Source organism: Pistacia vera, unplaced genomic scaffold (genome assembly GCF_008641045.1).
Source record: "Pistacia vera cultivar Batoury unplaced genomic scaffold, PisVer_v2 Contig898, whole genome shotgun sequence".
Classification (NCBI taxonomy): Eukaryota; Viridiplantae; Streptophyta; class Magnoliopsida; order Sapindales; family Anacardiaceae; genus Pistacia; species Pistacia vera.
In genome coordinates this window covers 424,275-568,055 of record NW_022196776.1, presented here as the reverse complement: position 1 = coordinate 568,055, position 143,781 = coordinate 424,275, and the positions used below count along the sequence as shown (strand labels likewise).

Here is a 143,781-nt window from a genome sequence, read left to right as displayed (position 1 = left end):
AGAAAGGTAACCTCTTATCTCTTGTGTTTTATGAATCTAATATGATTTGTGTTTCACATAATGATGTGGGATTGATTCTGGTTCTACAATCCATGTTTCTGATACCATACAGGGTTTTCTGGATCAAAGAAGCCATTAGGAAGTGAATGCAGCATCTATTCAGGAAACAGGATGCCTTCACGTGTTGAAGCTGTTGGAACTTATAGACTTATTTTAAGTACTAATTATGTTTTGGATTTGGAACGAACCTTTTATATTCCTAGTTTTTCTAGGAATTTAATTTTATTTCTAAACTTGTACCATGTGGATACTCTTTCAACTTTTATGGTAGTTCTTTTAATTTAATTAAGAACTCATCTATTGTTGGAAATGGTCCTTTGGTTGATGGTTTGTTTAAAATTCATTTAAGTGTACTGTTCCTTATAGTCTTATGACTTCACATGCAACACTGGTATGAAACGTACTATTATGTATAAAACTCTTCCTTTTTGTGGCATAGAGATTAGGACACATCTCCATTGATAGGATTAAAAGGTTGGTAAATGCTGGAGTTCTTGAAACTCTTGACTTTACTGACTTTGATACTTGTGTAGACTGCATTAAGGGAAAGCAGACTAACAATCCAAGAAGGGTGCCAAGAAGAGTTCTGAACTTTTAGAAATCATACACACAGATATTTTGTGCCCTGACATGAGCTCTAGTGGTCAGAAATTTTCATACACTTTTATTGATGATTACTCACGATATATGTATCTCTATATGCTTTATCACAAGGATGAAGCGTTGGATGCTTTCAAAATATATAAAGCAAGTAGAGAAACAATGTGGAAAACAAATTAAGATCGTGAGATCTGATAGAGGTGGTGAATATTATGGTAGATACACTGGTTGAACAAGCACTTGGTCCATTTGCTAAATTTCTTCAAGAGCAAGGTTGTGGCTCAGTGCACCTTGCCTGGCACACCATCTTAGAATGGTATAGTAGAACGGAGAAATAGAACATTAATGGATATGGTACGAAGTATGCTAAGTAACTCCAAACTTCCTCATTCTTTGTGGATTGAAGCTCTCAAAACTGCAGCGTATATATTAAACCGAGTTCCAACTAAGGCGTTCCCAAAACGCCATTCGAATTATGGAAAGGTTGGAAACCAAGTTTAAGTCATTTACCATCTGGGGTTGCCCAGTTGAGGTTAGAGTTTATAATCCGCAAGAACGGAAGTTAGATCCTAGGACTATTAGTGCATATTTTATTGGATATGCAGAAAAATCCAGGTATAAGTTTTATTGTCCTAACCATTCCAGTAGAATTGTTGAATCAAGAAATGCCAAATTTCTTGAAAATGATGTGGTCAGTGGGAGTCATCAAATCAGAGACTCAGTCTCTGAGAAAATTGATGTTTCAGACAATGCTCCTACATCAAGTAAAAGATTGGTTGTTCATTCAAACAGGGTGAATATGAGAACCACTCAATCAAAATCCACATTCTGATGCGATTGTTTTAGAAGATCATTTTGAACAACCTCCAATACAAGTGGAACAACCGTTGTGCAACAGTCTCAAGAGACTGCTGATACACATTAAGGAGATCTACTAGAACAAAGAAATCAGTAATTCACGATTATGAAGTGTATATGCAGAGTCTGACTGTGACATAGGTATTGAGGATGTCCAACACTTTTTTACAAGCTATGACAGCAGTAAATCTGAATTGTGGATATGCCATGATTGACGAGATGAATTCTATGGCGGATAATAAAGTTTGGGACCTTGTTGACTTGCCTACTGGAAAGAAACCTATTGGTTGTAAATGGGTATTTAAAACCAAAAGGATTCATTAGGCAACATTGAGAGATACAAGGCTAGACTTGTTGCCAAGGGGTTCACGCAAAAGGAAGGAATAGATTACAAAGAAACATTTTCTCCAGTTTCTAAAAAGGATTCCTTCGTATCATAATGGCATTAGTTGCCCATTTCAATTTAGATTTACATCAAATGGATGTTAAAACACTTTCTCAATGGAGATTTGAAGGAGAGGTTTTATGAAACAGCCTGATGGGTTCATTTCAAGTGATGGTGAGCATTTGTTTTGCAAGCTTAAGAAGTCCATTTATGGACTTAAACAAGCCTCCCAACAATGGTATTTAAGATTTCACACTGTTATCTCTTCATTTGGTTTTGTAGAGAATGTCATGGATCAGTGTATATACCACAAGGTCAGTGGAGTAAAATCATCTTTCTTGTGTTATATTGTAGATGATATTCTCCTTGCAACCAATGATTTGGGTTTGCTACATGAGGTGAAACAATTTCTCTCTCAACATTTTAGTATGAAGGATATGGGTGAGGCGTCTTATGTCATTGGCATTAAGATTCATAGGATAGGTCTCGACTGTTTTGGGACTATCTCAGGAAGCCTATATTATAAAATTCTTGAGAGATTTAGGATGAAAGATTGTTCACCCAGTGTTGCACCCATTGTTAAGGGTGACAGGTTCAATCTGAACCACATGTCCTACACTTGAGATTGAAAAGGAACAAATGAAAACTATTCCTTATGCTTCAGCTGTTGGAAGCCTAATGTATGCTCAAGTCTGTACTAGACCTGACATCGCTTTTGCAGTTGGCATGTTAGGAAGATATCAAAGTAATCCAGGTTTGGATCTTGGGAGCTGCAAAGAAGATCATGAGGTATCTTCAGGAACTAAAGGTTTCATGCTTACTTATAGACGTTCCGACATTTTAGAAGTCGTCGGATATGCAGACTCAGACTTCGCTGGATGCGTTGATTCTAGAAAATCAACAATCAGATATGTTTTTGTGCTCGCCGGAGGTGCTATACTTGGAGAGTGCCAAACAATCTTTAGTTGCCACTTCTACCATGGAAGCTAAGTTTGTTTCCTGTTTTGAGGCACTACCAGGAGGGTATTTGGTTGAGAAGTTTCATTTCTGGGCTTGGAGTTGTTGAGTCTATCTCTAGGCCAATAAGTTTATTGTGACAATTCAGCTGCTGTATTCTTTGCTAAGAATAATAAAGTGGAAGTCGAAGTAAACACCATCGACATTAAGTACTTAGCATAAGGGAGCACGTTAAAGCCAAAGAAGTGCTCATTGAACACATACATACTAAGCAGATGATTGCTGATCCTCTAACGAAAGGCATGCCACCAAAGACGTTCAAGGATCATGTTGTCCAAATGGGACTATGTCCCGCTTTGTCACTATGAGAGGTAATACTTTCATTGTCTGAAACTTTGTAATTTAGTTTTGTTTTCTCTTTTAAGTTGTATACATTTGGTTGGAGACAAACAAACATTTAGAGGACCTGGAACAAACATTTGAGGTTTGTTCATAAAGTGATATTCCACATTTAAGCGTTTATTTAGAAAGATAGAATTGCATTGTAATACATGGAAGATAATACTTGTTTCAAAGGGACTTACCGCTATGATTCATGTACTTTTTTCCTCTTTCTATTGAACATACCGCATATACATTTCTTGTGTTTTGGATTATATTAGAGTTTGGACCAAGTGGGAGAATGTTGACTTTTTACATTAGGTTCCCACACTTTTAATATAATTTCATTAAGGTCCTACACTTTATGCTGATGTGGATTTTAATGTAAAAGTGTAAAAGTAGTGTCTCTTCTCTTGAGCAGTTGTCTTTGATGGAAAGACAACTGCATAAAAAGGAGACTTTACAGGTCCCCATTAGACGCAATTTATATTGATTCCAAAAACCATCACCCAAAATTGCAGTCAGTGGAAGATCCTGTAATTCATAAAGGAGCAAGAAGATAAAGAACAATTGCTATGGCTGGAGGTTTGTCATTTACTTCCGCATATATCTCCATGGAGATTTTAAACTGAAATTGATTGTGTTATCAATGAATATTGGAATATGTATGTGTTTTTACATGTGCCAAACACACCGTATAGATTTAATTTTATTTCAGAATATTCAGGAATTTTCTTTTCTTAATTAATTCCTTCCTTCACAAAAAATACTAAATTTAGTTTTTTTTTTTTTTTTTAATTTTTTGAAAAAAGGTGATATTTCAACTAGAAAATACCCCTCAAATGAAGAAATCACTTTCTTGACAATGCATCACTTCTAAGTTTCCCTTTCCACTACTATTTTAGGCTGCAATCATCTTAATGTTTCCCGAGGCATAAGTTTGTTTCAATTTTGTCAAAATGTTAACATCAAAAAAAAAAAAAAAAAAAAAATGATCTACCCAGTTATACATTGATAGAATCTTATTCATGTTTAGCCAATTTTTGTTTTTGATATTAAAAACTGTTTTGGGTTTAGAACTAGTTCGAGGGTAGTATTTTGATTCTCTCATCACCAACTTTGTATTATTTGCTTTTAATGAGTTTGTTTCGAGAATGTTTATTTACGACAAAATAAAATTATTATGAATAAATTACTTTGAAGATTATTGAAAATGTTAAAGGTATTATTGTCAAAATTATTTCTTAGGGGTAAAATGGTCAAAATTAAGAGTAATTTACATAAAATGATGTGTATTTCTGTGTAAAAAAAAAAATTATGAGTTTACAAAAGTTATTTCGTATAGTTGGCTTAATTGTTATTTGATAGATAATAGAGTATTTGTCTCCAAATGTTTTTTAATGAGTAAATTGGTATAAAAAATGGATTACTAATTATATTTTAATACATCCTCTGAATCACATAACCTTCTATATCATTTAAATAATTATTATTGGTATTGAACGATTATCGAAACTTTTTATTACTTGACAACTAAACAATGTAATGTCTAGATCAAAGATAGATTACCGAAATAATCTTCCTAAACCTCTAACTAAATGCACCATAACGTCTGAAAAACAAACAACAAAGATATAAATATGTTAAATATTAGTCTTCCAATTTATTTTATCAAAGAAAAAAAAATGAACCCCTTTTATTTATACATGCAAAAGAATAATCTATGTAAATTCATTTAGATTATAATAAAATTCAGTATATTTATTGTGTTAAATAAAAAAAGATTCTTAAGAGTTTGATCTCAAGATCGAGAGCGCTTTCAACCATACGCTCCTCATCCATCCGACCACAAGTGGATGGTTGCCCATACGTCCCTCTATCCATCCGACACAAGTGGACGTTGCCGTATTTATTTTTAATTAGAACAAATGTAATCAAAGATTTTTCTTTCTCTAAATTAGTTTTTACTTGAATATATATCTCTTCCTCATGAAGAAATTCCTCGTTTGACGCATACTTTTCTTGGTTGGTTTGTTTAAGCTAATATCTCTTAAATTAATTAATTAATTAAGACTCGGAATCTTGGAGAAGCTAAATGTGTACCAACATTTGTCTTCTTTTGTATCAGAGAAAGACTTAATCCACCCTCAACTTTTTGTCTAATCTCAAGATCCTGACCTTTCAAATACTAGGTGAATAATACCCCCTCAAACTAATAGCTGTAATTTAAACCCTAGTTCTGAAACAATATTTTAATGCAAAAACAAGTGGATTATCCTCTTCCTTTTCATGTATGATTGAATTACCCTTTTGCCCTTCTGTGGGTTTTAAACTTGGACATTATAGACTCGAACCCCAGGAGGGTTAATGTAATTATTTCTGTTTATATACTTCATTAAAAACATAGAACTGGGAAATACGTGTTCCTTCTAGCCGGCCGGCATAGGGATATTCACGCTTCTCAGTTCTTTTTTAGTTTTTCCCTTGTTCTTGTTGTCAATTTATTAATTACCAGAACTGTATTTTAAGCATCCATTTATATCAAAAAAAAAAAAAAAAAAAAAAACTCCTCTTAGATTAAGATGAAAGCAGAGATAACAGAAAAAAAAATGATGAGGAAGAGACATGTTGCCTCACAGGAGATCAAAGAATAAGATCAGGCGGATAATAGAGTATCAGAAATCTATATATTCGTCTTCTGCATCGTCTCGTTTTCATCTTCATCTTCATCTGCTTCATGTTCATCTTTCCTTCAAGTCCGCAGAAGAAGCACTTTGTTAGAGTTGATGAAAGGTGGAAGCACTTCTCTCAGGAGATTGTTTGACATGGAGCATACAGTTTGGCCACCATTTTTACAATTACAGTGGCTCACCGATAATAAAGACTATACCTCTCTGGGGCAGTGACACAGATGATGAATTAATGATCCATGGGCGAATATTAAAGATTGGATCCTCCAATGGTCTCAGAAACGATGAACGAAGTAATTTTGCATCGGTGGTAGTTTCAAGAATGAGAGTCTGGCTTCAAGATATAAAGCCAAAAATGAGCCACCGCAAATTGAGAAGAAAGAATCATACGGAGATTGCCAGGTTTTGGTTTATGGATATGTAAGGCTTTGGATTTAGTTGAGATTAAGACGGGCGCAGGATTATGATTTTTGGAAGAAAGATGTAATGCTTTTTTTAGCCTTGAAATCAAATTTTGAACAAAGGAAAACATCATATACAACATACAGATATGTTTGGAAGAATGTAAATCTTCGCAAATTCTTTCACCTGTATGAGATTCACAATCATATTGTACTTTAATTTACATGGGATCATGAATCAAAATCAAGAAACAAAGGAACAAAAAATCTAGAAATAAGTAGTTCAATTAATAAACAATCTTTGGCGAAGTCACAGAGTGGAGTTGAACGAAATAGAGAAGCAACAGACAAAATAATAATAGTAAAACAAACAAACAGTAACAAAGAAATTATACGCACGATTTACCCTGGTTCACCCAATTGGGCTACGTCCAGCTGAGTCAATATTATTGAAATATGCCTCACCTCTCTCGTTTACAATGAATGAATTGCTCTCACCTCATAACAGAGAAAGTATGTTTATATACTAGTTTAAGAGATTAAACCAGTTTACAGAATTCCTATTCCTAAGCCCAACCAAAAAAGGAATTAATAACTTAAAAGGAATCCTACAGCGGTTATACATGAAAAGCCCAAAACCGCCTACGGGCTCAGGGGCGCTGTCCCCGTGACCCCCGCCCGCTCACGGGGAGTTAGCAAGTATATATCTGTTCAGCTTCACCATTTTTCAACTGAATATCTTCTTAACTTGTAAAGTTTGAATCTTCTTGTCTCAATAACCTTCTCTGCTCCTGAGCTTGCAAGCAAGGACAAGTTCTGCCAAGTGATATGTGACAGTCCTTGGAGTCTTCAGAGGGGAAATTTTGGTTTCAAACTTCTCTTGTAGACTGACAAAACTTTCTCAACTATTCTCTTGTCTATCAACTCTTCACCAGCAACTTGATCTTTTTAAACAACTTTCATAGAGTCTATCTACATATTCCTTGACAGACTCAACTTCTTGCATTTTGAGCATTTTAATTCTCTCCTTAGGTCCAAGACTTGCATATTACGGGTCTTGTCACTTCCTCTAAACTCCTCCTTAACTTGTCCGAAGCTTCTTTGGGAGTTTCCAAGCCATGATCGTGGTAAACACTTGGTCTGAAACTACAGAGTGAATACATGACAGTGCCTTTGGAGTTTTTGCCACCTCTTCTTCATGGAACCTAATCTGGTTTAGTGTGGGTTTTATCCCCAACTGAGGTGGTTGCTTCTCCCTCTTCACGTATTGCCACAAACCATGACCTCTCAAGTAGTTTTCATCTTAAAACCCATACATGGATGGTGGAGGGATTGAAGTTGAAGTTGATGCCATGAAAAATGAGTTTTAATGTGTTTGAGTTAGCTAAGGTTTTGATTTTAGGTCCTAGAAGATCACGGAAGCTCTGATACCAATTGTGGTTATTGCTGGGAGATTCTAAGAAAGAAGGGAGGTTGTAGAGAGAATATTTTTACTAAAATTTTTGCTCTGTTTTTCAATCTCATAACAGAGAATTTTTATATGCAAATTGTCCACTGTTATTACACCTAACATAAACTGTTGGAGAGATTGAAGTCGAAGTTGAGCCATGAGAAGATAGTTTTAATGGTGTTGAGTTTAGCTAAGGTTTTAATTTCAGTCCTAGAAGATCACGGAAGCTATGATACCAATTGTGGTTATTTGCTGGAGAATTGTAAGAAAGAAAAAGAGGTTGTAAAGAGAAGATTTTTACTAAATTTTTTTTTTTTTTCATTCTCAAACAAGGAATTTTTATATACAAATTGTCTACTGTTACACCTAACATAAACTGGGGAGAGGATTGAATCGAGTTGATTTCATGAAGAAGATGAGTTTTAATGGTGTCGAGTTAGCTAAGGCTTTATTTCAGGTCCTAGAAGATCACGGAAGCTCTGATACCAATTGTGTTATTTGCTAGAGAATTCTAAGAAAAAAAAGAGAGGTTTTAGAGAGAAGATTTTACTAAGATTTGGCTCTGTTTTTTCATTCTCATAACAAAGGAATTTTTAATACAAATTGTCCCTTTTACACCTAACATAACCTAATGCAAGTACTACACAATAAGTAACCCTTAATCATGGCTGAATCCACCTAAAAACAATCACATAAACTCAAAAAACAGCTGCTTCACCAACATTTCCAGCACAGCAGATTTTCAATCTCGCGCCAAAACTTGCATCTTCACCGACTGCATTTCTTCAATTTTCCACCAAAATAGGAGTTTCAAATCTTGGCATTGAAAATTACTGCATATATAGTTGACTTTTTAATGAAATTTGTCTTTCTCGAAACTGAAAATAGACTCTTGATCTTGTATAAGCACATTACACAACATTACATTTTTACCCTTCTTTAATTTAGAGGATGCGTTTGTTTCCTGTATTGCACTGCACTGTATTGTATTACATCATTCTACATCTTTTATTCAAGTTTTCGGTTGCAAATTTTGGATGAAATGGATTGTACTATAATCAAGTACAAATTTAAGTAAAATAGTCCCCCAGCCCCCTTTGGTTTACTCAGGACTATTTACTTAAGACAATTTTCATTCACAATTTTTTCTTATAATTTTTTTTTATTGAATACTATTAATATTATATTTAAAAATTAATATAATATATATTTTAATTTTCAAATTTTTTATTATTATTTATTTAATTTTTAAAAAAATATTTCAATAAGATAATTTTTTACATAATTATATTTTTATTTAAATAAATTATATATTTAGTCAGATATTACTGGAAACACTTGACAAACATTAAATTTAATACATTCTAGTGTTATCCAATTCACTTCAATCCAGTACAAAATAGTTTGTCCATTTCTAATGCATGTGCCAAACACACCGTATAGGATTTAATTTTATTTCAGAATATTCAGGGAATTTTTCTTTTCTTAATTAATCTCTTCCTTCGCAAAAAATACTAAATTTAGTTTTTTTTTTTTTTTTTTTTTTTTTTAACGGTGATATTTCAACTAGAAAATACCCCTCAAATGAAGAAATCACTTTCTTGACAATGCATCACTTCTAAGTTTACACTTTCCACTACTATTTTAGGCTGCAATCATCTTAATGGTTTCCTGAGGCATAAGTTTGTTTCAATTTTGTCAAAAATGTAACATCAAATAAAATAAAATAAAATAAAAATCTACCCAGTTATAGATTGATAGAATCGTATTCATGTTTAGCCAATTTTTGTTTTTGATATTTAAACTGTTTTGGGTTTATAACTTAGTTCGAGGGTAGTATTTATGTATTCTCATCACCAACTTTGTTATTACTTGCTTTTAATGCGTTTGTTTCGAGAATGTTTTATTATTGACAAAATAAAATTACTAATGAAATAGATTACTTTGAAGATTATTAAAAATGTTAAAAGTATTATTGTTCAAAAATTTATTTGCTTAGGGGTAAAACGGTAACAAAATTAAGAGTAATTTACATAAAATGATGTGCATTTCTGTTAAAAAAAAAATAAAAAATTATGAGGTTACAAAAGTTATTTCGTATAGTTGGCTTAATTGTTATTTGGTAGACATATGAAAGTATTTGTCTCCAAAATGTTTTTTTAATTAAGAGTAAAATTGGTATAAAAAATGGATTACCTCAATTATATTTTAATAACATCCTCTGAATCACATAACCTTCTATATCATTTACAATAATTATTATTGGTATTGAACGATTATCGGAACTTTTTATTACTTGACAACTAAACAATGTAATGTCTAGAATCAAAGATAGATTACCGAAATAATCTTCCTAAACCTCTAACTAAATGCACCATAACGTCTAAAAAACAAACAACAAAGATATAAATATGTTAAATATTAGTCTTCCAATTTATTATTATCAAAAGAAAAAAAAAATGAACCCCTTTAATTTATACATGCAAAAGAATAAAGAAAAATTTGCACTTATCTATGTAAATTCATTTAGATTATAATAAAATTCAAGTATATTTATTGTGTTAGATAAAAAAAAAAAAAAATTTCTTAACAGTTTGATCTCAAGATCGAAAGCATGCACTTTCAACCATACGTCTCTCTATCCATCCGACCACAAGTAGATGGTTGCCCATACGTCCCTCTATCCATCCGACCACAAGTGGACGGTTGCCGTATTTATTTTTAATTAGAACAAATGTAATCACGAAGATATTTTCTTCCTAAATTAGTTTTTACTTGAAATATATATCTCTTCCTCATGAAGAAGAAGCATTATCATATCGAAGAATGACGTGGATTCCTCGTTTGACGCATACTTTTCTTGGTTGGTTTGTTTAAAGGGTAATCGACTAATATCTCTTAAATTAATTAATTAATTAAGACTCGGAATCTTGGAGAAGCTAAATGTGTACCAACATTTGTCTTCTTTTGTATCAGAGAAAGACTTTTATCCACCCTCAACTTTTTGTCTAATCTTAAGATCCTGACCTTTCAAATACTAGGTGGAATAATACCCCCTCAAACTAATAGCTGTTAATTTAAACCCTAGTTCTGAAACAATATTTTAATGCAAAAACAAGTGGATTAATCCTTCTTCCTTTTCATGTATGAGTGAATTACCCATTTTGCCCTTCTGTGGGTTTTAAACTTGGACATTATAGACTCGAACCCCAGGAGGGTTAATGTAATTATTTCTGTTTTATATACTTCATTAAAAACATAGAACTGGGAAATACTGTTCCTTCTAGCCGGCCGGCATAGGGATATTCACGCTTCTCAGTTCTTTTTTAGTTTTTCCCTTGTTCTTGTTGTCAATTTATTAATTACCAGAACTGTATTTTAAGCATCCATTTATATCAAAAAAAAAAAAAAAACTCCTCTTAGATTAAGATGAAACCAGAGATAACAGAAGAAAAAGATGATGAGGAAGAGACATGTTGCCTGACAGGAGATCAAAGAGATAAGATCAGGCGGATAATAGAGTATCAGAAATCTATATATTTGTCTTCTGCATCGTCTTCGTTTTCATCTTCATCTGCTTCATGTTCATCTTTATCTTCAAGTCGCAGAAGAAGCACTTTGTTAGAGTTGATGAAAGGTGGAAGCACTTCTCTCAGGAGATTGTTTGACATGGAGCATACAAGTTTGGCCACCATTTTTTACAATTACAGTGGCTCACCGATAATAAAGACTATACCTCTCTGGGGCAGTGACACAGATGATGAATTAAATTATGATCCATGGGCGAATATTAAGCAGATTGGATCCTCCAGTGGTCTCAGAAACGATGAACGAAGTAATTTTGCATCGGATGGTAGTTTCACGAATGGAAGAGTCTGGCTTCAAGAGTATGAAGCCAAAATGAGCCACCGCAAAGAGAAGAAAGAAATCATACAGGAGATTGCCAGGTTTTGGTTTATGGAAGTGCGATGCTTTGGATTTAGGTTGAGATTAAGACGGGCAGGATTATGATTTTGGAAGAAAGATGTAATGCTTTTGTAGCCTTGAAATCATTTTGAACAAAGGAACACTCATATACAACATACAGATATGTATTGGAAGAATGTTAATCTTCGCTAATTCTTTCACCTGTATGAGATTACAATCATATTGTACATTTAATTACATTGGGATCATGAATCAAATCAAGAAACAAAGGAACAAAAAAATCTAGAGATCAAGTAAAATGACTTCTCGGTGAAGCTGAACAGAGTATATATTGCTAACTCCAATGATATTTATTTAATTGAACTAGCTTCACCATTTTTCCGTTGAATAATCTTCTTAAATGTAAAGTTTGAATCTTCTTGTCTCAATAACCTTCTCTGCTCCTGAGCTTGCAAAGCAAGGACAAGTTCTGCCAAAGTGATATGGGACAAGTCCTTGGAGTCTTCAAGAGGGGAAATTTTGGTTTCCAACTTCTCTTGTAGACTGACAAGAACTTTCTCAACATTCTCTTGCTGTCAACTCTTCACCAAGCAACTTGATCTTTTTAACAGCATTCATGAGTCTATCTACATATTCTTCTTGACAGACCTCAGCTCTTGCATTTTGAGCATTTTAAATTCTCTCCTTAGGTCCAAGACTTGCATATTACGGGTCTTGTCACTTCCTCTAAACTCCTCCTTAAGCTTGTCCGAAGCTTCTTTGGGAGTTTCACAAGCCATGATCCTGGTAAACACTTGGTCTGAAACTACAGAGTGAATACATGACAGTGCTCTTGGAGTTTTTGCCACCTCTTCTTCATGGATCCTAATCTGGTTTAGTGTGGGATTTATCCCCAACTGAGGTGGTTGCTTCTCCTCTTCAACGTATTGCCACAAACCATGACCTCTCAAGTAAGTTTTCATCTTAACAGCCCATACATGGAATTGGTGGAGGGATTGAAGTTGAAGTTGATGCCATGAAGAAGATGAGTTTTAATGGTGTTGAGTTTAGCTAAGGTTTTAATTTTAGGTCCTAGAAGATCACGGAAGCTCTGATACCAATTGTGGTTATTTGCTGGAGAATTCTAAGAAAGAAAGAGAGGTTGTAGAGAGAAGATTTTTACTAAAATTTTTGCTCTGTTTTTCATTCTCACAACAGAGGAATTTTTATATGCAAATTATCCACTGTTACACCTAACATAAACTGGTGGAGAGATTGAAGTCGAAGTTGATGCCATGAAGAAGATGAGTTTTAATGGTATTGAGTTTAGCTAAGGTTTTAATTTCCGGTCCTAGAAGATCACGGAAGCTCTGATACCAATTGTGGTTATTTGTTGGAGAATTCTAAGAAAGAAAAAGAGGTTGTAGAGAGAAGATTTTTACTAAATTTTTTTTTTTTCATTCTCATAACAAGGAATTTTTATATATAAATTGTCCACTGTTATACCTAACATAAACTGGTGGAGAGATTGAAGTCAAAGTTGATGTCATGAAGAAGATGAGTTTTAATGGTGTCGAGTTTAGCTAAGGTTTTAATTTCAGGTCCTAGAAGATCACGGAAGCTTTGATACCAATTGTGGTTATTTGCTAGAGAATTCTAAGAAAGAAAGAGAGGTTGTAGCTAGAGAGAAGATTTTTGCTCTGATTTTCATTCTTATAACAAAGGAATTTTTATATACAAATTATCCACTGTTACACCTAACATAAACTAATGCAAGTACTACACAATAATGTAACCCTTAATCATGGCTGAATTCACCTAAAAACATCACATAAACATCAAAAAACAGCTGCTTCACCAACTATTTCCAGCACAGCAGATTTTCAATCTCGGCGCCAAAACTTGCATCTTCAACCGACTGACATTTCTTCAATTTTCCACCAAAAATAGGAGTTCAAATACTTGCATTGAAAATTATGCATATATAGTTGACTTTTTAATGAAATTTGTCTTTCTCGAACTGAAAATAGACTCTTGATCTTGTAGAAGCACATCACACAACATTACATTTTTACCCTTCTTTAATTTAGAGGATGCGTTTGTTTCCTGTATTGCACTGCGCTGCACTGCACTGTATTACATCATCTACATTTTTATTCAAGTGTTCGGTTGCAGATTTGGATGAAATGAGTGTACATAAAAGTACTAATTTAAGTAAAATAGTCCCCAGCCCCCTTGGTTTCCAGGACTATTACTTAGTCAATTTTCCTTCACATTTTTTTCATTGAATACTATTAATATTATATTTAAAATTAATATAATATATTTTTAATTTCCAAATTTTTATTATTATTTATTATTTTAAAAAAAATATTCAGTATAGATAATTATTTACATAATTATATTTTATTTAAATAAATTAATATTTAGTCAGATATTACTGAAACACTTGACAAACATTAAGATTAATACATTCGTGTTATCCAATTCACTCAATCCAGTACAAAATATTCTGTCCATTCTAATGCATGTGCCAACACACCGTATAGATTTAATTTTATTTCGAAATATCAGGGAATTTTCTTTTCTTAATTAATCTTTCCTTCCAAAAAACACTAAATTTAGAGTTTTTTTTTTTTTTTTTTTTTTTTTTTTTTGTTGTGGAAAAAAGGTGATATTTCAACTGAAAATACCCCTCAAATGAGAAATCACCTCTTGACAATGCATCACTTCTAAGTTTCCACTACTATTTTAGGCTGCAATCTCTTAAGGTTTCCTGAGGCATAATTTGTTTCAATTTTGTCAAAATGTAACATCAAAAAAAAACAAAAAAAAAAAGATCTACCTAGTTATAGATTGATAGAATCGTATTCATGTTTAACCAATTTTTGTTTTTAATATTTAAACTATTTTGGGTTTATAACTTGGTTCGAGGGTAGTATTTATGTATTCTCATCACCAACTTTGTTATTATTTGCTTTTAATGCGTCTGTTTCAAGAATGTTTTATTACTGATGAGATAGAATTACCAATAAAATAGATTATTGAGAATGTTATAGAATTTATTTGTTTAGGGGTAAAATGGTAACAAAATTAAGATTAATTTACATAAAATGAGGGGCATTTCTGTTGAAAAAAAAAGATTATGAGGTTACAGAAGTTATTTCGTAATTGTTATTTGGTAAACATATGAGGGCATTTGTGTCCGAATTTTTTTTATTAGGGGTAAAATTGGTATAAAAAATGGATTACCCCGATAATATTTTAATAACACCCTCTAGGTCAGTAATCACATAACCTTCTATATCATTTACAGTAATTATTATTGGTATTGAACGATTATCAGAACTTTTTATTACTTGACGACTAAACAATGTAATGTCCGCAATCAAAGATAGATTATCGAAGTAATCTTCCTAAACCTCTAACTAAACGTACCATAACGTGTAAAAAACAAACAACAAACAACAAAGATATAAATATGTTAAATATTAATCTTCCAATTTATTATTATCAAAAAAAAAAAAAATGAACCCATTTTATTTATACATGCAAAAGAATAAAGAAAAATTTGCACTTATCTATGTAAATTCATTTAGATTATAATAAAATTAAAATATATTTATTATTTTAGATAAAAAAATTCTTAATAGCTTGATCTCAAGATCGAGAGCGTTTTCAACCATACGTCTCTCTATCCATCCGACCACAAGTGGATGGTTGCCGTATTTATTTTTACATCAGAACAAATGTAATCACAAATATATTTTCTTTCTAAATTAGTTTTTCCTTGAAATATATATCTCTTCCTCATGAAGAAGAAGCATGATCATATTGAAGAATGACGTGGATTCCTCGTTTGACGCATACTTTTCTTGGTTGGTTTGTTTAAAGGGTAATCGACTAATATCTCTTAAATTAATTAATTAATTAATTAAGACTCGGAATCTTGGAGAAAGCTAAATTTGTACCAACATTTGTTTTCTTTTGTATCGGAGAAAGACTGTAATCCACCCTCTGAACTTTTTGTCTAATCTCAAGATCCTGACCTTTCAAATACCATGGAATAATTGCTGTTAATTCAAATACTAGTTCTGAAACAATATTTTAATACAAAAACAAGTGGATTAATCATTCTTCCTTTTCATGTATGTGTGAATTACCCATTTTGCCCTTATGTGGGTTTTAAACTTGGAATTATAGACTCGAACCCCAGGGGGGTTAATGTAATTATCTCTCTTTTATACACTTCATTAAAAACATGGAATAGGGAAATACTGTTTCTTCTAGCCGGCCGGCACAGGGGTATTCAGGCGTCTCAGTTCTTGCATAGTTTTTTCCCTTGTTCTTGTTGTCAATTTATTAATTACCGGAACTGTATTTTAAGCATCCATTTATATCAAAACAAAAAAACTCCTCTTAGATTAAGATGAAACCAGAGATAACAGAAGAAAAAGATGATGAGGAAGAGACATGTTGCCTGACAGGAGATCAAAGAGATAAGATCAGGCGGATAATAGAGTATCAGAAATCTATATATTTGTCTTCTGCATCGTCTTCGTTTTCATCTTCATCTGCTTCATGTTCATCTTTCTCTTCAAGTCGCAGAAGAAGCACTTTGTTAGAGTTGATGAAAGGTGGAAGCACTTCTCTCAGGAGATTGTTTGACATGGAGCATACAAGTTTGGCCACCATTTTTGACAATTACAGTGGCTCACCGATAATAAAGACTATACCTCTCTGGGGCAGTGACACAGATGATGAATTAAATTATGATCCATGGGCGAATATTAAGCAGATTGGATCCTCCAGTGGTCTCAGAAACGATGAACGAAGTAATTTTGCATCGGATGGTAGTTTCAAGAATGAAGAGTCTGGCTTCAAGAATATGAAGCCAAAAATGAGCTACCGCAAATTGAGAAGAAAAAAATCATACAGGAGATTGCCAGGTTTTGGTTTATGGATATGCAGAGGCTTTAGATTTAGGTTGAGATTAAGACGGCTCAGGATTATGATTTTTGGAAGAAAGATTTAATGCTTTTTTGTAGCCTTGAAATCAAATTTTGAACAAAGGAAACAATCATATACAACATACAGATATGTATTGGAAGAAAGTAAATCTTCGCAAATTCTTTCACCTGAATAAGATTCACAATCATATTGTACATTTAATTTACATTGGGATCACGAATCAAAATCAAGAAACAAAGGAACAAAAAAAATCTAGAAATCAAGTAAAATGATTGAACTAGCTTCACCATTTTTCAGTTGAAAAATCTTCTTTAAGAACTGTAAATGTCTTCACAAACGATGCAATGATCGGATATTAATCTTCCCATGACGCTTCCCTCTTCGATTCTAATTCTTTTACTTTGCTTGTTCCACAAGTGTACCCCGTAAGTCTCTCCACTTAGCTGACGCAGCTTCGCACTTACCCATCTCGAATGCGCATGGTTTTCTGGCATCTTGAAGAGCCCTACTATTCTGTTCCAATCAACTGGATAGAACGCCATTGGCGGCAGGATTGTCAAGTTAAAACCAGGCTTTCTTTCAAATCTTTGAACTACTCTGGAAACAAGGTAGGGACCGTTATAACCCCATTTATTCCCATCAAAAGTTGCTGCAAACTCCTCTATGAATCTGAAAAGAAGTGGATGATTCCTGTCAAATACCAGAACAGCATTATTGAGTCTAGTCCAGTTCCCTGACTCATTATTCACGCTTTGTGCTCCAATAGAATTTTTCAACGCTTTGAAACTTTTTAGAACAATAAAATCTGTATCCAAATACACACCTCCATACTTGTATAGAACAGTAAGCCTCATTAGATTGGATAGATTTTGAGCTAGTGGAATCTCACCAGGATCCTTATTTCCACGCTTCATTTCATTGAACCAAGCTTCAGCTGGAGTATTCTTGAACAGAAACGACAAGTCTGGAGTCACTGCAACAACTTTGAACTTTCTATCAAGTATTGGTTTCAGGAGCCTGTACCCATTTGTAGAGTCCAGAGTTCTCGATAGAATCATCATGCATCCATGAGGATGAACTTTGAAAAATGATTCCACAGCTAAAGATTCTCTTCTTCCAAAAGACCTTGCTGGAGAAATCCATGTCATGAATGCCTGAACCTCACACTCATGATTGAAAAAATCAAGAACACGGCTGTGAAATTTCTGTGTCAATTTGTCTGACTTGAAAATCTCAAACTTGGGTAGTGTCTTTTTGAACCATGCTATTCTTTCTTCTTCGGTGAGACTAAAAGGAGGTTTCAGAGGCCTCTGATCACTAATTGTATCAGCTTTTTCGATCACTTCTTGAAAAGAAAGCAATGGTATTGCCTTGAATTCTCCAACTTTGCTCTGTAGCCTCTCTGAAATTCCCCTAGCAGACTGCACAGAAACATTAGAGATAATACTATCTTCATAGATGATGAAGATTAAGGCGGCAAATGTGATGGTAGAGAAGGTAACTGATTTGGCTCGATTAAGTAGCCCGTAACTGAACATTTTCTGAATTGCTCTTCTGGGTTTCATGGTATACTTAAATAACGATATAATTTTTTCACAACAACAATCATAACTCCGAATAAATTTTCATGGCGGCCAGACCAAAGTAATTATACAAACAAAAAGAGACTTGAGAAGCCAAAAAAAAAAAAAAAAAAGAAAGAGGCTTAATTAAGTTTAATGACTTTGTGTTGTTTTAGTCTATTACTCCAAGTTTTTTATTTTGGTCTGGGTTTGAAATAGTCCAAGCGTGTATTTGGTAATCGTCATACTTCGGAAGAAATTGAAAGTCGCCATTGGCGGATTGAATTTAATAATGTTATAAAAACAATATGGTTGAGGTGATTAAAACATTTCTTCGTTGAATCTTGTTATCTCAGGCATTTTCCACGGCAGAAATGTCCTATACAATGGCATTTAATATGTCAGAATTCCGGGTCAATTTTTATTTTTATTTCGTGAGCCGTTGTTTCAGGACTTGACTCTTCCTCTGGAACCATGAAAAGGGGGCAATGGGGCTCAACTTCTTGATTAAAAATTCTAAATAATTGACAGATTGGCCATGTGTTCCCATTACCACAACACAAAACTTGTTTTATCTTTGCATTACGTTCCACATGGGACCTAATTAAATTAAACCATGGAAAACAATGTTCTTCTCCAAGAGAATTTGCAGTCTATGTTACGTTCTCAACCGTCCAGAAGGGCTGTCCACGATTGATTTTTTAACTCATGTATTTTATTTACTACCCACAAACAATGCATTAAATGTTTTTTTGTTTTCGGTACGTAAAGCCAAAATTTTTGCGATATTTTATTTATTTAATTAAAAATAATTTTAGGTAGTTATTTTCCAGTTTTTATAGTAATTTTCGTATGTTACATGATAGTACCTAAGTCCAAATTTTTTCATGGGAAATAATTTGTGTTTGACGTAATTAATTATAAAATCCCATTCAATGATGGGTATGCGAGATCAAATATATTATTTTATAATTTTTTGGACAAATAATTGTGGATGTTTTAGTTTGAGTAATATTTGAGAGGAAATTGTCTAACAGGTGTCTTTCCGAATGCAATTTATGCTAATTAAATATCTTGGCAGATCAGATGTCACTAACACCTAATATTGTGTCTAAAAATATGGCTGAATAATAGAGTAAACGGCTTTTTCCCACCGAAGGTTTGCCTTAATGATACTTTTTCATCCAAAAAATTTTAAAATATCATTTTCTAATTTAAAGTTAATATTTCGTTATTATCTAAAATCGATTTCGGCCGATTTCAAATTCTCTTCATCACCACCATTTTAACCTCCTGTATTTTCTCTACAAAACTCCTCTCACTCCGATACTTAATTTCAGGGGTAGATATAGTACTAGTTGAAGGTGGGCCATGAAATTTAAAAAAAAAATATTAATATGTACAATTTCTAAATTTTGGCCTATCGTAATAGAAATATTAATATGCAATTAGTTTTTATTTTGGTTCACCCTAACAGAAATTTTTAGATCCAGTCCTACCTGATTTCTCACTGATTGTTGGCCACCACAAAGCTAAAGTTTCTTGTTCTTATTGATTTTTGATTGGTTCCGACAGTAAATATTCAATTAGTCATCACCATTCAATCCATCGACCTCCACTCTATAAAATCTCTCTTACCCTAGCTCTTAGTAACTCACGGAACACTTGCTGAGAAAGTAAAATATATTTTGGGTATTAACAGAATATAAACTTTGGGTGTGAAAATTGTATTTTAAAACTTTTTGAGTGAAAAAGTGTCGTTAAGGCAAACCTTGGGTGCGAAAAAGTTGTTTAATCAAATAAATAATATCTAAGGGGCAGAGATGTCATTAGGATCAATTTCTTTCCAGATTCTGCCTTATCTTTCTAATTCGATATATTTGGAAAATATTTTTAAATAATTAAAAACACTGTTGATAAAAATTAATATTATATATATATTTTTTAAAAGAATAAACATTTTTAGCAAAATTTCTGTAACAACTCTACTACTGTTTTTTCGTGGAGAACATGTCATTATTGTCATTAACGCTAATTGCCAATATAAAAAGGTTAAACTATATCTTTATCATTGAGATCATGATTTTTATTTTATTCCTTCTGTCTTGTTTTAAGCATATTTATGTATTGATATTATTTGGATTAGAGCAGGCTTAAGTATATTTTCTTTTTAAACGTCAACTTGTTTGATTTTTTAAATTTTCCTTAAATGGCCTATTCGAAGTCTTGACATGAACAGAAGGAATCTCCAAATAGTTATTCTTGATTATATGAAATTCTTTGTATAGCCACTTGATTGGCCATTTTAGATTGAAAAATAAATAATAGGATAATATACAGATAGAGGACCAATATAATATAATAGAAGGAAGATTCATACAAAAGTTCAATGAATACATGGGAAGATTAAGGGATTAAAATATAAGCATGGCTGGATTAGGATTGAATTATTAAATTTCAATTGCGAAAGTTAAAGGCAACATGTACCAAACCCTGAGCTGAGCCACCTCTTCAAGACTTTTTCAAAGATATTATGTAATCACTGCAGTAGCCTTTAAAGTCAAATATGGTGACAAATCTTCATACTACACGCCTTCGACCTTTTCTCGGAAATTGCTAACCTGTTAATTATAGCCTGAAAGCCAGAAATGATTTTTGGAATTCTTGCAATTCCACGGTGACATCTTTGATCTGCTTTCTTTCACTTGGCAATTCTGCGGAGCACTGGAGGGCTAATTTCAATATTGAGACTAGAATCTCGTGAATTTTGCCTTGTAAAGTTGGTTGCAATATACCTCTGCAAACTTGGATTTGAAGTGCTTCTTCCAGAATTGTTGAGTCGACAATTTCAGCTACTTGATCTGGCATTGACATCTTTACAAAGCTATGAAGGTTAAGGCCTTCCCTGAACATGTCATCAGTTGGTCTCCTTCCAGTGAACATTTCCAGCAATAGGATGCCGAAGCTATACACATCTCCATATGTTGAAACCTCACCAGATAATCCATACTCTGTTTTTAATTAAAAATGAACACTTAATAATTAATACGAAAGAGAAAAGTTTACTCACAAGTAATGAAAAATCTGTTAGTCTCCCTTTTGATTCTTGAAAAGGACATTGAAAATCGATTCTTAAATTTTTTATTTAAAAAAAAAATTACTTGGTTCTTTTAATCTTCTGTTACCCTTTTCAAGAACCAAATGCAGCCTTAACAAGATTCTAAGAAAAGAGTTGGTGTTACCTGGAGAGACGAAACCGATGGAGCCCTTTAACCTACTTGAGCTGGTTGGGTCTTGAGGAGGGTTATCATAAAGTAGCCTTGCTAACCCAAAGTCACCAACATGGGCAACCATGTCATTGTCAAGTAGCACATTGCTTGGCTTAAGATCACAATGAACAATGCGTGTGTGGCAATGGTGGTGGAGATACTCCAATGTATTCGCTACATCAATGGCGATGCTCAGCATTTGCATCAAATTCAGATCTGGCCTCGGATTTTCCAATTCATTATTTTGATGTAACCACTCTTCTAAACTCCCATTAGACATGAACTCATAAACCAAAGCCTTGAATTCATTGCCTTTGTTATCTAGACTTGAGCAAGAAGTGATTATTTTCACAAGATTGCGATGTCGAATGCACCTCAAGGCGTCACATTCAGCAGTGAAGCTTTTTGAAGCTCCCCTTTGTTGAAGATCTAGTACCTTCACTGCAACAGGTGTTTCCTCACGGCCTAGGCTGCCTTTATACACGAAACCATAACCCCCACTGCCTATCAAATTGGCGGAGGAGAACCTTTCTGTTGCTTTCAAGAGCTCTGCATAAGAAATCCTCACATACTTATCCTCCATAGGAGAATCAAGCAAAGCTTTTCTTCTTCCTTTTCTCCTCCAACAGACTATCACAAAGCATGTTAAAAGTAAACAGGTAGCCAAAGAAGCTGTTACAATTATTATTTTGAAAGTGGATCGTTGCCAGAATTTCCTGGAGCCATTGGATGGGCAACTATGCAGATTCAATTCTGGGATTCCACCGCAAAGCTTAGCATTTCCTGTGACTGAAATTGCACTTGCATTTTTAAAGATGCCTTCTTTTGGTACCTCACCCTCAAGATTATTGAAGGACAGGTTTAACGTTCGCAAAAACAGAAATGTCTCCAAAAAATTGGGGATTTTTCCCGTAAAGTTGTTCCGCGAAATGTCAAGGTCTTGAAGACCTTTTAAGGAACTTAAAGACGGGGGGATTTGTCCTTGAAAGGAATTATCTCTCAGATGTAGGCGCTCGAGGCCAATACAATTTGCAAAGGAACTTGGAATTTCACCTGATAATTTATTCTGTGACAAGTCTAATAGTCGAATATTTTTCAGGTTACCAATTACTGAGGGTATGGACCCAGTTAGATGATTGCGAGACAAGTCCAACCATTCTGATAAGGAAGGTAGGCCAATAACTTGAAATGGTATATCTCCAGACAGGTTGTTTTCTGAGAGACCTAAACTCTGTAGTAGTTGGCAATTCCCTAGAGTTGAAGGTATGCTTCCCTGTATGAAATTTTCATCTAAACTGAGTTCTATCAAGTAAGTTAAATTTCCAAGGGATGAAGGAATTTCACCTGAAAAACTGTTTCCAAACAAGGACAAGATTTGCAGGTTCGAGAGATATCCCATAGATATTGGAATGCCTCCTGTGAGAAGATTCTTCTCGATGCCTATTGAGATCAAATTTTTCAGATTTCCAATGCCTGTTGGGATGTTACCAGATATCCGGTTCTCTCCCATGTATAAATAGGTAAGTTGGGATGAGAAATTAGCAATAGAATCCGGCAATTTCCCACGTAGGCTATTATTGCTTAGGCTGAGTACTTCTAAGTGGGTACAGTTAACTAAAGAGGTGAGAAAGCTAAGGTCATCACCCTCCCCGGTTCCGAGGTTATTTACAGCAAAGTTGAGCCTGATCAGATTTTTCAATCTTCCTAGATTTACAGGTATTGAGCCAGTAAAAAAGTTCTGTGAAAAATCTAGCTTTTCAAGTTTACTTGCATTAGATATTGAATGAGGTATTGCCCCTGTAAACCTATTAATCCCAAAGAGAAGTACACGGATATTAGGAAGTGTTAGTCCAATGTAATGTGGGATTTCTCCAACAAGTTGGTTTTCCGCCACACCAAAGTACTCCATAGAAGAGATATTGAAGAGCTGGGTTGGGATTGGACCTGTTAAGAACTTATTTGCCGATATTTGAAACATGTTGAGCCTCTTCAGCCGGCCGAGCTCAACAGGGATATTGCCGCTGAGACTGTTCTCTGACAGAGAAAGCTGCTTTAGAGACGAGAGGTTTGAAAGTGACCGAGGGATGGGTCCAGTTAGATTGTTGACGGCAAGTCCTAGTCCTGTTAATTTCAACAGAATTCCTAGTTCAGAAGGAATTGTCCCTTCCAGCTTATTCATGACCAAGTCAAGAGTCCTGAGTTCTGAACAACGAGTGAGATTAATGGGAATCTCTCNATAAAGATCTACCCAGTTATAGATTGATAGAATCGTATTCATGTTTAGCCAATTTTTGTTTTTAATATTTAAACTGTTTTGGGTTTATAACTTAGTTCGAGGGTAGTATTTATGTATTCTCATCACCAACTTTGTTATTATTTGCTTTTAATGCGTCTGTTTCAAGAATGTTTTATTACTGATGAGATAGAATTACCAATAAAATAGATTATTGAGAATGTTATAGAATTAATTTGCTTAGGGGTAAAATAGTAACAAAATTAAGATTAATTTACATAAAATGAGGGGCATTTCTGTTGAAAAAAAAAAATTTATGAGGTTACAGAAGTTATTTCGTATAGTTGGCTTAATTGTTATTTGGTAAATATATGAGGACATTTGTGTCCAAATTTTTTTTTAAATAAGAGTAAAACTGGTATAAAAAATAGATTACCCCGATAATATTTTAATAACACCCTTTGGATCAGTAATCACATAACCTTCTATATCATTTACATTAATTATTATTAATATTGAACGATTATCAAAACTTTTTATTACTTGACAACTAAACAATGTAATGTTCGAAATCAAAGATAGATTATCGAAGTAATCTTCCTAAACCTCTAACTAAATGTACCATAACGTGTAAAAAACAAACAACAAAGATATAAATATGTTAAATATTAATCTTCCAATTTATTATTATAAAAAATAAAAAAATAAAAATGAACCCCTTTTATTTATACATGCAAAAGAATAAAGAAAAATTTGCACTTATCTATGTAAATTCATTTAGATTATAATAAAATTCAAGCATATTTATTGTGTTAGATAAAAAAAAAAAATTCTTAACAGTTTGATCTCAAGATCGAAAGCATGCACTTTCAACCATACGTCTCTCTATCCATCCGACCACAAGTGGATGGTTGCCCATACGTCCCTCTATCCATCCGTCCACAAGTGAATGGTTGCCATATTTATTTTTAATTAGAAGAAATGTAATCACAAAGATATTTTCTTCCTATATTAGTTTTTCCTCGAAATATATATGTCTTCCTCATGAAGAAGAAGCATTATCATATTGAAGAATGACGTGGATTCCTCGTTTGACGCATACTTTTCTTGGTTGGTTTGTTTAAAGGGTAATCGATTAATATCTCTTAAATTAATTAATTAATTAAGACTCGGAATCTTGGAGAAGCTAAATGTGTACTAACATTTGTCTTCTTTTGTATTAGAGAAAGACTTTAATCCACCCTCAACTTTTTGTCTAATCTCAAGATCCTGACCTTTCAAATACTATGGAATAATACCCCCTCAAACTAATAGCTGTTAATTCAAATACTAGTTCTGAAACAATATTTTAATGCAGAAAAAAGTGGATTAATCATTCTTCCTTTTCATTCTTAGTGAATTACCCATTTTGCCCTATGTGGGTTTTAAACTTGGAATTATAGACTCGAACCCCAGGGGGGTTAATGTAATTATCTCTCTTTTATACACTTTTATTAAAACAGGAAAGGGAAATACTGTTTTCTAGCCGGCCGGCACAGGGGTTTCAGGCGTCTCAGTTCTTGCATAGTTTTTTCCCTTGTTCTTGTTGTCAATTTATTAATTACCGGAACTGTATTTTAACATCCATATATCAAAAACAAAAAAACTCCTCTTAGATTAGATGAAACCAGAGATAACAGAAGAAAAAGATGATGAAGGAACATGTTCCTGACAGGAGATCAAAGGATAGATCAGCGGATAATAGAGTATCAGAAATCTATATATTTTTCTTCTCATCGTCTTCGTTTTCATCTTCATCTGCTTCAGTGTCATCTTTTCTTCAATCGCAGAAGAAGCACTTTGAGTTGTGAAAGGTGGAGCACTTCTCTCAGGAGATTGTTTGACATGGGCATACAGTTTGGCCACCTTTTTACAATTACAGTGGCTCACCGATAATAAAACTATACCTCTCTGGGGCAGTGACACAGATGATGAATTAAATTATGATCCATGGGCGATTTAAGCGATTGGATCCTCCAGTGGTCTCAGAAACGATAACGAAGTAATTTTGCATCGGATGGTAGTTTCAAGAATGAAGAGTCTGGCTTCAAGAATATGAAGCCAAAATGAGCACCGCAAATTGAAGAAAAATCATACAGGAGATTGCCAGGTTTGGTTTATGGATATGCAGAGGCTTTAGATTGAGTTGAGATTAAGACGGTCAGGATTATGATTTTTGGAAGAAAGATTTATGCTTTTTTGTAGCCTTGAAATCAATTTTGAACAAAGGAAACAATCATATACAACTACAGATATGTATGAAGAGATAAATCTTCGCAAATTCTTTCACCTGTATGAATTCACAATCATATTGTACATTTAATTTACATTGGGATCAGAATCAAATCAAGAAACAAAGGAACAAAAAAATCTAGAAATCAAGTAAAATGACTTCACATTTTTCAGTTGAAAAATTACTAACGATATCTTGCTACTCCAACGTGATCGACGTGATATTATTATGACAGCTTCCCATTTTCATTAATAATCTTCTTTAAGACGTAAATGTCTTCACAAACGATGCAATGATCGAATTAATCTTCCATGACGCTTCCCTCTTCGATTCTAATTCTTACTTTGCTTGTTCCACAAGTGTACCCCGTAGTCTCTCCACTTAGCTGACGCAGCTTCGCATTTACCCATCTCGAATGCGCATGGTTTTCTGGCATCTTGAAAGCCCTACTATTCTGTTCCAATCAACTGATAGAACGCCATGGCGGCAAGATGTCAAGTTAAAACCAGCTTTCTTTCAAATCTGTAACTACTCTGGAAACAAGGTAGGGACCGTTATAACCCCATTATTCCCTCAAAAGTTGCTGCAAACTCCTCTATGAATCTGAAAAGAAGTGGATGATTCCTGTCAAATACCAGAACAGCATTATTGAGTCTAGTCCAGTTCCCTGACTCCTTATTCACGCTTTGTGCTCCAATAGAATTTTTCAACGCTTTGAACTTTTTAGAAACATAAAATCTGTATCCAATACACACCTCCATACTTGTATAGAACAGTAAGCCTCATTAGATTGGTAGATTTTGACTAGTGGAATCTCACCAGATCCTTATTTCCACCTTCTTTCATGAACCAAGCTTCGCTGGAGTATCCTTGAACAGAAACGACAAGTCTGGAGTCACTGCAACAACTTGAACTTTCTATCAAGTATTGGTTTCAGGAGCCTGTACCCATTTGTAGAGTCCAGAGTTCTCGATAGAATCATCAGCATCCATGAGGATACTTTGAAAAATGATTCCACAGCTAAAGATTCTCTTCTTCCAAAAGACCTTGCTGGAGAAATCCATGTCATGAATGCCTGAACCTCACACTCATGATTGAAAAATCAGACACGGCTGTGAAATTTCTTGTCAATTGTCTGACTTGAAAATCTCAAACTTGGGTAGTGTCTTTTTGAACCATGCTATTCTTTCTTCTTCGGTGAGACTAAAAGGAGGTTTCAGAGGCCTCTGACACTATTGTATCAGCTTTTTCGATCACTTCTTGAAAAGAAAGCAATGGTATTGCCTGAATCTCCCACTTTCCTGTAGCCTCTCTGAAATTCCCCTCAGACTGCACAGAAACATTAGAGATAATACTATCTTCATAGATGATGAAGATTAAGCGGCAAATGTGATGCTAGAGAAGGTAACTGATTTGGCTCGATTAAGTAGCCCTGTACCTGAACATTTTCTGAATGCTCTTCTGGGTTTCATGGTATACTTAATAAAATAGAAATTTTTCACACAACAATCATAACTCCGATAAATTTTCATGGCGGCCAGACCAAAGTAATTATACAAACAAAAAGGACTTGAGAAGCCAAAAAAAAAAAAAAAAAAGAGGCTTAATTAAGTTAATGACTTTGTGTTGTTTTAGTCTAATACTCCAAGTTTTTTATTTTGGTCTGGGTTTGAAATGTCCAAGCGTGTATTTGGTAATCGTCATACTTCGGAAGAAATTGAAAGTCGCCATTGGCGGATTGATTTAATAATGTTATAAAAACAATATGGTTGAGGTGATTAAAACATTTCTTCGTTGAATCTTGTTATCGAGCATTTTCCACGGCAGAAATGTCCTATACAATGGCATTTAATATGTCAGAATTCCGGGTCAATTTTTATTTTTTATTCGTGAGCCGTTGTTTCAGGACTTCCTCTTCCTCTGGAACCATGAAAGGGGGCAATGGGCTACTTTTTGATTAAAAATTCTAAATAATTGACAGATGGCCTGTTTCCCATTACCACAACACCAAAACTGTTTTTATCTTTCATTACGTTCCACATGGGCCATTAAATTAAACCATGGAAAACAATGTTCTTCTCCAAGAGAATTTGCAGTCTATGTTACGTTCTCAACCGTCCAGAAGGGCTGTCCACGATTGATTTTTAACTCATGTTTTATTTACTACCCACAAACAATGCATTAAAGTTTTTTTTGTTTTCGGTACGTAAAGCCAATTTGCGATATTTTATTTATTTAATTAAAAATAATTTTAGGTAGTTATTTTCCAGTTTTTATAGTAATTTTCGTATGTTACATGATAACCTAAGTCCAAATTTTTTCATGGGAATAATTTGTGTTTGACGTAATTAATTATAAAATCCCATTCAATATATCAAATATATTATTTTATAATTTTTTGGACAAATAATTGTGGATGTTTAGTTTGAGTAATATTTGAGAGGAATTGTCTAACAGGTGTCTTTCCGAATGCAATTTATGCTAATTAAATATCTTGGCAGATCAGATGTCACTAACACCTAATATTGTGTCTAAAAATATGCGTGAATAATAGAGTAAACGGCTTTTTCCCCAGGTTTGCCTTAATATACTTTTTCATCCAAAAATTAAATAATCATTTTCTAATTTAAAGTTATATTTTCGTTATTACAAAATCGTTTCGGCCGATTTTCAAATCCTTCATCACCACCATTTTACCTCCACCAAAAACTCCTCTCCTCCGAACTTAATTTCAGGGGTAGATATAGTACTAGTTGAAGGTGGGCCATGAAATTTAAAAAAATATTATATGTACAATTTCTAAATTTTGGCCTATCGTAATAGAAATATTAATGTGCAATTTTTTTTATTGTTTCACCCTAACAGAAATTTTTGATCCGTCCTACCTGATTTCTCACTGATTGTTGGCCACCACAAAGCTAAAGTTTCTTGTTCTTATTGATTTTGATTGGTTCCGACAGTAAATATTCAATTAGTCATCACCATTCAATCCATCGACCTCCACTCTATAAAATCTCTCTTACCCCTCTTAGTAACTCACGGAACACTTGCTAGAAAGTAAAATTATTTTGGGTATTAACAGAATTAAACTTTGGGTGTGAAAATGTATTTTAAAACTTTTTGAGTGAAAAAGTGTCGTTAGGCAAACCTTGGGTGCGAAAAAGTTGTTTAATCAAATAAATAATATCTAAGGGGCAGAGATGTCATTAGGATCAATTTCTTTCCAGATTCTGCCTTATCTTTCTAATTCGATATATTTGGAAAATATTTTTAATAATTAAAAACACTGTTTATAAAATTAATATATATATATATTTTTTAAAAGATAAACATTTTTAGCAAAATTTGCGTAACAACTCTACTACTGTTTTTTGTGAGAACATGTCATTATTGTCATTAAGCTATTGCCATATAAAAAGTTAAACTTATTTTATCATTGAGATCATGATTTTTATTTTATTCCTTCTGTCTTGTTTTAAGCATATTTATTATGATTGAATTATTGGATTAGAGCAGGCTTAAGTATATTTTCTTTTAAAACGTCAACTTGTTTGATTTTTTAAATTTTCCTTAAATGGCCATTCGAAGTCTTGACATGAACAGAAGGAATCTCCAAATAGTTACTCTTGATTATATGAAATTCTTTGTATAGCCACTGATTGCCATTTTAGATTGAAAAATAAATTAGTAATAATACAGATAGAACCAATATATATATAGAAGGAAGATTCATACAAAAGTTCAATGAATACATGGGAAGATTAGGGATTAAAATATAAGCATGGCTGGATTAGATTGAATTATTAATTTCAATTGCGAAAGTTAAAGGCAACATGTACCAAACCCTGGCTGCCCACCTCTTCAGCTTTTTCAAAATATGTAATCACTCAGTAGCCTTAAAGTCAATATGGTGACAATCTTCATACTACACGCCTCTACCTTTTCTCGGAAATTGCTAACCTGTTAATTATAGCCTGAAAGCAGAAATGATTTTTGGATTCTTGCAATCCCGGTGACATCTTTGATCTGCTTTCTTTCCTTGGCAATTCTGCGGAGCACCGGGGGCTATTTCAATATTAGACTAGAATCTCGTGAATTTTGCCTTGTAAAGTTGGTTGCAATGCCTCTGCAATATGGATTTGAAGTGCTTCTTCCAGAATTGTTGAGTCGACAATTTCAGCTACTTGATCTGGATTGACATCTTTACAAGCTATGAAGGTTAAGGCCTTCCCTGAACTGTCATCAGTTGGTCTCCTTCCAGTGAACATTCCAGCAATAGGATGCCGAAGCTATACACTCTCCAATGTTGAAACCTCACCAGATAATCCATACTCTGTTTTTAATAAAATGAACACTAATAATTTACAAAGAGAAAAGTTTATAAATTATGAAAAATGTTAGTCTCCCTTTGATTCTTGAAAGGACATGAAAATACGTTCTTAATTTTTTTTAAAAAAAATACTGGTTCTTAATTTTGTACCTTTAGAAAAATCAGCTTAAAGATTCTAAGAAAAGGTTGGTGTTACCTGGAGAGACGAAACCATGGAGCCCTTTAACCTACTTGAGCTGGTTGGGTCTTGAGGAGGGTTATCATAATAGCCTTGCTAACCCAGTCACCAACAGGGCAACCATGTCATTGTCAAGTAGCACATTGCTTGGCTAAATCACAATGAACAGAGCTGTGTGGCAATGGTGGTGGAGATACTCCAATGATTCGCTACATCAATGCGATCTCAGCTTTGCATCAAATTCAATCTGGCCTCGGATTTTCCAATTCATTGTTTGATGTAACCACTCTTCTAAACTCCCATTAGCATAACTCATAAACCAAAGCCTTGAATTCATTGCCTTTGTTTTCTAGACTTGAGCAAGAAGTGATTATTTTCACAAGATTGCGATGTCGAATGCACCTCAAGGCGTCACTTCAGCAGTGAACTTTTTGAAGCTCCCCTTTGTTGAGATCTAGTACCTTCACTGCAACAGGTGTTTCCTCACGGCCAGGCTGCCTTTATAACGAAACCTAACCCCCTGCCTATCAAATTGGCGAGGAGAACCTTTCTGTTGCTTTCAAGCTCTGCATAAGAAATCCTCACTACTTATCCTCCATAGGAGAACCAAGCAAAGCTTTTCTTCTTCCTTTTCTCCTCCAACAGACTATCACAAAGATGTTAAAAGTAAACAGTAGCCAAAGAAGCTGTTACAATTATTATTTTGAAAGTGGTCGTTGCCAGAATTTCCTGGAGCCATTGGATGGGCAACTATGCAGATTCAATTCTGGATTCCCACGCAAAGCTTGCATTTCCTGTGACGGAAATTGCACTTCATTTTTAAAGATGCCTTCTTTTGGTACCTCACCCCAAGATTATTGAAGGCAGGTTTAACGTTCGCAAAAAAGAAATGTCTCCAAATTGGGGATTTTTCCCGTAAAGTTGTTCCGCATGTCAAGTCTTGAAGACTTTTAAGGAACTTAAGGAGGGGGATTTGTCCTTGAAGGAATTATCTCTCAGATGTAGCGCGCTCGCCAATACAATTTGCAAGGAACTTGGAATTTCACCTGATAATTTCGGTGACAAGTCTAATAGTCGAATATTTTTCAGGTTACCAATTACGTGAGGTATGAGCCAGTTAATGATTGCGGACAAGTCCACCTTCTGATAAGGAAGGTAGGCCAATAACTTGAAATGGTATATCTCCAGACAGGTTGTTTTCTGAGAGACCTAAACTCTGAGTAGTTGGCAATTCCCTAGAGTTGAAGGTATGCTTCCCTGTATGAAATTTTCATCTAAACTGAGTTCTATCAAAGTTAAATTTCCAGGGATGAAGAATTTCACCTGAAAAACTGTTTCCAAACAAGGACAAGATTTGCAGGTTCGAGAGATATCCCAAGATATTGGAATGCCTCCTGTGAGAAGATCTTCTCGATGCCTATTGAATCAAATTTTTCAGATTTCAATCCTGTTGGATGTTACCAGATTCCGGTTCTCTCCCATGTATAAATAGGTAAGTTGGGATGAGAAATTAGCAATAGAATCCGGCAATTTCCCACGTAGGCTATTATTGCTTAGGCGGAGTACTTCTAAGTGGTTACAGTTACCTAAAGAGGTGAAAAGCTAAGGTCATCACCCTCCCCGGTTCCGAGGTTATTTACACAAAGTTGAGCCTGATCGATTTTCAATCTTCCAGATTTACAGGTTTGAGCCAGTAAAAGTTCTGGAAAAATCTAGCTTTTCAAGTTTACTTGCATTAGATATTGATGAGTGTATGCCCCTGTAACCTATAATCCCAAAGAGAAGTACACGGATATTAGGAAGTGTTAGTCCAATGTAATGGGGATTTCTCCAACAGTTGGTTTTCCGCCCACACCAAAGTACTCCTGAAGAGATATTGAAGAGCTGGGTGGGATTGGACCTGTTAAGACTTATTTGCCGATATTTGAAACATTTGACCTCTTCAGCCGGCCGAGCTCACGGAGGATTTGCCGCTGAGACTGTTCTCTGACAGAGAAGCTGCTTTAGAGACAGAGGTTTGAAAGTGACCGAGGGATGGGTCCGTTAGATTGTTGACGGCAAGTCCTAGTCCTGTTAATTTCAACAGAATTCCTAGTTCAGAAGGAATTGTCCCTTCCACTTATCATGACCAAGTCAAGAGTCCTGAGTTCTGAACACGAGTGAGTTAATGGGAATCTCTCCCTGAAACATGTTACGGTTGAACACTATGGCTCGCAACCCGAAACAGACGGCCCATTTCATGTGGTATGTACCGTAGAAATGGTTTTTGAAGATTTATAATTCGAGGAATGTCAGTTTCCTATGAAATGAGAATGTACCTTTCAAATTTTGGTCGGGGAGATCAGAGCTTGACCCCTTGGTGTCGGAGCTGCAATGATGCCATGCCACTGCAAACCCAAGAGAATCATCCCAGTACTCAATGCTCCAAAGGATCATAGGTAACCTGACTTTTGAAAGCGAGCAAAGCTAGTTATCTGTTTCAGGATTGGCGCCGTGGGAGAAAGTGATTGAGAGTTACTAAGAAGATAGAAGGGAAGAAAACTAAATGCTGCCCCGAAAACGTTAGATTCATTTTTCGAAGAATCTATGAAATGAAGAAATTCCCCACAGAAACTTATAGTACAAAACTCTTAAGCAACCCATAGTATAATCATGATGTGTGATCACAACAAGACTTTTTAAGTGGAAATTTGTGCAAGGCGAGTGGAAATTACAGAGCTCTTAAGTCAGTAATAAATTCTTCTAGTTTTGCTTTTTATGCAGAAAATCATTTGAATGAACCTTTATTTAGTTCTTGGAAGTTTCAGGATATGTTTTATTTAATATCAGTGCAGCTGCAGGCTGAGCCAAAGTACTTCCTTCTTAATCAATTGGACAATTGTTACTTAAATTCAACGTATGCAACTACGGAGAACCTGAGTCTTGGTTGATCTAATGACACTTTGCTTGAACAACAAATTGAGTTAAAACTACTGTTTATTTAAATATGTTTTGGGAGTAAACTATCTCGTAATTCGGAAACTATTACATCATCGGCGATTACATCATCGGTGACCAGCGGGGAAAATGGGCATTGCCAGGAAATTTATTCGGTGGGTTCAAGGTAAGGTTGTAACTGCATTATTATTCAATAAAGTTATTAGGTGAGTTCAAGGTAAGATTGTAACTGAATTAATATTCAATAAAGTTTGTTATGAAATATGCCCAAAATCTAGAAAAGTCAAATGAAACAAGCGAAAAATATAAAACAAGTGATACAAATACTTTATGTGAAAACTCAAATTGGGAAAAACCACAGGTAGAGGATGGAAAATAATCCACTATAATGAAAGTCTGATCGTAAATCTACTATCTATCTTTCTCAATAGATTTTAGGAAGAAAAAGAATAAAGAAAAATAGAATAGTTTCTCTCTAATGACATTAGGGAGTTTATATACTAAAACTCTTAAGTCCTTGAGAATACAAAAATGCCTTTACTAAACACCTAAATAGATAAATACAATATAAAAGGAATTTGTGTCTCACATCAACAATATTTATGGAGTAACCACTACTTAGTGGCTTAATGGTAAAAGAGTAAAAGAAAGTTTTATGGGCTCCTGGGTTCGAGTTTCTCTAGACACTAATAGCGGTGGCCACGGGGACTCTTACCAGGTCAACAGTTCTAAGTTCTCAGGAGATCGGTTGAGGTGCATGTAAACTTACCCAAACACTTTCAGTGATAAAAAATATATATATAGGCTGTGTTTTGTAGAGTATTTAGAATAAATTTTTTGAAAAAGTTGAGTTGAGTTGAGTTGGGTTGTTATTATGAAAATATGATTTGAATATGAAAATGTGTTTAGTAAAATTTTTGAATATTATATTAGAGTTGAATAAATTGTTGAATAATTGTTTGGTATATTTTTTTATAAAGGATTTATTGATAGAATATTTTGGTGCACTTTATTAAAATAATTTTTTATTATAGCCTAAAACTTTTCAATTTACATTTTAATAATATTAAATATTTGTTTGGTAAATTTTTTAATCACTAAATTAAAAACAAATTCTTCAAATTAATTTCAAGTATTAATACATCATTTAAAAACACTACATTAATACATATCTGAATTAATAATACGAAACTACAAATTATCAACCCTAACAATTGTTTGTACACCTATAATCCATTAACAACTACGACATGATCAAATGTTGTGTTCATATTTCAGTAGTTATGCTATCCCATAGAGTCGTCATGTCGTCTATAATATGTTAATACGATTGACTTGATCCCTCACCATTCCCTTCATCTTCTGCCCTATTTTTGACATCAAAATATTCTTGCTTATAAACTCTATCTTCATTAAATCGTTCGAGGATAGAGTTCTGCATATTATACTTTTTGATAAAATTATGAAATACACAATATACCATAGCAATTTTAGCTTGTTTCTCTAACGGGTAACTAATCATGCCATCTAGAATAGGCAACCTTTTTTTTAAAACACCAAAGTTATCATATCCTATTTGCATCACCTGGTGAATGAGTGAAAAAGAAGAAGAAGAACGAGCTAGTCAGACTATCTATGGAGAGATAGAGATAAAGGGAGGAAGAGAGTTTGCGTTGCCTAGTGAAGGACTGATAAAGAAGAAGAAGAACTATTAGATAAGTTCCAGTATTTCATTTTAACTCGTTTGGATAAGTCCACCCATGATGAAGGGGTGTGAGAAGTGGAAACTGCCAAAAGGCAGTTTCTCACGAACCGCTCCCATATAAAAAGAAAGTTTTTTTCTTTTTAGAATGGGTTACTCACTGTTACTCAAATACGCAAAAGAAAAAAACATGCTCTTTCTCTCTCTAAAATTGAAAAGAAGATACTTTATGCCGTTGATTCTTCTAGGTTCAATTTTTGCTTCAGAGATAAGCGAGAAAAGGATTTATGCTGTGTGTAAATTCATGTAGTTTCATTTATATACAAATGTGATTGCAATGGTGACTATGTCTTGGGATTACTTTAGGATATATGTTATTCTATGTTATTTCCAACATTGGTATCAAAGCCGTGGTTCATATTGTTTTAAATTCATACTGTTATGTTAAAGCATGTTACTGGTTTATCAATGTAGTTCTGAATTTTTCAAATTTTGTATGTAAAAAGTTGTCTTTATGGTAATGATAATAGACTATTAAATTCCTTATGAAATTATGAAGAAAATGGTTTTGAATCATAAAAATGGAGTTAAAATGACTTAGATAGCCTCTTTAAATTTTCGGGTTTGTGATGGGTTGATTTCCGGGTTGGGTACCCAATTGCAGACTCGGACAAAGGTTGAAGACGACAAGGATCAACACGTCGTTTTCCTGTTTTACTTTTTTTTTTTTTAAATGCAAATAAGAGTGGTTGGTGAGATTTGAACCCAAGTCTCAAGGTTGAAGACCAATTCCTCAACCATAGCTATTTTTGTTTTGTATTAACTATATTCACAAACCCAACAATTCCTTTTCGGCCAACCCATAACAAATAAAAACGGGTCAAGTTGACCAATGGACCCAACCAATGACCAAACGGGTTTTCAAACCCGGTAATTAGTCAAACTCGACCTGTAAGACCAACGGTCAGTCAACCCGTCAACACCTAACCCGTAAGTCAAACAAGTCAACGGGTCAAACGGGTCAGGATTGGCCAGGTTGAAGTGGAAACGGGTCGACCCGACCCGAAATTGCTTAGGCGCGTGGAGTACCCTGCCGGCGCGTGTGGCCGCTTCTAGGCGGCGCGTGAAGTATTCTAAATTTTTTCTTTTACTGTAAAGAAAAAATGAGTACTTGGTAGATGTTATGGGTCTAATTTTTTGTTATTAAACCATAAACACTATATATATATATAATATATATATATATATATATTATATATATATATATATAATATATATTATTTATCAAATATAGTCAACCTTTATTTGATAAATAAATAGTTTTTTTTTGTATTTGTTACAGAAATATGTTACGTTATAGACGTGCAATGGTTGCTAGAACACCCGCTCAAAGGGAAAGGGTTATGAACATGATTAGAACTCTACAAACTCACACATTGATTTAAAGAGGCATAGAGGATGAGTTGGTGCAACTCGTAAATCATTTCATTCATGTGAATGAAAGATTCAGGAAATTGTCTGGATAGGGGGATAAAGGAAGATGAGTCGAAATACCAAGTCTAAGAGAGACTATTGGTTACCCTAATCTCGTTGGTCTCCTTGATATGGTTTGGACCAAGCTGAAAGTTCAAAACTTTAAAGATGACAATAAAAATTATAGCGTTTAGTCAACAACTACATCAAGGAGTACATAAATTGGGGTGCCAAAAAGACAGCTGGCATCTATAGGAGTCTCCCACTCGTAAAGGACATCACAAGAAACTAGGAGTTCCCCTGCCTAGGTGTAATTACAAGTTAGATAAAGACCTTGGATAAGGATTATCAGATCCCTCCCAGTTTTAGGAATGTGGCAGTACACTTAATTTTTTTGGAATTTGTTTGTTTTAATTCCATTATGTTGAATTCTATTTACATAATGGAATTAGTTTATTTTTTTATTTTATTAAAATTTTATGTGAATTTAGTTTATTTGATTATATTATATAATGTATCTGAATATAATTTTAGAATTGCAATTATATTATCTATGATAATTGGATGATTGGAATTTTGGATGATGTATTGACATTGTTAACTTTTGATTCCAAATCTAATATACAATTATTATTGATATAACTAATTAAATGTATATGTATGCTCCGAGCATTGAATAACATGCCTTTCCAATGTGTAATTTTTTCGAGAAATGGCATATGCATCTAAGAACATTGTCGCCGAACTAATAAAGGAGAAAATTAATGGTGACAATTATAAGATAGGGAGCATGAAAATCCAATATGTTTTTGAAGAACAAGAGGTTCTTGAAGCTCTTACTACAACCATGGAAGAGCCTGAAGAAGGTAGCCGACTCAACATAAGACGAGACCGTGCAACTATGACATATGGAAGAAGAAGAATTCACTGCTTGCATTACTTTGTTGAGCAGCATGGACAATGATCTCATGAAAAGTACCGGGATCGAATTAAGCAAAGGACATGTGGTCCCACTTGCTACAAAGTTTGGCGGTACGTCCATTACCAAACTCCGGTAACTCACATCAAGTTTGACACATATAAAAAGAAGCCTAAACTACTATGAGAGTACATTTACGGCATTTGTCAAACATGATAAGTGAGTTAAGAGATGCAGGTTATGTCCTAACTGATGAACAAAAAGTTCAGGCTGTCATAAGATCATTGCCTCAATGGGAACATATGAAAATACACCTTACCCACAATGAGGGCATCAGAAATTTAGAAGATGCATATGCCATTTGGAACTGTAAGAAGATCGCCTTAATGCGAGTAAGGCAAATACTGATGTGTATATGGCTGGTTCCAGTTACACTGGTGGAAGGGATTTAAATGTAATTCCAAGGTGGATCCCAAAGAAAAGGCAATACTGATAAGCTCAAGGGAGAAAGAAGAAAGTTCTTTAAACACGGAAAAGGAAAGCATCCTGCTAAGAAGAGAAATATGGCAAAGGTGAAATGCTATATTGTGGTAACAAGAGCATTTTGCTCGCGATTGTACGAGCGAGCCGAAGAAGGTAAATTACTGTTTTGCACAAGTAAGTATATAAATGTTTCCAGTTCTATTTTTCTAACTGAATCCATCATTTGTGGACTGTAGAATTCAGCAGCAACAGACCACATAGCGAAAGACAGGATTGCTTTTGTGGAGTTCGATGAATACCACGGGAAACAAAATGGATATATGTAGGAAACAACTAAATAAAAGTGGAAGTTAAAGGGATTGGCACATGCAAATTGATATGCGTGGAGGTCGAATCTATACTATTGATGTGTTATATGCCACATATTCGTCGAAATTTGATTTCCGTGTTAGAACTTGTTAAACTTGGTTTAATTTAAATTTTTCTAGTACTGGTGTCCATTTATTTTTGGACACAACATACTATGGTTGTGGTTATTTTCTGATGGTTTTATAGTACTTAACGTGCTTATAATAATAGTAATGTTTGTGTTTTCCTTTATTACATCTTCTATCTAAGATGATGTGAATGATATGGCATGCAAGGCTTGACCAATGGCCAACAACGAATGAATATACTAGCAAGAGAAGACTTGTTGGATCTAACAAAAGTAGACTGACTACTTGTGAACATTGCCTAGCTTAAAAAACAGAAGAAAACCATTTGGAAAAGCGATAAGAGCTGAAGTTCCATTGCAACTAATTCATTTGACATATGTGGTCAATGAATGTGAGGGCTAGACATGGGGTTGTTTATTTCATCACATTTATAGAAGATTTTACTCGATATGGTTATGTTTTCTTGATTTCTCAAAAATCAGAAGCTTTAGAATGCTTTCAGAAGTTTAAAAAACTTAGTTGAGAATAATTAGAAAAAAGATAAAGTTCTATGAACCGATCGAGGACGTGAATATTATCTGATCAGTTCGAAATTTTGTGATGAAATGGGAATAGAACGTCAATAACTATTCCCAGAACTCCGCAACAAATGGTGTTGCAGAACGAAGAAACAGAACCCTACTTGAGATGGTGAGGTTTATGATGGCACAAGTAAATGCCATCACCTTTTGGGGTGATGCCCTATTGATTGTCACATATATCCTAATCGAGTACCATCCAAATTTATTACTACTACACCATATGAGTTATGGACAATCGGAAACCCGATTTGAGTCTCCTAAAACCATGGGGATGTGCCCTATGTTCATGACTTCCCAAAATTGGAAAATTAGGTCCAAGGGGGAAGAAAATGTATCTTCATAAATAATTCAGAACATTCAAAGGATACGTCTTCATAGGAGAACAAGAAGTGTAGCATTACAGAGTTTAAATCACGAGATGTCAATTCTTAGAAACCGATTTTCCTAAGAACGGTGAGATAGGTAAAGACTTGTTTCTATATGAAACACAAGACCAGGCAATATGTTGCCGACAATCAGTTGGTTAACTACATCCCAGTAGGAGCAATATGGAAATTGATGAATCAGTTTAGATCCTCCATCATTCCTACTGGCGATCCACCTGATAGCTGGTCCAAGTGGGAGAACACACAAAATCTCCATACGTCGACAAACAGGAAACAAGTTCCACGTTGACGATTTGAGATTGAGGGAAAAAAATTTCTAGTTACTCCACAGATGACAAAGAGCCAAGGAGTGTAAATGAGGCTCTCAATTGCCTTCTAAGGAAAAGGATGAAAGCAATGGAAGAAGAATTGCAGTCTAGAAATCAAACCAAGTATGGGAATTGGTTGATAGAAAGGACGTAAAGCCATTGGGAACAAGTGGGTTCTTAAAATCAAGCGTAAAGTGATGGCAATATTGAAAGATACAAAGCTCGTTTAGTGCGAGAGGGTATACACAACAAGAAGGAATAGATTTGAAGAAACTTTTTCACCTGTTGTGCGGTTTCCCTCAATCGACTATTCTAGCTATAGTGGAGCATGGATCTTGAATTGCATCAAAGGATGTAAAGACTGCTTTTCTCAATGGAGAATTACAAGAAGAAATTATATGATCAACCAATAGGTTTTATTAGAGAAGATCAAGAACACAAAGTGTGTAGACTTTAAAGTCAATTTATGGCTCTAGAGTCCTCAAGACAGTGTGATATTCGATTTCATAAGGCGATAATGTAATGATTTCAAAATGATAAATGAAGATCATTGGTATATACAAAGAGATCCAATAACAAATTTGCTATATACATTATATGTTGATGATATACTTATAGCGGAAATGATAAGGGATCTGTCAATGAAATCAAAGGTGGTATCACTCATTTTGAGATAAAAGATATGGGTGAAGCTGCAATATTATTAAAGTCAAGATTTCAAGAGATCGCTCAAGAAAATTAGTATCTCTTTCCCAAGAACCATACATTAAGAAAATTCTTGAACGATTTCATATGCAAGATTGTAAACCCATAGACAACCCTATCATGAAAGGCGAGACTTTAAGTCGTAAATGTGTCTGAAGACTCCACAAGAAAGGAACAAATGAAGAATGGTTCCTTACTGAAGACTCCACAAGAAAAGGAACAAATGAAGAATGTTCCTTATACAAGTGTGTTGGAAGTCTCATGTACGCCATGATGTGCCACTAGGGCCGAACATTTGTTATGCGTTGGGTTGGTAAGTAGCTACCAGTCCGACCCAGGACAAGCACATTGGAAAGCAGTGAAGAGAATCTTAAGGTATCTAAAAGGGACAGCTGATTACTCATTATGTTATAAGGAAATGATTTACACTTGAGAGGCTACACCGATGCTGATTGGGGAGGAGATTTAGATGAAAGGAAATCTACTTCTGGATATGTTTTCTTACTAAATGGTGGGGCCATATCTTGGAGCAGTAAGAAACAATCATGCATAGCTATCTACAATGAGGCTGAGTTTGTAGCATTTTCAGTTGCAGTGCAAGAAGCCGGTTTGGTTAAGACGGTTTCATGATCATCTGGGAATAATTAATGTTGCTATTGAACCAGTAAGAATAAACTGTGATAGTCAAGCAACAATAGCATACACTAGGATCCCAAATATCATGGTAAAAAGAAACATGTAGATATCAAAATATATTTGTGCGAGACTTGTGCCACAAAATGAGGTGAACTGGAGATATATTCTACGCATGACATGGTTGTGGATCCATTCACAAAGCCTATACCAAGAGATACTTTCAATAGACATGTTAGATCTCTAGGCTCGTGGTGTTGAATGTACTTATACTTTGAGATTTCCCAAAATTGTTACATTTGTCTTATCAATATTGATAACAATATTGTCAATGCAATTAGATTATTATGGAACTACATGAGAAGTATAATATATATATATAATATATATTCTATATATATATTTAGTTATGTAAATATTATATATATGTGTATTTTGAAAAGCATGTCGGACAGTAAAAGATTGGCCTCTCACACAAGCAATCGCCTCCATACTTCGTAGGAATGGAGATGAGACGATTTTAAGCTTATTATCTAGGTGATAATAGACAGCCAGCTTAAAATGTTTAACGTTGCTAGAAAATAGAATTAAAATAATGTCATAATGAAATGTGACCATAGTGATATGATACACTTATCGGTCTAATTGCAGATTTGAGTTCTGATGAATTAAAGTAGTAAAGTGAACTCAAGTTAGCATTGGTATGTTGAACTAAATCTGTACAGTATTCACAAGAGAGAGACATGCACTCCATGGGAAAGGAGGAAATGCTGTAGCATGTGATTCATACACATGTGCAAAACATTGACCAAAGGGTAATGAAAGTCAAAATCTCAACTTTAACATTGTGTGTGGAAATAAGTTTTTTTTAAGAATAAAATCTCATAGAATACCCTTGTTACTCTATTCTGTTTCTTGAAAACTTCATTTAATGATTGCTATCTTAGAGTGTTACCAAAGGATTAAGATAAATTCAATTTGCTGGGACATTTCTAGAAAAGCAAGTTAAATGAAAGTTGCAAGAATCAAGAAAAGAGGAAGATTACGATTTTGAATTATCACACTATAATCATGTGTATTCATTGGTCGACCAATTATGTTTTACTTTTATGTAAAGATAGAACATAATTATGAATACAACGGATATTTATTGTAAATGAGATTGTTAGAAAAATGTGATAAGTAATCTAGGGTATTGCATACAACATACAACCTGAGTTTCACAATTCAAGAAGTTATATATTCCTAACAGATATATGACTAATGTGCTCTCAAAGTATGCATGGTCACGCGGCATATTTACTAAGGTATGAACCTTAAAGAAGCATAGAGAGAGATAGTCCCACATGTGTGAGTGGGAGATATTGGATAAGTTCCAGTATTTCATTTTACTTGTTTGGATAAGTCCACCCATGATGAAGGGGCGTAAGAAGTGGAAACTGCCAAAGGCAGTTTCTCACGAACCGCTCCCATATAAAAAGAAAGTTTTTCTTTTTAGAAAAGGTTACTCACTGTCACTCTCAAATACGCAAAGAAAAAACACGCTCTCTCTCTAAAATTGAAAAGAAGATACTTTACGCAGTTGATTCTTCCAGGTTCAATTTTTGCTTCAAAGATAAGGAGAAGAGGTATTTATGCTGTGTAAATTCATTGTAGTTCATTTATATACAAATGTGATTGCAATGGTGACTATGATCTTGGGATTACTTAGGATATATGTTATTCTGTGTTATTTCCAACAATATTAAATAACAATATTGTCAATACTCAATTTAGATTATTATGGAACATACATGAAGAAATATATATATATATATATACATATTAGTTATGTAAATATTATATATATGTGTATTTTGAAAAGCATGTCGGACAGTTAAAAGATTGGCCTTCTTACACAGGCAATCGCCTCCATTACTTCGTAGGAATGGGGATGAGACGATTTTAAGCTTATTATCTAGGTGATTATAGAAAGCCAAGCTTAAAATGTTTAACGTCACCTAGAAAATAGAATTAAAATAATGTCATAATGAAATGTGACCATAAGTGATAAATGATCACTTTATCTGTCTAATTGCCAGATTAGAGTTCTGATGAATTAAAAGTATGTAAAGTGAACTCAAGTTAGACATTAGGTATGTCTGAACTAAAATCTGTACAGCATTTACAAAAAAAGAGACATGCACTCCATGGGAAATGAGGAAATGCTGTAGCATGTGATTCATACCACATGTGCAAAACATTGACCAAATGGGTAATGANCTAGGAGTTCCCCTGCCTAGGGTTAATTACAAGTTAGATAAAGACCTTTGGATAAGGATTATCAGATCCTTCCCAGTTTTAGGAATGTGGCAGTACACTTAATTTTTTTTGGAATTTGTTTGTTTTAATTCCATTATGTTGAATTCTATTTACATAATGGAATTAGTTTTATTTTTTTATTTTATTAAAATTTTATGTGAATTTATGTTGATTTATATTTATATAATTGTATCTGAATATAATTTTAGAATTGCAATTAATTATATCTATGATAATTGGAAATTGGAATTTTGGATGATGATTATTGACATTGTTAACTTTTGATTCCAAATCTAATATACAATTATTATTGATATAACTAATTAAATGTATATGTATGCTCCGAGCATTGAATAACATGCATTTTCCAATGTGTAATTTTTTCGAGAAATGGCATATGCATCTAAGAACATTGTCGCCGAACTTAATAAAGGAGAAAATTTAATGGTGACAATTATAAGATAGGGAGCATGAAAATCCAATATGTTTTGGAAGAACAAGAGGTTCTTGAAGCTCTTACTACAACCATGGAAGAGCCTGAAGAAGGAGTCGCGACTCAACATAGACGAGACCGTGCAACTTATGACATATGGAAGAAGAAGAATTTCACTGCTTGCATTACTTTGTTGAGCAGCATGGACAATGATCTCATGAAAAAGTACCGGGATTACGAATTAGCAAAGGACATGTGGTCCGCACTTGCTACAAAGTTTGGCGGTACGTCCATTACCAAACTCCGGTAACTCACTATCAAGTTTGACACATATAAAAAGAAGCCTAAACATACTATGAGAGTACATTTACGGCATTTGTCAAACATGATAAGTGAGTTAAGAGATGCAGGTTATGTCCTAACTGATGAACAACAAGTTCAGGCTGTCATAAGATCATTGCCTCAAAATTGGGAACATATGAAAATACACCTTACCCACAATGAGGGCATCAGAAATTTAGAAGATGCCATATGCCATTTGGAACTGTAAGAAGATCGCCTTAATGCGAGTAAGGCAAATACTGATGTGTATATGGCTGGTTCCAGTTCACATGGTGGGAAGGGATTTAAATGTAAATTCCAAGGTGGATCCCAAAGAAAAGGCAATACTGATAAAGCTCAAGGGAAGAAGAGAAAGTTCTTTAAACACGGAAAAGGAAAGCATCCTGCTAAGAAGAGAAATATGGCAAAGGTGAAATGCTATAATTGTGGTAACAAGGGACATTTTGCTCGCGATTGTAGCGAGCCGAAGAAGGTAAATTACTTGTTTGCACAAGTAAGTTATATAAATGTTTCCAGTTCTATTTTTCTAACTGAATCTCATCCTTTGTGGACTGTAGATTCAGCAGCAACAGACCACATAGCGAAAGACAGGAATTGCTTTTGTGGGATTTCGATGAATACCACGGAAACAAATGATATATGTAGGACACACTCAAAGTGGAAGTTAAAGGGATTGGCCATGCAAATTGATCATGCGTGGAGGTCGAATCTATACCTATATGATGTGTTAAGCACCCGATATTCGTCGAATTTGATTTCCGTGTTGAACTTGTTAAACTTGGTTTTAATTTAATTTTTCTAGTACGGGGTCCATTTATTTTTGGCACCATACTATTGTGGTGGTTATTTTTCTGATGGTTTTATAGTACTTAACGTTGCTTAATAATAGTATTTTGTTTTTCCTTTATTACATCTTCTAATAATGATGATGTGAATGAGGCATGGCAAGGCTTGACCATATTGGCCAACAACCATGAATTATACAGCAAGAGAAGACTTGTTAGGATCCTTAAAAAGTAGAACTTGACTACTTGTGAACATTGCCTAGCTTAAAACAGCAAGAAAACCATTTGGAAAAGCGAAAGAGCTGAAGTCCATTGCACTTACTTCTGACATAGTGGTCTAATGAATGTGAGGGCTAGACTTGGGTTGTTTATTTCATCACATTTATAGAAGATTTTACTCGATATGGTATGTTTTCTTGATTTCTCAAAATCAAGCTTTAGAATGCTTTCAGAAGTTTAAAAACTTAGTGAGAATCAATTGAATAAAAAGATAAGTTCTATGAACCGTCGGGGACGTGAAATATTTATCTGATCAGTTCGAAATTTTGGTGATGAAATGGGAATAGAACGTCAATTAACTATTCCCAGAACTCCGCAACAAAATGTGGTGTTGCAGAACGAAGAAACAGAACCCTACTGAGATGGTGAGGTTTATGATGGCACAAGTAAATTTGCCCTCACCTTTTGGGGTGATGCCTTTGATTGTCACATATTCCTCATCGAGTACCATCCAAATTTATTACTACTACACCATTGAGTTATGGACAATCGGAAACCCGATTTGAGTCTCCTAAAACCATGGGGTGTGCTGCCTATGTTCATGATCCTTCCCTAATTTGGAAAATTAGGTCCAAGGGGAAAAATGTATCTTCATAGATATTCAGAACATTCAAGGGTACGTCTTCATAGAGAACAAGAAAGTGGTAGCATTCAGAGTTTAAATCACGAATGTCCATTCTTAGAAACATTTTCCTAAGAACGGTGAGTAGGTAAACTTGTTTCTATATGAAACACAAGACCAGGCAATTATGTTGCCGACAATCAGTTGGTTATACTACTCCCAGTAGGAGCAATATAAATTGATGAATCAGTTTCAGATCCTCCATTCCCTACTGGCGATCCACCATGATAGCTGTTCCAAGTGGGAGTAACACCAATCAATCTCCAATACGTCGATCAAACAGACACAGTTCCACGTTGACGATTTGAGATTAGGGAAAAAAATTTCTATTTACTCCACAAGATGACAAAGAGCCAAGGAGTGTAAATGAGGCTCTCAATTGCCTTTCTAAGGAAAAATGATGAAAGCAATGGAAGAAGAATTGCAGTCTATGAATCAAACCAAGTATGGGAATTGGTTGATTTACTGAAGGACGTAAAGCCATTGGGAACAAGTGGGTTCTTAAAATCAAGCGTAAAGCTGATGGCAATATTGAAAGATACAAAGCTCGTTTAGTCGCGAAGGGTATACACAACAAGAAGGAATGATTATGAAGAAACTTTTTCACCTGTTGTGCGGTTTCCCTCAATCCGACTTTTCTAGCTATAGTTGCTAGCATGGATCTTGAATTGCATCAAATGGATGTAAAGACTGCTTTTCTCAATGGAGATTACAAGAAGAAATCTATATGGATCAACCAATAGTTTTATTAGAGAATCTAAGAACCAAGTGTGTAGACTTTTAAAGTCATTTATGGCCTCTAGCATTCCTCAGACAGTGGTATATCGATTCATAAGGCGATAATGTCATATGATTTCAAAATGATAAATGAAGATCATTGTATATACAAAGAGATCCACAACATTTGCTATATTCATTAATGTTTGATGATATACTTATAGCTGGAAATGATAAGGGATCGTCAATGAAATCAAAGGATGGTTATCATCTCATTTTGAGATAAAAGATATGGGTGAAGCTGCATATATTATTAAAGTCAAGATTTCAAGATATCGCTCAAGAAAATAGTATCTCTTTCCCAAGAACACACATTAAGAAATTCTTGAACGATTTCATATGCAAGATTGTAAACCCTAGACAACCCTATCATGAAAGGCGAGACTTTAAGTCGTAAAATGTGTCTGAAGACTCCACAAGAAAAGGAACAATGAAGAATGTTCCTTACTGAACATCCACAGAAAAGACAAATGAAGAATGTTCCTTATACAAGTGTTGTTGGAGTCTCATGTACGCCAGATGTGCACTAGGGCCGACATTTGTTATGCCGTTGGGTTGGTAAGTAGCTACCAGTCCAACCCAGGACAAGCACATTGGAAACAGTGAGAGAATCTTAAGATATCTAAAAGGCCAGCTGATTACCTCATTATTTTCAAGGAAATGATTACACTTGAGAGGCTACACCGATGCTGATTGGGGAGGAGATTTATGAAAGGAAATCTACTTCTGATATGTTTTTCTTACTAAATGGTGGGGCCATATCTTGGAGCGTAAAAACAATCAGCATAGCCTTATCTACAATGGAGGCTGAGTTTGTAGCATTTTCAGTTGCAGTGCAGAAGCCGTTTGGTTAAGACGGTTCATGATCATCTGGGAATAATTAATGTTGCTATTGAACCAGTAGAATAAACTGTGATAGTCAAGCAACAATAGCATACACTAAGGATCCCAAATATCATGGTAAAACGAAACATGTAGATATCAAATAATTTTGTGCGAGACTTGGTCCACAAAATGAGGTGAACATGAAGTATATATCTACGCATGACATGGTTGTGGATCCATTCACAAGCCTATACCAAGAGATACTTTCAATAGACATGTTAGATCTCTAGGCTTACGTAGGTGTTGAATGTACTTATACTTTGAGATTTCCCAAAATTGTTCACATTTGTCTTATCAATATTTATACAATATTGTCAATGCTCAATTTAGATTAATTGGAACATACATGAGAAGTATAATATATTATATATAATATATATTATATATATATTATACATATTAGTTGTAATATTATTATATATGTGTATTTTGAAAAGCATGTCGGACAGTAAAAAGATTGGCCTTCTCACACAAGCAATCGCCTCCATTACTCGTAGGATGGAGATGAGACGATTTTAAGCTTATTATCTAGGTGATATAGACAGCCAAGCTTAAAAATGTTTAACGTTGCTTAGAAATGAATTAAATAATGTCATAATGAAATGTGACCATAAGTGATAAATGATCACTTTATCGGTCTAATTTGCCATATTGAGTTCTGATGAATTAAATATGTAAGTGAACCAGTTAGACTTTAGGTATGTCTGAACTAAAATCTGTACAGTTTCACAAGAAGAGAACATGCACTCCATGGGAAAGGAGGAAATGCTGACATGTGATTCATCCACATGTGCAAAACATTGACCAAAGGGGTATGAAAGTCAAAATCTCAACTTTAACATTGTGTGTGACCCTAAGTTTTTTTTAAGATAAAAATCTCATAGAATACCCTTGTTACTCTATTCTGTTTCTTGAAACTTCATTTAATGATTGCTATCTTGAGTGTTACCAAAGGATTAAGATAAATTCAATTTGCTGGGACATTTCTAGAAAAGCAAGTTAAATGAAAGTTGCAAGAATCAAGAAAAGAGGAAGATTACATTTTGAATTATCACACTTAATCATGTGTATTCTTGGTCGACCATATGTTTTACTTTTATGTAAAGATAGAACATATTATGAATACAACGATTTTTATTGTAAATGAGATTGTTAGAAAAATGTGTAAGTAATCTAGGGTATTGCATACAACATACAACCTGAGTTTCACAATTCAAGAAGTTATATATTCCTAACAGATATATGACTAATGTGCTCTCAAAGTATGCATGGTCACGCGGCAATTTACTAAGGTATGAACCTAAAGAAGCATAGAGAGAGTGTCCCATGTGTGAGTGGGAGATATTGGATAAGTTCCAGTATTTCATTTTACTTGTTTGGATAAGTCCACCCATGATGAAGGGCGTAAGAAGTGAACTGCCAAGGCAGTTTCTCACGAACCGCTCCCATATAAAAAGAAAGTTTTTTCTTTTTAGAAAAGGTTACTCACTGTCACTCTCAATACGCAAAGAAAAAACACGCCTCTCCTAAAATTGAAAGAAGAATACTTTACGCTTGATTCTTCCAGGTTCAATTTTGCTTCAAAGATAGAGGTATTTAGCTGTGTAAATTCATTGTAGTTCATTTATTACAAATGTGATTGCAATGGTGACTATGATCTTGGGATTACTAGGATATATGTTATCTGTGTATTTCAACAATTTACAATAACATATTGTCATACTCAATTTAGATTATTATGGAACATACAGAAGAAATATTATATATATATCTATCTGTTTATGTAAATATTATATTGTGTGTTTTGAAAAGCATGTCGGACAGTTAAAAGATTGGCCTTCTTACACAGCAATCGCCTCCATTACTTCGTAGGAATGGGGATGAGACGATTTAAGCTTATTATCTAGGTGATATAAAAGCCAACTTAAAATGTTTAACGTCACCTAGAAAATAGAATTAAAATAATGTCATAATGAAATGTGACCATAGGTGATAAATGATCACTTATCTGCTAATTGCCAGATTAGAGTTTCTGATGAATTAAAAGAATGTAAAGTGAACTCAATTTAGACATTAGGTATGTCTGAACTAAAATCTGTACAGCATTTACAAAAAAAGACATGCACTCCATGGGAAATGGAAATGCTGTAGCATGTGATTCATACCACATGTCAAAACATTGACCAATGGGTAATGAAAGTCAAAACTCAACTTTACATTGTGTAGACCCTGAGTTTTTTTTTAAGAATAAAATCTCATAGAATACCCTTATTACTCTATTCTGTTTCTTGAAAACTTCATTTATGATTGCTATCTTAAGTGTTACTAAAGGATTAAGATAAATTTAATCTGCTGTGACATTCTAGAAAAGCAAGTTAAATGAAAGTTGCAAGAATCGAGAAAAGAGGAAGATTACGATTTTGAATTATCAGACTATAATCACGTGTATTCTTGGTCGACCAATTATGTTTTACTTTTATGTAAAGATATAACATAATTATGAATACAACGGATATTTATTGTAAATATTGTAGAAAATGTGATAAGTAATCTAGGTATTGCATACAAATACAACCTAGTTTCACAATTCGAAAGTTATATATTCCTAACGATATATGACTAACGTGCTCTCGAAGTATGCATGGTCACATGACATATTTACTAAGGTATGAATCTTAAAGAAGCATAGAGAGAGATAGTCCCATCATGTGTGAGTGGGAGATATTGATAAGTTTCATTATTTCATTTTAACTCGTTTGGATAAGTCCACCCATGATGAAGGGCATGAGAAGTGAAAACTGCCAAGGCAGTTTCTCACGAACCGCTTCCATATAAAAGAAAGTTTTTCTTTTCAGAATGGGTTACTCACTGTTATTCAAATATGCAAAAGAAAAAAAACACGCTCTCTCTCTCTAAAATTGAAAAGAAGATACTTTACGCTTTGATTCTTCCAGGTTCAATTTTTGCTTCAGAGATAAGGAGAAGAGGTATTTATGCTGTGAAATTCATTTTAGTTCATTTATATACAAATATGATTGCAATGGTGACTATGATCTTGGATTACTTTAGGATATATGTTATTCTATGTTATTTCCAACAATAACAAAAAAGAAGAAGAGGAATGAAGGCGTTTGCGTAGGTGGTGGATGCATGAAAGAAAGAGAGAGAAGAAGAGAATGATAGTGTCAGAGAGAGCAGATAAAGTAGAGAGAACAACGGTAAAAAAGTATGGATAGGATTTAAAATATTTTATTGAATATTAAATAAAGGCTCACTTTTTATTATTAGACACAAAAATAGTAGAACACTATTCTAAATAGTAAACCAATCCAATCATATATATTTACAGTAGATTTAAGTATTTGATTATATTCTTGACTTCTATTTAATCTAAATCAAGATTAAATTATATTTAATCGCCTATAAAATCAAAGAATTTTGGCCAAAAAATATGTTTTATTTCTTTATACAGTATGCATTTTAAAATCTGATCGAATTTATAAATTTTAGACGGTTTATTTTAAATTTCTAATTATTAGTTATACATGAATATAGTGGTACTATAACCCCTTTATATTTGAAAATTATTCAAAAATTACCCTTTGACCTAACGCCGTTAATATAATTTAACTATGAAAGGTTAAGAAGGGAATTTTACACTCTTTTAGGCAAAAAATTGGAACTTAAATTTGTAAAACTCTTTACAGGTTAACCGTCTCTTTTCATATTTTCCGGTTACCTCTCACCCGACCGCTTTTCATCTTCTTCTTCCCCATCCTTCTCTTTTCATTTCAAAACCCTAGATCAGTAAACCTCTTTCACTCTGCCAACATGTTACATTGAATTTGATCACTTTATTCGTAAGTGCAATGTTAAAGTGCTTATAGTGACGTATCTAAACTGCTTATAACCTGAAAGCCAAGACAATTTCGGATTTCTTGCAATTCCACGGCTACATCTTTGATCTGCTTTCTTTCGCTTGGCAATTCGCGGAGCACTGGAGCCCTAGTCTCAACAACGAGACTAGAGTCTCGTGAATCTTGCCTTGTAAGGTTGTTGCAATATGCCTCGGCAATCTTGGACTTGAAGAGCTTCTTCCAGAATTGTTGAGTCCACGATATCAGCCACTTGATCTGGTGCTGACATCTTTACAAAGCTGTGTAGACTAAGGCCTTCCTGAACATGTCATCGGTTGGTCTCCTTCCAGTCAACATTTCCAGCAATAGGATGCCGAAGCTGTACACATCTCCATATGTTGAAACCCACCAGATAATCCATACTCTGTTTTTAATTAAAAATGAACACTTAATACGAAAGAAAAAATTTACTCACAACTACTGAAAAATCTGTAGTCTCCCTTTGATTCTTGAAAAGGACATTGAAAATCAATTCTTAAATTTTTTATTTAAAAAAAAAATACTTGTTCTTTTATCTTCTGTTACCCTTTCAAGAACCAAATGCAGCCTTAATAAGATTCTAAGAAAAGGGTTGGTGTTACCTGGAGAGACATAACCGATGGAGCCCTTTAACCTACTTGAGCTGGTTGGTCTTGAGGAGGTGTTATAAAGTAGCCTTGCTAACCCAAATCACCAACATGGGCAACCATGTCATTGTCAAGTAGCACATTGCTTGGCTTAAGATCACAATGAACAATGCGTGTGTGGCAATGGTGGTGGAGATACTCCAATGCATTCGCTACATCAATGGCGATGCTCAGCCTTGCATCAAATTCAGATTTGACCTCGGATTTTCCAATTCATTATTTTGATGTAACCACTCTTCTAAACTCCCATTAGGCATGAACTCATAAACCAAGCCTTGAATTCATTGCCTTTGTTATCTAGACTTGAGCAAGAAGTGATTATTTTCACAAGATTGCGATGTCGAATGCACCTCAAGGCGTCACATTCAGCAGTGAAGCTTTTTGAAGCTCCCCTTTGTTGAAGATCAGTACCTTCACTGCAACAGGTGTTTCCTCGCGGCCTAGACTGCCTTATACACGAAACCATAGCCCCCACTGCCTATCAAATTTGCTGAGGAAACCTTTCTGTTGCTTTCAGGAGCTCTGCATAAGAAATCTTCAAATACTTACCCTCCATAGGAGAATCAACCAACGCTTTCTTTCCTTTTCTCCTCCAACAGCTATACCACAAAGCATATGAAAGCAAGCAAATAGCCAAGGAAGCTGTTATTTGAAAGCGAGTCGTTGCCATAATTTCCTGTAGCCAATGGATGGCAGCTATGCAAATGCAATTCTGGGATTCCTCCGCAAAGCTGACCATTTCCTATGTTGAAACTGCACTTGCATTTTTAAAGATACCTCTTTTGTACCTCACCCTCAAGATTATTGAAGGACGGGTTTAACGTTTGCAGAAACAGAAATGTATCCAGAAATTGGGGATTTTCCCTGTAAAGTTATTCTGCGAAAAATCAAGGTCTTCAAGACCTTTAAAGAACTTATAGGAGGGATATGTCCTTGAAAGGAATTCTCTCTCAGATTTAGGCTCGCCAGGCTAAGACAATTTGCAAGTGAACTTGGAATTTGCCCTGATAATTTATTCTCTGATAAGTCTAGCATTCGTATATTTTTCAGGCTACCTACTTCCAAAGGTACAGGGCCAGTTAAATGATTGCGAGACAAGTCCAACCATCCTGATAAGGAAGGTAGACCAATAACTTGAAATGGATGGCCCCAGAAAGGTTGTTTCCTGAGAGACCTAAATTCTGCAGTAGTTGGCAGTTCCCTAGACTGAAGTATGCTTCCCTGAATGGATTTGTCTCTAAACTGAGTTCTGACAGTAAGTTAAATTTCCAAGGGAGGAAGGAATTCACCTAAACTGTTTCCAATATGGACAATATCTGTAGTTTCGAGAGATATCCCACAGTAATTGGAATGATTCCTGTGAGAAGATTCTCCTCCAGGCCTATTGGATCAAACTTTTGAGTTTTTCATGCCTGTTGGGATGCTACCAGATATCGGTTTTGTCCCATTAATAAATAGGTAAGTTCAGATGAGAAATTAGCAACTGGAATCCGGCAATTTCCCACGCAAACTATTTTTGCTCAGGCTGAGTACTTTCAAGTGGGTACAGTTAACCGAGAGAGAAAACTGAGGTCATCACCCTCCTCAGTTCCAAGGTTATTTCTAGCAAAGTGGAGCAAGGTCAGATTTTTCAATCTTCCCAGATTTACAGGTATTGACCACAGTAAAATGTTATTTGAAAAATCTAGCTGTTCAAGTTTACTTGCATTAGATATGTGTGAGGTATAGCCCCGTAAACCTATTACCCGCGAAAAGAAGTACACGGATATTAGGAAGTGTGAGTCCAATGTAAGGTGGATTTCTCCGACAAGTTGGTTGCCTGTCAACGCAAAGTACTCCATAGAAGAGATATTAAGAGCTGGGAGGGAATTGAACCTGTTAGAAGTTATTTACTGAAATTTGGAACATGTTCAGCCTCTCAATTGGCCAAGCCCAACAGGGATATCGCCGCTGAGACTGTTTCTGATAGAGAAAGCTCTCTAGAAACAAAAGGTTTGAAAGTGACTGAGGGATGGATCCGTCAGATTGTTGACGGCAAGCCCAATCCAGTTAATTTAAACAAAGTGCCTAGTTCAGCAGGAATTGTCCCTTCCAGCTTATTCATGACTAAGTCAAGAGTCCTGAGTTCTGAACAACGAGTGAGATTATGGGAATCTCTCCCTGAAACATGTTACGGTTACACCATGGCTCGCAACCGAAACAGACGGCCCATTTCATGTGGTATGTCACCGTAGAAATGGTTGTTTTGAAGATTTATAATTCTGAGGAATGTCAAGTTCCTATATATGAAGAAATGGTACCTCAAATTTTGGTCAGGGAGATTCAGAGCTGTGACCCTTCGGTGTCGAAGGCTGCAAGTGATGCCATGCCACTGGCAAAACCCAAGAGAATCATTCCAGGAACTCTGCCCAAAGGGGTCATAGGTAACCTGACTTTTGAAAGCGAGCAAGCTAGTTTTCTGTTTCACTTCCAGGATTGGCGCCGTGGGAGAAAGTGATTCGAGAGTAACTGAAGGATAGAAGGAAGAAAACTAAGAATGCTGCCCCGAAAACGTTAGCTTCATTTTTCGTAAGAATCTATGAAATGGAAGAAATATGTTCTTGCTGTTTTGATAATCTGTATATGTTCAGCTTCAATCCATGGCTTCTCTTTATATTACAAAGCTATTAAGTTAACACATACTAAAGTCTATGTTGTGGTGATCAAAAAGCAAGACTCCTTACGCGGAAAAATTGTGCAATGCGAGAGGAAATTACATGGAAAGCTCTTAAAATGAGTGATAAACTCTTCTTGTTTTGTTTTTTTTTTCTGCAGAAAATCCTATTGAATGAACCACTATTTGTTTTTTATTATCGTGACGCACTATTGCAATGTCTTATCGTTACTTAAGTTCAACATAGGCTGCTGCTATTGAAGCTAGTGGCTCATTAAAGTTGTGATTGAAGGAGAAGTGCGGAAAGAGGAGATTCACCGAACACCGATAGTTGTTGTGATGGGCCCAATTTCAAAGATGAAAACAGATCTCCATAGATCATGCTCAATCTCTGCTGTTACTATCTAAGAAATTGTCTTCAGAATGGAGAAGGTAGGTAGAGTGGTCTGGTCAATATCATTGTTGAAGGGATGGGCCCTATTTTTTAAATATTCTTTTATTATTTGTGCGTTGTTTACCAAGGTACTAAGGTTTGTTCTTGAGTTTATTTTTTCGTTGTATGATCGTATAATTTCACAATAATTTAGTACCATCGTATATAGATTTTATAACATTGTTGACATGACATCTAGAGTCCAAGGTCACACTAACGGAACCACATAGGGGCAAGGAGGGGCACTTGCCCCTCTTGACCCACAAAAAATTCCTTACATTTCCTTTTTTAAAACATCCACTCTTCAATGTTTTATTTCGGAGGTATCCAAACCAATTTATACGTATCTCAATTAATTTATCTGGACCCTGAAACTATTGATCAAATAAAAACTCTAATGATTACTCTTATTAACACCCGAAAAAATGTTTTATTTATTGCCAAATCCCAACTTGTAATCTATTATGAGTAAGCAAAACTATTTTTTAATGAGAAATATTAATGTAATTTCTTCTAAAGTTTACAAGTTTTTCTTATATTTTAATCACAACTCATTGACTGATTTTCTCTTTCCTTTTAGTATTCTATACATTCTCATGCATGTTCTTTCTAATCACTTATATTAATTTGTCTCATATTTTTATTTTCCAATTAAATTACTTTCTACTTTACTTAAATTATTAATTATTGTTCTTATAAATAAAAATTTCAATATATAAAGGCTTGAATTTTTTGGCTATATAAAGAAAAAACGAAAGAGTTCTAAAATAGGTGAGACACTCTATCAATTAATTTACTTACTCTAAATTTTATTATTAGTAGAAATTAATTTTTTTTATCATAACACATGTAAAATTAAAAATAGCCACAATCATATTATATAATCAAAATAATGATATATTTAATGTTATTGATATTAAATTATCGTACAACTCTTTTGACACAAAGTTAAGTATGATCATGAAAGTAGTAAAAAAACTATTTAAGTAATATTTAAATTAATATTTTTATATTTTTTATAAATTAATTTTATTTAATGTAGTTCATTGTAGATCCTTGGAACATTCTATTTAATCCAACGGCTAAAATGAAAGTACATTTAACCTTTTGATTGAGGTTGACTAAGGGTTGGGTACTTAAATAGCAACTGCCGTTTGATTGTGCTTGGGAGATCAGACGGATGGCCTGATAGAATTGACACTGAAATTTAGCATATGACATGATCATAGCCGTCATTCAGTATTACCAACAACATAGATCTAATGCTTAAAAATTATTATTGAAACTAAAAGGAACAGTTTTTATACTAACAAAATTTTTTACAGATTTAAGTGTTATTTTCTATAATTTTATTAATATTTCAATTATAATGTTTAGAAATAATAAAAAAAAAAACTAAAATTTTTATTATTCATATTATTTATTTTCTTCTCATTTTAGGTTGCTTTTTGAATTTTGAATTTGTTTTTGTCATTACTTTGTTTACTTGTGTTTCCCAATAAAAACACTTAACTCAATAAACAAGTAATTATCAACGTCTTTAACAATATTGATTAAACCATTTTTAAATACAAAAAATATTTTCCCAATTTATTTTATTATATTCGCCTAAAATATATAAAAACATTTTTTAGACAATAAATAACTTATACTTTAATCAAATCCTAACATAAAAGCTACCAAAATTGAAACGTAAAACTCTTAAACATATTCTTTAATTTGCAAGCATAAATAAAGTAAAAATAGTTCGACAATATTACTTTATAACCTAATTTTTTTTCCTTTTTTTCTTTTTATTTTTAAAATTTTAAAGACTATATCAAACTGAATTTAAGTATGACTGAAATCAATAAACGTCAAACTTCTCAGCGATTTTTGAAAGTTATTAAAATTTTGAAGACTATATCAAATTGATATCGTAGCCAATCGCTAGCCGATTCCAGTATCGTTACTATCCAACACCAAGCGATTTGTGGAGCACACAGCCACCCATCCAAGTCAGATTCTGACTAATCTCAACCACCAAAATCTAACCTGCCACCACCAAAAGACTCACTGATCTCCCATTTTCAAAAGCCCCAACAGCTTGCTCTTTGTTCGCCGCCGAATTACAAAGCCTAAAGGAAATGTATTTTGGGTAGTAACGGAATATAAACTTTGGGTATTAAAATTGTATTTCGAAACTTTTTGGATGGAAAAGTGTCATTAAAGTAAACCTTGGGTGGAAAAAGGTCGTTTACTCTTAAGGTGTGTTTGGTTAAGGCTCTAGAAAAATAACTTCGATAATCTATCTTTAATTCTGGACATTCCCTTGTTTGGTTGTCAAGTAATAAAAGATTTCAATAATCTTTCAATACCAATAGTGATTACTATGGGTTAAATAGGAGGTAATTAGATTACCTCATCAGGGGGTGATATTTAAAGATTACCGAGGTAATCTTAATTTTATAACCATTTTGCCTAAATTAAATATCATTCCAAACACAATTACCCTCAAATGTCTACCAAATAACAATTAGCCCATACCCCCTATATTTTAGAATTTAGCTAAAATACCCCAACCACAAAAAGTTTAAAAGTTAACAAAATACCCCCAGCCACCAAAGACCACCGCCGGCCACCAACAATGGTGCCAGATTGACACACGACCAACGAAATCTGGTCGGCCATGCATCGATCTAGCTGTTTTCAACTAGATCAAAGGCAGAAAACAGCCATATTGCCCTGGATCTAGCCGAAAACAACCAGAATAAAGCGGACATTTCTGACCAGATCCACGACGATATGGCTATTTTCGGCCTTCGATCTGGCCGAAAACAGCCAAAATGGCGCACAACAAGCCTGATCTCGTCGGTCGTGCACTGTTTTGGTGACTGACGCTGGTGGCCGGCAGTGTTGGCCAACTGTCAACGGTGGTCTTAGGTGGCTAGGTGTATTTTGTTAAAAATTATAACTTTGTTGTTGGTGGTGTTTTAGCTAAATTTTCAAATATAAGGGGTTAAAAAATTTATGTAAATAATAATAATAATTATTATTATTATTATCATTATATATTAAAAAAGAAGGGTAATTCAGTAAAAGTCTCTGGCAATAATTTTATTCTTCCCAACTAAACATCTTAATTATTTATACACACTAAAAGATTTCTCGAACCACACGCACCATTAGTAATTATATCATCAATGTCATTTTACCTTCCGCAACATAACAAAACTCATCTGTAAAACCTACAAAGGAAGCTGGAATTTCGTGTTGTATACATGTATCCTCTATAAATACTGTTTGCATTATTTCAAGTTCGGGTTCTTTGAACCTACATTTCCTTCTTGATAATGAATATGAAAAGAGATCTTCCTGATTTGATGGGTTTACTTTTGCAAATAAGAATGATATCAATTAACAATAATTCAAGATTTCTTGATATGGTGCATAAAATATTTATGGGCCAGTAACATTTGGTTTGTTCGGTTTAATATTTTTCACTATCCTATTCATACTAGTTTGTTTCTTATTCTGAAAATACTATTATATTTTATTTAACTATTTTTAAATCCTTTAAGTTTATTAATTTAATTAAACATCCCCCAAAAAAAGTTTAGAAATTGACAAAAACACCCATATTCACCCATATTTACCAGGTTCCGATCACCACCGTCGGAAGTGGTTGAAATCTGGTATAATGACGTACTACCAAATGGATTTGATCGGTAGTGTGCCGATCTATCACTTAATAATCAATGCCAAAGAGAAAAGTTTATGAAAACTTACGATAAATATATTGATCTTCCCTTTGATTCTTGGAAAGGACATTAAAAATGAATGCTTAATTTTTTTACCCAAAAAAACTGGGTGCTTGAGAGATGAGATTCTAAGAAAAAGGCTCGTGTTACCTGGAGCGACATAACCGATGGAGTCCTTTAACCGACTTGAGCTGGTTTGGTCCTGAGGGTTCTCGTAAAGCAGCCTTGCTAACCCGAAGCCACCAACATGGGCGACCATGTCATTGTCAAGTAGTACATTGCTTGGCTTAAGATCACAATAAACAATGCATGTGTGGCAATGGTGGTGGAGATACTCCAATGCATTTGCTACATCAATGGCGATGCTCAGCCTTTGCTTCAAATTCAAATTTGGCCTCGGATTTTCAAACTCATCATTTTGATGAAACCACTCTTCTAAACTCCCATTAGACATGAACTCAAAAACCAAAGCATTGAATTCATTGCCTTTGCTATCTACACTTGAACAAGAAGTGATTATTTTCACAAGATTGCGATGTCGAATGCACCTCAAGGCATCACATTCAGCAATGAAGCTTTTTGAAGCTCCCCTTTGTTGAAGATCTAGTACCTTCACTGCAACAGGTGTTTCCTCATGGCATAGGCTGCCTTTATACACGAAACCATAACCCCCACTGCCTATCAAATTGGCAGAGAAGAACCTTTCTGTTGCTTTCAAGAGCTCTGCATAAGAAATCCTCACATACTTATCCTCCATAGGAGAATCAAGCAAAGCTTTTCTTCTTCTTTTTCTCCTCCAACAGACTATCACAAAGCATGTTAAAAGTAAACAAGTAGCCAAAGAAGCTGTTACAATTATTATTTTGAAAGTGGGTTGTTGCCAGAATTTCCTGGAGCCATTGGATGGGCAACTATGCAGATTCAATTCTGGGATTCCACCGCAAAGCTTAGCATTTCCTGTGACTGAAAGTGCACTTGAATTTGTAAAGATGCCTTCTTTTGGTACCTCACCCTCAAGATTATTGAAGGACAGGTTTAACGTTCGCAAAAACAGAAATGTCTCCAAAAAATTAGGGATTTTTCCCGTAAAGTTGTTCCGCGAAAGATCAAGGTCTTGAAGACCTTTTAAGGAACTTAAAGACGGAGGGATTTGTCCTTGAAAGGAATTATCTCTCAGATGTAGGCGCTCGAGGCCAATACAATTTGCAAACGAACTTGGAATTTCACCTGATAATTTATTCTGTGACAAGTCTAATAGTCGAATATTTTTCAGGTTACCAATTTCTGAGGGTATGGACCCAGTTAGATGATTGCGAGACAAGTCCAACCATTCTGATAAGGAAGGTAGGCCAATAACTTGAAATGGTATATCTCCAGATAGGTTGTTTTCTGAGAGACCTAAACTCTGCAGTAGTTGGCAATTCCCTAGAGTTGAAGGTATGCTTCCCTGTATGAAATTTTCATCTAAACTGAGTTCTATCAAGTAAGTTAAATTTCCAAGGGATGCAGGAATTTCACCTGAAAAACTGTTTCCAAACAAGGACAAGATTTGCAGGTTCAAGAGATATCCCATAGATATTAGAATGCCTCCTGTGAGAAGATTCTTCTCGATGCCTATTGAGATCAAATTTTTCAGATTTCCAATACCTGTTGGGATGTTACCAGATATCCGGTTCTCTCCCATGTATAAATAGGTAAGTTGGGATGAGAAATTAGCAATAGAATTCGACAATTTCCCAAGGCTATTATTGCTTAGGCTGAGTACTTCTAAGTTGGTACAGTTAACTAAAGATTTGAGAAAGCTAAGGTCATCACCCTCCTCGGTTCCGAGGTTATTTACAGCAAAGTTGAGCCTGATCAGATTTTTCAATCTTCCCAGATTTATAGGTATTGAGCCAGTAAAAAAGTTTTGTGAAAAATCTAGCTTTCCAAGTTTACTTGCATTAGATATTGCATGAGGTATTGCCCCTGTAAACCTATTAATCCCAAAGAGAAGTACACGGATATTAGGAATGTTAGTCCAATGTAAGGTGGGATTTCTCCAACAAGTTGGTTTTCCGCCACACCAAAGTACTCCATAGAAGAGATATTGAAGAGCTAGGTCGGGATTGGACCTGTTAAGAACTTATTTATCGATATTTGAAACATGTTGAGCCTCTTCAGCCAATCGAGCTCAACAGGGATTTTGCCGCTGAGACTGTTCTCTGATAGAGAAAGCTGCTCTAGAGACGAGATGTTTGAAAGTGACCGAGGGATGGGTCCAGTTAGATTGTTGATGGCAAGTCCTAGTCCAATTAATTTCAACAGAATTCCTAGTTCAGAAGGAATTGTCCCTTCCGGCTTATTCATGACTAAGTCAAGAGTCCTGAGTTCTGAACAACGAGTGAGATTAATGGGAATCTCTCCCTGAAACATGTTACAGTTGAACACTATGGCTCGCAACCGAAACAGACGGCCCATTTCATGTGGTATGTCACCGTAGAAATGGTTGTTTTGAAGATTTATAATTCTGAGGAATGTCAAGTTTCCTATGTATGAAGAAATGGTACCTATCAAATTTTGGTCGGGGAGATTCAGAGCTGTGACCCTTCAGTGTCGAAGGCTGCAAGTGATGCCATGCCACTGGGAAAACCCAAGAGAATCATTCCAAGTACTCAATGCTCCAAAGGGATCATAGGTAACCTGACTTTTGAAAGCGAGCAAAGCTAGTTTATCTGTTTCAGGATTGGCGCCGTGGGAGAAAGTGATTGGAGAGTAACTAAGAAGGATAGAAGGGAAGAAAATTAAGAATGTTGCCCCGAAAACGTTAGCTGACACGACCCATCCCGAATTTCCTCATCCCGTAGGATCTGGGTGCTCCCACAAGACTGAGATACCCGATATGTGTCATGTTCAAAAACTGTGAAACCTGTTAAATGACTTACTTTTTCTGAATAACATTATAGTATTTCCATTTCCAGCATCTCAAAAAAAACATGCACCATCTTTCGTTTTACAAAAAAAAAGATTTAGGGAAACTTGTGTATCAAGTTTTCCACTTATACAACACATTTTGAAACATAAACAAAAGGAAATACATGATGGGAAACATGAGTTTTTGAAACGAAAGTCCAAAAAAATACAATACGACATAAATATAAAACCCACATAAAAAGATGTTGATGCGTGGCACAACCCTGAGCGGAGACTCACTGCTCGGCACGATCTCCGGGAGGTCCTGGTGAAAGGGGAAAAACATTTAAAAAGGGGTGAGCTGAAATACTCAGTGAGTGGGGGAAAGGGAAGGTTTATAAAAGTTCCTTAAAAAAATAATGATAACATACAACAATTCTTAAGCAAATCCTGACGACAATATAATTATATGAATATGCAATGGAAGCAACCACCCCATTCACGTATGCAATATGTGATTTATTTCTAACCATCCTACACTCAGTAAATTGTACTCTGTCTTACTTCCTTTAATTGTATCGGATTCTGAATAAAACCTCAACATTTGGTATTAAAAACTCTCACCACAACTAGTACCCTAGGGAAAATCTGTCATACCTGGTGGGCATCTCACACGCAGGCACAGCGAGGGATGTACCTGTCATACCCGGCAAGGTTTATCATCGCGCGGGCAGAGCCTCAAAACTGTCATACCTGACGGACCACTCAACGCCTAGGCAGAGCACTGATAACTGTCATACGCATGCGTAAAGCCATAAACTAGATCTAATAATCTGTATCTCTAGGGGATGGGTACTTCGTAGGGTGGTTTTAGCACCACAACAATCTCATGCATAATCTCAAGTAACATGTAAGTCAAGAGCATATTACGTATGTGTTTATAAGTCATACATATACGACATAATATTCAAAAATCACATATATGGGTGAAACTGCAACTTTCTAAACATGTTTCAAAAACTGACAGTTTAACCGAGATTTAAAAATTACTTCAACATCACATGATCTTAGCATATGTCTGATACAAATCATAAGCAAATATCACGTTTGAAAGTCAAAACTCATATAACACATTATAATTATAATTAAACCTAATAATAATAATAATAATAATAATAATAATAATAATAATATAAGAATATTTCATATAATGATAAATCATGCCAACATATGAGATTTCATGGAATATAGGGGGTAAAATGCAAGTTTTTAAAGCATACTTTCAAAACTGACGAAAAGCACCCCATTTTGACTTTTTACCGAGAAAATTATTTACCAACATCACAAATCTCAGTCCTTTCTTTAACATGGTATCCAGTCAAGTATGCAGTTTAATACCCAGCAATAATTTCATCAAAAACACAAGTCAACCATCATCTTAATATGTATCCAGCCAAGTGCACGTGGTTACAATTAATAAGCAAATGCATCCCACTTAAAAACTCAATCAAGCACTTCAAAGATTCGTCCAAAAACATGTAAAAGAAAACAATTTAAGCAGTCTTCACAAAATAACAAGGCTCTCAACAAGACATTAATATACAAACATGAGTCTTGTGTTTTTAGGAAAGATCTGGTGACATGCAACACAAATCAGCTTTGTTAAATTCAGATCTGAGACACTTTAACTCAAAAATTTGCTCAGCCGGGACATGCTAAGGTAAAGTTTAGCAAGCTTCATACTCAAATCAATTTCTAGCTAGCTATTTTCAACCAACACCTTATTATGCATGCAGCCGAAGCAAATGTAACAACACAAACCAGTTAACTTTCATTTTTACAACAAGATTTCGGCCACCAACACAATTCAACTTAATTAGCCAAAAGCAAACTAGAATAAATATCTCACAAACATCATGCTTGTAAAGATTTTTGCAAAAACAAATGGACGGTAGTAAAAGAAAATCAACATGCAATGGCATAAGTTTAAGTTTTTAAGGAAAACAGTTTAGATCCACTCACTATTCTAACTCAGTCGAAGCTCCCTGCACTCTCCTCCACTCTTCTCTCTCACTCTACCATTTTCAGCCGAACCCATTCTCATCTCTTCTCGTTTTTCTTCTTTTCTTCTTCTTTCTTTCTTTCAATCCTCTCTTCTATCTTTTCTCTCTTTCTCCTTTTTTTTTTTTTTTTTTTTCTGCTTTGCTCTCGCTTTCTCCCTCAGTTCTCGTCTTCTTTTTCTTCATTTGGGCGAACAGCCCTTTTCTTCTTTTTTAAACAAAACAGTCCCCTTTTTTTTCTTCTGAAATTTCGAATCTGCCCCCCAATCTCTCTTAACTTTATCTAACCCCGCCACATAAGCTTCTCCTAGCAAAAGTGTCCAGATTTTCCCCTCTTGATACGGCAAACCCATCAGAATTTATTTCCTTTGTTTTCACCCCTTAACGCAAACTTTAAAAATAACAGAAATACCCCTTTCTTACAACAATACCAAAAATCAAATAGAAAGAGAATTAATTAACTAAATTAGGAAATGGGGTTTTACATTAGCATTCATTTTTCGAAGAATCTATGAAATGGAAGAAAATTTCCCCACAGGAAACTTATAGTACAAAATTCTTAAGCAAACACATAGTATAATCTATTATGTGATGATCATCAACAAGAATTTTTAAGTGGAAAATTTGTGCAAGGCGAGTGGAAATTACAGGGAAAGCTCTTTAGTCAGTAATAAATTCTTCTAGTTTTGCTTTTTATGCAGAAAATCATATTGAATGAACCTTTATTTAGTTTTTGGAAGTTTCAGGATATGTTTTATTTAATATTAGTGCAGCTGGAGGCTGGAGCCAAAGTACTTCCATTCTTAATCAATTGGACAATTGTTACTTAAATTCAACATATGCAACTACGGAGAACCTGAGTCTTGGTTGATCTAATGACACGTTTGCTTGAACAACAAATTGAGTTAAAACTACTGTTTATTTAAATATGTTTTGGGAGTCAACTATCTCGTAATTCGGAAACTATTACATCATCGGTGACCAGCGGGGAAAATGGCCATTGCCAGCAAATTTATTCAGTGGGTTGAAGGTAAGGTTGTAACTGCATTATTATTCAATAAAGTTATTAGGTGGGGAAGTTAAGGTTGTAAATGCATTAATATTCAATAAAGTTTGTTATGAAATATGCTCAAAATCTATGAAAGTCAAATAAAACAAGTGAGAAATATAAAACAAGTGACACAAAGACTTTACGTGAAAACTTAAATTGGGAAAAACCACGGGTAGAGAATGGAAAATAATCCACTATAATAAAAGTCTGATTACAAATCTATTATCTCTCTTTCTCAATAGATTTCAGGAAGAAAAAGAATAAAATAGTTTCTCACCAATGACGTTAGGGAGTTTATATACTAAAACCTTAAGTCCTTGACAATACAAAAATGCCCTTACTAAACGCCCAAATAGATAAGAACAATATAAAAGGAATTTGTGTCACACATTAGCAATATTTATGGAGTAATCACTACTGAGTGGCCTAATGGTAAAAGAGCAAAAGAAAGCTTTATGGGCTCCTAAGTTCAAGTCTCTCGAGACACTAATAGTGGTGGCCACAAGAACTCTTACCAGGTCGACAGTTCTAAGGTCTCGAGAAATTAGTTGAGGTGCATAAACTTACCCGAACACCCCCGATGATAAAAAATATATATAGGTTGTGTTTTGTAGAGTATTTAGAGTAGTATTTTTGAAAAAGTTAAGTTGAGTTGAGTTGAGTTGAATTGTTATTACGAGAATATGATTTGAATATGAAAATGTGTTTAGTAAAATTTTTGAATATTATATTAGAGTTGAATAAATTGTTGAATAATTGTTTGGTATATTTTTTTTATAAAGGATTTATTGATAGAATATTTTGGTGCACTTCATTAAAATAATTTATTATTATAGCCTAAAACTTTTCAATTTACATTTTAATAATATTAAATATTTGTTTGGTAATTTTTTTAAACACTAAATTAAAAACAAATTCTTCATATTAATTTCAAGTATTAATACATCATTTAAAAACACTACATTAATACATATCTGAATTAATAATACGAAGCTACTAATTATCAACTCTAACAATCATTCGTACACCTATACTCTATTAACAACTACGACATGGTCAAATGTTGTGCCCACATTTCAGTAGTTATGCTATCCCGCAGAGTCACCATGTCGTCTATAATATGTTAATGTGATTGACTCGATCCCTCCCCATTCCCTTCATCTTCTACCCCGTTTTCGACATCAAAATATTCTTGCTCATAAACTCTATCTTCATTAAACCGTTCGAGGATAGAGTTCTGCATATTGTATCTTTTGATAAAATTATGAAGTACATAACCTGCGATAGCAATTTTAGCTTGTTTCTCTAACGGGTAACTATTCATGCCATCTAGAATAAGGAACCTTTTTTTTAAAACACCAAAGTTATCATATCGTGTTTGCGTCACCTAGTGAATGAGTAAAAAAGAAGAAGAATGAGCTGGTCAAACTATCTATGGAGAGAGAGAGATAAAGGGAGGAAGAGAGTTTTCGTCGCTTGGTGAAGGAGTGATGAAGAAGAAAAAGAACAACAAAGAAGAAGAGGAATGAAGACGTTTGCGTAGGTGGTGAATGCATGGAAGAAGAAGAAGAAGAAAGATAGTTGTCAGAGAGAGCATATAAAAGAAGTTGTTAGAGAGAGCATATAAAAGATGAGAGAGACAACGATAAAAAAGTAGTAAGATAGGATTTTAAAAATTGTTTTATTTGAATATAAAAATAAATGTTAACTTTTATTATTTAGACAAAAAAGATAATAGAATACTATTCTAAATAGTAAACCAAACACAACCGTATATATTTACAGAGTAGATTTAAGCATTTGATTATATTCTTGTTCCTTCTATTTAATCTAAATCAAGATTAAAATTATATTTAATCGTCCTAATAAAATCAAAGAATTTTGGCCAAAAAATATGTATTATTTCTTTATAGAATATGAAGTTTTAAAATCTTGATTGGAATTATTATAAATTTTAGACGGATTGATTTTAAATTTTCTAAAATTATTAGTTAGACACGGAATATAGGGGTACTTAAAACCCCCTTATATTTTGAAAATTATTCAAAAATTACCCTTTGACCTAACGCCGTTAAAATAATTTAACTATGAAAGGTTAAGAGGGGAATTTTACACTCTTTCTAGGCAAAAAATTGGAACTTAGTTAAATTTGTAAAACTCCTTTACAGGTTAATCGTCTCTTTTCATATTTTCCGGTTACCGTCTCACCCCTTAACCGCTTTTCATCTTCTTCTTCCCCATCCTTCTCTTTTCATTTCAAAACCCTAGATCAAAACCTCTTTCACTTTGCCAACCATGTTACATTGAATTTGATCACTTTTATTCGTTAACTGCAACGTTAAAGCATGCTTATAGTCGTTGACATATCTAAGCTGCTTATAACCTGAAAGCCAGAAGCAATTTTTGGATTTCTTGCAATTCCACGGCGACATCTTTGATCTGCTTTCTTTCGCTTGGCAATTCTGCGGAGCACTGGAGCCCTAGTCTCAACAATGAGACTAGAGTCTCGTGAATCTTGCCTTGTAAGGTTGGTTGCAATATGCCTCTGCGATCTTCGACTTGAAGAGCTTCTTCCAGAATTGTTGAGTCCACGATATCAGCAACTTGATCTGGTGCTGACATCTTTACAAAGCTGTGTAGACTAAGGCCTTCCTTGAACATGTCATCGGTTGGTCTCCTTCCAGTGAACATTTCCAGCAATAGGATGCCGAAGCTGTACACATCTCCATATGTTGAAACCTCACCAGATAATCCATACTCTGTTTTTAATTAAAAATGAACACTTAATAATTAATACGAAAGAGAAAAGGTTACTCACAAGTAATGAAAAATCTGTTAGTCTCCCTTTTGATTCTTAAAAAGGACACTGAAAATCGATTCTTAAATTTTTTATTAAAAAAAAAAAAAATACTTGGTTCTTTTAATCTTCTGTTACCCTTTTCAAGAACCAAATGCAGCCTTAATAAGATTCTAAGAAAAGGGTTGGTGTTACCTGGAGAGACATAACCGATGGAGCCCTTTAACCTACTTGAGCTGGTTGGGTCTTGAGGAGGGTTATCATAAAGTAGCCTTGCTAACCCAAAATCACCAACATGGGCGACCATGTCATTGTCAAGTAGTACATTGCTTGGCTTAAGATCACAATGAACAATGCGTGTGTGGCAATGGTGGTGGAGATACTCCAATGCATTCGCTACATCAATGGCGATGCTCAGCCTTTGCATCAAATTCAGATTTGGCCTCGGATTTTCCAATTCATTATTTTGATGTAACCACTCTTCTAAACTCCCATTAGGCATGAACTCATAAACCAAAGCCTTGAATTCATTGCCTTTGTTATCTAGACTTGAGCAAGAAGTGATTATTTTCACAAGATTGCGATGTCGAATGCACCTCAAGGCGTCACATTCAGCAGTGAAGCTTTTTGAAGCTCCCCTTTGTTGAAGATCTAGTACCTTCACTGCAACAGGTGTTTCCTCGCGGCCTAGACTGCCTTTATACACGAAACCATAGCCCCCACTGCCTATCAAATTTGCTGAGGAGAACCTTTCTGTTGCTTTCAGGAGCTCTGCATAAGAAATCTTCAAATACTTACCCTCCATAGGAGAATCAACCAACGCTTTTCTTCCTTTTCTCCTCCAACAGACTATTACCACAAAGCATATTGAAAGCAAGCAAATAGCCAAGGAAGCTGTTATTTTGAAAGCGAGTCGTTGCCATAATTTCCTGTAGCCAATGGATGGGCAGCTATGCAAATGCAATTCTGGGATTCCTCCGCAAAGCTGACCATTTCCTATGATTGAAACTGCACTTGCATTTTTAAAGATACCTTCTTTTGGTACCTCACCCTCAAGATTATTGAAGGACAGGTTTAACGTTTGCAGAAACAGAAATGTATCCAAGAAATTGGGGATTTTCCCTGTAATGTTTTTCTGCGAAATATCAAGGTCTTCAAGACCTTTTAAAGAACTTATAGGAGGGATATGTCCTTGAAAGGAATTCTCTCTCAGATTTAGGCTCGCCAGGCTAAGACAATTTGCAAGTGAACTTGGAATTTGCCCTGATAATTTATTCTCTGATAAGTCTAGCATTCGTATATTTTTCAGGCTACCTACTTCCAAAGGTATAGGGCCAGTTAAATGATTGCGAGACAAGTCCAACCATCCTGATAAGGAAGGTAGACCAATAACTTGAAATGGTATGGCCCCAGAAAGGTTGTTTCCTGAGAGACCTAAATTCTGCAGTAGTTGGCAGTTCCCTAGACTTGAAGGTATGCTTCCCTGTATGGAATTGTTATCTAAACTTAGTTCTGACAAGTAAGTTAAATTTCCAAGGGAGGAAGGAATTTCACCTGAAAAACTGTTTCCAAATATGGACAATATCTGTAGTTTCGAGAGATATCCCACAGTAATTGGAATGATTCCTGTGAGAAGATTCTCCTCCATGCCTATTGAGATCAAACTTTTGAGTTTTTCAATACCTGTTGGGATGCTACCAGATATCTGGTTTTGTCCCATTAATAAATAGGTAAGTTCAGATGAGAAATTAGCAATGGAATCCGGCAATTTCCCATGCAAACTATTTTTGCTCAGGCTGAGTACTTTCAAGTGGGTACAGTTAACCAAAGAGGAGAGAAAACTGAGGTCATCACCCTCCTCAGTTCCAAGGTTATTTCTAGCAAAGTTGAGCAAGGTCAGATTTTTCAATCTTCCCAGATTTACAGGTATTGAACCAGTAAAATGATTATTTGAAAAATCTAGCTGTTCAAGTTTACTTGCATTAGATATTGTGTGAGGTATAGCTCCTGTAAACCTATTACCCGCGAAAAGAAGTACACGGATATTAGGAAGTGTGAGTCCAATGTAAGGTGGGATTTCTCCGACAAGTTGGTTGCCTGTTACAGCAAAGTACTCCATAGAAGAGATATTAAAGAGCTGGGAGGGAATTGAACCTGTTAGGAAGTTATTTACTGAAATTTGGAACATGTTCAGCCTCTTCAATTGGCCAAGCCCAACAGGGATATCGCCGCTGAGACTGTTTTCTGATAGAGAAAGCTTCTCTAGAAACAAAAGGTTTGAAAGTGACTGAGGGATGGATCCAGTCAGATTGTTGACGGCAAGCCCAAGTCCAGTTAATTTAAACAAAGTGCCTAGTTCAGCAGGAATTGTCCCTTCCAGCTTATTCATGACTAAGTCAAGAGTCCTGAGTTCTGAACAACGAGTGAGATTAATGGGAATCTCTCCCTGAAACATGTTACGGTTGAACACCATGGCTCGCAACCGAAACAGACGGCCCATTTCATGTGGTATGTCACCGTAGAAATGGTTGTTTTGAAGATTTATAATTCTGAGGAATGTCAAGTTTCCTATGTATGAAGAAATGGTACCTGTCAAATTTTGGTCGGGGAGATTCAGAGCTGTGACCCTTCGGTGTCGAAGGCTGCAAGTGATGCCATGCCACTGGCAAAACCCAAGAGAATCATTCCAGGTACTCAATTCTCCAAAGGGATCATAGGTAACCTGACTTTTGAAAGCGAGCAAAGCTAGTTTATCTGTTTCACTTCCAGGATTGGCGCCGTGGGAGAAAGTGATTCGAGAGTAACTAAGAAGGATAGAAGGGATGAAAACTAAGAATGCTGCCCCGAAAACGTTAGCATTCATTTTTCGAAGAATCTATGAAATGGAAGAAATATGTTCTTGCTGTTTTGATAATCTGTATATGTTCAGCTTCAATCCATGGCTTCTCTTTATATTACAAAGCTATTAAGCTAACGCATACTAAAGTCTATGTTGTGATGATCAAAAAGCAAGTCTTCTTACGCGGAAAATTTGTGCAATGCGAGAGAAAATTACATGGAAAGCTCGTAAAGTAGTGATAAATTCTTCTTGTTTTGTTTTTTTCTGCAGAAAATCCTACTGAATGAACCTCTATTTGTTTTTTATTATCGTGACGCACTAATGCAATGTCTTATCGTTACTTAAATTCAACGTAGGCTGCTGTTATGGAATTTAGTGGCTCATTAAAGTTGTGATTGAAGGAGAAGTGCGGAAAGAGGAGATTCACTGAACACCGACAGTTGTTGTGATGGACCCAATTTCAAAGATGAAAACAGATCTCCATAGATCATGCTCAATCTCTGCTGTTACTAGCTAAGAAATTGTCTTCAGAATGGAGAAGGTAGAGAGAGCTACGTCGGTAGAGTGGTCTGGTCAATATCATTGTTGAAGGGATGGGCCCTATTTTTTAAATATTCTTTTATTATTAGTAGAAATTAATTTTTTTTTTTTTTTGACATAACACATGTAAAATAAAAAATAGCCACAATCATATTATATAATCAAAATAATGATATATTTAATGTTATTGATATTAAATTATCGTACAACTCTTTTGACACAAAGTTAAGTATGATTATGAAGTATCTAAGTAATATTTAAATTTTTTTGATAAATTAATTTTATTTAATATAGTTCATTGTAGATCCTTGGAACATTCTATTTAATCCAACGGCTAAAATAAAAGTACATTAACCTTTTGATTGAGGTTGACTAAGGGTTGGGTACTTAAATAGCAACTGCCGTTTGATTGTGCTTGGGAGATCGGACGGATGGCCTGATAGAATTGACACTGAAATTTAGCATATGGCATGATCATAGCCGTCAATCGTCATTCAGTATTACTAACAACATAGATCTAACGCTTAAAAATTATTATTGAAACTAAAAGGAATAGTTTTTATACTAACCAAAAATTTTACAGATTTAAGTGTTATTTTCTATAATTTTATTAATATTTCAATTATAATGTTTAGAAATAATAATAATAAAAACTAAAATTTTTATTATTCATATTAAAATATTATTTATTTTCTTCTCATTTTAAGTTGTTTTTTGAATTTGTTTTCGTCATTACTTTGTTTACTTGTGTTTCTCAATAAAAACACTCAGCTCAATAAACAAGTAATTATCAATGTCTTTAACAATATTGATTAAACCATTTTCCTTATTTATTTTATTATATTCGCCTAAAATATATAACAACATTTTTTAGACAATAAATAACTTATACTTTAATCAAATCCTAACATAAACGCTACCAAAATTGAAAAGTAAAACTCTTAAACATATTCTTTAATTTGCAAGCATAAATAAAGTAAAATTAGTTCAATAATATTACTTTATAACCTAATTTTTTTTTCCTTTTCTTCTTTTTATTTTTAAAATTTTAAAGACTATATCAAACTGATTTTAAGTACGACTGAAATCAATAAACGTCAAACTTCTCAGCGATTTTCGAAAGTTATTAAAATTTTGAAGACTATATCAAATTGATATCGCAGCCAATCGCCAGCCGATTCCGATATCATTGCGACCCCACACCATCACCATTCTCTTCCATGTTCATCACTCACTAAAGCCCTTCAAACCTTGCTCTCGCCAACCCCGACAATCAAGCAATTTGTGGAACGCACAACCGCCCATCCAAGTCAGATTCCGACCAATCCTGACCACCAAAATCCAACATATCACCACCAAAAGACTCAACGACCTCCCCTCTTCAAAAGCCCCAACAGCTTGCTCTCTGTTTGCCGCCGAATCACAAAGCCTAAAGGAAGTGTATTTTGGGTAGTAACATAATATAAACTTTGGGTATTAAAATTGTATTTCGAAACTTTTTGGATGGAAAAGTTTCATTAAAGTAAACCTTGGGTGGGAAAAAGTCGTTTACTCTTAAGATGTGTTTGGTTAGGGCTCTAGAAAGATAACTTCGGTAATCTATCTTTAATTCTGGATATTCCCTTATTTGGTTGTCAAGTAATAAAAGATTTTAGTAATCTTTCAATACCAATAGTGATTACTATGAGTTAAATATGAGGTAATCAGATTACCTCCTCAGGAGGTGATATTTAAAGATTACCGGGGTAATCTTAATTTTATATCCATTTTGCCTTAATTAAATACCATTCTGAACACAATTGCCCTCAAATATCTACTAAATAACAATCAGCCCAGACCCCCTACATTTTAGAATTTAGCTAAAACACTCCAGCCACAAAAAGTTTAAAAGTTAACAAAATACCCCCACCCACCAAAGACCACCGCCGACCATCGGCAATAGTGCTAGATTGATGCACGACCAGCAGAATCTGGCCGGTCGTGCGCCGATCTGGCTATTTTCGGCTAGATCGAAGGCCAAAAACAGCCATATCGACGTGGATTTGGCCGAAAACGGCCAAAATAGAGCGGCCATTTGTGGTCGTTTCTGACCAAACCAATGGCGATATGGCTATTTTCGGCCTTTGATCTAGCCAAAAATAGCCAGATCAGCATGGATATGGCCATTTTCGGCCTTTGATCTGGCCGAAAACAGCCAAAATGGCGCACAGCCAACCTGATCTCGCCGGTCGTGCGCTATTTTGGTGACTGACGCCAGTGGCAAGCGATGGTGGCCAGCTGTCAGTAGTGGTCTTGGATGGCTGAGGGTATTTTGTTAAAATTTAAACTTTGTTGGGGGTGTTTTAGCTAAATTCTCAAATATAGGGGTTAAAAGAATTTATGTAAATAATAATAATAATAATAATATATTATTATTATTATATATTAAAAAGGAAAGATAATTCAATAAAAGTCTCTATGGATAATTTTATTATTCCCAACTAAACATCTTAATTATTTATACCCACTAAAACATTTCTCAAACCACACCCACCATTAGTAATTATATCATCAATGTCATTTTACCTTCCGTAACATAACAAAACTCATCGGTGAAACCTACTAAGGGAAGCTAGAATTTCGTGTTGTATACTTATATCCTCTATAAATATTGTTTGCATTATTTCAAGTTCAGGTTCTTTGAACCTGCATTTCCTTCTTGATAATGAATATGAAAAGACATCTTCCTGATTTGATGGGTTTACTTTTGCAGATAAGTATGATATCAATTAACAATAATTCAAGATTTCTTGATATGATGCATAAAATATTTATGGGCCCAGTAACATTTAATTTTTGTCAAGTTGATTTCTTTTACTTAGGCTTTTATGTAGCTCAAATGGGCATTTCACACTTTCCTTGCTAGAACTATGCATGTCCCAAAACAATGGAGGATAATCCTTTGAATTTTAAAAGGTTTCTGTTACATCTCCTTCATCATCTTTTGCAGATGATTTCAGGCTTGGAATATGCATCAATCGAGTCTGACAAACTAGCTTTACTTGATTTCAAGCATAGAATAACTGAAGATCCTCTGTAGTTCAAGAGCTCCTGGAACAATTATGTTCACTTCTTATTAGACGAATAAGGGTATAATAGTCAAATCAAGTTGTAATATTGTAATTAATTTATTTGTTAGTTAATCAGTTTTTTTTAGTTAGCTTAATTGGTTAATGCACTCTAGCTCAGATTAGCTCAGTTGACTAAGTTTGTATATAAAAGAAAACAGTGCCTTCAATAAAGACCAAGTATTTTTCCCCAAAATTCATCTCTCTATGTCAATTTTAGTTTCTGCAATATGGTATTAGAGCAACAAAATTCTTCGTTTCTTGATCAGTAAATCAAGCCGATTAAACCTTCTTTTGTGGTTCAAGAAAGTGCGATAAGACTTAACATTCTTCGAATTCCTCTTTTCGATTTCAATTTCCAGTTTGATCTAAGCTCTAATTCTTGATTCTAGAAGCTATCATGGCAAATCCGATAGAGGAAGCAGTAATTCCATCAATTGATTCCAATTCACTGCTCTATGTACATCCATCGGATACAACAGGTTCTGTACTAGTTTCTGAGTAGCTCATCGGGATGAAAAACTACAATATCTGGAGTCGAGCAATGATGATATCTCTCTGTGCCAAGAACAAATTAGGGTTTGTTATTGGCACATGCACCAAATCATCAATACACTCTCGCTTGATTCCACAGTGGGAGAGGTGCAATTCATTGGTTCTTGCCTGGATCTTCAATTCGGTTTCTACATATAGATCTTTAATAGAATTGTTTACTCGACGAGTGCTGCTCAGGTATGGCAGGATTTGAAGGATTAATGTCACAAAATGAGTGGAACTAGAGTTTATGGTCTTTATCGGGAAATTGCTAACCTAACACAAGGAACCAATACTATGGCTATCTACTACAATAAGCTCAAATCGTTGTGGGATGAGCTTGACTCTTTGGTTAGTCTTCCTGTACCTGATAGTGTTTCGGCTAAAGCTTATCTAGAACACTTGAACCAGCAGAAGTTGTTGCAATTCCTAATGGAATTGAATGAGTCTTACTCCATGGTTCGAAGTCAAATCTTGTTTATGAATCCCTTACCGAGTGTTAAACAGGCTTACTCAGTAGTAAATCAAGACAAGAGCCAGAAAGTTTTGGCTAGAATGACTCTGAGTTCAGAAGTGACTACTGCACTTTATGCCAATCATATTGGAAGTGGCAAGAATCAGAGTCAGGGGCAAAAATATAAAGGAAAAAAACCATACATTAAGTGTGAGTTTTGTCATATTTCTGGACACAAACGGGAGAATTGCTACAAGTTGAATGGGTATCCACCTGATTTCCAGTTCACAAAGGGGAAGAATTCTAAGTGAAAAGCTTCTGCTAATCAAGTTCAGTCTTCAGAATCACTGGATGTTAGCAACTTTGGAAACTCTGGGTCAATCATTGGTCCAGTTCTGACTACAGACCAGTACAATCAACTACTCCAGCTACTAGGCAAAGAAAATGTTTCTCCTTCTACTGCTAATCTTGCAGGTAATGATGTTGCCTTGTTTTCTTATTTTGATAATGATAATTGGATCATTGATACTGGCACGACTGATCACATGACTTTTAATCAGTCTGTTTTGAAGTTTCCTTATGCTGTTGAACCATCTTCTAGATACCTTGTCAGTTTACCAAATGGAGCAAAAACCTATGTTAGGAATGTAAGATCTGTTATGTTGGACAGTAACATACACTTGTCAAACGCTTTACATGACCTAGATTTTCATCACAATTTACTTTCAGTTTCGAAACTTACTGCTTCTAACAATTGTTTTGTCACTTTCTATCCTTATTTTTGCCTCATTCAAGATCTTTACAATGGCAAATTGAAGGGGATTGGTAAGCATAGTCAAGGTCTTTACTTTTATGATCCAAAGTTCAAAATTTCATCTGTTGTATCAGCCTTAGGACAAATCAATAAGTTTGTTTGTAGTAATACACATTCATCACAAGTTGTATCTTTTAGCTCAAATATGAATAAAATACCTATTTCGTTTGTGTCAAATTCTGTCTCTCACAATTTTTCACTATGGCATCAAAGGTTATGGCATGTCTCTTATGCAACTTTGTCACTCATTCATCCTAAATTGTCTAAATCTAATGTGCAAACTGAACATCCTGCCTTGCATTGTCCTATTTGCCTTTTGGCCAAACAGACCAGAATACCCTTTCCACACAGTATATCCCACACACAGCATAACTTTAATTTGTTGCATATGGATGTCTAGGGTCCATACAAAACTCCCACTCATGGTAATGCCCGATATTTCCTTACCATAGTTGATGACCACTCTAGGATGACTTGGTTGTTTCTCATGCAATTCAACTCTGAAACTTTTTCTACCATAAAACACTTCCTTAGAATGGTCCATACACAATATCACTTGATTCCTAAATGCATTAGGACTGATAATGGTTTAGAGTTCTTCAACAAAGATTGTCATGCTCTATTGAGTAGCCAGGGAATTATTCATCAAAGCTCATGTGCTTATTCCCCTCAACAAAATGGTATTGTTGAGAGGAAACACATGCACATATTAGAAGTTGCTAGAGCTTTAAAAATTCAGTCTAATATACCTACTCATTTTTTGGGGCCATTGTGTGCAAACTGTTGTGTATATAATCAATAGACTTCCCACGGTTGTTCTTAAAGGTCTTTATCCTTTTGAAACATTCTTTGATAAACCTCTTTCCTTGGATCATTTAAAGGTTTTTGGATCTTTAGCCTATGCTACATTTCTTCCTTCTAAAGACAAGTTGCATCCTATAGCTATTCCATCAGTTTTCTTGGGTTATTCCCTCACACCAAAGGGATATATTCTTTACAACTTATCTTCACATTCTGTCTTTGTAACCAGGGATGTTGTTTTCTATGAAAACATTTTCCCTTTTGCCTTGCCTAAGCCATCCCAGGTTCCTTTTCCCATTAACTCATATTTTCTTGTTTTAGACTCAACTCATTCACCTTTTACAGAACCTCCTTCACCTACTGTCCAGAGTCTAGATTCTACAGCTCCTGTTATTCCTTTTTCTTCCCTTGATTCAACACCCTCATGTTCTTCCTTTTCACCTGAAACTTCTATTGCTTCACCTCCTATCCTTTGAAAATCAAGCAGACAAACACAACCTCCTATATGGACACAAGACTTTATTTGTCCTACACTTAAACATAATCCTACAGGCAATTTTTCCAAGTATCTTATCACCAATTTTGTCTCCTATGACAATATCTCATATTCATACAAAGCTCTTTTGTCCAATCTCTCTTTAGTTGAACCCACAAGTTTTCTTCAGGCTTCTAAGGATCAGAATTGGATAGATGCTATGAAGAAAGAAATCCAAACCTTAGAGCACAATCATAGCTAGTCTTTAGTACCTTTGCCTCTTGGCAAGGTTCTCATTGGTTGTAAATGGGTGTATAAACTTAAGTATAAGGCTGATAGTACTTTGGATAGATATAGGGCTCGTTTGGTTGCCAAAGGGTACACACAACAAGATGGAATTGATCATGAGGAGACTTTTTCTCCAGTTGTAAAAATGGTCACTATTAGGACAGTTTTGGCCTTATCTTCAATGCATAATTGGCCTCTTTGTCAGCTTGATGTCAATAATGCTTTCTTGCAATTTTCTCCAGTTGTGAAAATGGTCACTATTAGGACAGTTTTGGCCTTAGCTTCATGCATAATTGGCCTCTTTATCAGCTTGATGTCAATAATGCTTTCTTGCAATTTTATCCAGTTGTGAAAATGATCACTATTAGGACAATTTTGGCCTTAGCTTCAATGCATAATTGGCCTCTTTATTAGCTTGATGTCAATAATGCTTTCTTGCAAGGGGATTTACAAGAAAAGATTTATATGACATTGCCCCAAGGATTTCTGAAGCAGAGGGGGAGGATCTTGTGTGTAGGCTTCATAAATCTCTTTATGGGTTGAAACAAGCCTATAGAGCTTGGAATTACAAGTTAACCACAGCTCTCTTGGATGGTGGATTCCAGCAGTCCAAATCAGATTATTCTGTATTCTTTAAGAGGCAACAATCACACATTGTCATGTTGCTAGTGTATGTAGATGATATTGTGATAACTAGGAATAACCATGATATGATCACACAAACAAAGCAATTGTTACACTCCAGATTTAAGCTAAAAGATTTAGGCATGTTGAGGTATTTTTTAGGATTTGAGGTGGCTAGATCTTCTAAGGGATTTAGCCTATGTCAGAGAAAGTATGCACTAGAACTTATTGTTGAATCAAGTTTGTCCGGCTCCAAACCATATGTTATTCCCATGGAACCCAATTTAAAGTTCACTTCAGCAGTATATGATAATCATTTTTCCACTGATAGTGTTGGTAATGATCCTTTATTAATTGATCTCGTTGTTTATCAAAGATTGGTTGGGAAACTCTTGTACTTGTGCATGACCAGGCCTGATCTTAGCTACTCAGTCAGTATCCTAAGCCAGTTTATGCATCAACCTAAAGAATCTCACAAGACAGCAGCCCTTAAGGTGGTGAAATATGTGAAATCTGCTCCAGGGTTGGGACTTTTTTTTTCCTGCTGTGAATGTTTTGTCTTTAACAGCCTACACTGACTCTGATTAGGGTTCTTGTTTAATGACAAGGAAGTCTGTCACTGGATTTTGTATATTTCTTGGTTCTTCACTGATCTCTTGGAAATCTAAATGTCAAGCCACTATTTCCAAGTCTTCCTTCTGAGGCAGAATATAAGGCTATGGCGTCCACGATATGTGAAGTAATTTGGATAGTTCAGCTATTAAAAGAACTTGGTTTTTCAAATGTGCTCCCTATTACTCTTCATTATGACAACCAAGCAGCTAACCACATTGCTTCCAATCCAATGTTCCTTATGAGGACTAAACACATTGACATTGATTGTCATATAGTCCGGGAGCAGCTAAAAAATGGACTGATTAGCACTACTTATATATTTCTTCATCAGAACAGCCGGCTGACATCCTCACCAAATCACATTGTACACAAGTTGGGTGTGCTTGATCTTTACCACCCTCCAACTTTAGAAGGGGGGGGGGGGTATTAGAAGAATAAGGGTATAATAGTCAAATCAAGTTGTAATATTGTAATTAATTTATTTGTTAGTTAATCAGTTTTTTTTTTTTTTTAAGTTAGCTTAATTGATTAATGCACTCCTGCTCAAATTAGCTCAGTTGACTAAGTTTGTATATAAAAGAAAATAGTGCATTCAATAAAGAACGAGTATTTTTCCCCAAAATTCATCTCTCTATGTCAATTTCAGTTTCTGCAATACTTATGCAAATGGATTGGTGATGCATGCAGTCCATCTTATAATGAAAGAGCCATATTATTGAAGTTGGAATCTCAACAATTGATTGGCTCAATACCACCTTCTATAGGAAAGCTTACATCTCTTACTGTAATCAACCTGGAAAAAACAACTTCGTTGGCGAAATTCCTGAATAAATTGGCCATGTGCTTCGCCTACGGTACTCAACTTGATAAACAATTACTTTAGCAGGAAAATTCCAACGAATTTATCTCACTGTACAGGATTTACAATAGTCAGACTGAGCTAAAACAACCTCATTGGGCAGATTCCTAACCAGCTAAGTTCATTGACAAATTTGGAAGTCTTGCATCTTAGAACTAAAAAACTTACAAGGAAGCATACCGAAGGAACTTGGCCATCTCTCAGCCTTGGAAACTCTTCTGTTTTATGGTAATCATCTATCTGGTACGGTTCCTTCTTTGATTTATAATCTCTCATTGTTGTATTACTTCACTTTAACTCAAAACCCGGTACATGGGCATCTGCCTTATTGGCCTTACTCTTCCTAATCCTCAAGTATTTGTTGGGGGTATTAACAATTTTAAAGGAAGTATTTCTGTGTCATTGTCAAATGCTTATAGTCTTCAGATTCTTGATTTTGCTCAAAATGGTTTCACCGGGAACATTCTTGGAAACTTTGGAAGCTTGCAAGGTCTAACTAGACTTAATTTTGATGATAACAAACTTGGAAATGGGGAAATTGGTGAATTGAATTTTCTGACTTTCTTGTCCAACTGTCCTCCTCTTTAAGGGTAAGGTCTCACTAGAATTGTATTTGGGGGAGAATTGCCCAACTTTGTAGGCAACCTTTCAACCTAGTTGCAATCTCTTTCGATTGGAGGGAATCTGATTCATGGAAACATTCCTGTTGGCATTGGAAACCTGGTTAATTTAAGCCATCTAGAATTAGTTGGTAACCATTTAAGTGGCAGCATTCCTGATGTTATTGGGAGGCTTCGGAAACTAAAGGAGTTGAAATCTTGTGGAATTGGATCTATCTAAGAACAAATTATCTGGTGAAATCCCACGCAGTCTGGATACTTTTACTAGCTTGCAACGTCTGCATTTGAGGAGCAACTTTTTTGGAGGGCATATTCCATTATCTTTAAAAAGTTTAAGAGGTATAGAAGAATTAGACCTATCCTGTAACAACTTGTCCAGACAAATTCTCGAATTTTTCAACAAATTGTTATCTCTGAGATACCTCAATCTTTCTTACGATAAACTTAGTGGTGAAGTATCAAGAGATGGGATATTTGCAAATTCAAGTGCCATTTCCCTAGTGGGAAATGATAAGCTTTGTGGCGATGTTTCACAACTACATCTACCTGTATGCTCCAAAAATGTTCTGGGCAAACTTCTGACCCACAAAGTAGTAATTACAGTGAGTATTGTTAGAAGATTGAGGTTGTTTATATCTCTTACTGTCTTTCAAGTCAGTAAAGTAGTTGTATTAGTTGAAGTTTTTTGGTTAAAATGTATGGTGATCCTTATTTCAAGAAACTTTTGCTTCTTTATGTATGTTGTGCTTTAATTAAGGAATGGATGTGTCAATTTTTTTGTATATTTGTAAATCATGTACATTATACGAATATCAAGAGAATGAAAAATATTTTTCATCTTCAACTCTCATCTATTTTTCTCTCTGTTTTTTCCTTCCTCTGATCCTCCCGATTTGCTTCCTTATTGCATAATTTTGTCTTTCTTCATCAGTCTAATTTATTCTCAACCTTGACAATATGGTATTAGAGTTTTTCTGATCTTAAGGGGTGTGTTCATTCTGAAGTAATCAATGTTTTAAAATTCTATTTTTTGATCAGTAGTTCACATGGCTTCTTCATCTTCATCCATGTCACCACTAGTTTATAACGGTGAGCTCTATCATTTATGGGCTGTCAAAATGAAAGCCTACATGAGAGGTTTAGGCCTATGGCAATATGTGGAGGAGGAGAAACATCCTCCTCCTTTGAGGCCAAATCCAACATTGAATTAGTTAAGATTGCTTGAAGAAGAAGTTGCTAAAGCACCTAGAGCTTTATCAATCATTCATCAAGGTGTAACTGATGCAGTATTCACTAAGATTGTTACGTTTGAGACTGCTAAGGAAGCATGGAAAAGATTGAAAGAAGACTCTTTAGGCAATGAAATATCAAGGCAGCTGAATGTCCTTAATCTAAGGATAGAGTTTGAAGTTCTTAAAATGAAGGAGGTTGAAACTATTAAGGAATATATGCTGATAGAATTATGAAAGTTGTAAATCAGATACGGTTAATAGGTGAAACTCTTTCTGATCAGAAGATTGTGGAGAAAATTCTGTGAGCATTTCTGAGAGGTATGAGGCTAAAATCTCCTCTCTTGAAGACTCTAAAAATTTCTCTGATCTTACCTTGTCTGAAGTGATAAATGCCCTAAAAGCTCAAGACCAAAAAAGAGCTATAAGGCATGAAGAATTTGTAGAAAGTGCTATTAATGCTAAGCTGTAGGAGAAAAAATCTATCAATAATTCAATGAAGAAGCAAACTGTTGATAGAAAGGAGGAGAGAAAAGTAAAGGGCAAGTTGCAAGGTGAAAAGAAAGGCAAGTATGCTCTTTGTCCTCATTGTAAAAAGAAGGGGCATTCTCCAAATCATTGCTGGTATAGACCTAACGTTAGATGCAGGTCATGTAACCAACTTGGACACATTAATAAAGTGTGCAAAAATGTAAGTGGAATCCAAGCTCAACAAACTCAGCAAATTCATTCAACTGAGAAACAAGAAGATGCTAGAGAAAATCTTTTTGTTGCAACTTGTTATGCAACTCAGAATAATCAAACCTCCCAATTAATAGATAGTGGTTGTTCAAACCATATGACCTTTAATGCTAACATTCTCAAAGACTTGGATGAATCCTATTTGTCCAAAGTGAAAATTGGAAACGGTGAAATGCTAGATGTCAAGGGAAGAGGAGCGACTGTAATTGATACTCCAACAGGTACCAAATACATTCAAGATGTTCTTTATGTACCTAAAATTAATCATAACTTGCTAAGTGTATGACAGATGCTGGAAAAAGGTTATTCTCTGCATTTTCAAAACAAATCATGCACCATTGTTGATCCTTGTGGTAGTGAACTTATGACTATCAATACGATAGACAAGAATTTTGCTATAGACTGGAATGTAGCTAGCACTAAGGCTTATCAGCATACTAAAATTGATTCAAATTTATAACATAGAAGACTTGGACACTTCAACTATGCAACTTTAAAAAATATGCATGATAAAGAGCTAGTGCTAAATTTACCAAATGTTGATGATCATCATGGTGTCTGTGAAATATGTCAGTTTGGCAAACAATCCAAGTTACCTTTTTCAAGCAACAAATGGAAAGCCACTGAGAAATTGCAGCTTGTTCACTCAGATTTATGTGGACCAATGAGTGTTGCTTCTCTAAATGGGAGCAAATACTTTTTAATCTTTATTAATGACTTCTCAAGACATTGCTGGATTTATTTCTTGAAGCAAAAGTCAGAAGTTTTTTATTTGTTTAAGAGATTTAAGGCAAAAGTGGAAAAGCAGTCAAGATGCAAACTGAAGTTGTTCATATCAAATAATGGCTCAGAATATACTTCAAATGAATTCTCCTCTTTCTACAAAACAGAAGGTATAATACATCAACTGACCACTCCTTATAGTCCACAGCAAAATGGAGCGAGTGAAAGGAAAAATAGGTCAGTGATGGAAATTTCTAGGTGTTTGATGTTTGAAAAAAAACTACCTAAAAATTTTTGGGCTGAGGCAACAAATACTTCAGTGTATTTGTTAAATTTGCTGCCCACTAAAGCCTTGAATAATGCCACTCCTTATGAAATCTGGCATGGTTGTAAACCTTCTGTTGATCATCTAAGAATATTTGGATGTGTTTGTTATGCTCTTGTTCCAAGTGAAAGAAGAAGCAAGTTAGAAGCAAAATCAGAGAAAGGGGTGTTTGTTGGTTACAGCCAAGTATCTAAGGGCTATAGAGTGTACAATCCCTCAACCAATAAATTTATGGTTAGTAGGAATGTCATATTAGATAAACAAGCAATTTGGAGTTGGGCAGATGATAATGAAGTGAAAGCAAGTTCAAGTTCAAATCCTGGAACCAATGTCTTGTCAGAAAATGATTCATATTCTGGTGATGAAGAAAGTACTCTTGCAACAAAAATGAGATTTCTTGAAGATATTTATGGCAGGTGTAATGTAGCCTCTTTAGAGCCAACTTCATTTGATGAAGTTGTCTGCGATGAAGGGTGGAAAACAGTAATGAAGAATGAGATGGAAATGATTAATAAGAACTATACGTGGAGCCTAGTTCAAAAAACCTGAAAATCACAAAGTGATTGGTGTCAAGTGGATCTATAACAAAATTCAATCGTGATGCCACTATAAACAAGCTCAAAGCTAGATTAGTTGTCAAAGGATATCTACAACAATATGACATTGATTTTACTAACACTTTTGCTCCAGTAGCCAAGTATGATACTATCAGATTGCTTGTGGCTCTATCTGCAAAACTTGGTTGAAAAATATACCATCTTGATGTTAAATCTGCTTTTTTGAATGGTATGCTTGATGAAGATATATATGTAGAGCAACCTGAACGTTTCAAAGTGCCTGGGAAAGAAGAGCAAGTTTATAAGGTGCATAAGGCTTTTTAGGGCCTAAAACAGGCACCAAAATCCTAGTATAGCAGGATACATACTTGCTTGCTAAACCAAGATTTCTGCTGCAGTCCAAATGAGTCTACTCTTTATGTTAAAAAGGTAAATGGTGATCCATCTCTTATTGTCTCCTTGTATGTTGATGACATCTTTATGATAGGAGGAGATATGAAATCAGTAGCTGATTTTAAGGAGAATATGGAAAAAGAATTTGAGATGTCAGACTTTGGTGAAATGAAGTACTTTATGGGTATGGAAATAAATCAAGATCACTTAGGCATATTCATCTCTCAGAAAAAATATGCCCAAGATCTGTTGAAAAGATTTCAAATGGAAGGTTGCTAGGTTGTTGCAACACCTTTAGCAGTGAATGAAAAACTGAAGAAGATTGATGACTCAGAAGAGAAAGCAAATGTTACATTATACAGAAGTCTCATTGACAGCCTACTTTATTTATCCTCTACCAGGCCAGATATAATGTTTGCTACATATCTACTGTCTAGGTTTATGCATTCACTAGGAAAATCCCACTGGTGTGCAGCCAAAAGAGTGTTACGGTACATAAAAGGAACTATTGATTTTGGTTGCTGGTTCTCTAAAAATGGTAGTAGTCAACTTATAAGCTACTTAGACAGTGACTGGGCAGGGAGCTTAGATGACTTTAAAAGCACTTCGGGTTACTATTTTTCATTTGGAAGTGATATGTTCTGTTGGAACTCAAAAAAAAAAAAGAAATAGTAGCTCAATCATCAACAGAAGCTGAGTATGCAACTGCTACAATTGCTGCTAATCAGGCCATTTGGCTGCAAAAAATTCTTTCATATTTGGGACAAGATGAACAAGAAAGTGTTAAACTCTTTGTGGATAACAAGGCAGCCATAGCAATCACCAAAAATCCAATTCATCATGGTAGAACAAAGCACATTAGTGTCAAGTTTCATGCTATTCATGAGGTTGAAAACATAGGTGAAATCAATCTGATGTACTGTAGTTCGGAAGATCAGGTGGCAGACATTTTGACCAAAGCTCTTCCTAAGCCTAAGTTTAAAAATTCGGAGAATGAAACTTGGGGTATTAAATAACAAACACCTCAAGGAGGAGTGTTAGAAGATTGAGGTTGTTTGTATCTCTTATTGTCTTTCAAGTTAGTAGAGTAGTTGTATTAGTTGAAGTTTTTTGGTTAAAATGTATGGTGATCCTTATTTCAAAGAACTTTTGCTTCTTTATGTATGTTGTGCTTTAATTAAGGAATGGTTGTGTCAGTTTTTTTGTATATTTGTAAAACATGTACATTGTATGAATATCAAGGGAATGAAAAATATTTTTCATCTTCAGCTCTCGTCTGTTTTTCTCTTTGTTTTTTCCTTCCTCTGTTCCTCCCGATTTGCTTCCTTATTGCATAATTTTGTCTTTCTTCATCAGTCTAATTTATTCTCAGCCTTGACAACAAGTATAGCAACCATATTTTTAATTCCTCTATTCAGTTCTTTTGTTCACATTCCAATGCATTTTCTCTTGAGAGGCAATTAGGTCTATCTTACGTACTCAAAGCTCTCAAAATCAACCAATAACTTCTCTAAAGAAAATTTGATTGGTTAGGGTAGCTTTGGTTCAGTATACAAAGGTATTTTATTGGGTGATGGAACAATTATCGCAATTAAACTTCAACAACAAGGAGCTATAAAGAGTTTCATTCATCAATGCGATACATTAAGAAATATACGACATGGTAACATCCTCAAGGTCATTACCGCTTGCTCAAGTGTTGATCATGAAGGAAATGACTTCAAAGCTTTAGTTTTTGAGTTCATGCCCAGTGGAAGTTTGGACAGGTGGTTTCATCCAAGTGATAACAAGTAAAATAGAACTAAGAAATTGAGTTTTATGCAAAGGCTGAATATAGCTGTTGATGTCACACCAATAGTTCATTGCGATCTAAAACCAAGCAATGTACTTCTTGACAAAGATATGACAGCTCATAATGGTGACTTTGGATTGGCAAAGTTACTTGTTGAAGCATCAAATAATCCTTCACCAATGTCAGTCGGGCTAAAGGGATCTATAGGATACATTTCTCCAGGTTTTTTTCTCTCAACCCAAAGAATCACACTTTAGTTCATGATGATTATAAATTTTACAGCATGTCGCTATTTTTAAACTCTTAAAGACTAGTAATCCTTTAAACAACTGCTAATATTTTAAAACCATCTGCTGCCTTACATTAAGCATGCCAAATTCTCTTTGTTTGGAATAGAATATGCGAATTAGTATCCTAATTAGTGGCAGATTTTGCAAAAGGCAGAATACATGGAAGGCCAAGTCTCCATACTTGGAGATATTTTCAGCTTTGGTATACTATTGCTGGAGATGTTTACAGGAAAAAGGCCCACTGCTGACATGTTTAAAGATGATCTGAACATTCACAAGTTTGCCGCAATGGCTTTGCCAAACCATGTCATGGATGTCATTGACCCATCAATGTTTTTCGAAGGCAGCGCAAATGGAATACTTGATTTCAATACCGAGAATCGGGTCATATGTTCCTCAACATTGCCAAGAGAGCGGATGTTTATGGGTGATGTCGCCAAGAATCTGCATGCAATTAGAGACTCATTTGTCAAGTTTAAGAACAAGAACAGAGCAAGAACAAGATAAGCATACAAGGTGTCAGACTACCTGGAAAAAAAAAATGGCCTCCGGAATTACCTGGAAAATAATTACTTTTCAGGTGTTGTCATTGCTTTAATTTTAGTATGTGATATAGTTGTTGTCCAAGTTTATTAAAACCTGAATGTATTTGCACAATTTACAAGGTTTATTTGTTGTTTTGCATAATTTAAAAGGCTTGTGCTAGATTCAGTACTATATAAAATATTTGCCTTTGAAATTTTTATTCCTGAAGGACTCCAATTCCTTGCAACAGAAGACGGGTGCAATTAGTTATACAATTAACTTTAATTTGATTTAGATAATCCCATAGCGAAGAAGAGAGCTTCTGAGATTCTGTAAATTTTTGACAGAATCAATGATGTCCATTCGCTCTTTGGGGAAATCCACTGAGCAACCAACTCCAATTTTGAGTATTGCAATCAAACTCTCCTGTATTTTTTCCTTTTGTATGTCTGGATCACCTCTTTCTTCTTCTTCTTCCCCTCCAGCAACAAAAACTGGATCTAGAATTTCGGATATTCGTTCAGGCAAGCCTGTCTTAACGAAGTTGTGAAGATCTAATCCGTCTTTGAACATGTCATCAGTTGGCCTTTTCCCTGTAAACATCACCAACAAGAGGATGCCATAGCTGTACACGTCACCATATGTTGAAACTTGACTTCCCATTCCGTACTCTACAAATTCAATTTGTATAATAGTAAGAACAAGTGTACATACAAATTAAATTTCTTCCTGGATTTGACAGAAATTATTTCCAGGAAATAAAAACCACAGAAATTATTGAACACAGCAAGTTACCTGGTGCAGCATAGCCAACGGTTCCTTTCAATCCAATGGAGCTGCTTTGATTTGGATGAGACCTACTCGTGGCTTCAGGAATGAACCTTGTTAACCCAAAATCACCCACATGTGCAGTCATATCAATGTCAAGAAGAACATTGCTCGGCTTTAAATCACAATGGACAATGGGCTTGTGGCACTGGTGATGAAGATATTCCAGAGCTGAACCCACATCAATCGCAATGTTTAATCTTTGCAGAAGGCTTAAAATCCTCGGGCTATCATTCATATGATCAGCATCTGCATCTGGTAGTAACCAACTTTCTAAACTCCCATTAGGCATGAACTCATACACCAAAGCTTTGAAATCGTTACCTTGAAAGTCAATACTTGAGCACGCTGTTAGAATTTTGACAAGATTGCGGTGCCTTATGTTTCTTAAAGCTTCACATTCGGCCATGAAACTCTTTAAAGCTCCATGTTGAAGTAGGTTAAGTACTTTCACAGCAACAATTCTGTAGTTTAGACCGAGAATTCCTTTATAGACAGAGCCAAAGCTTCCGGAACCAATTAAGTTGGCAGAAGAAAATCCATCTGTCACCTTGAGGAGACTTTCATAAGAGACATTTAGAAGCAAATCCTTTTTAGTCGATGAGGACTCAGCTGAAGGCTCCTTTCTCCACTTCCTCAACCGGTGGATAATTACAAGTGACATGATCAAAACTAGCGCCACAAGTCCGGTAAGTACCGGAATTATTAACTTCAGTCTGCTGGACATTTTCTCTTTCTTTGAATGACTTGGAGAACACCGAGGTAATTTTAATTCTGGTAAACCTCCACAGAGCTTATCGTTACCAGCTACCGATATGGCAGTTGCATTTTTGAAAATTCCACCTGTTGGTACCTCGCCATCAAAATGATTGAATGAAAGGTTCAAATTTGTGAGCGAAAGGCGTTGGAAGTACTCTGGAATTTCTCGCGACAAGTTGTTGTGTGAAAGATCCAAGTCTCTGAGTCCTCTCAAGGTGCTAAAAGAAGTAGGAATAGTTCCTATAAAGAAATTACCTTCCATTTGGAGGTATTCCAAGGCTACACAACTGCCGAGGCCCCTTGGAATTTTGTCTAACAACTTATTGTTAGAAAGATCCAAGCGTCCAAGATTTTTCAAGTTACCAATTTCTGAAGGCAGGGCTCCAGTGAGTTTATTTTTGGCTAGATTTAGGGAAATGGTCAGGGAAGAAAGTCCCATAACTTCTTTGGGTATGGATCCTTGGAGATTATTTTGAGAAAGGTCAAGGTCTTGCAAGTAATGGAGGTTTCCAAAAGTGGAAGGAATAGTACCCATTAAGTGGTTCTTTTCAAGGTGTAGAGCATAAACTGAGTTATGTTGCCTATTGATGATGGAATGTGGACTGAAAAAGCATTTTCAGACAAATCCAATCGCCGCAGCATCGGAAGATTTCCAATAACATGAATGCTCCCTGATAAATTGTTTTTGCTCATTGTTAACTCTGTCAAGTTAACAAGGTTCTCAATCTCAATAGGGATGCTTCCAGATAATTGATTCCCACCCAATCTAAGTTGCACAAGTTGGGTTGAGAGGTTGCCTATAGAGTGAGGCAACTTGCCACCGAACCCGTTTTCACTTAGATCCAGTAACCGCAAATCTCTACATTTAGTCAAAGAATCCAAGAAGCTCAAGTCATCAGCTTCTCCATTCCCAAGTTGATTGGCTGCAAGAACCAGTGACCACAGACTAGGTAAGCCCCCAAAATCAATTTTAACTTTCCCTGTGAAATTACTACTGTTGATATCAAGTTCAAGGAGATTTGAAGCATTGGATAATGATTGTGGAAGCGGTCCAGTGAATCGGTTGTGACCAATATTAAAGACTTGCAAATTAGGAAGAGTGAAGCCCAAGTTTGATGGTAAGTTCCCGTGCAGTTGATTAAATGGTAGAGTAAAGACCGAAATGAATGACAGATTGAAAAGCGAGTGAGGGATTGTACCAGATAATTGGTTAAGGCCAAAACCAAGAAAATTTAAAGTCTTTAACCGGCCTAGGGATTCAGGTATGGTTCCCTCAAAGCCGTTAACTGACATGGAAAATGATCTAATTGAAGAAAGGTTGCCTAAAGAATCTGGGAGTTGTCCTCTGAGATGGTTATAGTGGAGCTGAAATCTCTCAAGCTTCTGCAATGAGCCAAGTTGACTCGGGATTTTTCCAATCAAGTTATTGAAGCCTAAACGAATCATGATAAGGCTCGAACAACCTGAGAGATTGACTGGGATCTCTCCGGAAAATGAGTTATTGGAGAAGTTAAGGTACTTGAGCCTGTATAGACGGCCTACTTCTGGTGGAATTTCACCATGGAAGTAGTTCTGTTGAAGGTTAATACCTCTGAGAAAGCTAAGATTTCCCATGTGAGGAGAGAGTGAACCCACCAAGTTATAGTTGCTCAGGTTCAGTGTGATCACTCTTTGATGGAGATGACCACAAGTGACACCTTTCCAGTTGCAGAAATGAACAGAATCATTCCATGAGCTAAAGAAACCAAGTGGGTCGTGGGTTATTTGAGATTTGATAGCAAGCAAGGCAAGTCTATCAGTGTCATTTCCAGGCAAAGTGGTAATTAATGATGCAAGAGTAGAGGTTGGTGTATGCAGCAAAATAATGAAGAACGGAACAAGAAATGGAATGAACAATACTGAGAATTGGAGTGAAGTCTTGAATTGAAGGGAAGACAACATGGCAGCTGACTTGTAGAAGGTGGCTGATGAGTAACACTCTTGGAGGGATAGGTGCTATGTATAAGAATTTTTTTCCTGACTGTAGAAGTTGGTTCAAGTATACAACTTGATACATACCATTAAATTATTATGGAAGACTTCGAATTGGTAGACTTATGCTAATCTGTAATCTGTATCGTGTAATCTAAGAATAAGTGTTAAAACTATTCAAAGGTCATTAAATTCTATTAATCTGTGACTAATCAATCAAAGAAATATGTAAAGTTTGTAATATACTTTGTTCTGTGCATGGTTTTTACATATATCCAGCTGAAATGCCTGGCTGTCAAGGAAAGCAATAGAAAGTGGAGCGAAATTTCTCTGCTAGATGTGAAAGCAATGACTATATTGGAAATATGACCATGAAGTCAAGTCAAAGGCTACTGCTGCTTCCAAGGATTGGAAGATTTCTGCCCATACTCAGTAAAAAATTGGTCCATATCAGTATAGATCGTGCTTAGATTACCTAATTTGATCCTGGTCTCCCTAGCAATCATACACAATCAATTTAAGAGAACAAAAATAGACTGGTATCTGCCCAGTCAAACATTTTATTCATTGATTCTCTTGCAAGTTGCAAACTGGTTTGGGTGGGTATACATGAAAATGAAATATTCAGTCAGCTGATCAATGATATCATATACCCCGTACTCAGCAAATGCTTGACTTAAGACTCCAATAAAAAACTGTTAAATATCGGAATTATGGAGCAAAGAGCTTAGAAAATTAAGTAGTGGGATTTGCATGGTTTCGACCATAATGTTGGAATTTGATTGCTTTTAAGTCTTTTTTTTTTTTTTTTTTTTGGTAGCTTGTGCGCATTTCGATTATTCTCCCGAGTTCTTAAAGTTAACTGTCAAATAAACTTTTAATGGTTACTTCTTATTAATAGTAGTAAAGATTCAAACTCGAGATTTTTTTAATAATACATCCAAAAGTTCTAATCGAACTGACAAACTGCCTAGAGGTAGTTAAAACTTTGCTTCTTTGCCAGACTTGTTAGTACTCACTCAAGTTTAAGTCTATGATCACTGGTGCACTTTTAAGGTCAAGAACAAGAATACAAGATAATCTAAAATACAAGGTCCCCCGTCCCCATTATACTTACTAATAATATAAGCCCACATTATTGACCTTAACAAGGATGGGACAGGCCGGCCCCCTTGACCCAGTGGGTCGAGCCCTGGAAGTCTAATCTTATATCCACATCAAGCCCATGCCTTATGCCATTTGAGCAAGGAAAAGCTTTCACTGGAAAAAAAAAAAAACGAAATTGTGATCATTTTGAGTTTTGACTTGAAAAAGGAAATCATTGATATGAAGTGAAGGAAGCTTTATCGATAAATATTATTTTATTTGGAATTGAATATGGTTGGAAATGGACGTGTAAAAGAATGATAAGCTCATGGACTTGCTTTTATGCCAACGAAACAAGACTTTTTATCTTTAATATTCTCAGCCGCACTTCATGACTTTTATAGGCTAGAATCCAAATTGCGAGCCGAAATTTGAAGCTCTCCAGGCCATAAATCATCTTTTCTTTAGTGGATCACGGTCTAGGAATAATATTTTTTTTTTCCAATTTTTACGGAAGATTGCATACATGAACTCAGTTATAATAACAAGTGATGCGTTTACACCAATTTAAGATCAAAATTTTGCACTGCCCACTGAAGGGAGGTTCATGTGCAAAAGGGCTAATTCAGGATGAGCCCATATTGGAGTTTGTCAGAGATGGCCCAAAATGGTCTGAACCGTGCTTGACCTAGCCCGCCATACTCTCATCAGCCCATATTCAGAAGAGAAACATTAATTGCTAATTTGCTTTCATGTGAACACAGCAAACATGGAGCTGAAAAGGTGCCCCTAAGCCAGTACTGGAGTGCCACTGAAGCAATAACTTTTCTTTCTTCGAAAAGCTGAAGATGAAACCCAACCTCAAACCTAAAATCTCAACTTTGAAAAAACATAAATCTGAGGTTGCCAACTTCTCCAGCTGCCACTTGCCAACTTCTACAGGTTCCCTCTTTAAGCAAAATCAAATCCAAATATTTTGTGTTAGATTTTTTCTGGGGGCCAGGAGAAAATGTAAAAATAATAATAAGTGAGATGAGGTGGGACAGGTGGCAAGGTCCACCATTAAAGTGAATGGTGGGGATTGAGAAAGAGTGACCACCGACGGTGACATTTTAATGAAGTCTCTCGAGATGCCAACAGTTAAATCCCTTAAATTTGCTTGAGATTCTCACGTTTGAGTTGAATGAAAGGCAGATTCAACCAACCCACGTGGAATCGGATCCGGTCATTTATCACCACCATTAGGTCCCACTATTATATATCACTCACTGGGTTTCAGCAGAGCCACCAGAAACATAGTACAAAAGATTTACAGAAACAAACAATAATTGACTTAACACTTCTGGATTTCTCTCTTTGTAATTCAGCTCACACGGTTGTAACTTGAAGTGGGTAATTGGGTGAGTGAGTGAGATGGAAACTTTGACAAGTTCTGCTTCGAAGATAATCTTTGGCAAGTACAGACACGGATGTTTCTTTTCTTCTAAAGAGTTGTATGTTAATAGACCCCAGCTTATGTTTTTACCTTCCAAGAGACATGTTAATGGCCGGTTCTTGCAACTCGTATCTCTCAAAGACAAGACTGTGCAGGCAATCTCTTGTATCGAGGCTGATTCTCAGGTCTTTTTCCCTTCACTTTTGGGTTTGTTCATATTGTTGTTTATGGTGGTTTTAAGAACATATTCTTTTTTTCTCTTTTTTCCTTTTTCTGTTCTCTTCCTTTATGAAAGAATCAGTGATATTAATTTCAAAATTTCTTTCCAAGTCTATGATTCTCGTGGTGAAGCATCAAATGGGTTAGCGCTTTTTTTTTTTTTTTTTTTTTTTTGTAGATTTTTCTTGCAAAAAGACTGTCCGTCAAATAAAAGAAAGACAAAAAAAAAGTAAAGAACCCACTTGATTATGCCCTCGTTTCTGCTATAGACATAAAAGTATGCCAGAAGCTTAAATTTTATTTTGCATACTTGAGAAAGTCTTTTGAGCATTTTTTTTTTTCTCCTTTTGAAGGACTATTTGTTTCAGATAAGAACAGTAGATTTGCTTAATTTTTAGCGTAATGATGCGCTTTGATATGCTTTTCTTTCTATGATAAAATTGGAGGGAGAAAAGCAAATGAAATTTTCAAAAAGTGGTTATGACTTGTGTAAAAAGATCATCTTGTTAATGGAAATCCGACAAACATTTTACTGGTGCAGGGAGAACTGGAGAATGCGGCCAGGAATATACGTGTAAGTTCCTGCTGATCTTGCAAAGCTTAAGATATTTGAAACTATCTAAGCCTAAAAGTCTATGATTCTGTTGTGCAGATCAATCAAATACTGTTCATGTCAAATTCCAGATACAGAAAAAATGCCGATTTGGCGAGGGATTTTTCATTGTAGGAGATGACCCTATATTTGGCTTATGGAACCCTGAAAGTGCAATACCAATGGACTGGTCAGATGAACATGTTTGGAGTGTGGAGCTGGTAAGTAAGAACTTCCATAAAAAGTTACAAGATATATATGTACACTTCTTTTTTCTGGAGGATAAATTTGGATGTGATACTATGTTTAGGATATACCTGTGGGAAAATCAATCCAATTCAAGTTCATACTGAAAAAAGCCACCGGTGGCATTCTGTGGCAACCAGGCCCTGATCGGACCATTCAAACTTGGGAAACTAAGAATACAATCACCATTATGGAAGACTGGAACGATGCTGGATATCAGAAAATAATTGAGGAAGAACCAATGGCTAGTCAAAATGGAAAACCTGCTGTCCAATCAGAACTTATACTTCCAGATGACGTCATTCAGCCAAAAAAGGAACTGGTCTTTGGCATAGGCGATGCTGAATATCAGAAAATAATTGAGGAAGAACCAATGGCTAGTCAAAATGGAAAACCTGCTGTCCAATCAGAACTTATACTTCCAGATGAGTTTATTCAGCCAAAAAAGGAACTGGTCGTTGGCATAGGCGACCCATCTGATGCAGTTGATAGTGATTTGGATTGGTTATCGACACCAGAGAAGCCTATCGAGGAAACACCTGTGACTGACGAGAGTATGGTGATGGCAAAAGATATTAGGAGAGCTGCGACAGTCGTCGAGAAGCCAGAAAGCTCAGACGATGAGGAAAATCTAATCTCCTATGAAGGAGAACCTGTTTTAGTACATGGCTTGACTCCATTAGAAACAGTGTCAACTGAAGGAGACATTCAAAATGAAAATCAGTCGAGTGTTCCTGTTGATGCTTCGCTTGGAATGAATGAAGCTAAGAACCATAGTTTGCCTGAGGTAACTGCTTGATGAGTGTGATGTTCTGTTGTTCGTTTATCTTTTCTTTCTTCATTTCTTCTGCTGCTTTTACCTGCCCAGCAATAATATTCCAATTTCCTTTAGCCACATCTTTGAATGTTAGTAGAATCCACATGACTTGTGTCTGTTGAGATCTAAGGTTGCTATATGAAATCTAAAATATTGTACATGAGTAAAAAAAGCTCTTTATTTGTCAATGTTGAGAGGTTGCATCTTAATTATCATTAGTTGGAACAAGATTGCAGTAAACGTTATTTCTATGTACTAAATTCTACCATCAGTAATCAAAGAAGTTCGGTTGTTTACTCAATTACACAACAAAACTTACAAAGCTACTTTTGCAAAGGATGGGATTATGTCTCACTGTTTTAGATCCATCTAAAAGTCAGCTGCCAGTCATTCAATACAGTGTTCAAATATTCATCAAAATCATACTCCCAGAAATAAAGAACATGAAACAGAACTATCATCTGCTTGACTATTAAGAATGTGATTTCTAATAATTCAAAGTAAAGACCTTTGCTGGAGAAAAGAGGGTGTTAATTCTATCATGGCAAAGTCCATGTCATTTAACTGCTGATACCATATAACATGCATTTATATTTTCCTTTTTTTTTTTTTTTCTATTTTTTTTTTTTCTATTTATTTAACTGAGACTGACTAATATCCAGTCAGATGAGAAGCAAGAACCTGAGAGTGATTCACACCAGGTGAAAGAGGAACAGGAGTCTAGCATGACGCCATTGGAAAGTAATTCTTTGCAAAATGACATCAAACAGCTTAATGATCGTCATTCAGCCAAACAAGAACAGGAGTACAACGTAACGCCATTGGAAAGTAATGTTTTGCAAAATGACATCCAATGGGGTCGTAGAACACTACATATGCTTCTAAATGGTTTAGGATTGCTGTAACATCATATAACAGAACGGAGATGAAAGATTGGTTATATTAGTTAATACCTGTAACTGTGCTACTCGGTCTCCTAATTTTTGTGACCTGGAATATACAGTATAAGAGTGTGAAAGGCTGTTGTATTGTATGTACATATCAACTTCATTTCCTTTACCTATAATTGTTGTACGCTATTATTTTGAGAATGCCCAGGATTTGTATTCTGTTAATTAATAATGAAAGTATAGCAGAGTTATTTTTGTGTGCAGCATATAAAATTGGTTACCAAGTTATGTAGCTAAAAGGTTCGAATATTTTCTGCAGAGGATAATGAATTTCCAAGTACATGATATATTAAGAATGGCAGCCGTATGTACAATTTCATAAAGTCCAAAACTCTTTCCTTGGACCATAGTGCATGTTTGGTTTAATATTTTTATTCCTATTTTGGATCCTATTCTCCAAATAGTGTTTGGTACAATATTCTAAAAATATTACCTTATTTTTTTTAATTACATTTTAACCCCATAAGGTTATTAATTTCATTAAATACCCCCTGGAAAAAAAGTTTAAAAATTAACAAAAACACCCCCATCAACCCAACTTGTCAGATTCCGGCAACCACTGTCGGTGATAGCCAGAATCTGTACAACGGCCTAACTTCCGATCAGAAATGGCCGGAAGTTCACTGCTGTGGCCTTTTCCGGCCAGATCCACCACGGATCTGGCCGGAAAAGGCCAGATCTGGCCGTCAGCGACGGCCAAAGAAATGGCCGTCGTTGACGGTCAACAACGGCCAAGATCTTTGGCCGTCGCTGACGGCCAAAGATGGCCCTCGTTTGGCCTTTTTCGGCCATCGACGGCCATAACAGACCGTAGATCTGGTATTTTTCGGCCAGATCCATCATTAATCTGGCCGGAAAAGGCCATAACGACGTGTTACGGCACAGATCCGACAAGTCTGTGCTGTAACGAAATTTTTCGGCCAGATTCCGGCGGTAGTGGTTGGAATCTGACACTGCATGTGGTGGGGGTGTTTTTGTCATTTTATATATCAGGGTCTTTAGTTAAATTAGTAAACCTAAGGGCTTTTTTACAAATTTTTAAAATTTACCTCGTAATACTCCCATATCCAATAACCTAATACTATCCCTAAAATCCTATCCAAAATACTAAACCAAACGCACCCACATCTCCCACAGCTCGATTTTTAATTGGTATCGAGATCAGACAGCCAAGAGCCCCCGGCATCTCTGCAGCCGTCCCAATTTGAATTTCTAATCATACTAAAATCATTTAATGTATTGATATCTTAAAAGTATCAATTTGAAGCACACAGCGTACGGCGTGGGATGGGATGGGATGGGATGGGTTATATAAAAATGATACCCTAATACTCTATAAATTTGCTGGAGTCATTTTCCTGCATGCTTGAAGCAAAAAAAATTTGATATAATTATTGAATATGGTTCATTTTTCTATTATATGCATTTTATACTTATAAGTGTAAAAAACCTGAGTGCAAAATAGAGAGCAAGAGAGTTAACCGTCAATACTATTGATCATTGTATTCTATAAAATATTCTATTTGAATACTAGACAATACTATTGATCATTGTATTCTATAAAATATTTTATTTGAATACTAAACGTAATTCCTTTATTGGAACAGATAAAAGATAAATGAATTGTCTTTTGTAACTTTTCTGATTTTATTATTGGGTGTTTTGGACGTGGTTTCAACAATTGTCACATTGTCATCAATCCAAAATAACTTCTACTGCACAATATAATTGGAATTCAAGAATCAAAACTAGGAGAATTTAAGAAACTTGAATGATAATTCCATTTATCTACAAAACCAAGATGAGACTTTACATGGTCTAGGGGGGTAAGCTCTGCCCTTGACATCCACTACAAAAGGAAAAAGTTGTGTAATGAAAAGGGACAGATCATCTCTCCAAATTAAAACAAAATTAGAGAAGGGATGTATTCACCTCCAACCGAGCCAACTTCAGCTCTGCTGGGGAAGATGAGCATATATGAATGTACAAATAGCCCAATCCAAGGCCTCGAAAACTTTTTGTCAATTTTTTTTTTTAAAATCAGGTTCCATTCTGCAATCTTATTGATTTTCAACAGGATGCCCATTCTTCTGTTGCCGAGAGGATGATAAACTATCTGAACCATGGAGTTCTTCCTTTGACCGTTTGCTTGGAATAAACTGTGGCGATCTGGAAAAGTCCACAAAATTACTGATATAAGAAACTAAAAGATCAACTATCACCAAGCTCTAAGTTGATCCTTGCTCACGTTTTTCAAAAACATGAAGGAGTACTAAATCAGTAAGTCATACTTCAAATTTTATGTTACCTGGGGAAATTGGCACGTTTTTGCACTTGCTGATTTACCAAACTGGAGGAACTACTCCCAGGTTCGACATCAGCAGCCTGAAAAGCATTTATAAGAAAACACAAAAAATTATTTTGGTCCAGTAGAATTTTATGAAATCACAAATTACATGGAAGTTTAAAGATCTCCTCATCTAAAAAGGAAAAATTATGTTGAACAAACATCTAACATATAGCCTTTATGTGAAGTTTGAAAAATATAATTAAACTTTTTTATCGAACATTGATAGATTCAGTTGCCGTAATTAGAATTACCAATAAACTCAAATAAACAGTATCTTACTTCCAACTACATTGAAGGAGAAATGAGGAGAAAATCCCAACTAAATGTATATTCACACTGAAGAGGGTACTACAAATAAATTATTAATCCATATATTAATAACTAAAAAAATCCTAAAAATACATGGGAGTACTTGGATAAGGGGTAGAAACTAGAGACTGACCACCAAGCCCTTACCTCTTAAAATAGAAATACCGGAGCCTGGTCAAGGCAGAAGTAGCAGATATGAAGCCAGCTCACTCCCCTTTCAGTGTTCTAGTTCTCACATCTTGGTGCAATGCAAAATCCAAAAAAGGAGTGGTTTCTCCCCAGATAACACTACCCCTCATCTGGAAATTTCTTGCCCACATACCCTTTATCCAAGCCTCACCTATGTTTTTGAACAAAGAAATCAAATCAAGTATTGAAAGCATCACCAGAAATTCCCACCTCAGGAGTGCTTTCTTTGCGTAACTCCTCTTCTTTTGGCCCTTCGACTGATTCAGGACTGACAGTCTCCCACAGAAACCCATTTTCATTTTCCAGAGAAAGCTTATCAAAATCTCTATCCACTGCTCCACCGCGAGGTGTTATGTATGCTACATACTTTTCTGAAATACCATGCACAAAATACATTCAGCACTATATGCCTCCACTCAGAAACCAAAACGAACCAGAAAAATAGATCCCAAAGAAATAAAATATAGAGATAAAAGTAAGAAAATAACAAGTTTTCCAGTGTATGTGCACTAACTTTATTATCATACAATCCATAAATGTAAAGTCATTCATAACATCTACAATAAACCATTAAGCTTTATCAGACAACAAAGAACATCACCATATCAGACAACAAAGAATGTTACTCCCAACAACAGCAGCAACAACCATCACCCTCTACAAAACACAGATTTTATTACGAGTCTTCCACATCAACAATCTATATTCAATTGATTTTAGTTAAACAAATGTCTAAGCTCCAAAGTTCCTTGAGTCATATGATAGAGAATATACTCTAAAATGACCTGTAACAGTTTTTTTTTTTTTTTAAAAAAAAGAGATCTTAAACAATGCAAAGCATGTGATAAAAAGTAAGCTGGTTAATGTTTTTACCTGCTAAGCTATGCAAGGCATTCTCAGCAGCTTGCTGTTGAGCATCCTTCCTTGTCTTACCCATTCCAACACCTATCTTCTCACCAGTGAACAAAACCTGAATTAAAAAAGCTTGCAAGAGTCAGTAAGCAATAACGATTGCTTCCTTCTTAGGTTAAACTAAAAAGGTGGGAAGAAAATAAAGAGTGAGAAATTGCCTAACATACTAATTTGTAACGACAATGAACCCTCTAAGTGACTATACCAAATGAAACTCCCGACAAACCAAGCACAAGCAAATTAAGTAATAATAGTAAACATCCACTGATTAACAAGAGTATCTGAAGAACAGCAAACAGTACTTCACAGAATAGCATTACCCATTTCCTTTAGTACTTACACAATAATACAGTTATTTTCCACTTACCTCAACAGAAAATTGCAAATCCTTACTGGTGCTTACAACAGACCTAAACTCGACCTGCACCATCAGACGTTATGTGATAAGGACCATGAGGCAAGTAAGAAGGCTACAAAACTCCAAGGCAAAGCATTGTGTACCTTTGAGCTGCATCTCTTTCCAATTTCTTGCAGCACACCAATAGACAAATGGGGCGGTAGGAAGTTCATTTTTCCAACTTCAATCTGAGCCTCTTTGCCATTAGAAGATGCATGATTTTGGGATACACCAACCTCTGTAAGAAACTTCAATCAGCAATCAATTTCCTAAGTATGATTACATGAAATCATCATTGCATTTAATTTAAGTCCAATCACATAATTTAATAAATTTAAAGTAGCCATTTAGTTGTCTCCAAGTCAGGTTCTATGCTCTGAACAGCCCAACCTCACAAATAAATAAAACATTAACCGCAAGCATAAATAAGATGTATTCACTGATGTTCTTTACATTAAGTATGTGCCATGATGATTTCTTTCCTATCAAATGCTATCACAGAATTAACTTCAGTCACTAGCAAATGATTCAAATTAATTCAGTTGTCGATAGAGTCACAAACCTGCTGGCTGAGTTGTTGGTAGCATATTTTGTCTGTGCAAATTATTTGCCTATAGATAATCAAAATTAATTTAGATAATCATTTTATAATGTTCACAAAAACACTGGAATATAAAATATCAACACTATCAATGCATTTCTCAAGAACATTCAAAGAAAATTCAAACGAACCTCTTCACCCTTCAGTTGGGATGCATGCAACAGTAAACCAGTTGAACTTGAACCTGGTCGATTATTTTGATGCACTCGATTAACCTCTTCTTCCACTATCCAGCCTCCCTGTGGTTGAATTGAGGATGATGGTGTTGGCACAGGTAATCTAGGTAGCAGAGGGGGCTGACCTGAGCTTTGATTCCTTAAATCTAAACCAGGCCTCACAGAGCTGTTCTCTCGCCTAACAGGAGCCCCAAGCAAACTAGGTTCTATGGTAAATTCAAAAAAAGTATAAGAACAAGAATCAAGACATACCCTACATCATACCTTCAAAATAATAACAAAAGGAAAAGTTTTAATTAAAAAATGAAGTCCATACTTTGAGAAGGATTCAGTGTTGCTAAAGATGTTGGACCAATGACATTTGGAATAATTGCAATAGGTGGCTCAGAAGTTTCAGGTTTCGAATCAAGGCTATTTTTCATAGGATTCATAACTGAGTCCACAACATACTTCTCATCCTGAAACACAAGAACTAAGGTCAATATAGAAGAAAAATCATTAAATTTCCATTGTGAGACATGAAAATAAACTCAGCACTACCAATGGGAAAACATCATTATTAGCATAAAACAATGATGGTTCATCAATAATTGTAGATGAAGCCAATTATGCCTTTACTCAACCAGTAAAGACCCTATCCCAACCAACTAAGGTCTTCTGAGAATTATTTTAGACCATATGAATACTCTAAACATACCGGTTGGTTCAATCTCCTCTCCACCTCAACTCCGTTCATTCCTTCACTGATTGGGGCATTGCTATTGCCATTTGGTACAAAACTGGCATCCTGCAATTCAGTAAGAGCTACATTAGAATACAAACAAACAATATGAACTTTCACTTAACAAATTAGAAAACATATAGTTTCAGTTCAAATACCTCTGATATCAAGTAATTGCTCACATCAGGAGCAGGTGGCAAATTTATCACATCATCCTCATAAGAGATTTCAGATATTCTTCGTAATAAATTCTCATCAAACTCCCTGGAAAAATATGGTATACGAAATACAATAAAAAAAAATTGAACAAGTAAGACTGCATAAACATCATTTAGATTTTGAAAACACAAAATAAACAGATCTTACTTGAAAAAATAACCTCTGACATTGCAAGCAACATTTCTTGCCACACAAAGGACTGGAACAGCACTTGCTGTCTGATAACACAAAAAAAAAAAAAAGGGGGGGGAGAAACAGAAAGATATCAACAGAAAACCTCTGGTGTTATTACAATTTTATTAGAGATCCAATGAAATAATACAATAATATACTCAAGCAAGAAAAGATAAGAAAAAATATATTAATTTAACATTACAGAAAGAAATTTTGTACCTCCGCTTGAGGAGCATAATACGGACTGAATGCAGGAACTACATGAACTCGAGGTTGGTCCTTATCTTCCCACACCTTACAACGATCATCAATCACCATTGCCATCTTTGGATGGCACATTCCATGCTGGAAGACATTTAGCAAAGATTTCTTGGAGCCTGTGAACAATAGAATTTTTCAGTAAAAAAATGTAGACATGAAAAGAAAAAACAAGGTGGCCAACTCAAGCACAATCAGTAAATATTTCATATTCCAGGTTGAATAGTGCACTATGAAATGAACCAGAATTTGCAAGATCAGCACCAACTTAAATAAATAGTAAATAAAATAAAACCTTACTCTGAGGTTTGACACAATAATCTAGTATAACATAAAAAGATAGAACAACTTCCACCAATTACATGTTGTAATAAAACAACACGTCAATATCAAAGCATGAATCAAGGCCAAAATATTCTTGAAACATAGGTTACATGCCTGATTTCACACAAACAACACGGTCCACGAGTTGCTTCGGACTTATCAAGTGTGCCTCTGGATCAAGAAGCCTCCACATTTCTAAGGCATAATCTCTTTCAGCCATGGTACAAACATAAACTTCAAACCTCTTGCGTCCTTTCGCAATCAAATAACTTCTCAAATCTTCCCATGCAGGTCGTAACCTCACAAGCACACTAGTATCACGATTCTACATAAACAAAAGAACCACTAACAATCAGGTAAAGAGAACCACCACACCTTTCAATTCAGGAAATGGTCACACTCCATATGTCCAATATATTATACATATGTCAAATTAAGTACTTGTAAATCTTATATTTAACAAATGACTACACTTGAAAAAGTCTATGCAAGTCCCAAACATCATCCTAAAAGCCAACAGAATTTCATAATACTCAAAAATTAGACACATGATAGGACACAATATATGCTACCACTCCAATGGCAGCCAACAAGAACAATAAAACTCACAGAGCGAGTTACTGCAATATGCTATCCTCCTATGTCAGCCAACAAGAACTATAAAATACATATTAGCTTCCATGATTATACATTATATACATCCATGGTTTCTTTAATGCAATCACTTGTTTTTCCACTCGATAATACTTTAAATTATTATACATATGAAAGTTGCCTGTACACAAACACACAATGAACCATCCTCATTGCACAATCTAGTGCCATCTAATTTCTAACCTCTTATCATGTAGACATGTAATTCTAACAAATTCACTTGATCAAATCATATTTACATTCATTAATCTATGCAACTCAACCAATCAGAAGCAATGGACAAATTTCATACACAAATAATTAGCTTCAATAAAAAAAAAAAATAGCCCCAAACCTCAGGATTGATCCTCGTGAGAACAAGATTCCTTTCCTGCAATCTAATTACAGGTCGAACAATTTTCTCATGATTATCAGACAGCGGAGGAATCTCCTCCTGTTGAATCTTAAACATCTTTCCATTATCCATCACATAATCATTCTCTGTGTAATTCTTTAACAGCATTCGATCATCCACGCAGCGCTTCAACTCAGCAGTCATTCCAGCAACCCGAATTGGATCAGTCTCTCGTGCAACCCAAGCTTTAAGAGCCTCAATTCTATCCTCAAACGACTTCATCGTGTTGGCAACAATAAGTGTTTCATCAAGATCAAATACAATCGCTAAACACCTTAAATTCAACATTCCTAAACACGAATTGTACAGACCCAAGGGAACCGAATAGCACCAAAAACACGGATACTTCTTCTGCTTACTTGGCATTGCCACCAAGTGAACCTCCTCATCTCCAATAACCACAACCGCTGTCTGTATAACCAATTAAAAGAAAAATAATACTATTCAAGTCAATTGAGTAAGTCTATTAAATTATTCAGTGAAAAATTACAACCAAATCCACTGACATTTCACATAAACAAACAGACAGTTCAAAACGAAATGATAACTAAATAAAACCTTCAATTCGTAGAAGCAAGCGGCGTGAAGAGTGATCAAATGAGGCTGTTCGACTGGAGACAATGATTCAAGCTTGCAACGCAACGAGGATGAAGAAATCGTGTGGAGAATTGAGAGAGGAATGCATCGCTCGCTACCTGGAGACAAGTGGTGAATTCGAATCTCGTTGTTTGGGAACTGCAAAATCTGGTCCGACACCGGAATAGTATCTAATTCTCCCAAAAAAAGTTCCCCGTGATAAACCACGGATTTATACCCTAAAAGACTCATTCAAAACAGTCTGATTGCACAGCTGAGTGTACAAAGAGGCAAAACGTAAAAATGTGAGAAAATTTCTTGAAGATTGTGAAATCCTATTAATTTCTTTTCTATTTTTTCTCCCCTCTTCCTCACACTCTAGGCCTCTGGCTTGGGCTCTTTCTCTTCCTCCCCCTCTTTCTCACACACTCTCCCTCCCTCTCTGTCGACGCGTTCAAACGAGGAAGTGGCCTGGCTGTATTTATAGGCCAAGGGTTGGAGGTTTATTTATTTTATAGTGTTGGTTTTGTCTGAATTTACGAAAATACCTAAATGGTACGGATTCCTCCAGCAGAAAGGCAGAAGCGCATGCTCTTTGTGATGAGGTGGGACCATCTCTTACACGTGGCACTCAATCAATGGATTATTTTGAAGCGGCTGCTTTTAAACCGTTTGATCGGATGCTCCTTTAAATTTCATTTTCTTTCCTCTAAACGTTTTCTTCATTTTTTATTTTTTATTTTTTGCTTAAGATAATCTTATTTATTACTTCGTTGACATTTTTTTAATTGACTTTATTTGGACATACTTGTTTTAGTATAAAACTACTATATCAATCAAATAAGTATAATTGTGAAGCCAAGTATCTATTAAAAATAGCATTTTGAAGTTTAGATGATTATAGGATTATTCGAAAAATATAAAGTAATTGGATTATATTTCCATAAAACCAACAAAAGGAAGTTTGGAGCGTGTTTGGTTGGATTTATCTATTGGTCAAAANCCAACAAGAACTATAAAATACATATTAGCTTCCATGATTATATATTATATACATCCATGATTTCTTTAATGCAATCACTTGTTTTTCCACTCGATAATACTTTAAATTATTATACATATGAAAGTTGCCTGTACACAAAAACACAATGAACCATCCTCATTGCACAATCTAGTGCCATCTAATTTCTAACCTCTTATCATGTAGACACGTAATTCTAACAAATTCACTTGATCAAATCATATTTACATTCATTAATCTATGCAACTCAACCAATCAGAAGCAATGGACAAATTTCATACACAAATAATTAGCTTCAATAAAAAAAAAAAATAGCCCCAAACCTCAGGATTGATCCTCGTGAGAACAAGATTCCTTTCCTGCAATCTAATTACAGGTCGAACAATTTTCTCATGATTATCAGACAGCGGAGGAATCTCCTCCTGTTGAATCTTAAACATCTTTCCATTATCCATCACATAATCATTCTCTGTGTAATTCTTTAACAGCATTCGATCATCCACGCAGCGCTTCAACTCAGCAGTCATTCCAGCAACCCGAATTGGATCAGTCTCTCGTGCAACCCAAGCTTTAAGAGCCTCAATTCTATCCTCAAACGACTTCATCGTGTTGGCAACAATAAGTGTTTCATCAAGATCAAATACAATCGCTAAACACCTTAAATTCAACATTCCTAAACACGAATTGTACAGACCCAAGGGAACCGAATAGCACCAAAAACACGGATACTTCTTCTGCTTACTTGGCATTGCCACCAAGTGAACCTCCTCATCTCCAATAACCACAACCGCTGTCTGTATAACCAATTAAAAGAAAAATAATACTATTCAAGTCAATTGAGTAAGTCTATTAAATTATTCAGTGAAAAATTACAACCAAATCCACTGACATTTCACATAAACAAACAGACAGTTCAAAACGAAATGATAACTAAATAAAACCTTCAATTCGTAGAAGCAAGCGGCGTGAAGAGTGATCAAATGAGGCTGTTCGACTGGAGACAATGATTCAAGCTTGCAACGCAACGAGGATGAAGAAATCGTGTGGAGAATTGAGAGAGGAATGCATCGCTCGCTACCTGGAGACAAGTGGTGAATTCGAATCTCGTTGTTTGGGAACTGCAAAATCTGGTCCGACACCGGAATAGTATCTAATTCTCCCAAAAAAAGTTCCCCGTGATAAACCACGGATTTATACCCTAAAAGACTCATTCAAAACAGTCTGATTGCACAGCTGAGTGTACAAAGAGGCAAAACGTAAAAATGTGAGAAAATTTCTTGAAGATTGTGAAATCCTATTAATTTCTTTTCTATTTTTTCTCCCCTCTTCCTCACACTCTAGGCCTCTGGCTTGGGCTCTTTCTCTTCCTCCCCCTCTTTCTCACACACTCTCCCTCCCTCTCTGTCGACGCGTTCAAACGAGGAAGTGGCCTGGCTGTATTTATAGGCCAAGGGTTGGAGGTTTATTTATTTTATAGTGTTGGTTTTGTCTGAATTTACGAAAATACCTAAATGGTACGGATTCCTCCAGCAGAAAGGCAGAAGCGCATGCTCTTTGTGATGAGGTGGGACCATCTCTTACACGTGGCACTCAATCAATGGATTATTTTGAAGCGGCTGCTTTTAAACCGTTTGATCGGATGCTCCTTTAAATTTCATTTTCTTTCCTCTAAACGTTTTCTTCATTTTTTATTTTTTATTTTTTGCTTAAGATAATCTTATTTATTAATTCGTTGACATTTTTTTAATTTACTTTATTTGGACACACTTGTTTTATTATAAAACTACTATATCAATCAAATAAGTATAATTGTGAAGCCAAGTATCTATTAAAAATAGCATTTTGAAGTTTAGATGATTATAGGATTATTCGAAAAATATAAAGTAATTGGATTATATTTCCATAAAACCAACAAAAGGAAGTTTGAAGCATATTTGGTTGGATTTATCTATTGGTCAAAAGAATTTATTTGAAGTCATAAGCATGAAGTGGTTTCATATTTTCCTAACCAATCAATCTATTCACATAAGTCGAACTCTAATCAAATATGATGTGGCATCTACAAAAAAAAAAAAAAAAATCTCTAATGGCATCAACTTTTTATGTGTTAAATTTATCGAGTTATTTAGATTAAAAAATTTGAAGGGTACTAACCGTTTTCCAGATCTATTAACTTTTAAATGCTCTAAATTTTTCGAAAATTGTTAATACTCTATATTAATGGGTTTTTTTTATAGAGGAGTTTTTGGTAATCTTGTATATATTTAACAATTCTAAGAAATATTTACTTGTTTTTGGGCAAGGCCTTGAAATTTATAAAAACCTTTGAAAACTTAAAGGTTGATTTTTGTTAATATTTTAATTGCAACTTATGACTTATAAGTAACTATAATTGTAAAATTCAAACATTAAGAAATAATCTGATAAGGTGGACCCATAAGAATTTTGATCTTACTCTATCATCAAGGGTTTGATAGAAAGAATTCAATGTATAGCAGTTGTTATTATTTAATTGGTTCACTGAACGTCACTTTCTTTTAGATTTCCTTTTTCTTGCAATAGCATTTGAAATTAATTTTTTTTGTTTTTAAATATAATTCTGTTATATGGATTGAGAATTTTATTGATTTTCATAAACTAAATAATAACTTTAATTTTCAACCCAACATTAAAATTGATTGCTTTTTTTTTTTTTTTTTTTTTTGGTGGGTAAATTAGAAAGCAACTAATGTCTAATGGAGCATTAAGGGCAATGAAGAAGAGGCCCAATCCAAGTACAAAGGAGGTACTAAAAACTTAAAAAGCATACTTGGCTTTATGGCTCATGGTTGGATGACAATCCGTAAAGCTCTTAGGTTACTTAAATGTCTTGTGTTCGAGTCTTATTAAGTGGTGATCTATGACATATTTGACTCATTAGACCTGTAGGGTATTCAATGAACTTGAAATTAAATGAGATACACATCTGAATACCTCGATTACAACAAAAAAAAGAAAAGTTAAAAGCATTATTTTGTACACTAATTCTCCACTCTCATGAGTCTTGGGGATTAGTCAAGGGCGCACAAGTTGACTCGGATACCGTGAACATAAAAAAAAAAAAGTTAAAAGCTAATTTTGTAAGGTAATTCTCCACTCTCATGAAGAGATCCTCTAGAGCAATCAAAATTTCATAAACATCATGTTTACCCAAAAAAAAAAAAAAAAGTATTTTATTATTAAAATTACTACTTAATTATTTTATTTTTGTGGAGAATTGCGTGTAAAGTATGCAGCACTGTTTGGGAGTATAATTACCTATGAGCTCAACCAGTGAACGCTTCCAATGATCACTCATCACTGACCTTTTATTTTTTAATTGTTGAAAACATATACATAAACGTTGCCAGTAAAGGCTGTAAAAGTTTAAAGAATTCATTTAAATAAATATTAGAAAATTAAAAAAGGAACATTTATTGCTACAAAAAAGACATCTATGAAATTTTATTATTTTAATTATCATAAATTCATAATTGATCAAATTAAATTTGATCACGTAGCTGAAAATGAAGCGATGTGATTGGTTGACACACAAAAAACTGTGAAACATAAATTAAAAAAAAATCAGCCAACAACCTCGTAAGTTGGACCCACAGAATATTTACACAAATCACAAGTGCGTGACTATCAGAAGCAATCTTCCCTAACCACACACAAACATCTCTCAGGCCGTAGGATTCCCCGTTCTGGAACCTCCCGTCACGCAATTGATGATGAATATTCGAGGTGGTGGGGACAGTTAAGCAAAAGGTGGTGCTGTCTAAATCAGTTAAACATCAGAAACAATAGATTCCATGCTACCTGATGACATGTCTTCACTTCATTCGCTAACATAGTAAAAAAACCAGTTACGATCTGACACGTCTGCAGTAGCAGTGATTTTGCATGCACCTAACTAATCACTTGGAATTTTGTTTAAAAGACAGCGAGTGATTTTATTCTTCGGTCTTCACCGAAACATTTGGCGGAGAGATCGCCAGGGGTCAGTGTCATAACCATGGCATCGTTCACCGGATCTTTCGGTGACGAGTCACAACTCAGCGGTTCGACTCGGCCCTTCGATGACGACGGCTTCATTGGCTACGATCCTCGCCTTTCTTCTCAGAGATTCGACCCATCGTTCTCCAACTTCGACGCCGACTCCGTCAAGGAATCGGCCGGTGACTCGTCGCCAATATTCACTAGCCAGTCGTACGGCGTCGGAGACGAAATGTTTTCTTCGAATCCCGTTCCGGATACTCCATCGCCGCCGTCAATCTACTCTGCTGGTGGCGGATTCGCAACTTTCTCACCGGAGCAAAACAGTAAGACTTTTCATGGAGGTCTAGGTGGACTGGACGATTCGATCTTGCCACCACCGGTCGAGATGCCTCCAGAGGAGGGCTTTGCTCTCAGAGAGTGGCGTAGGTGAGTTGGCGATTTCACTTATATAACTTCGTCGATATTTATGAAATCAGTCCTTGTTTTGCTAAGTTTTTGTTGTACTTGTTGTGTTGAAGTACTATGTTACGGTAAAGTAAATCCAAGTAATGTTGCGGGTATCCACAAGTTTTAAAGGCGCCGTTTTAGTTGTGGAAGTAAATATTATTATATTAAACTATATTTATTGCTTAGTTTGTGAGAATAAAATCAATCTGTTTAGAAGATAGGGGAGGTGTTAACTTGCTGTTCCGGTAACATTATTGACTAGCTATGGCTACTATTGGATCTCCCTAATGGTCAAATAGTTAATAAACATTAGGGAGATCCAATGGTCATTGTTGGTCTGGCATCAAGAATCAGAACCGCAAATCATAATTTTTCTTTTTTTCTTTTTTTACATTGCAACTTTGCCATATCCCCATGTCATGGTATTGTTGGTTTAATTTCATTAATTTTCAGGCAAATTTTTAGAGTTTTATCTTTCTATCAGCTACCTTCTATTGTTTTTGAACTATGTGTATTTGTTTCTATATAAATATTGATCTGAGCTGATTTTTTGTGTAATTGGTTGTGGGGGATGTGCAGACAAAATGCGATAAGACTTGAGGAGAAGGAGAAGAAGGAGAAAGAGATGCTACAAGAAATTATTGAGGAAGCAGAGCAGTACAAAGTTGAGTTCTATAAGAAGCGTGCCCTTGCTATTGAGAAAAACAAAGCTTCTAACAGGGAGAAGGAGAAGGTGGGATAAAACTGGATACTATATAGGTTTTTATTTTTTATGTTAATACTTACTATACATGTCTTTTTTTGACCCATGTGTATGACAGTTAAGGTTAATGTTGTCAATTAATGTGTGCTCTAATGGTATATGATAAGAAAGACTATTATCGTTGATATTAATCGAAATGTTCATTAATTCACTCAAAACTTTTCCTATTTAGGGCGCATGTAAACATAATCCTTATATCCCAATCCGTAATTTCTGTTAATATGAATTTTATTTCCTTGATTTGATCTCCCTCTCTTCCTAGCCAAGCATTGGTATGTTTGCTAGTGCACATAGTTTGATTGTGCCTGTCAGTTATTCTTCTTTATCCTATTTGTACCTTTATTGCCGTGGACTTAGAAGTTTAATTTTTAGGCAATGGGAATGTGCTGTTAAGTCTGGCATTGCATTGAAGGTGGTTGGTGAACTTATTGACTCGAAAGTATCATAAAATGCATGTTATGAAGATGATAAAACATGATGTAATGAGGGAGTTCTACTTTTCTTTATTTTTGATGTGCTATATTAAAGAGTAGGGTGTTTCAACTTCCAATTAAGTTAACTCAGAAGAATAGGACTTGAAGAAGAAAAAGTACCCGCAAAACTAAGAATCATGAGGTTGTGTGTTTTCAGGATAAATGTATTAATTATTCATACAGATTAGTATGGAAAGTGTTAATCTACTTTGCAAATCTTACATACCCTAATTTCTGTGCCTGGATGTAATATGTCAGATGTTTTTGGCAAATCGGGAGAAGTTTCACGCTGACGCTTTAAGTACTTGCTGGAAGGCAATTGCAGAACTCATTCCCTATGAGGTGCCAGCCATAGAGAGAAGGGGAAAGAAAGATCAGGAGAAGAAGCCGCCTTCCATTGTTGTGATTCAGGGACCTAAGCCTGGAAAGCCAACTGACCTTTCAAGGATGCGTCAAATACTTATAAAGCTCAAGCATAATCCTCCTGCTCACATGAAGCCCAAACCACCACCACCACCATCAGAACCTAAAAAAGATGCTAAAACAGGTACTCCTCCTGCTGCTTCCTCTAAGCCTGCAGCTGCAGCCACCGTTACTCCTCCTGATGCTGTAGCAGCAGCTTGACAGATACCATATAGCCTGCCGAATCTTATGTAAAGTAATTATCTATGGTCCAGAGATGTTTATTTGGTATGATATTGAACTTTATTGATGTCTGGAAGTCAAGTCTTTGTGATGTGCTAGTTGAGGTTTGTGGCATTTTTCTTGTAGAAAGATTTGTTATCCTGTATCAATTTTGCTGAAGTTTGGGTGTGACTTTGTGCAGTGAACTTGTTTTTCGTCTTATATCTCTGCCTCTGCCTTAAGCAAAACAAATGTCATTAGCTATTGTGTAACTAGATTAGATGATTATTGTCCACAAGTATAAAAGGAAAATTAAGCGCTTTGCCAGGAAACATTGTTTTAAAACTCGGACCGGAGGGCAAACCGTTTTGCTGTCCGGGTCACGGTTCAATCGGTCCAACCGGTTGGACCGGTTGGTTGAACCGATGACGTCAGCAATATTTTATTTTTAAAAAATTATATATTAACCGCTTAAATCTCAATATACTACAAAAATTCCCCTAAAAAAGTTCAAATTGGTCCCTAAAATTAGGTATTTCAAAATGCCCCATAAAATTACCAATTAATTTCTAAACTTTTGATATATCTTCAAAATACCCCTATAAATTACAAAGTAACCCTCATAATTTTAAAATATTTCAAAAACCCCCCTAAGACCTAAACCGACGGAGCAAGAAGCTACCGGTTCCCGGTCCAACCGGTCCGACCGGCCGGTTGCGTGGTTTTTATGAGCCAGGAAATTCACACACTAAAGAAACATAATGTTATATCATCTTTGATCCCATGCTGAATGCCCAGCCTGCCCTGATTATTCTAAGGATTCTCATATATCATAAATGCCTAAGCCCAGCGGCCTTTTTTTTTTTTTTTTAATAAGAGAGGTGTTTAAACCAACTTATACGCATCTCGACTAATCTTCAAAGACAGCTATCCCACAACAACTTACCATCATGGCCCCTCGGATAAATCATGACAAAGGTACTAACTTTGCGATAATGAGAGAATCGAACTTGGGACTATGGGTTGGGCCATTTGTAGCCCCCTTGGTTCGCCTTTACCATTGGGCTAACCATAAGTGGGTAACCTCTTTCTGGCATGACATGGATATAAAATTTGTCTTATTTTATCACATTATTTTGACCCATACTCTTTGGAATACAAAATTTGAGATAAAAAAATGTATAAGAATAACATTACTAAAAAAATAAATAAGACAATAAAAAAGAATTAGTACACTGAACTGAAATACCAACTCTATGCTTCAGATATATTAATTTATCAGGTATCCATGTGCTAAAGACTCATCGTTTCCCCCACCCCACCTCCCTATATTTGTTAGAAATTGAGAAACTCAAATTTCATGTATTATCACTGAAACTAAAGACTATGGAGGCCCAAAATATATAAATATATATATCCAATACATATAATGGTTAGAAATTGACATCAATTAGAGTCAAGTGATTGAGTGAGTAGAGTCGAGGGTATTACGCTATTAAAATTATGCAGATTGCTTGCCCTTTTTATTTTGAGAAGATGAAGTCTCCTCTGAGCTACTACCACCGAAGGGTCGAGAGTTTTGCAGCTTGAAGACCCCAGGCCGTGTTAATAACTTTTCATTAAGGTTCACTTCTTTGGAAAGCATCTCCACCACTTGCTTCATTGTGGGTCTTTGATTGGCACCAGCTTGAGTGCAAAATAGAGCAACCTTGATGAAACGCGCCACCTCATTTTCTGGATATTGACTCAGTTCTGGGTCGACAATATCCAGAAGCCTGCCTTCTTCTCTCAGTTTCCACGTCTGCAAAATGAATAAAAATTTTAGTAATCACACATTCATTAGCTTCTGCAAATACTTGAGCAAACGAATGTCAGCTTTGGCAAAATCAAGCAGACACAAGATAGAGATTGACCATCATTTCAGAATAAAAGGACCATCTGTAATATCCCCAAAGTATATCTAAGGGTTGACTCCTTCATTGAAAAATAATGAACCTTCAGTTAGAAGAAACCTAAATAAAATTACATGCCCGACTAAAATAAGATTACATGCCTGACTAAATTGAATGCCATACTAAGGTACAGTCAATAGGCCATCAATGTCTTGCATATCTTGATACATTCAGCCTGGGACTTAAATAAATAGTGCACCACCCGCAGCAGTACAATAAAGGGAACATCTTCTTCAACAGGTAAATTATAGAAAAAAATTATATCTAATCATCTAGAATGGTGAAATAAAGTGTAAATAATGAATAAGGTCTAGAGAGATACCCATTCAAGAAGAAGCAAAAAATCCTGTCCAAATGCTGCCTTACTACTACTACTACCGCTAATTACTTCAAGTAAAAGCACCCCAAAACTGTATACATCTGCCTTCTTTGTAAGTTGTCCTAAGAGGGCATACTCTGGGGCCAAATATCCTCTGCACGAAGAACATTACTAAGAGGCAAAGAAGCAGCAAAAATAGCCAGGAAAAGACCACTAAATTAACGAAGCATAGGAATATGTTACAGCATGAAAGACATCAAATTTTTTTAAAAATATGTAAAAAAGAAAATACAAAGGGTTTTACACATGATGTAGATGCTCTATATAAAATTTTACTACTCCCATTCCTTTGCTCCCTGCTGTATGCTAATCTCATCCCGAATTATAGGAGAAGATTTCTATGAATTAGGATCTACTTCTCTCAACCATAACTCCATAACCTATGGTTAAATTTTTTTCACTTCAATCAGTTGCTCGTTGCCAGCATCTTTTACAAGCTCTTAACCATCTGATTTTTATTAATTTACCTGGTAGTTCAGGTTATGTACAAGCAACCTTTATCTGTTTGAAGGGGTGGTTAAATATTATAAGTGCATAGTCATCCATGAGGACCATGACCACAAGACAACTGCAAAAATTTCAACCTCATTGAAGCAGCTTTTATAAAAGCCTAAAACCAAATCTGAATATTCAATAACGATTTAATAAAATTAGAAAGTACAGTGTGCTTCCAAGGATTATAGATATATATGATGCACGGCACTGATTTTAATTTGAAAAGTTATCTTCACAAGAATGAGACAGACTGCAAGAGCATAGGCATGCAATTCAATGTTTTAATAACTACTTTCTTCGGAATTATTTGTAAGACCTTTTAAGAGACACTTGCTAAATTCTGAATCTTAGCTACTCAATTACTTCTTAATGATACAGAATTTCGGAAAATGTTATACTCACAGCAAAGAGGATTCAAAATGATAAAATTACCATCCATGAACATTTAGAATAACAGTTAAAGCAGCTATATTACAAATTTTGAAGGAGATAAATAGCAAAGGCAGGTCAATGATAAAGTGAAATCCAATAATGTCATGCTTACATTGTTCCTGCCACTCGGGTACTAACATGTGTTACATTGTCTGGAAAAAGTTTTGCCAGCCCAAAATCTCCGATTTTAGGTCGAAAGTTGCCATCAAGAAGTATATTACTAGCTTTAATATCTCTATGGACGATATGTGGCTCAGCTTCCTCATGAAGAAATTGAAGACCAGAAGCTGTACCAAGGCAGATATTAACTCTTGTAGGCCAGTCCAGAGCAACATGCGTACTTTTTGAACCTGAAGTGATAATCGCTGGACATTAGATTATCCTATAAACTTGAAAGATTACCTAAATCCCAACAGTCATAAACACTAACCAAACAAGCAAACAAGTAAAACTCTTGAAAAAATCAAAAAAAGCTTCTCGACAGAACCAACAACTTTTATAAGCTCTACAAAAGACCCCAAATTGGAAGAAAGGCAATACTCACCTAACAAAACTCTTGCAAGGCTGTTGTTCTCCAGATATTCATAGACCAATATTCTATTATTGTTCTCAACACAACAACCAACGAGCTCAACAAGATTTGGATGACGAGTATTTGATATCATGTTGATCTCTGTCAAGAATTCATCTGTTCCTTGCTAGCTCTGTAGATAAGACACTTGATAGCTACTTGGGTACCATCTTTCAAAACTCCCTGCAATTAAAAAAAAAAAAAAAAAAAAAAAAAAAAAAAAAAAAAAAATTCAAACTTTTCGGCTTCGGCCAAAACTTATTACAATAACTTATAACAAATACAACATAGCTCATTTGTCTCACTCTGTAAACAACTCCAAAACCACCTCACCGATTCTGTGTATGGATGGAAACCCCAGTTGCTGTCGCAATGGTTGAAAGAAAAGACCCTTACATTGTGGTGGAGATTTCTAACCATGAATGAAGTAAAACAAATCAACGGTAAGAACCTTGAAGGTACAATAATTCATCAATAAAAATCCACACCTAAATAAATTAAGTTAAACATTCAACATCAATCATAATGATTTCATGAGCAATTTGAGATATAAATAATTAACAGCATAAAATAGTTTCATTCTAAATTTTCTCACCTTGTACCTGTTTTTGAGTACCTTTTTGCACGATCAAGACACCGAAGCAAATAAAACTCATTGCAACAAGTTCGAGAATGCCTAAACAGCCAAACGTTAAAACCTCATCTTAAATTAATTATCAGCCAAAGCACATTTAACACTAAATAAGTAAAGGTTCATAACAGTATAACAAAGGTAGAAATTAAAACCCTAACCCGAGTAATGGGTAGATTTTAGAAATTGTGAGCAGAAAGAAAAGATTTGAGTGTTGAGATAATATAACAGAAAATAACCATTTCACAAACAAATAATGTTCGACTTTAATTGTACGACCAAAAACTTACGTGTTTCAGTGTTAACAGATAAAGATCCATTTACACCAAACAAATATGGTACAAAACTTTTTAGTGTTGAGACCAAAAAGTACGTGTTTCAGGGTTTTTTCTTTCTTTTTTTTCTTTTCTCTGGGTAGTTGAAAGTTCCTTGTTTGCCATTAACAGGAAAAAAAAAGAAAGAAAAAAAAGAAAAAAGTGAAAGGTATTTATTTGTGAAATGATAGTGACAATGGCATATTTAATTTCCTGTATGAAAGGAAGACACAGCGGCCCTCGTCTATTCTTCTCTTTCCTTCTTCTTCAGTGTCTTTACAAATAGGAGACTGGTTATTATTATTATTTTAATAATTATGAATTTTTTTTTTTCAATGTCTCTAATATTATTTTAATAATATATTTCTTTTATATGTTATTATATATTATATATTATATATATATATACATCTAATTCAAAATATTTAATTAGTACTGCATACTCTTTATTATAGTAATCGTTTATAAATTCATAAAATTTCACTTTCAGAAAAATAATATTTTTGAAGATTAATAATATGCTTAAATCCCTTCAAACTTGTGGACTTGTTCTTTAATTAATATCCTCCCATTACATTTTTCAAACCTATCTATTCAACCCAATGAAATATATTTTTTTTTTATTTAACTATTTAATTCAAAATTCATCATTATATTCATTAAAATATTTAAAAATCATCTTTTCAATAAAAGTTTATAAATTAAAAAAACATTCACTTTCAACTAATTGTAGGCATCTAGAATATATTTCAGTAAAAACAACCTAAGATAATAAAGGGTAAAATGACATAAAAATGTTTAAATTTTAATTAAAATATATAAATTAGAAAGCCTTAATTAAATAGAGCAATGGTGGATACAAACTGAGAATTTATAAAATATTAATTATACAAAGAAGGTGGAATTTGTAGAATTAGAGGTAGAAGAAGTCAGATATTCACACTGTCGTTTCTCTTCAAATTATATAGTCTATTTGTCGTCTTTAGACTTTGATCTTTTATATTAATTGTTTTATTTGACATTCACAATAAAAGGTCAAAATATTTGTGGCTTTATTATTGTTTTTTTCCAACCAAACATACAAAGTGGTCGATGACCAATTCAACTAACTATTGTCTGCATTATATTTTATTTTGGTCAGCCTTAAAATTCTTTCATTAAACTATTATAATTTCACGAGGTTTGATTAAATAAAATATAATCCGAGGAAAAGAAAATTAATTAAATCAAACTTTACTCTATTTCCATATTATATTTGCGTATAAGGAAGAAATTACCTGTTACCAAACACCAACCAAATAAAAAAAAAAAATCATAATAAATAACAAGTTCAAACTTGGTCGGTTATAATGATTAAATATATTTACTAATCAAGTAAACAATTTTTTCTCACCCAAATAATAGTTTAAAGACATTACTTTTAAAATATTATTTTATTATTTAAGTTTATATTCCGTTTCCGATTCTGATATCGCTACAACCCTACATCATCATCATTTTTTTCGCCGATCATCATTTAATAAAATTCCTCAAACTCTACTCCTGTGATCTCGTCAATTGCTAACAATCAAGCTATTAAGGTTTACACAATCATCCCTTCCATGTCAAATTTCAATAATCTAAACCACCAAAATATAACTTTCTACCATCAAAAACTTATCGATCTCCCCTCTTCAAAAGTTTTAACAACTTGAATCGAATTTGTTATTTATTCACAGTCGAGATATAAATTCAGATAATAAAATGATATTTTAAAAGAATAATACTAGGGACACTGTATTTTTCACTAAATTTTTTTACTCAACAACTTGACATCTAGTAAGACGTGAACACATTGGACAGAAAACACATTTCTCGTGAATGAACTGTTGTCCAAAAATCACAAATGACCGTCCATACTTTATGAAAGACTGTTCATCACAAAGGAAGAGCGTCTATAAAAATATCAATAGGCTTCGTCCATATAATATAGACGAATGTCTATTTATTATGGACAGACGTCCATATAAGATGAACGTCCATCTAAAAAATTTTAAAACTAAAATGAGTGAATATAAACGAGTATCCATTTACAATGGATGAACTAAATTGAGTGAATATGGATGAGCATACAATGGATGACAATGGACGACCGTCTAGAGTAATTTAACCCACATTTGAGATTTGCTCCAATATAATACGTCACCTGGAATGCGTCACCATTCTTGCGCCACAACACAAGGCAAGGCAGTGTCTAGATACAGAGTTCCTCTGGCAGATAAAAAAGTGTTTCAAATTGAACATAAATTCAAATCTTATTTTTAGAGGTCAAATTAAGCAGAAGGTCCTGTTTTGGTATGGACTTACCAATTAAATTTCACTAATAACAATGACCACACAAAAATTGATAAGAAATATAGAGCAAGTGGGTAGCCTTTGTGAGCGCAGAAAGTCCTTGCAAATGTATAAACATAATGATGATTTAGACTGTTTGTGTAGGACCGTCCGTCCGTATTAAATGATGCTTATCAATTATTTTGTTTTTTAAATTTTCTGAACAGATGTCATATAAGATCATTTTGTTTTTAAAATTTCTGGACGGGCATTTATCTTAAATAGATATCCATAATGACCGTCAATTTGTGATAAATCATCGTCCATAAAATATAAAAAGATCATTCATGATTGTTAGACAACCATCTATTTATGAAAAAAATATTTTTTGTCTAATATGTCTACATCAGACTGAATGACACGTGGTTCGATAACAAATTTTGGTGCGGTGCAAAAAATCAATGCTGGTAGCATTATTGATTTAAAACGGTGTAAGTGGAAAAGTGTAATTCAACTATTATTTGAACGGAAAAAGTCATTAACTCAGGAAACTGCTCAGGTAGCACCTCAAATCCTACAACAAAAAGGATTTAAAAATATATATATATAATGATAGTGCGGGACTGCGGGTAAGTCAATTTCTTCTAATGTTGGCTATAGCATTTTATTATTATTATTATTATTGGTTGATAAATCTTACACGATTCACATTGACATCCACCAAAACAAAACCAATTAAAATAATTCCCTAGCCGAATTAACAACTGCTCCTCAGACGGCAAAGGTCAAGCTGTGGCCACGTTTATATAACTTGTTAATGGAAAATAAGAAAAGACCAATAGAAAATTCTGGAAGAATTAACACGGTTGTTAACCACTATCGGTTTAACTTAATAATAAAAGAGTAAAAAATAGTTTAATAAGTTATAGAGATATTCACCGAAGAGTTTATCTAATAGTCAAACTTTAAAGTTACGAAAGATTAGCTAAATTGTATGCAAACTGATTCAAACACCCCGATAAAAAAAAAAAAAAAAAAAATTGTCACTGTTGTTTTGATAAAACATCTAATTCAATACATAAAAGTAAAGGCAGGAGCTTATCAATTTCCAATGATCACAGTTCTTATGCAACAGTCCTCATTTCAAGTAAATAGTTTTCATTACTCGGAAACAGTTGTTATGATGATCCATTTCATCCGAATCTAAACTGATTGCTGCTGTAAAATGTAGCAACGATATTGGAAATAGAACATGCATGATGTAACCACAGACTCTCTAAACAAAATTTTACAGAAAAGGCGAGTCACCGTACAACATCTACCACTTCAGAAACGGGTTGTTTCTTAAGCATATTAGGTTGGTTGAGCATTCCACCTATAAATAACAAAGCGGAAAATGCGTTACCTACAACCACGCTGGCTCGTAGGAGATGGGTTTCCTCTTTCACTTCCAAAATCATTGCTGCATTCCATTTCAATATCATCTAAACAGAAGGAATTGTTGTTGACACTGGGTTCGGAGCTCGCGTTGCTCCTTGTGGCAAGAGGTGAATCTGAGACACTAATTGTTGTACTTTTTGTGGATCCAGATCTCACACTATACATAGAAGAAGCTGGAATGTTTGTCATTAGAGGCCGCAGATTACCTTGAGTGCTTCTTCTTATATCCTGCATATTGAGAAGCATTTATTTAGTAGCATATATGCAAAATCAATGGAGACAAATAGCAAAAAATGGCACGAGAAAGAACCTGTTGCAATGAATATTATCTGCATAGGTCTAAGAAATATATTTTTTCATCAAGATTCAGATGATGGTTAGTTAGAAGCAAATTGTCTATTATAATTCCATTGATCCTATTAATCAACCCAAGCTAGCATTGTTTAAGCGTCAATGCTATAAAGAAAGCATACCATGTGACGCAAAGCCATATCAAGGGATTTCTTTGAGAGTGATCTTCCAAAGCCAGAGCTGTCAAGGGATGAGGATGATTTCCCAGCAGAATTACTATGGCTGAAGCCATTGTTTCCTTGCTTTGGTGGTGCCAGTTTCCTCATGTTTACCACTCTTTCTACCATTTTGGTTCCCATTAGTCCTGGATTCACATCATCACCACTACTAGCATTTGCTTTACGCACAAAAGGAATGGAACTCCCACTACCATAGACACTACCATTTGGAGTCCTTACTCTAGAAGGAGAGCAAGATTGTTGTCTGCGTCTTCCATTAGAATTAGCCTCCATAGAAGACGGTTGATTATTCTTTGCCACTGGCCTGCCCCGAGAAGCTGAAGCTGGCCGTTCAGGCAATGATGTCTTCAAATTCGGTGGAGCATCAAGTGAGAAACCAGGCATCTCAGAGGGTTTCCAAGGCCTAGATTTTACTGTTGGAGAAGTGCCACGTGATGGAACAGGATTTTTTGAAGTTGTGGAACCTGACTTTGACACTGAAGAAGATCGAACAGGAGGAGCAGATACACTAGGTGCACTTGAAGGGGCTGATGGTCGACGAGTTGGTGTTGCTGATCTTGATGTTGATCTAGAAGTTGGAGTTGCTGATCTTGATGTTGATCTAGAAGTTGGAGTTGCTGATCTTGGTGCTGGTTTAGGAGCCGCTACAGTGGGCCTAGCAGTTGGTGTTGAAGAGCGTGCAGTGGATCTAGCAGGAGTTGAGGATCTCACAGTAGGAGTTGAGGATCTAGCAGGAGTTGAGGATCTCACTGCAGGAGCAGCCGGTTTAGAGGAAGGCAAGGTGGCCCTTGAAGTAGGAGTTGAGGATCTTGAAGGCTTAGCTATTGTGGTCAAAGTTGGCCGCCCAGTTGGTGTTGCAGCTCTAGTAGTAGAAGTTCGACCACCAGATGATGATGGCCTTCTGTTGCCAGTACCTGAAGAGTCTAGTCCAGATGGCACGGTCAGATTCTTAGATGCTACGTTACTCCTTGAAGCAGGTTCTTCCTGAACATTAGGTAGCTGCAACACCAAGGCAATATGAATTTACAAGCTATGACAAATTGTAAACTACAATTTTCAAGTCATGTACAACAAAAAGACAATGCCATATATCACTAGAACTTGACAAGTGTAAAAACCGTAATAAATATGCAAACATGATCAGATAACACTGATTGACAAGGCTTGAAAGCAAACAGTACATAAAGTAAAGGTTCTTACCCTTGATTTCAAAGCAGTTGGACGAGCATTAGACATCCCAATTTGACTCATTTTGGTTTTCTGTGATTCCATCTCCAAAGAAGGAAACAGTGGGGTACCAGGTGGTGTAAGAAGCCTGAATGCAGAGTAAATTTAGCATTAGTATTAAGCTAGAGGGCAATATTTTCCAGAAACTATCATGGAAATACAATATTAACAGAGCCCTTTACAATCACAAAAATGTCAAACCCATGTATCTGCGTTAAATTTTCATCAAAGAATCAAATCTGTACAAAACCAACTTCATTCACTATTGTCATAACATGAACCGAGAAATTAGATTGTGACAAATTCATTGAAGAATCGTCAAAAAAATAAAGTTATTCTATGCAAAATTTAGAATTACAGCCTAATCATTGGTGAAGAAACTCGCAGGCTTCCACCATTAGATCCATGTTCATTTCTAATATATGAAAATAAGGTCTTTATTTTGTTTGTCCAATATTTAGCAACATATACTTTGAAATCAAGCAAATCANTTTATTTTTTATACATGTTGAGCGGTTATAATAAGCCATCCACACCTTTTATATTGAATTATTTAATATATTTTTATAAGGCTAGACACCATTTTTTAAAGATCGCATATAACATATTTGAGAAACAATAATGCTATGGACACTGAAGATTTACATTGAAGATTCATCAAATATGGATGGGAGTCCATGATTATCAGACAACCATTCTTTTTAAATGGACTCTCGTCCATGAGAAAATAATAATGGACTCTTATTCATATTATATAGATGGGAGTCTATTTATTTTGGACGGACGCCACCTAGAATGGACGTCCATCCATAATTTAAATTAAAAAAAATTAGAAAACAAAAATCTTGGACACTCATCCATATATTATAAACTAGCGCCCTTATTAGATGGACGCCCGTCCATTGTTTAAATTAATAAATTTTATACAAAAATCATGGACGTTTATCCATATATTATGGATGGACGTCCATATTTAATGGACGGACGTCTCTATTAGATGGACCCTCGTCTATTGCCATACAATCAATCAATACACTATTCAACAGAAAAGCAGAGAAAAGAAGGTTGAATGCTTTAGTTCTAATAAGGAAACACAAACAATAACCCTCATGAGTTAATTAACTAATATTAAGTACATTTACATAACAAAGCAATCAGCTAATCATAATAATGGAGTTTCTAATTCAAAGGAATAGATTATTATAGAAACGTTACCAATCATAATCAGATTTATCATTCTTCGAATTCAAAAAATTATCAGCAACGGTCTTCCGAGTCGGAACAGACGACATAATCTTCGATATATGAGATCCTCCATTATTAGGTGTTGGTCAATACAACATCAACAAATTAGTCAAGTAACAAAAACAAACACTTGATCATACTGAAACTAGGATGATCTTCAAAAGTAAAAAATCTAGCAAGGACCTAGAGGAGTACTATTACTATTGATGTCGTCAGAGTTGTGAAGAAGAAGAAGATTACTTTTCTCCTTCTCTCGTCTTCTCATTTCAAGAAACAAAGCCAGCTCCTCGTCTCTTTCTTTCATCACCATCTCGATAGTTTCCTCCTATTTTCTTCTTCTAAATTCCTATTTCTGTTTACTTTCAAATACAAACATAAAGAAAACAAAAGAGAAAGGCATAGATCTAGAGCTAGAACGAACGATTCTCAGAAAACGTAGTCTAGTGATATCAGCTAATGTTTAAAAAGTAAGAGATGAAAATGGAGAGAGGGTGAAGAAGACAAGTGGCAATGTTTTGTGTTGAAGGAGATGGATTGGGGGAGCAGGGAGTTGAGGAGCTGGTTCGTTGAAGTTTTGACAGTGCAGCCTCTAGGCCTTGTAAGTTGTCAGAATTTTTATTTTTTTAAAACAAGATGGCGTTGGGAAAATGATTGACATGGTAATGGATGCCCAAGCGTCCATGATTTTTGTGTAATTTTTTTTTAATTTAAACAATGGACGGGTGCCCATCTAATAGGGACGCCGTCCATAATTTATGGACGGGTGTCCATAATTTTTGTTTTTGAATAATTTAAACTATGGACGGACGTCTGTCCATAGTAAATGGACTTCCATCCATATAATATGGACATGAGTCCATTGCTATTTTCTCATGGATGGGAGTCCATTTAAAATGAACGGTTATCCAATAATCATGGACGCTCGTCCATATTTGATGGACGGCCGTTCATTCGCGGAATATTTGTTAATATGCTACGTGGCTGCATGACACGTCATTCGGGGTGTAAGTCTTCTATATCCGTAGCATTATTGTTTGAGAAAACTCGGAGGGCTTATTTTTATTTTATGCTAAAAAAAAAAAAAATTATTAGAAGGATTTTTTTAGGAACTTGGAGGATCCTCAAGTGAGTGTGGCAGGAAACGAAGATTTATCTTCGTTCTGGGAAACACCAAATTAGTATGACCGAAGCTAACATTCCGAAGATTGCTTTCCGTACCTATGACGACCATTATGAATGTGTTGTCATGCCTTTTGGCCTCATGAAATGCTCCTGCCACCTCCCAATCAGCCATGAATGATGTGTTTCAGCCATACCTCTGGAAATTTGTCATCATCTTCTTTGATAACATCCTCATCTATAGTAAGGGAGGTATGGTTGGTGGGTCGGGTATAGTCCGGGTCTAAACAGGTATGGGTCTTAAACGGGTCAATTTAAATGGGTTCAATACTTTAGGCCCGTACCCTACCCTACCCTACACGTGTACGGGTGGACCCGCGGGTGCCCGTTTCTAGTGAAGTTCCTCTTAACCCTTCTTCTCAAAGTACTTTAGGACCCTTCCAACGAATCTCAATAGCAAATCTTTGTTCTTTTTTCTTCCTTCTTCTCTGCAATCTCATACGCCAGATCCTACCCCTCCATCCTCTATACCACCATTTTCACCTCGTACTTCTTCGTCACAACTCACAAGAGGCGGCCATGGCTACCACCTCATCATCTTTATCACCATTCTTCAAACCAAACCCAAACCCAAAAGCAAATACCCACAAAAGAACAACCTCAAAATCTTCAAATCCTTGAAAAAAACAAAAAGAAAAGAAAACTTGTTTCCAAAATTACACAATGTTTTTCATTCTTTCCCATAAACTCAACCACACAAAACAAACCCAAAAAAGAAAAATTCTTAAAAACTTCGAAATCTTGAGAGACACGAAGAGAAAACAATTTGAAGAAATGGAAATGTGCTGCTCTACAACCTATCTTGATGAACCAGAAGTGAGAAGGGCTGGGTGAATGGAGATTGTGAATGATTTTGATAGGAAAGAGGCGGACTACGAATGAACAAGAGAAGAGAAGTTTGTGAATAGATTTAGCCAACTCTACCTGCCAAAAAGTTTGATGGGATAGGCGAAAAAGTTTGATGGGATAGAAGAGAAGTTAAGTTTGGAGAGAGAGAGAGAGAAGGCAAACAAAAGGTGTTGTAGCTTGTAGGCGTCTGCTCACATGCTACGAAAGAGAAAAACTTTTTTTCTTTAAATTAGAAACGAGCACCCACGGGTGTACCTGGCCTACCCGTTTTTAAAACGGGTAGGGCCGGGTATGGGTCTTAAAAAACTGGTTTAATAATACAGACCCATAACCTATATAATTTACCCAGGTATGGGATCGACCCGCGGATCCCAACCCGTTTTGCCAGGTCTAGTTGTGCTCAACGATGAGGAAATTGAGCAAGCGTTTTTGGTGGTATTTCATGTGACCCCGTTGGGAGGTCACCCAGGGTGGGTGCAGAAAACCTTAAGTAAGTTGGCTCTTAACTTTTATTGGCAGTAGATGGCTAAGGATGTCAAGTCCTTATATTCAACATTGTCATGTGTATAGTCAAACTAAATGCTTATCCTGTTTGTCAGAGGGCCTTCTTCAGCCAATCAACATTTTGCTTCAGATTTGGGAGGTGATCTCGATGGACTTCAAAACTGGGCTACCACCTTCCTCCGGATTCTTGGTCATTTTCATTGTGGTAGGTAGGCCAACCAAGTATGCTCATTTCAAATCGTTGCATACTGGTTTTACAGCTATGAAAGTGGTTGCCCTATTTGTCCATATGATCTACAAGTTACATGGTCTGCCGAAGACTATACTTAGTGATTGGTGTCTTGTCTTCTTGAGCAGGTTTTGACAGGAACTATTTAAGCTCAACGACACTACCCTCAAGCATAGAAACCTCTACATCTTCACCTTCCAAATATGGTAGAGATTACCTGTAAATATAGGAATCGGCAACATTGAGCATGATAGAGCTATCTTCTCTTCAGATTCTCTTCTCTCCCTCTTAAGAACCCTTCCACAAATCCTTTAAGAAAACTCCACTTTGGTACCAATTGTTGGAATTGGGAGCAACAGACTTAACACTTTTACTGAAGAAAAACAATGAACTCTCATACTTAATTCATCAGTGTTTAACTTCTTTTATGCAAGAAAAGAAATACTACTTCTACTTCAAAACGAAATCTACTTTCCTAGTTAAACACAAACATAACTCCTATATTTTCCTAGCTAAACACAAATAAAACTCCTATGAAATAATATTCCTAATCAAGTTCTACTTCCCTAATTAAACTTAACCAAATCTCTTACTGAATAAGAGTTATTCTAAAACAAGAATACTTACAAAACAGGAAAGTAAATAAAACTGGAATTCTATGATCCAGGACGCTTGCCGTGACCACCATTTCCTTCGCTATGGCTGTCGTTCTTTTTCACATTTAGCGTTGCTTCTCAATGCTTGCTGTAACGACTGTCATCTCTATAGTGATGCTTTCTATCGCTGTAGTGATCAATCGTCCTGTTTTCTTAACTATTTTGCTACAACTTCCTTTCTTTCTTTTCTTCATCAAGACATGTTTGTGTCTCAACATGCGTTTACTTCTTCCTCGCTTCTTCTTTGTGTCTTCAACTTGAGCCATGTTTGCACTTCCTCGTTTCTTCTTTGTTTCTTCAACTTGAGCCATGTTTGCATGCACCAAAATAGGTTCATTTTTCAACACTCCTCCTTGAACCTTTTTGGTGCTCTTTCCACGCAAGTTCTTTGACATTTCCGTTACTTGAAATTTGGAGCCACCATACTTCTTTTTCACTTCCTTTGATTTCTTTGCTTCTTGACTCGAATGATAGTCCTCCTTAATTGGTTCTAACATGGCGATATTACAACTTTGATCAATCTCCTTAAGAGACCTCATTCCTTTTGCTCCCACATCATCTACCCCTTCATTTTGTTGAGGATCTTTTTCTCTTCTCCATGTTGTAGAACTTAGAGAAGTCAATCTATGTTGCCTTCCTACTTGGCAACTACCATATGCTTTATCTATGACCTTATGATTGGGAACATCGATACTTTCTCCTCCTTACTTCTAAGGGCTTCAACATTCATAGTACTCCAATCCATTACAAAACTTCTATTTCTCATGGGCACATTTATAAACTCAACTCCACTAGAGTCTTTTATTTTGCACACATTATTTGAAACTCAAACACATAACCTTTTTGCATCATTTGTCCAATACTTAGCAAATTATGATTTAAATCAGGTACAAGAAGAACATCTGAAATTAATTTCAGACCTTTTAATGTTGAGACAACAATGGTACATTTTCCTTTGATTGACACTTTGTCTCCAATACCCAATCTCACCATTCCTTTCATGTCCTCCAATTTAGTGAACATCTCCTTCTTTCCAATCATGTGTTAAGTACATTTGCTGTCAATAAACCATGAATCGTTTTGCTCCTTAGCATCCATAATCATGGTAGTGAACAACAATTCTTCTTCTCCATCATCTTCTTCTTTCGCAACGTTTGCTTTTGCTGTGGTTCATTAGTTTGCTCTTGTTGTTGATTCTTTTTCTTTTGATCACAATCTCTCTAAAGGTGACTCAGTTTATTACAAAACCAGCATGTGTTTGGCTTATTCTTGTACCAACAATCATCCTCTGAATGATTGTTCTTTTTGCAATGATTGCAAAAAGCTTGACTTCTTCTATTTCCATATGTCTGACCTTTTCCTGAAATCTGAGCCTTCGTTCGTAGAGCAACTGCTGGCCCATTCTCATCTCTCATCTTCCTTCTTTGTTCTTGTGCTTCAAGAGCACTTATCAAGTCAGCCATTGACATTGATTTAATATCCCTTGAATCTTCGAGAGACGAAATCTTGGATTCAAACTTTTCTAGCACACTTACCAAAAATTTTTCAACTAACCTCTCCTCTGGAAGGATTTTGCCCAAGATTTTGATTTCATTCACATTCTTCATTAGTCTGTTAGAATATTATGATACACTCTCCATCTCTAACATCCTCATATTGTCAAGCTGCCACTTTAATGTGACAATCTTCATGTTCCTTGTCTTCACAAAACCTTGATACTTTATCTGCAACTTATCCCAAATCTCCTTAGCAGTAGTGCAAGAAATAATCTTCATAAAGATGTCTTCGGTCACAGCCGATTGTAGGTATGACAGAGCCCTCGCTCTCTTCCTATCTGTTGCCTTTGTAACTCCATTTGAGCTATCGTTGGATCCTTTGGCAGTTCTTGAAAGTCTCTTCTTGTCTTGGTGACTTCCCACAAATCAGCAGCCTGTCGAAACCCCTGCATCTTCACCTTCCAAATATGGTAGAAATTACTGTAAATATAGGAATCGACGACATTCAGAATGATGGATCCATCTTTTCTTCAGATTCTCTTCTCTCCCTCTTAAGAACCCTTCCATAGATCCCTTAAGAAAACTCCACTTTGATACCAATTGTTGGGATTGGGAGCAATAGACTTAACACTTTTACCGAAGAAAAACAATGAACTCTCATACTTAATTCATCAATGTTTAACTTCTTTTATACAAGAAAAGAAATACTACTTCTACTTCAAAACAAAATCTACTTTCCTAGTTAAACACAAATAGAACTCCTATACTTTCCTAGTTAAACACAAACAAAACTCCTATGAAATAATATTCCTAATCAAGTTCTACATCCCTAATTCAACTCAACCAAATCTCTTACTGGATAAGAGTTATTCTAAAACAAGAATACTTACAAAATAGGAAGGTAAATAAAACTGGAATTCTGCGATCCAGGACGCTCGCCACGGCCACCATTTCCTTCGTCGCGACTGTCGTTCTTTTTCACATTCAGCGTTGCTTCTCAACGCTTGCTGCAGTGACCATTTTTGTCGCTGCAGGGACCGTCATCACTGTGGCGATGCTTTCTATCGCTGCAACGATCAGTCGTTTTGTCTTCTTAACCATTTTGCTGTAGCTTCCTTTTTTTTCTTTTCTTCATCAAGACATGTTTGTGTCGCGACATGCGTTTACTTCTTCCTCGTTTCTTCTATGTGTCTTCAACTTGAGCCATGTTTGCACTTCCTCGTTTCTTCTTTGTTTCTTCAACTTGAGTCATGTTTGCATGCACCAAAATAGGTACATTTTTCAACAGTTATACGTTCCACGAGGATCCAACTTAGAGGCTGTTGATCACGAGCTCAGTAATTGTGATATGGTTCTTAAGGAGTTGAAGGAAAACTTGGCCAAGGCTTAGCGGCGCATGGTTCGCAAGGCTGACAAACATTGTCGGTCAAAGGACTTCCAGGTGGGGTAGTCCATTTATCTCAAGCTCAGGCCTTATAAACAAGTCTCGTTGCGCAGGGATGGTTATACAAAGCTTGGTCGCAAGTATTATAAGTCGTTTATGATTTTACAGAAAATTGGGAAGGCTGCTTACCGACTTGAGTTGCCTTTGAATTCCAAGATTCGTCTTGTTTTTCATGTTTCCTTACTTAAGCCCTGTCACGGTATTCCACTTGTTTTGGCTACCTCTCTTCCACCTTTGGTATATCACGGCTAACGGTAGGTTTCTCCACTCACCATAGTGGGCACACACCAGCTCAATCGCAATGGGGTGTTAGTTTCCCAATGTTTGGTCCAATGGCCAGGGTTGACTTTAGAAGAGACGTCTTGTGTGGATGCTGATGACTTCGCTGCACTTTATGGTACCATCTCCAGCAACCTTGAGGACAAGGTTTATTCTGAAGGGGTGGGCAATGTTAGGAACTCAGAGGATCCCTAAGTGAATGTGGCAAGAAATATAAGAAGATATCCAAGAAGGAAGCGACAACCTCCAGTTTGGACGCAGGATTATGTTTGTTAGTTCTGCAGGTTCTAAAAAGGAGAAGCATGAAGTTGGTGGATTAGTAGTAATTGATTAGCCCTAGTAGGATTTTATGGGGATTTATAATTGTTAGGGGTTTTATAATATTTATTGAATTATGTTAGTTTAGGGTTTATTTAAGGAATAATTTCTATGCTTATAATTATTACAACTAGGCAAAATTTTTACAAAATTCATGTAAAATTATTATTTTATTCTATGTTTTTAATTTGCCCGATTGTATGACTGAGTTGTAAGTATAACATTATTATTATTTAAGATGTTGTGAATGGCATTGCAAAGGAAGAATAAAACCATGTTGCTCATATAAACATAATCTATCTTAATCCCTATTAGATTTAGTAAGATTTTCACTTATTAATCTAAACTATTTTTTAATTTTAACACCAATGTATTATTAACAAAATCGGTATATATATATATATATATATNGTGCTTTTGAATTTCGAGTTTCTTACCTTTTTTTTTTCGATGGAGATTTTGAAATTGTAGTCCAACAAAATTAGAAATGGTGAAATCGAACAGTGCGTTTTGGGCGTTTTTGTGGTCAATAATTGTTTTTTATTTGGTTTTGAGAGTTAGTTCTAATGCCGAAGGTATGTGTTGATTTTTGCTATTCGGTGATTTACTTGTGTTGACTTAGGAAATAAGTGCTTTTCTTGAAATTGCTTCTGTTTAAATTTTAACAAAATTAAGCTAAGACATAGTAGCTATTTTGAAGATTTTGAGTGTCAATGTATATTTTGACTTGGAAATTTCTGTTGAGTTGCAAAATTGACTTAGTAAATAAGTTAATTTCTTGAAATTATTTCATTTTTATTGCTGCTGTTTAAATCTTAGAAGAATTAAGTGGCAACATAGTAGCTATTTTGAAGATTTTGAGAATGGGTTGACTGGGAAATTTCTGTTGAGTAGAAAAATTGTGTTAGTTTAAAAGTATTGAAATTTGACAGGTGATGCTCTGAATGCGTTGAAGACAAATTTAGCTGATCCTAACAACGTTCTTCAGAGTTGGGATCCTACTCTTGTCAATCCCTGCACTTGGTTTCATGTCACATGTAATAGTGAAAATAGTGTGACGCGTGTGTAAGTTTATTTATATTACTTGGTATTTGGAAATGAATTTTCTTTCTAATATAATTTTTGCAATTATGATGACCTTGTTCTTCGTTTGTGTTCTTCTAGTGATCTTGGCAATGCAAATCTGTCTGGTCAACTGGTTTCACAGCTGGGTCAACTTCCAAATTTACAGTATTTGTAAGTCATATCTCACTTGAGAACAATACTTGCTAGCACTAAACACTTTCTGATTTTTGTAACTAAAGTTGGTATTAATAAGAACAGCTTTGCTTGCTATTTTCCATGTTGACATCAAGGCTTGCTCCTACAAGTGCGATATGGACTTGACTTTCTGAGTACAATATTTAGTTTGATGAATTTAGCGAGGTCATCTGTGAAAGCTAGAATGCTCATTGTTGTATATCTATAACCTCTATAGGATAGTAATAGCTCAAGATCATAATAATACTGTGGGTAGGGTTTTTCTGAACTAACAATGTTTTTATGGGTGGGAGTATTGTTCCAAACTTCATATTGTATGAGCCATGTACAAGAAATGTTTTATAGCCCCTCGAATGCTTTTATTGTATTTAAATTAGTGTCTTGACCAAATGATGCTTTATAATATTGGCTCTAAAAGGATATAAGAATATTCCAATTTTTTTCTTCATATTTAGTTGCGAAAGTTTGTTTTATGCTTGTACATTTTGAAGATTTTCAGTTGTATAACCTACAAAAGTGGTGTTGCCAAGTGGTAGATATTAGTAACAGACTAATAGTAGTTTTATGTGTTTCTATTGAGCTTCTTGTTTCCCTTAACTCCACTTTTTCTTGAATTATTGAATCAAATTTCTATGCAGGGAACTTTATAGTAATAACATAAGTGGAAGAATTCCAGAAGAGCTTGGAAACTTGACAAACTTGGTGAGCTTGGATCTGTACTTGAACAAATTAAATGGTCCCATTCCACCAACATTGGGCAAGCTTGCAAAACTACGGTTCCTGTATGAGCACATATCTTTCTCATTATATTTTTTTTTTTTCTGCATATCTCATGTTGCTTTATTTATTCAGCATTTTAGTGTCAATGGAGATGGCTTGTACAGTTTGATAATTTTATCAGCCAATTTATTGTTGAATGGACTGTATTGTATTTCTGGTGCAACAATTTGGAAAAAAAGAAAAGTTTCTGAAGTATAATTTGCAGAGCTAAAGCACACAATAGTTTTAGAAGACATAGCCTCACTGGTATTTTCTAAATATGGCACTTCTGAAAATCTATTGGTGTTGATTTGTCTTTTTATGATAGAATAATTTATAGATAGTTGGTTTCCTTTAGAATTCTCATGTTTTTGAAAGCTTGATTTGGATACAAGTGGCTGGAGTTCTTATTGCTAAACATATTCTCTGCATTACATCTAGTAATTAGGGATTCAAATCTTTTGTTGTGTAATACATGTTGAAAGTTGCAACCTGTTGGGTTCCTATGTCAAACTTGGTGATCTTTAGATCTTAAAAATATGTTACCTTTAAGCTAGATTATCAAGATATCTATACCAGGTGTCCTTAAGAAGCATTAAATTATATTAGTTGAGTTCAAAATATGATGAAGCATCTGATGTTTAGGAATAATATATATTTGAGTTGCTCTTAGTAAAATTGGAAGCATGATGTTTTATCGAATTTATTTTATTAGTCAAAAACCCAAACTTAACCTGATCTACATGGTGGGTAATGTAGGGAACGTATGGTATTTCATCCAGGAACAGTTTTATAGGGTCATAGTAGGCAGTAGTATACATTTTGGTTTTGTAATGTTAAACATCAAAATTGTGCAACATCATTATGGATAACATTCAATGTAATATTTGTAACAATATTATTTTCAGAATAGCAAAAGATTGCATGAGCCCTGATATTAATTAATTTACCAGTTTTAGCGATACAGTTGGCCCAGTAAAGTTAGTTATTCAATACTCTGGTTTTACTTGTTTTGCTTGTTTTGCAAAGAAGGGTTGAACTTAGGTTGAAGGATGGAAATTTTAGATGTATCAAATTAATTGCTTGGGGAACGATCCCTTTTTTTAAGTAATTTTGTTACTTTAGTAAGGACAAAAAGGCTCAAGATAGATAATTTGTGTTTTTAAGTAATTTTACTTGATCATACACATATTAGTTTTTGGGTGAGGGAAACAAGAGAGATAGAGAGAAAAAGTGGAAGGGTAATATTGTCATGGTTCAGCAGTTGTAGGACGACCTACAACTAAAATTGTTATATTAATGTAATAAAAGTAGATATAGGAGTTTTCTTAGTATTTTGAACAGTGCCATGAACAGAACCTCTGAAGTGTGCTTGAACAATAACAATTGCTACAAGAGTTTTGGGGTTGTAGAAAGAAGAAATCGAAAGGAAAGAGGCAAGGACAAGAAAGAACATGATGAAGAAATAGGAAAAATAAGAGAAGGAAGAGAGCAAAAAGATGTCAACCGTCCTTTCTTCAACAATAAACTAAACAATTGAATATTTTGTTGATCAATGTATGTGAAAATACCAAAGTTTTTGGGTATATATTGCCTTATTTTACTGAACCTAATAAGGTAAGGATTCCTAAAACCGAGAATAGGAATTTTAATGGAAAAAACTTAACCTGTATCAATTAATAACCCAAGATTATTTTCACAACTTGACTCCCAATTTGTTGAAATACTAATGTGCTAAAAGGACAACTGATATGAAAGTCCCTACCTGAAATGATGAAAATCACATCTATCAATTGTCGTAGAAGAGCCTCAGAATAGAAAAAGGAAAGTATTTTAAAAACTACTAATAATCAAAGAAACTAGGAAAATGTAGCTGCATCCAGTGGATTCAGTCAGAATTGTTATTAATAGACATGTTGCAGAAATACGTTTCAATGACTAGTTCAGAATGAATGAAACTTTATAGGATTACATGCATTGCACCTGTCTAGCACCATTACATAAGTTCATACAAATGATGTTTGTACATTGGATCACGAGTGTTCTAGGCTTGAACTTTATAAAAAACTAACCCTGATTCTTAAAGCATTATTCCTATGTTCTCCCTAGTATTATTTGTATTTTTTATTTGTCCAATATAGTCATGTAACGAAGAGGAAAAATGAGGGTTTGAGTATCATTTCTGTTTCTGGAAATTTGGGTTTGAATGAGATTTTGTTACTAATAATGATATTGAAGCTAAACTGGCCTTTATTTGTAGTATGGTAGTGTAGAAATAATACTTAATGACAGTCAGTTGATTTGTTGCTTTTTAAATCTCTCTTATGTGAAGGAAGAAGAGAGTAGGATGTCCCAAGTTGCAAGTTCTTGTTGTAAGTAATGAGGCTTAGTAGAGCAACAACAAGGTTGAGGAAAAGCATAAGATATTTAGTAAAGTTGGAACCAAATACATGAACTACATCATAGGCCAAAAAAGGCACTGTATCAAAAGTCAATCATAAAATCACTAAAATGATGTGAACAGACATTTTGAGTTAAGATGTGATATTTGTGGATTCAAAATTTCTTTCTTTCTGAAAAAGCATAAATATTAATTCTATTTAATCATTGAGCATTGTGTAAAGCTTCTTCCACCACTTTTATAGGAGTCTAGTGCAACGTGTAAAAGTTTTCATTTGCCAAGCACACGTACTTTAAATGGCTGTCTTTTGAGTGGTCACTCCACACAGAAAGGTTGATAAGAACAATAGTAACATACTCTAGTTTGAGATTGGAACTCTAGGCTGGGACAGTGTTGCATTGAAGATGTACTATGATCAGTTAGGCTCTGTATAAATTTGACCTTAAATTTAGTTATCCTTTCCCCTAAATTCTGGTCTTATGATTGTTACTCATGCTTGTAACTCATAACCTATCTTCAGTGTCTTCTGTTCCTACCTCATTCATGATTTGTCTGGAAAATGAGTTTCTGATTAGTCAATTGTTGTTTCTTGCTGGAGGTTGTTCGTTACCTAGTGGTCCCAGTGACTAAAGTATAATTTAGTCCTTGAGGAAATTATTGGCACTGTGCAGTGGGCTTTCCATCTCTTATTGTGTGAACTGTTGATATGCATACATTAACATGCTTTTCGTTTTGACATGTCTGGTTATTGGTATTGCTTCAATATGATTTTGGTTATCTGGAAATGACAGCTTTTGGTTTTCTTGAATAGGCGTCTCAACAACAATAGTTTGTCTGGAGAAATTCCTCGGTCATTAACTGCTGTTATGTCACTGCAAGTTCTGTGAGTGTTATGCTAATATCATAATTTTTCGCCACATTAAATAGTTTTCCCTTTGCCTCAATGTCCTCTAGCATTATATTTTGCTAGAATTTGACAATTATTTTCCCATGTGAAATGTAGGGATCTTTCAAACAATAACCTTACGGGAGATATTCCTGTCAATGGATCCTTTTCACTTTTCACTCCCATCAGGTTTGTTACAAGTGAATGCTCCTGCTGAGTAGTGTTGGAAATACAGTGACCTGAAGTTTTGTTGAATGATTTGCTAACTTTAATATTTAATTTTTGCAGTTTTCAAAACAATAAGCTTAATGATCTTCCAATGTCTCCGCCTCCTTCCATTCCACCATCAGCACCTGGTCCATCAGGTTTGTGATTACATCAATTTCTAATAACCAGTTCTTGATTGACAGTGGAATCCATCCTTGTCCCCCAAGCACTCTGTGTTTTTTACTGTAATATTCTTTTTTCTTTCTTCTTCCCAAAATCGTTCATTTTAACCTGATAAATTCATATAGTGATATATTGGCCTGTATTATTACAATTTATTGACCTACTTTCCATCTTCTCAAAATAAATATTATACATAGAAACAGTCACGAGCAATGATGCTTTTGTGAAAATCAGATTGAAAGTGTCATGCACATCTGGCATCTCAGCCTGCCATGGATGGGTTCTTTAATTTTATCAGCTCTCTGAGACGTGCAGACTGTTGGACTTTATATAATTTGCTATGGGAATTTATAGTTTGTGTTTAAATTGCATAATTAATGTTGTCCACTTTGGAGTTGAAAATATAAAGATGCTGGGATTCAATTGTGAATTTTGATGGTTTTGACGTGCCACAGTTTCAAGTCTCCAAATGAGCATGAAAACTTTTTTCACCTGATCTTTCTCTCTCCCAAGTCAAAGAGGACGAAACATTTCAATTTCACTAATTGCCTACTCTTGCTAGGGTGGCGCTTAGTTGAAAATTGGATCATTCTGCTCACAAACAGAAATAACTGAACATATCCATATTTTTCTACTGTTTTACTATTAGGTAACAGTGCTACTGGAGCTATTGCTGGGGGGGTTGCTGCCGGTGCTGCTCTGCTGTTTGCTGCCCCTGCAATTGCACTTGCTTGGTGGCGACGTAGGAAACCACAGGATCATTTCTTCGATGTACCTGGTGTTATCCACAAAAAAACAAAAAGAAAAAAAGGGAAAGAGAAGTAAAAAAAAAATAGTGCTTATTGATCATAAAGTTGTTTCATGTGATGCAGCATACTCTTATTATTTTTTATTTTATTTTTTTAACAGCTGAAGAAGATCCAGAAGTTCATTTGGGGCAGCTCAAAAGGTTTTCTCTACGTGAACTACAAGTTGCAACAGATAGTTTTAGCAACAGACACATTCTGGGTAGAGGTGGGTTTGGTAAGGTTTATAAAGGACGCTTAGCTGATGGTTCTTTAGTGGCAGTTAAAAGATTGAAAGAGGAGCGTACCCAGGGTGGGGAGTTACAGTTCCAAACAGAGGTAGAAATGATCAGCATGGCTGTTCATCGAAATCTACTTCGTCTACGTGGCTTTTGCATGACACCTACAGAACGATTGCTTGTCTATCCTTTTATGGTTAATGGAAGTGTGGCATCATGTTTAAGAGGTATGCTTGTTATATCTTATTGCACTGCTCATTTGAATTTTTTGTTTTTTCCATTGCTTTGTTGTAATATTTGAATAATACTTCACATTCTAATGCTTCATACAAATTTATGTGGAGCAACTACATAACAGAGGGGTGCTTTTAATAAATTTAGAAAAGATTGAGTGGAAATGGTATTTAAGTATCACTCTGCCTCGCTCGGGTAGCAGGACAGGGGAGTTCTATAGTAATTTATTTCTCGTACATAAATATTCAGGTCACCAATTTTATGTGTCATAACAATTTTAACCTTTTCAGTTTAATTACTGATGCAGTTTGACTAAAAATCTATAGTATCGATTTCTTATTGTAAACTCTTTTAGTACAGTATTTTGAGTTTCTTGTGTTTATGATGTGAAATTGTTCTGTCATATGATGATGTGTTATCTAGAGCGGCCGCAATCACAAGAACCACTAGATTGGTCCAAAAGGAAGCGGATTGCGCTAGGATCTGCGAGGGGGCTTGCTTATTTGCATGACCATTGTGATCCTAAGATTATTCACCGTGATGTCAAAGCTGCTAATATATTGTTGGATGAGGAATTTGAAGCTGTTGTTGGAGATTTTGGGTTGGCTAAACTCATGGATTACAAAGATACGCATGTTACCACTGCTGTACGTGGCACAATTGGGCATATAGCTCCGGAGTACCTTTCAACTGGAAAGTCATCAGAGAAGACTGATGTTTTTGGGTATGGGGTCATGCTTCTTGAACTCATCACAGGACAGAGAGCTTTCGATCTTGCTCGGCTTGCAAATGATGATGATGTCATGCTCCTTGATTGGGTATGAACTATCTGTTGCTCATCGACCCTGTTCTCCTCCCATACTCCTACCTCACTCCAATTATATCTTGCATGTCAATTATTTGCAAATGACTATACTGCCTTTCTTGCAAAATTATAGTTTCTTGTGATTTCTGGTTATTTTTACAATTGCTTGGCCAAGGGAGGTAGTAATAGCTCACAGAATTATATTTTCTAAATTTATTCAGCAGAAAAGAGGAAGACTAAATAGAGGGTTTGAAAATGTAGATATCATATATAATTATGGGAATTATACAAGTTTCTATAGTAGAATTATTTTTAAATCCATTGAACTTACATTTTAGTTCTTTAAATTTCTTTTCTTACATGGTTTCCGTTTCAAACTAATTGCTTGTGAGCTCTAGGCACAGACTAAACGTTTTTGATGGGTGATTTTGGGTAATCAGGATGATTAAACTTTCTCTTCCCTGCTTATTGTTGAATGATTTGCCATATTGTTAGATGTGGGAAAAGTTTCATGTTCTTTTGACTGCCCAAAGATTGTCTCCTCGGATCGATTCTGTTTATGCTGATTAGACTTTCCTCGAGTAATTTCCAAGAGAAATGCGAGATATTTGTGAATTAGAAGGTTTCATTTAGTAGTTGTGTGATTAATGTCCTTCAGAGTTCGTAATTAGTTGTGCGCTGTTTAGATCATCGGTAGAGAAACAGTTCTTTCAACTTTTTATTAACTTCAATATTTCAGGTGAAAGGACTTTTAAAAGAGAAGAAGTTGGAACAGTTGGTTGATGGCGATCTGCAGGGCAATTACATTGAGGGAGAAGTGGAGCAGTTGATTCAGGTGGCTCTTCTGTGCACACAAGGCTCACCACAGGAGCGACCAAAGATGTCAGAGGTGGTGAGAATGCTGGAAGGCGATGGTTTGGCTGAAAGATGGGAGGAATGGCAGAAAGAGGATATGCGCCAAGAGTTTAACCACATTCACCACCCTAATACTAACTGGATCGTCGATTCAACTTCCCACATCCAGCCGGACGAATTATCTGGTCCTAGATGATACCTTTGTGCTTCCTTTTGACACCGCATTCTGTACTTGGAAAGTGATATTGATCCACATTTGTGCATATATTTTATGTTCCCTTTTGTTTTATTTTTTCTTTTTCATTTTCAATGTCCAGTTTATATCACATATTGTTGTATCAGCACGGCGATGTTGTAATTTTTATAGGGTTGCCAACTGAAGTTTTTAAACTATAGTCGCTAGCAAATGGGACGGCACCCACATGTTATCTTTATGTATTCAAAATTTAGTAAAGAATGTGACACGAATAAAGGCATCTTTCTCTGCATGACAACCTCGGCTCCTTTGCTCTCAAAGCATTTGAACATTCAACAATTTAACGAGTGATTTATTTTTCTTTTTAATTGTAATTGATCTTTTGTCCCTATTTTTGTAAATACCAAAAGTCATCAATGTATATATCAATTAGAGGTCAAGGCCAACCAAAACTTGAAATTGGCCTTGGTCTGGGTCGAGTAGGGGTGTTAAAAAAAAGCCGAACCGAAAAACTGGTATTTTTGAAAATAGATTCAGTTTTGGTTTACAAATTTGGTTGAACCGGTTTTCCGATTTGGTTATCGGTTCATCCCAAATGGAAAATAAAACTATTTTATCAATATCTTCTTGTTTACTAGATAAAAAATTGTATATATTTTTCTTTTCAAGGTAGGATACTTCATGGTTATTAGTATCATACGAAACGATTCGATACATGTCGTCAACGATACGTATCAAAGAGTGTATCTTAAACCTTTCGATACGTTGATATGTATCCTACGATACGGTACGTATCCGTTCGTATTCTTAAAAATATCGATACAAATCGATACGATTTTATTAAAAAAAATTCAGGTCGAAACCGGGCCACTCAACCTGGTTCAATAAAACTTGCCCAAATTTACCCATTTTGCATGGAGAAAGTGAAGAGGAACATATATTGCCCATTTTTCATGATAATAATAATACAAGTGTTGATATAAATATTGACATTGATTTTGGAAATGATTTGAAAAGTTAAGAGAAAATGATATAGATTTCTAATTTTGTGATTAATTTTGATTATGTGATAACATAATTTGAAGCCAATAATACCACAAAATTCTTTAATTAATCTTGGGGATGATATTAATTTTTAGAAAATTTTGATTATTTTATTAATTTTTTTGAAAAATGCATATCATATGATACGATACGATACACGATTCGAAAAATTAAATTTCGATATACGGTACGATACACGATTTGACAACCATGAGATACTTCACAATTGATGAAGGTAAATGTTAAGTGAAATTATTAGATTTTTCAATATTTTTTTAACGGTAAAATTCTAAAAGGGTAATCTTGGAATTAATGTAAAATAGGGATTAATTAGAGAACCAATAATGCTATGTCGACAACCTAATCTCACAACCTTCTCTTACAACTCTTGACGTGGCAGCTCATCATTGGTTAACTCGTAAATGGACAAGGGAGGTCCATACAAGCAGGCAAAACCCATTTTGCAAGTTGACCAATGATGAGCTGCCACATCGGGGGTTGTGAGATTGGGTTGTGGACTTAGCATTACTCTTACGGTGCATTTAGTTCGAGGAATGTTTTATTGTTAAAAAAGTAGGATTACCAGTAAGATAGATTACCTTGAAGATTATGGGGGAATGTTATATTAATACGTTTGGTTAGATTAGTGGGTATAAATAATTACGATATTTGGTTGGAAATAATAAAATATTATCGACAGAAGCTTTTACTGAATTGCCTTTCCTTTTTAATATCATTATATTATTATTATTATTATTATTTAAATAAATTTTTGTAACCCCCTATATTTAAGAATTTAGTTAAAACAACCAACAACAAAGTTTAAATATTAACAAAATACCACCAGCCACCCAAGACCACCACTGATTGCCGGCCACCACTGTTTCCAACCAAATCCATGTCAATCTAGTTGTTTCTAGCCAGATTGAAGGCCAAAAACAACCTAATTGTCATGGATCTGGCTAGAAACGGCTAGATCTGTTTTAGCCATTTTCGACTAGATCCACAGTGATCTGGCCGTTTTCGGCCTTCGATATGGATGGAAACTGCCAGATTGGTGCACAACTAGCTAGATTCTACCGGTCGTGCGTCGATCTTGTGACTATTGCCGATAGCCGGCGATGGTCTTTGGTGGCTAGGGGTATTTTGTTAACTTTTAAACTTTTTGTGGCTGGGGTGTTTTAGTAAATTCTCAAATGTAGGAGGTTTGGATAATTGTTATGTGGTAGACATTTGAGGACAATTCAATCCGAATTAGCTTTTATTTAAGGGAAAATTTGGTAAAAAAATATAACCTTGGTAAAAAGAAATAGATTACCACCTCTGGACTAGGTAATCTGATAATCTCCAAAATGACCAACAATATTCACTATTAGGAATGAAACATTCCTATAATCTTATATTACAGTCAAACCAAACAAAGGAATGTCTAGAATCAAAGATAGATAACAGGAGTTATCTGCCCACAGCCCTAACCAAACACAACCTTAGAGAATTGATGGAGTCATATAACATACTGTTTAGGTAGCGTTTGCTTCGGGATGATATAAGATTAATCCTGTAATCTTTGTTTAATTTTAAAAATTCCCTCATTTGGTTGTCAAGTAATAAAATATTATGTAATCTTTTATTGCAAATAGTGTTTACTGTTGGTAATATTGGGGGTAATCAGATTACCTTCTCAAGGGGTGTTAATATAAGATTACCGAGGTACTCTTTATTTTGACCCTATTTTGCCCTTAATCTTTTATCGTTTCGGACACATTTGTCCTCATATATCTACCAAATAACAATTACCCAGACCCCCTACATTTAAGAATTTAGCTAAAACACCCTCGCACAAAAAAGTTTAAAAGTTAACAAAATACCCCCAACCACCCAAGACCATCGCCGGCCGCTAGCCACCACCGTTAGCTGCTGGTGAAAGTCGTCATATCGGCATAAGACCGGTAGGATCTTGCCGGTCGTGTGCCGATAAGGACGTTTTCGGCCATGGATTTATGATCCATGGTCAGAAATGACCAGATCTGGCCGTTTCATGGCCAAAGATGTGGTCGTGAAATGCCATAGATCTGGTCGTGAAATGGTCGCTGTTTCATGACCACATCTTTGGCCGTGAAATGGCCATATTCACGGCCAGATCTAGCCATGAAACAACCATATTCACGACCAGATCTGGTCAGATTAGACCTTATCACCGCATGACCAACCAGATCCGGCCAGTCGTGCGCCATTACGGTGGCTTGGGGTGAGTGGGGGTGATTTTGCTACAAATTAAAATTGTATATGGTTGGGGTGTTTTAGTAAAATTTTAAAAGAAATAATTTAAAAAATAATATTATATTATTATTTAAAATGAGGGTAATTTAGTAATCTACATAACATACACACTCATTTATCCTCCCAACCAAACATATTATTATAACATACCCAGCAATTTATTCTAATCCAGCAAATACATCTCTTGAAAGATTCCCTATTAATCTATCTTTCCAGTAATACAACATTCCTCAGTAATATAACATTCCTTGAACTAAACGCACCCTTAATATATCATCAATTTATTTATTTATATTTTAGTGTCAGATATGATGATACATTATTTGACGTAAAATTTGAAATATATCTTAAAATGAGTAATATCATTCTTATTTAAATAATAAAAAAGAATTAACCTTATTCATTTAGTGTCGTTAATCCAGTTTTATACCACACCAAACACAAAAGAAATATAAAAAACAAAATGGGATGGATATGCCAATGCAATAATATATTTATGAGGAGTTGTTGTACTGGAGGAACAATAAGTTGGTGGTCAATTCAAGAAATAAAAGCCCAGCAGAGAAATGAAAGGCATTGAACAAGAAAAAACTATTAGTTGTTATTAATTGTTACCTGCCTCATCTCTCTACCACTTTAACTGAATTTTAAAAGCAGTCAATTTGTGAACATTTAACAGATAGAAAGAGAGGAGTTGAAAGCATTCAAAAGAGCTGCCACTGCGAGCCTATACTTGGTTTGGTTAGCTAACTCATAAATATAGCATGCACTAGTTTCTTTCTTACTCCTTCCTTCCTACTTTCATTTCAATTCTCACCACCTTCATTTCATGATGATGAAGACAAGTAAGAAGAAGATGATGAGGGGATTCATGTGCTAGTCCACAACAGCGTGCATGGTGACTAATCCGCGCTCCATCGCTGTTCTCACCACCACAAACCCTAACAAAATTCTTATTGACGATGACGATACTACCAAATTAATAAACAATGCAACCTACTCTAGACTTATTGTTCCATCTATTATTAAAAGAAGACAAGATCTTGACCAAGACACAAAACTGAAACCCTGACCACCACCACTTCATCGGACCAGCTCTTCCAGGTGAGATCACACATTTCATTTCATATGATACCATCTTTGTTATAATATAGTTATAGTAAATTAATTGTATATGTTTTAGGTGATTGTTATGCGAGTTTCACTTCATTGTCAAGGTTGCGCTGGCAAAGTCAAGAAAAATTTATTTAAAATGGAAGGTATTTTCGAAATTATTTACATTTCTTGTTTATATAAATAGCTCGACCTAGAATGAGCTCAGCAAAAATGATTAATCGACCCAGCATAAGCTCGTCGAGCCGAAGCTTGACCTAGCATAAGCTAGTCGCGGATAGTTCAAGGAATCATTCAATCAACCTCCAGATTATTTTAGATCCCAGATATCATGGGAATGACTAGATCAGCTGCGATCATTGCGTAATCACAGCACCCAATCGAGAGAATATCAGAATTATGATTCAGATCAATTTTAAACCCCCTCAAACGAGGAGGAACAGGTTACGAATTTCACATAGGAACTATATTGTAAGCTCTCACACCAAATACAAAAACAGTGGACGTAAACTTCAGAGTTAACCTCGCAGAACCACTTTAAAACTCTCATTGTCTTTACTTTATTGCATTATTTTTACATACATTGCTGATTATTCTTAATCACGAACACATCAGTTCCGATCCTGGCAAGGTCAATCGGATCTTGCTGGTTGGTGCAGATTTCTGTGTCAACATTTTGGCGCTAGAAGGAAGGGCTCCGCCAATATTTTGAAGATTCTGGCAAACGTTCATCAGAATTTA

General features: G+C 35.2%; 12 protein-coding genes and 3 pseudogenes across 18 annotated transcripts; 4 read left to right on the top strand and 11 right to left on the bottom strand.

Moving 5' to 3' along the window:
- Positions 1-16,476: 16,476 nt before the first annotated feature.
- LOC116119668 (lactosylceramide 4-alpha-galactosyltransferase-like) lies at positions 16,477-18,327 on the bottom strand. Its single transcript, XM_031405617.1, has one exon. The coding sequence runs from the start codon at positions 18,222-18,224 to the stop codon at positions 16,971-16,973; it is 1,254 nt and encodes a 417-aa protein (XP_031261477.1). The 5' UTR covers positions 18,225-18,327; the 3' UTR covers positions 16,477-16,970.
- Positions 18,328-20,849: 2,522 nt separating this feature from the next.
- Positions 20,850-23,768, bottom strand: LOC116119641 (putative receptor-like protein kinase At3g47110). The gene is made up of 2 exons (XM_031405581.1): positions 21,383-23,768; positions 20,850-21,232 (listed from the first exon to the last, which is right to left on the bottom strand). Exons 1-2 carry the CDS (start codon positions 23,766-23,768, stop codon positions 20,850-20,852), a joined length of 2,769 nt encoding a protein of 922 aa, XP_031261441.1.
- Positions 23,769-26,221: 2,453 nt separating this feature from the next.
- Positions 26,222-32,939, bottom strand: LOC116119640 (annotated as a pseudogene).
- An 18,708-nt stretch (positions 32,940-51,647) lies between these two features.
- LOC116119639 lies at positions 51,648-52,773 on the bottom strand (annotated as a pseudogene).
- Positions 52,774-56,219: 3,446 nt separating this feature from the next.
- On the bottom strand, positions 56,220-61,320 carry LOC116119638 (putative receptor-like protein kinase At3g47110). Its single transcript, XM_031405580.1, has 3 exons — positions 61,007-61,320; positions 59,011-60,836; positions 56,220-56,320 (listed from the first exon to the last, which is right to left on the bottom strand). Exons 1-3 carry the CDS (start codon positions 61,318-61,320, stop codon positions 56,220-56,222), a joined length of 2,241 nt encoding a protein of 746 aa, XP_031261440.1.
- Positions 61,321-67,239: 5,919 nt separating this feature from the next.
- Positions 67,240-70,523, bottom strand: LOC116119637 (putative receptor-like protein kinase At3g47110). The gene is made up of 2 exons (XM_031405579.1): positions 67,856-70,523; positions 67,240-67,622 (listed from the first exon to the last, which is right to left on the bottom strand). The coding sequence occupies exons 1-2, from the start codon at positions 70,521-70,523 to the stop codon at positions 67,240-67,242; spliced, it is 3,051 nt and encodes a 1,016-aa protein (XP_031261439.1).
- Positions 70,524-79,922: 9,399 nt separating this feature from the next.
- On the top strand, positions 79,923-86,787 carry LOC116119636 (annotated as a pseudogene).
- A 230-nt stretch (positions 86,788-87,017) lies between these two features.
- LOC116119646 (probable LRR receptor-like serine/threonine-protein kinase At3g47570) lies at positions 87,018-89,022 on the bottom strand. The gene is made up of 2 exons (XM_031405585.1): positions 87,601-89,022; positions 87,018-87,476 (listed from the first exon to the last, which is right to left on the bottom strand). The coding sequence occupies exons 1-2, from the start codon at positions 88,925-88,927 to the stop codon at positions 87,097-87,099; spliced, it is 1,707 nt and encodes a 568-aa protein (XP_031261445.1). The 5' UTR covers positions 88,928-89,022; the 3' UTR covers positions 87,018-87,096.
- On the bottom strand, positions 88,927-90,333 carry LOC116119635 (putative receptor-like protein kinase At3g47110). The gene has a single exon (XM_031405578.1). The coding sequence runs from the start codon at positions 90,331-90,333 to the stop codon at positions 88,927-88,929; it is 1,407 nt and encodes a 468-aa protein (XP_031261438.1).
- A 2,283-nt stretch (positions 90,334-92,616) lies between these two features.
- Positions 92,617-95,911, top strand: LOC116119647. 3 transcript variants are annotated; one of them, XM_031405587.1, is made up of 6 exons: positions 92,617-93,069; positions 93,645-93,677; positions 93,756-93,916; positions 94,006-94,164; positions 94,297-94,728; positions 95,421-95,911. In XM_031405587.1, the coding sequence occupies exons 3-6, from the start codon at positions 93,878-93,880 to the stop codon at positions 95,661-95,663; spliced, it is 873 nt and encodes a 290-aa protein (XP_031261447.1). In that variant the 5' UTR covers positions 92,617-93,069; positions 93,645-93,677; positions 93,756-93,877; the 3' UTR covers positions 95,664-95,911. The 3 variants fall into 3 exon arrangements, with proteins under 3 accessions (XP_031261447.1, XP_031261446.1, XP_031261448.1); XM_031405586.1 differs by having other exon boundaries at positions 92,624-93,069; positions 94,006-94,728; XM_031405588.1 differs by having other exon boundaries at positions 92,625-93,069; positions 94,006-94,728; positions 95,425-95,484.
- Positions 95,912-97,733: 1,822 nt separating this feature from the next.
- LOC116119643 (RNA polymerase II C-terminal domain phosphatase-like 2) lies at positions 97,734-106,340 on the bottom strand. Of its 3 annotated transcripts, none has more exons than XM_031405584.1 (16): positions 105,925-106,340; positions 105,307-105,777; positions 102,453-102,663; positions 101,976-102,133; positions 101,730-101,800; positions 101,522-101,627; positions 101,340-101,429; positions 100,959-101,100; positions 100,598-100,848; positions 100,428-100,476; positions 99,970-100,103; positions 99,836-99,889; positions 99,430-99,526; positions 98,767-98,927; positions 98,017-98,093; positions 97,734-97,877 (listed from the first exon to the last, which is right to left on the bottom strand). In XM_031405584.1, the coding sequence occupies exons 1-16, from the start codon at positions 106,192-106,194 to the stop codon at positions 97,769-97,771; spliced, it is 2,451 nt and encodes an 816-aa protein (XP_031261444.1). In that variant the 5' UTR covers positions 106,195-106,340; the 3' UTR covers positions 97,734-97,768. The 3 variants fall into 3 exon arrangements, 2 of the variants coding, with proteins under 2 accessions (XP_031261444.1, XP_031261443.1); XM_031405583.1 differs by lacking the exons at positions 105,307-105,777; positions 105,925-106,340 and adding exons at positions 103,327-103,797; positions 103,945-104,360; XR_004126421.1 differs by lacking the exons at positions 105,307-105,777; positions 105,925-106,340 and adding exons at positions 103,327-103,797; positions 103,945-104,360 and having other exon boundaries at positions 97,814-97,877; positions 98,515-98,927.
- Positions 106,341-108,959: 2,619 nt separating this feature from the next.
- On the top strand, positions 108,960-111,532 carry LOC116119648 (clathrin light chain 3-like). Its single transcript, XM_031405589.1, has 3 exons — positions 108,960-109,429; positions 110,030-110,183; positions 110,945-111,532. The coding sequence occupies exons 1-3, from the start codon at positions 109,020-109,022 to the stop codon at positions 111,308-111,310; spliced, it is 930 nt and encodes a 309-aa protein (XP_031261449.1). The 5' UTR covers positions 108,960-109,019; the 3' UTR covers positions 111,311-111,532.
- A 1,156-nt stretch (positions 111,533-112,688) lies between these two features.
- Positions 112,689-115,322, bottom strand: LOC116119649 (cold-responsive protein kinase 1). Its single transcript, XM_031405590.1, has 4 exons — positions 115,113-115,322; positions 114,681-114,918; positions 113,585-113,735; positions 112,689-113,111 (listed from the first exon to the last, which is right to left on the bottom strand). Exons 1-4 carry the CDS (start codon positions 115,231-115,233, stop codon positions 112,812-112,814), a joined length of 810 nt encoding a protein of 269 aa, XP_031261450.1. The 5' UTR covers positions 115,234-115,322; the 3' UTR covers positions 112,689-112,811.
- Positions 115,323-119,662: 4,340 nt separating this feature from the next.
- On the bottom strand, positions 119,663-123,153 carry LOC116119660 (uncharacterized protein PB18E9.04c). 3 transcript variants are annotated; one of them, XM_031405610.1, is made up of 5 exons: positions 123,023-123,153; positions 122,810-122,906; positions 121,568-121,682; positions 120,311-121,366; positions 119,663-120,065 (listed from the first exon to the last, which is right to left on the bottom strand). In XM_031405610.1, exons 1-5 carry the CDS (start codon positions 123,147-123,149, stop codon positions 119,799-119,801), a joined length of 1,662 nt encoding a protein of 553 aa, XP_031261470.1. In that variant the 5' UTR covers positions 123,150-123,153; the 3' UTR covers positions 119,663-119,798. The 3 variants fall into 3 exon arrangements, with proteins under 3 accessions (XP_031261470.1, XP_031261469.1, XP_031261468.1); XM_031405609.1 differs by lacking the exon at positions 123,023-123,153 and having other exon boundaries at positions 120,311-120,929; positions 120,963-121,366; positions 122,810-122,915; XM_031405608.1 differs by lacking the exon at positions 123,023-123,153 and having other exon boundaries at positions 122,810-122,915.
- A 7,057-nt stretch (positions 123,154-130,210) lies between these two features.
- LOC116119655 (BRASSINOSTEROID INSENSITIVE 1-associated receptor kinase 1-like) lies at positions 130,211-138,895 on the top strand. The gene is made up of 11 exons (XM_031405599.1): positions 130,211-130,368; positions 130,726-130,858; positions 130,958-131,029; positions 131,692-131,835; positions 135,025-135,096; positions 135,217-135,288; positions 135,388-135,464; positions 136,139-136,267; positions 136,399-136,740; positions 137,171-137,565; positions 138,292-138,895. Exons 1-11 carry the CDS (start codon positions 130,281-130,283, stop codon positions 138,601-138,603), a joined length of 1,836 nt encoding a protein of 611 aa, XP_031261459.1. The 5' UTR covers positions 130,211-130,280; the 3' UTR covers positions 138,604-138,895.
- Positions 138,896-143,781: the final 4,886 nt, after the last annotated feature.

Bases quoted from the DNA above. Each gene is read 5' to 3' on its own strand.
- LOC116119668 (XM_031405617.1), bottom strand. From the start codon at position 18,224: ATGAAACCCAGAAGAGCAATTCAGAAAATGTTCAGTTACGGGCTACTT.
- LOC116119638 (XM_031405580.1), bottom strand. From the start codon at position 61,320: ATGGGCCGTCTGTTTCGGTTGCGAGCCATAGTGTTCAACTGTAACATG. The intron at 60,837-61,006 runs GTTTCAAATATC...TGGGATTAATAG, and splicing joins TGGCTGAAGAGGCTCAACAT to GTTTACAGGGGCAATACCTC. The intron at 56,321-59,010 runs GTAACACGAGCC...GCTAAATTTCAG, and splicing joins CATCGGTTATGTCGCTCCAG to TGTCAATTCTATCAGGCCAT.
- LOC116119637 (XM_031405579.1), bottom strand. From the start codon at position 70,523: ATGAATGCTAACGTTTTCGGGGCAGCATTCTTAGTTTTCATCCCTTCT. The intron at 67,623-67,855 runs GTAACACCAACC...AATTAAAAACAG, and splicing joins CATCGGTTATGTCTCTCCAG to AGTATGGATTATCTGGTGAG.
- LOC116119646 (XM_031405585.1), bottom strand. From the start codon at position 88,927: ATGGGTACTATTCCTTCCACTTTTGGAAACCTCCATTACTTGCAAGAC. The intron at 87,477-87,600 runs GTAACTTGCTGT...TTGAATTTGTAG, and splicing joins CGTTGGCTATGCTGCACCAG to AGTACGGAATGGGAAGTCAA.
- LOC116119635 (XM_031405578.1), bottom strand. From the start codon at position 90,333: ATGTTGTCTTCCCTTCAATTCAAGACTTCACTCCAATTCTCAGTATTG.
- LOC116119647 (XM_031405586.1), top strand. From the start codon at position 93,878: ATGGACTGGTCAGATGAACATGTTTGGAGTGTGGAGCTG. The intron at 93,917-94,005 runs GTAAGTAAGAAC...TACTATGTTTAG, and splicing joins ATGTTTGGAGTGTGGAGCTG to GATATACCTGTGGGAAAATC. The intron at 94,729-95,420 runs GTAACTGCTTGA...ACTAATATCCAG, and splicing joins AGAACCATAGTTTGCCTGAG to TCAGATGAGAAGCAAGAACC.
- LOC116119643 (XM_031405584.1), bottom strand. From the start codon at position 106,194: ATGAGTCTTTTAGGGTATAAATCCGTGGTTTATCACGGGGAACTTTTT. The intron at 102,664-105,306 runs GTTTGGGGCTAT...TTGTTTATGTAG, and splicing joins TCACGAGGATCAATCCTGAG to AATCGTGATACTAGTGTGCT. The intron at 98,928-99,429 runs GTAAAAACATTA...ATGGTATTTCAG, and splicing joins TGCCTTGCATAGCTTAGCAG to AAAAGTATGTAGCATACATA.
- LOC116119648 (XM_031405589.1), top strand. From the start codon at position 109,020: ATGGCATCGTTCACCGGATCTTTCGGTGACGAGTCACAACTCAGCGGT. The intron at 109,430-110,029 runs GTGAGTTGGCGA...GGGGATGTGCAG, and splicing joins GCTCTCAGAGAGTGGCGTAG to ACAAAATGCGATAAGACTTG. The intron at 110,184-110,944 runs GTGGGATAAAAC...GTAATATGTCAG, and splicing joins CTAACAGGGAGAAGGAGAAG to ATGTTTTTGGCAAATCGGGA.
- LOC116119649 (XM_031405590.1), bottom strand. From the start codon at position 115,233: ATGATATCAAATACTCGTCATCCAAATCTTGTTGAGCTCGTTGGTTGT. The intron at 113,736-114,680 runs GTAAGCATGACA...TTCTTCGTGCAG, and splicing joins ACCCGAGTGGCAGGAACAAT to AGGATATTTGGCCCCAGAGT. The intron at 113,112-113,584 runs GTATCTCTCTAG...TTCATTTTGCAG, and splicing joins TTTTGCTTCTTCTTGAATGG to ACGTGGAAACTGAGAGAAGA.
- LOC116119660 (XM_031405610.1), bottom strand. From the start codon at position 123,149: ATGGTGATGAAAGAAAGAGACGAGGAGCTGGCTTTGTTTCTTGAAATG. The intron at 122,907-123,022 runs GTCCTTGCTAGA...CTAATAATGGAG, and splicing joins TAGTAATAGTACTCCTCTAG to GATCTCATATATCGAAGATT. The intron at 120,066-120,310 runs GTATGCTTTCTT...CTCAATATGCAG, and splicing joins ATATGGCTTTGCGTCACATG to GATATAAGAAGAAGCACTCA.
- LOC116119655 (XM_031405599.1), top strand. From the start codon at position 130,281: ATGGTGAAATCGAACAGTGCGTTTTGGGCGTTTTTGTGGTCAATAATT. The intron at 130,859-130,957 runs GTAAGTTTATTT...GTGTTCTTCTAG, and splicing joins GAAAATAGTGTGACGCGTGT to TGATCTTGGCAATGCAAATC. The intron at 135,289-135,387 runs GTTTGTTACAAG...TAATTTTTGCAG, and splicing joins TCACTTTTCACTCCCATCAG to TTTTCAAAACAATAAGCTTA.